The 116,969-nt window shown below is 45.7% G+C and overlaps 5 protein-coding genes across 9 annotated transcripts; 3 read left to right on the forward strand and 2 right to left on the reverse strand.

The window, feature by feature from the left end:
- The first annotated feature begins 1,030 nt into the window (after positions 1-1,030).
- PPARG (peroxisome proliferator activated receptor gamma) lies at positions 1,031-20,410 on the forward strand. The gene is made up of 6 exons (XM_053989345.1): positions 1,031-1,250; positions 3,478-3,647; positions 5,063-5,201; positions 9,730-9,929; positions 13,092-13,542; positions 19,949-20,410. The coding sequence occupies exons 1-6, from the start codon at positions 1,031-1,033 to the stop codon at positions 20,194-20,196; spliced, it is 1,428 nt and encodes a 475-aa protein (XP_053845320.1). The 3' UTR covers positions 20,197-20,410.
- Positions 20,411-53,518: 33,108 nt separating this feature from the next.
- On the forward strand, positions 53,519-62,819 carry TSEN2 (tRNA splicing endonuclease subunit 2). 3 transcript variants are annotated; one of them, XM_053989348.1, is made up of 12 exons: positions 53,519-53,582; positions 54,451-54,640; positions 55,375-55,456; positions 56,135-56,171; positions 57,881-58,385; positions 58,482-58,559; positions 59,028-59,078; positions 59,708-59,846; positions 60,871-60,907; positions 61,527-61,638; positions 62,001-62,090; positions 62,518-62,819. In XM_053989348.1, the coding sequence occupies exons 2-12, from the start codon at positions 54,467-54,469 to the stop codon at positions 62,575-62,577; spliced, it is 1,365 nt and encodes a 454-aa protein (XP_053845323.1). In that variant the 5' UTR covers positions 53,519-53,582; positions 54,451-54,466; the 3' UTR covers positions 62,578-62,819. The 3 variants fall into 3 exon arrangements, with proteins under 3 accessions (XP_053845323.1, XP_053845322.1, XP_053845324.1); XM_053989347.1 differs by lacking the exon at positions 53,519-53,582 and adding an exon at positions 53,595-54,013; XM_053989349.1 differs by lacking the exon at positions 53,519-53,582 and having other exon boundaries at positions 54,623-54,685.
- Positions 62,820-63,149: 330 nt separating this feature from the next.
- Positions 63,150-68,941, reverse strand: MKRN2OS (MKRN2 opposite strand). The gene is made up of 4 exons (XM_053989353.1): positions 68,745-68,941; positions 67,962-68,011; positions 67,266-67,428; positions 63,150-63,837 (listed from the first exon to the last, which is right to left on the reverse strand). Exons 1-4 carry the CDS (start codon positions 68,939-68,941, stop codon positions 63,591-63,593), a joined length of 657 nt encoding a protein of 218 aa, XP_053845328.1. The 3' UTR covers positions 63,150-63,590.
- An 89-nt stretch (positions 68,942-69,030) lies between these two features.
- On the forward strand, positions 69,031-79,255 carry MKRN2 (makorin ring finger protein 2). Its single transcript, XM_053989350.1, has 9 exons — positions 69,031-69,114; positions 69,965-70,093; positions 71,083-71,231; positions 71,886-72,199; positions 72,956-73,170; positions 74,285-74,395; positions 74,852-74,996; positions 75,451-75,663; positions 79,172-79,255. The coding sequence occupies exons 1-8, from the start codon at positions 69,089-69,091 to the stop codon at positions 75,610-75,612; spliced, it is 1,251 nt and encodes a 416-aa protein (XP_053845325.1). The 5' UTR covers positions 69,031-69,088; the 3' UTR covers positions 75,613-75,663; positions 79,172-79,255.
- RAF1 (Raf-1 proto-oncogene, serine/threonine kinase) lies at positions 78,667-116,599 on the reverse strand. Of its 3 annotated transcripts, XM_053989340.1 has the most exons (18): positions 116,506-116,599; positions 107,183-107,238; positions 98,578-98,793; positions 97,747-97,859; positions 96,636-96,738; positions 94,918-95,075; positions 93,916-94,014; positions 92,324-92,477; positions 89,027-89,054; positions 88,808-88,935; positions 87,687-87,804; positions 86,241-86,325; positions 85,212-85,388; positions 84,240-84,286; positions 82,782-82,900; positions 81,407-81,538; positions 80,707-80,841; positions 78,667-79,742 (listed from the first exon to the last, which is right to left on the reverse strand). In XM_053989340.1, the coding sequence occupies exons 3-18, from the start codon at positions 98,782-98,784 to the stop codon at positions 79,602-79,604; spliced, it is 1,944 nt and encodes a 647-aa protein (XP_053845315.1). In that variant the 5' UTR covers positions 98,785-98,793; positions 107,183-107,238; positions 116,506-116,599; the 3' UTR covers positions 78,667-79,601. The 3 variants fall into 3 exon arrangements, with proteins under 3 accessions (XP_053845315.1, XP_053845318.1, XP_053845317.1); XM_053989343.1 differs by lacking the exon at positions 93,916-94,014; XM_053989342.1 differs by lacking the exons at positions 107,183-107,238; positions 116,506-116,599 and adding an exon at positions 106,165-106,299.
- Positions 116,600-116,969: the final 370 nt, after the last annotated feature.

The following is a 116,969-nucleotide window of genomic DNA, read 5'->3' on the forward strand; positions in this document are numbered from 1 at the left end:
CCTGAGGGAAGGAAAAGTGCAATCATTTCTGGGCACTGGGATTCCAGCAGAGCTGATGGGAGGGCACTGCCAGCCTCACTTACCTGTCAAGAGCAGCGTGAGCTCCAAACTCTGGAGCACCTCTGTTCCAATATCTTTATTTTGCAACAGCACTTCTGGCTGTGTGACAGAGTGGCTTTGATTCGAAGCAGATCAAATCTAAGTTTCTGTTATCTAGAGGTTAAAGGCCACTCACTTGATTGGGTTTAAAGTCCAAATTAAACAGCCAAAGTGACCAAGCTATTTTAGTTCTGAAACATCTCTTCTATTTTTAGGGTAGAATGTTCTTTTTATAAATAGTGGAAAATTAAACACAGACACTGGTTACAAAATAGCCTTTGCACTTGCTGTAACTTACAAACTTTTTCATTGTTGAAATCTGTCTAAATCAAGGATTTTGGTTCACTTGATGTAACTTACAAACTTTTTCATAGTTGAATTATATCTAAATCAAGGATTTTGGTTCAGCTATTTGTCAGAAAAGGACTTGGAAAAGCATTTCGTACCTCAATCTAAATTCACTCAACTTGCAGAAGATTTTTGCAGATAAAAGTTTCTTATTTGTTTTCTGCTTTCAAGGCTTGCATAAATATATATGGAATTTGAAAAGTCATAACGTACATTTCCTTGATCCTTGGGCTCAAGACTGGGATTAAACTTTTGGCAAACTCGAGTGAGCACACTTTCTAAATATTTCTGGTTATTTGGAGGAAAACCACCACTATTTAATACCAGCTACTTTGGGGTTTTTTCTTTATATAAAAACCCTAGAGATTTTCAGACACTTGGGAAGAATGGTGCTTAGAATTTGCAAAAATGGGAATTATTTGTGGAAGACTTCTAATTTTATTGATATGTCTGTTATGGAGAGATGCAGTTAAAGTTTTCATCTCAAGCCTGTGAACGTGGGACATTTGGAGCTCAGCTTGGGGCAGATTGGAGATAAACATCCTAAAATGTCATTTTCTTGTTGGTGTTTGCAGGGATTACAATGGTTGACACAGAAATGCCGTTTTGGCCCCTGAATTTTGGAATCAGCCCCGTGGATCTGTCAGCCATGGACGATCACACACATTCCTTTGACATCAAGCCCTTCACCACCGTTGACTTCTCCAGCATTTCCTCCCCACACTACGAAGATCTTCCCCTTGCCAGAGCTGACCAGTCAGGCCTGGATTATAAATATGATATCAAGCTCCAGGATTGCCAAAGTAAGCTCTGCCTTTTTTTAAGTGTTTCCCTCGTGTCCGTGTTTCATTCCCTGGAACGTGTGCTAGCAGCAAATGGATTTAGAATTCAGATCTCCTGTGGCAGCAGAGATGTTCTTGCAGGGCAGATAGAAAAGGGAAAATACTCATAGCACACCTTCACCCTGCCAGAGCAGCAGCTGGAGTTTAGGAAAGGTACCATAAAGTATCCAAAATTACATTTCAGTAGACACATGAAGCCCTCCATTGTCTCCTACACCTGTACTTTGTGTGCAGCTGTTCCTTTGAACTCAGTGCACACAATGCAGAATAAACACCCTGAATGTTGAAGAATGCCCAATTATGTTGAAGAGCATAATTTGAATTATTAATATGTGCAGCTTTTAAATTCCAAACAGCCTCAGAAAGGGATGGAGTAGAAATATTGGCCTGGTCTGAGGCACAGCATTGTTACAGCTCCACCACAGCTCCAGGAAGATTTACCTGCTATGAAGCACGCTGCTCTTTCACAATTTACCCTGAAAAAATACACTCAAGCCTCCTTTTAAGAAAGGAAGTGACCTATTCATAAATATACTGTTACTGCATTCCTGCTCCGAGTAGGAATGTGAGGGTGCTGTGCCTGGAACTCTTTTGAGGATCCACTTCTGCTTAGCTCTGACCTCACTTTTATTTGTAGTGATGTGTACAAGAACTCTTTCAGGGAATTCTTGCTGGGGGAATTGTGGTTTTTAATTTGGGTGGTACAGTGAAGCAGGAGCTGTGTATCTCTGCACTACTACTGTAATAAATGAATGGACATTTTTCCAGCTAGGCATTTATTTTTCTTTTGTTTAATTAGAAATATTCATAACACTTTAATGCCAAGTACTTTTAAAGAGTGCAACAGAGTTTAGATGGCATAAATCTTCCTCATCTTTATTTAGATAATTTCTTCCCAGTTTATATAGGAATAAATCTTTCTAGTCTGTATAGTGTAGGCAATCTGGAAAAATAAAAATAATCACCTTCTTTAATACTGTTACATCACCCCTGATGTAATGTAACTTTCAAATGTCACAGCTCTCTTCTGTGACCAGTGATGATTGATTTAAAGACATCATATTTACTTGTTTGAGAACATTCAATATTAGAAATTGTTCTCTTAATTCAAAACTGTCAGAAGAGTAAATTTTTCTCTAAACTGCACCTGAAGTTGAACAGTTTTCCCCAGGAGAGAGCTAAATTTCTGGATATATCCAATATTATTTTATCATCTATATAATTTGATATTTATTGAATAATATAATAATATAGTATAATATATAATATTATTATAAATAATAACATATTATTATTTAATTATTATTGAATAATATATTGCTCTATTAGACCCTTGAATATGTTTTAAACTAGATTAGACACCCCAGCCCATCTCCCTGCAGGAGTGTTTAACACCTTGAAGGAATAAACCAAACAAAGACTGAGTAAAGCCTGAGTTCTCCATACATTAATTTTTGATATCCATCTTGAAACCATTCCCCACGACAGAGCTGAGAGCTGGCTCTGTAATGCCCTTTCTCCAGCAGAACCTGCCCCTTCCAGCTTTTGCAGCCACTGCAATGCAGCTCCAGCTCCTTTTGCAGCCTTGGTCTGCTGCTGGCTTTGCTGTGGAGCAGACCTGGCCATGCCAGCCCAGCGTCCCTGGGATGCCTTGTGCTAATTCCTCACTGCTTCTGATGCCTCAGGTTTTGGCTTTTCTATTTTCACATTCTGTGCTGCTTTAGTGTGAGGGTCTGAGCTTCACATTATGGGATGGTGAGCTCTCTGCACAGAGCAGGGAGACAAAACAATTCCTGCTCCAGCTGGGCACCAAGGACAAATGATCCAAATCTCAGGCCCAGGAGCACAAACAACGTGGGCTGGAGAGAGAAAAACAAGCAGGGTGGGAGTGCATGGGCTAAAGCTGGAATGGGACAATGAACTGCAAGGTGCAAATGGAGCAGAGCTGATCCCAGTGAGAGCCCCCGGGAGCGCTCGTGCATTTTGGGACCATTTTGGTTCCTCTTGGGTGCAGCCCTGGCTGGGCTCTGGTGCTGCCCAAGGTGGATCCATGGAGGAGATCCTTTGAATAAATCCCTGCTTTATTCTTTAGCTCTGTCTGGTCTCTGTTCTAGCTCAGCCTTCTCAAGGCATCACTTCCCCCATGAATCCAGCTGGAGTTTCTCACTCACCTCTCCCCCGTGCACAGGTGCCATCAAGCTGGAGCCTCCTTCCCCGCCCTATTTCTCAGAGAAGGTTCAGCTGTACAACAAACCTCACGAGGAGGCGTCCAACTCGCTGATGGCCATCGAGTGCCGCGTGTGCGGGGACAAAGCCTCCGGCTTCCACTACGGCGTGCACGCCTGCGAGGGCTGCAAGGTGAGCTGCCAAAAAAGCACTTTGCTGAGCATTTGATACCCTTTTCATCTCAAGAATCACTTGGTAAAATCACACCTTTGTGCTTTATTAAAAAGGAAAAAAAAAAGTCTTAGGTCTTTGCGTCAATTTTCCTGCGTATAATTTATGGGTTAATAAGCAGGAGTTTTTTAAAACCTTGATTTTTTTAAAACTTTGTTTTTTAAAACCTTGCTTTTTTCTTGTTGATTGTATTGATCTATTCAAATTTTGTGTGTGTTTTTTCCCCTTCTTTCAACCATGCAAGCATATTTCCTTCCTGCTGACTTGGGTGTCATGTGCAGAAAACCTGAATTCTTAGAACACACCAAACTCATGCCCAACCCCAAAGCTTTAAACAATTAAGATTCAGGCTCTGTTATTCTGATTAATTCAAGGGGTTTTTACCCGTTTTACACATTTTAGGTGACTATGGAGAAGTCTGATGGTATTGAGGAATGTACTTGCTGCTTTAAAACCCCACTGACTTTTTATGTCAGTGATATTTAGTGTTTATAACATGGACAAGTGAATGGTGTAAAAATTGCTGTCCTCAAGAATGAGAGAAGAAATGTTAGAGAATGAAATTATTAATAATTCATTGAGTTCAAAGAAAAACATTAAAGTTTAATTTGAAATTCCCATTTTCTCCATTTTCAGTATCTTGGGGAAAATAAATAAAAGGAAAGAACCGATCCAGAGCTTAAATAAAATTCTTAGCAGTGAATTAGGAACACACATAAAGCAATAAGTACAAAGTACATTACTTAAATTACAGTTAATTATATAAATAACAGTTGGCATCATGCTTTTGCCGTTATTATTCCCTGTGAGGAAAAAATAATTTTTACAAGGAAAAAAAGGGTGATAACTCTGGATAAACTTTACTAATTAATTCTGACTGATCCAAAAAAGCATCTTTAAACTGTAAAAAGAGAAATAACCCTTTTCATTTACCAGGAACTGAACTGCTGTTGGCAGAATTTTTGGTTTGTCGTTACTTACAACAAATTTTCTACATTGGTAGCGAACTTTAAATTTTGAAAATGCCCCGGTTTGTAATGTGAATGAAAATGTTGGTTTGTAATAATTGTCCCACAAGCAGTGGGACAAATGGAGCTTTGCTTCCTTTGGAGCTGCACTCTTAAATGACATCCCTAATGTCCTTTAAACCCCACTGATTCCCTAAAGCTTCTCCAGCTTTTTGGGAATTTTATCTCTCTATTGAATGGGGTCGGACACAACAAACGAGAGGATCAACAGGAGCAGAGGGGATGGTAACAGGAGTGTGCTGCCTTGGAAATCCAGCTCTCAGGCATTCTGGGTGGGTGGAGCAGGGCCAGGATGGCACTGGCAGCTCCCTGTTTCCAGCCTTTTCCACGTTTTCTCTGTTCCTGCAGGGCTTTTTCCGAAGGACAATCAGGTTAAAGCTGATTTACGACAGGTGCGATCTGAACTGCCGCATCCATAAGAAGAGCAGGAATAAATGTCAGTACTGCAGGTTCCAGAAGTGCCTGGCTGTTGGGATGTCACACAATGGTGAGTGCACGGGCAGTTTGAACCAGCAGTGGCTCATCTGAGAAAGAACATGGAACATCAACACAGCTACTGAAAGTGCTGCTGCAATGCCCACATCTTCAGTTTAGACGTACGTGTCACAGAGATTGCCCTGATTTAGGAGCCTCTTTCTGATTTCAGATTGCTTTCTCATCAAAATCAGATAGGTGGAGATTTGCTTTCCTTGCTTTAATACATAATGTCACATGAGGTGGTTTTACTCCCCATCATTCCTGCTCATTGGTAGTTCCTCCTGAATATATTCCTAGCGTAATTGCTATTTTTCACTTCACTGTCTCGTTTTCTGACCAGACCCTTTTGCCTGGTGGAGCTCAAGATGCCTTTCCTGGAAGCCAAAAACCTGATTATGAAATATGGATTAGAGAATTGGAAGCTTTGTGAATAACAGCACCTTGAATTTGCTGCACAGGCCACGTACCAAGGGCTGTTGGCATCACTGAGTTAGCACTTCTCATACTGAAACAAAACATATTTGAAATGAAAATATTCATTTTCATGAATTGTACAGTTTTAAAAATCCCCATCCTCCTCCTTCCTAGGACGTCCCCATCTGCGGTTGTCTTCTTTACCATAAGTAATGGCATGAAGAATATCACAATCCTGCTCTAGGAGAAAATCCCTCTGAACTTTAAAATAACCAGAGCAATTCATGTGGAAATACTTATGAATGTTTGGGCAGAAGGACATAATGAAGATTCTTTGTTGCCTTGCTTTGGCAAAGCAGAGTAAAAACAGGAATTAAATGTCATAACATAGAGACTTATGTAATTCTAAGGGTAAAGAATTGCAAACATGACTGGGAAAATAATTTCTCTGTGGTTTTTTTAGAACTTTCATTATTTTCAATATAAAAAATGAGTGTGCTGTCCCCAAGAGGAAAGCTGGATTGTGGTTTGCAAAGTTAATACATGCACTGAATGTAAATTGGTCTGGGAAATGTTTTGCTAATAGAAAATATGGTTTTCAAATTCCTGGGATGCAACAGTAACACTTAAAAATAAATCTAATTTTGAAATGCTACTGTGGGTATTTTTATAGTAATTCAGGAGGGGGTTTTATTATTATTTTCAAGGTGCATGCCAAATTCTCCCCTGGCCTGGCAGCACAGCTCCCATTTGTGTCCGTGGGATCCATGGGCAGCTCCATCAGGAAGGGATGGCCCAGACCATTCTCTCTGCTTTGCGACATCTAGAACAGCTTTAAAATTCACATTTCACCTGCATTTTCCCTCTTTAGCCACTGCCCAGGCAGAAGCTGTGGCACCAACAAGGCTCTAGGATTCGGGGGAGGCAGAAAAACGGCAAAGCCTTTTGCCCCAGGGCTCCAAGGAACATTCTGCTTTGCTCCAACCAGGAGTTCTCCCAACAAGGACTCAGTGTTTTTATTCAAACATTGCCTTCTACACTTGCTTTTTTTTTTTTGTTTTCTTTTCCCCATTCTGGTTACATTGCCTTGCACAAAACACCCTCGTTCCTTCATAATTTATAAACAAATTTATAAAATGAGCTGAATTTCACCTTTGACGACCCAGAAGCATAAAGAAATGCAAACACTGGATGTGTTCCTACCTAGGTTCCTACCCTCAGCCGACAGAACTTTAATATCCTAAATATTCTTTACATTTCACGTGGATTGGAGGTAGAACCAGGGGGTTTCACCAATGACACTGGGACACATTTTAATGTTTCATCTCCAGATTCCACTTCAGCCACTGGGGTAGGGAAATTATCAGAATTTTAAATGCTTTGCAGCAGAATGTGGATTATTTGTGCCTGAGGGTTCCAGTCTTGTGTGGATGTATTATTGCAAAATGATCAGGACAAAAGGGGGACTGCAAGGAGACACTCAGCAGCTACAGCCACATTTTTTCACGTAGAAATGCTCCATACCACTTGGCTAAAGGGTAAAAAAGACAGTGGTGTTCTCATGCTTGGAATATTGTTTTCCTTTCCTTCTCTAGCCACAGTGCTGCTCTGGGCTTAACCCTGAGTGGTGCAGATTGTGTTCTCAAGTGCCACTGAGCAGAAGCTTGGTTCTTTTTGTTTTGAAATGGCATTTATTTTGTTCTCTTCTGCTGTTGGTATTAGCTCAGCTACTGGAATGGGAAAAAAGAACACATGGTAACATCTTTATCATCAGTTCTGGGAGCAGGGGATTGCTCAATCTGGGCATATTTCCTCCAAAATCAGACAGGTATCCAGCCTGGCTTTACCTTGTGTTTTCTAATGTAACAAACTGTATTTATGGGCTATCTGGGGCCTCCTTTATGCCCAGAAATAATCCAGACAATCAGAAGAGCAGTGCCCTACAGAACAGTCTATAAACAACCATCTTTTTTACATTTAACTTCTCCAAGAGGTAAAATCTGGGGTGAGGATAAATATTGTAGTTCTTCCACAGAAAGCCAAAGGACAGAATGCAGCACGAGGGACTGACTGTGTTCACTGTTGGCTTTGTGCTCCTGACATTTGGGGAATGCTGGAAATGCAAGGGAAAGGAGGAACTGCCCAAGGAAAGAGAGAAATCCACGCTCCAGCTGCAGGCTCCTGCCCAGACTTGCAGAGTCTGGGATTGCTGGGAGAGAAGCTGCCACCTGAACCCTCTCAGCCGCGTTTCCAGAGCTCTCCCCAGCTTTTCCCACCCCTACTGATCCCTCCCCAGGCTCTCCTTTCCAGCCTGACCCTTGCAAGTGGCATCATCATCAGCCCCTCCTTCTGCTCCCATCCAAAATCCCCCTTTCCCAATTCCTCCCATCAACCTCTCACTGCCTGAGCTCTCCCTGGTTTTTGTCTCAGCCCCCTGAAAATGACAGTGACGAGGATTTTTACAAAAGGAAACTGCTAGGCTCATCCCACAAAACTGATTTTGCCCCAGATTTTGCCTGCAATGCTAATAAACATTGAACAGAATCTGCTGCATCTGATATCTCACCAATAATATATATTCTAAACACATTTAGAATAATTTATTCTATGGAAAAATAAATCCTATGTCTATGAAATTGTAAGATAGGAATACTTGATTCACAATCCTCCTTGTTGTTAATGGATTGTTATAGTTAAAATATACTTTAGAATGAAATGTTGTATTTAAAATACATTTGAGTCCTGATCACCTTTTCTTTTGATGGAATGAAGTCTTCTGCCAGTGGGATTCCAGGTTATGAATCTGCTTTCTGCAAACCTCAGCTCTCAGGAGCAGGCCCACAACAGAATTATTTCCTGCTGGTGTTCAGCAGAATTTAATATCAAGAACACCCAAGTAATTCTGAAATATCCAGCATGTCTCACTCCCAGACTGAGGTCGCTGAAAGAGGAGTTCAGTCATAAAAATAAACAACTTTTTTTCTACAGCCATGAAATAAGACAACTGATCGATAAATATAATATAGGAGAAATGGAGAGGGGGGTGAGTTCTGACATAATTATTTATTCTTGGGAAAAAATGTCCTGTTTGCCCATCAACACATTGCAGCAAACTCATAGAAAAGTGGCTGCTTGTTTCCAAAATACACATCCCCAGTAAAATCATCTCTCTATGATCTTAGCAGCACTTTTCCTTTATCCAAGGAACACACTAATCACTGAAAAAATATTCATAATATTTCTATTTCCCCCTAGGGCCAAAATGCAAACCTTGATTTCTTCCTTCCGTTTCTTGTTTGGATGCTCTTTTGTCCTGTTTTGTTTTCATAAAACAAAATAAATTCTGTTTACTGAAATATCATGTGATAAATCAGTCTTGATTTTGATGGCTCATTTGAAACATTCTCCAGTCAGTCCCCACATGAATAAATAGGAAGTACACGGATGGAAAAGTAGGAGGTGCAGAGGAGATTCGAGCAATTTTGAGCTCATATGATGAGGTAGAACCATTTCCTGTTTTTTCAGCACTGCACATACATAGAGGTGCCATGAACAACTCAGCCTTTTCCAGATTTTTATTCCCTGTACAACCTCCTTCCCCGTTCCTTCATTCTTATGTTAACATTTTATAGCACTTGCTATGTTAAATTCTGCTGAACTATTTAGGAATTTCTTCCTGCAAGGCATGCAAGGGTTTTGTTTCTAAACAAATGAAGAATCTCAGATCCATGTGGTGATTTTCCCAGAGCAATACAAGGCTCAATGGTGGCTCCCACTCTGAGCCAACAGAACTTTAATATCTTAAATATTCTTTGCATTTTATGTAGATTGGAGGTAGAAGCAGGGGGTTTGCATTTCCGAGCAAGGTATGATAATGGGCACAGAGATGATTTCCTCCGTGAGATTTGTTTGTTTCCCTGTCTTCAAAGCTCTTCAGCTGTTTTGACTAAATGCAGAAAACCCTCTTTCCTTGCTTGCCCAGCCCCGTTCAGCACAAACTTCAGGCGCCTGCACCAAAGGCGACGAAAACTCAACTGTGCTTGTTGAGGTGCAGCTGCAGGTGCAGAAGGTGGCAGAAAAGCCACTGAAATGTGGGTTTTTGTAACTCTTGTGGTGTTCCTCAGCCATCAGGTTCGGGCGCATGCCCCAGGCGGAGAAGGAGAAGCTGCTGGCGGAGATCTCCAGCGACATCGACCAGCTGAACCCCGAATCCGCCGACCTGCGCGCGCTGGCCAAGCACCTCTACGACTCCTACATCAAGTCCTTCCCTCTGACCAAAGCCAAGGCGAGGGCCATCCTGACAGGAAAGACGACAGACAAATCAGTCAGTTCCCTCTTCTTTCTCTTTCTTCCTTTTTTCCGAGTAAATGATTCGCCGAGCTGACAGCGCAGCTCTTAAAAAAAAACCAAAATGCAAAACACCGAACCTAAAAAAACACCAAAAAACCCCACTTTGCTCCTGGCAGTTACACATTTCAAGCTGAGTCTGAAACACAGGAAATGTTTTTAGATAGGATAAGTAAACATTATTTGAAAAAACTCCAAGTTCACCTAATAAAATACTTGAAACAGGGACAAGAATTTGAAGGTCACCTTAACCTTTTTGTATTCCCTGATCCTCTCTTCCCGTTTTCCCTCTCCTTGCCCAGAGGTTATCTCCCACACTATCTGTTTAAGGTGGCTCTCCAGCTGTCAGGAATTGCTGTTCCCTGAGGAATATTCCTTTTCCTATGCGGCAAATTATTCCAGCCCCAGCACATTCTTACGTGATGCTCGTTCTTACGATGTTCTGACGAATTCCTGCTTTTCTCTGGGTTATCTCAGGTCACATCAGAGCCCTGAGTTGGTACAGTTGGAATTTTAGGAGAATGGATATGATCTGAGATCTGATCATGTTGGTAACAGTATTTTAATACCTAAAGAACAAAATCGTTTTCCACAACTTAAAACTCTTAGCTTAATGTATTTTCTAGAATCACTGGCAGAAATTTTATTGTCAGGATTACAACACAGACTGTATTTTATTTTCCTTAATAATTTCAAAGACAGCAAAGAATCAGAGGTATTTCAGGCTCCAAAAAGATATTTCTTCCTTTCCTTAAAGGCAATTAAAATAATAATTTTAATGTAGCTCAGAAATTGGTTGACCCTCACATAAAAGGTGAGGCACTTACAATGAGAGTAACTTTTCAGCATGAAGTTTGAATTAGCTAAGTTTATTTATTCTGCAGAAACTGATCTGCAACCTGCTCACGCCTGGAAGTTCCACCACTACAATCCTCACCCAGTAAATGTAAAATTACATTAATTAATTCTCCTTTTTTCTTGGGAGTTTTTAAATTTTGGCACATTAGAAACAGCAATAAAGCAGTAGACAGAATCCAGCTTTTCAGTGCTGCCAATTTTCAAGTCTTTCTTGAAAATACCACTGAAAGAGTGACACTCAGTATTTAATGGTTACAACTTTTATGTTTTTATCAATGGATTTGGTGCTCTGGAGCATCAAACTGTTTACTATGGGCATAGTTTAAATTCATGCTATTTTTTAGTTGCTGTATGAGCTGAATTAATTTAAAATGTTTGGATAGGCAAGTGAGTGTATCAAAACTAGAATGAGTTCTTCATCATCTCCTGGGATATACAGAGCTCATTTGACATAAGATTCTACTCTCAAGTTCATCTGAATCTTTATATTAAAAAAATCTTTGGCTGTTCTGAACTCCTTCTTCATGGATAGGCCAGTGGTGTAATATTGGCTTTCTAAAGCACGTGGGCATGGACTAATAATGACTTTTTCTTGTACTTGGTGCTCCCACTAGAAAGAACAGAAAGAAATTACCCACTAGAACCAAAATATGCATTTTGAAAGCATCTGCTGCAGTCTTGTTGCTCCACTATTCCACGTGTGTGCATACCCATACGTGCAGATAGGTATTTAATGGCTTTGCTGCTGCCAAAATGTCATTACCTGAAAAATTCCTTCTCTCCTGGCTTTTCTCAGTGCAGTTTGTTTGCTGTTTCAGTTTCACACTGAAGTCCTCAGTGCAAGTGGGAAAATAATTTAATCCCTCACGCTGTCCCTCCTGGAATGTCATGTCTGGAGCTGTAAACATAAAACCATGAGAATCAGCAGCTCTACAAGGCATTAGAATCTGCAGTCACAAATGACCATCCATTTTAGAAATGATTTCTTTAGTCCAGTTGTTGGAGTAGAATCCCTTGTATTTTAATTAATTAATCAAGTATGTTAACAAACCTATCGCTATCAGTGAGCTTTGTTCAGTGCAGCAATGAACTATTCAGTCATTAATCCTCTGAGGGAAAGAGTCTTCAAATGAACTTGAGAAATCCTCACATAGCCACTTCTTTAAACCCAGGAGCTTCTTTTGCATATTCTAGAAGAGATTGTTTCCAGATCCTCATGCAAGTATTCTGGCACTGCTTTTGCTAAGCTGCTTTCAAAATTGATTTGTTCCAATTGAGTTTATTTCACAGTCAGCCTCATTTTTGTGTTCTGAATTGTGGTTTGTAGCATGGTATTTGTTTTTTCTTTCCCAAAGATAAGTTGAGTGGGTTTAAATATATCCTAACATTGTTATTTTTACAGGAGTTAACAGCAAAAGGTTACATTTATCAGTTAATCAATACCATAAAGTTGATATTACTTGCAGTGTTTCCTAGGATAGAACATGAAAGGAACATGAAAGTAAATAAAGGAATCAAAATGAGAATATTCTCTGTCTTCCTACAAAAAAAAAAAAAAAAAAAAGGTTCCTTTCCACTCATTAGATTCTCTTTTATAGAAGCAGTTACAATTCAGGTAAAAGTAGTATCATTTAAACCTTTGTTCAACACTCCAAACTTTGAATTCTGGAATTACAGAACATTCTATAAAACAAAAAGCAAACAAAGGAAAAGGCAAAACTCTGGATACTTTAAAATAGTGTTCCTTCCTCCCCCTTTACTTGGCATTTCTGTAAATAAATTTTAACATTGTGAGGATATTTGTTTTTATAGGTTTAGGACAATTTAACTATCTGGGGAACCCTTGACAGGTTCCTCAGGACAATCTCACTATTTAGGGAGCCCTTGATGGGTTCCTCAGGACAATTTAACTATTTGGGAACCCTTTAGGTTCCTTGGGACAATTTAACTCTTTGGGGAACCCTTGATAGGTTCCTCAAGGCAATTTAACTATTTGGGAACCCTTTATGTTCCTTGGGACAATTTAACTATTTAGGGAGCCCTTGATGGGTTCCTCAGGACAATTTAACTCTTTGGGGAACCCTTGACAGGTTCCTCAAGACAATTTAACTCTTTGGGGAACCCCTTAGGTTCCTCAGGACATTTTAACTCTTTGTGAACCCTTGATGGGTTCCTCAGAGACGTCTGAGGGGTTGCTGCTGAGCTCTCTCTGGGTTCCTCAGGAGTCCGACGCTCTTGGGGAGGACATTTGGGAGTAACTGGAATTTCCCTTTGTTTCTAGCCCTTCGTTATTTATGACATGAACTCTTTAATGATGGGAGAAGACCAGATCAAGTGCAAGCACGTGTCCCCGCTGCAGGAGGAGAACAAGGAGGTGGCCATCCGCATCTTCCAGCGCTGCCAGTTCCGCTCCGTGGAGGCCGTGCAGGAGATCACCGAGTTCGCCAAGAACATCCCGGGGTTTGTCAGCCTCGACCTCAACGACCAAGTGACTCTGCTGAAATACGGGGTCCATGAGATCATTTACACCCTGCTGGCCTCTCTGATGAATAAAGATGGGGTTCTCATATCCGACGGACAAGGGTTCATGACGCGGGAGTTCCTGAAGAGCCTGAGGAAACCTTTTTGTGACTTTATGGAGCCCAAGTTTGAGTTTGCTGTGAAGTTCAATGCACTGGAATTAGATGACAGTGACCTGGCAATATTTATAGCTGTCATTATCCTAAGTGGAGGTAAGTGCTCTCTTATTTATATGGGATTTTCGAGGATGGAATTGACACCTTTAACTCCTGCCCAAACAACAAAGTGCTCAGCGCTGCAGGCTGGGAATCAGTGCATTTACACAGAGCTTTTTTAGTCATTTTCAAATCTCTTTTTGTTGTTTGCCCTTTATTCAGTTCCAGACAGAAACTGAAAATGGAAATGCCCCGATATTAGTGATGGAGCTGGAAATGCCTGCTGAGTCATCAGTTCATTTAGGCAGAAAACAAAATCAGGGCTATATTTTGGGAAACAGGAAGGGTGGAATTTCACTGCCAGGAGCTAAAATTCTGCAGGACATTTGTTTTTTAAACTTTCAATTAGATTGTGTGGCTTGCTAATTAACCACAAGCAGCTTTGACTCCAGAACAATTCCAAAGCATAGGTGATATTATTGGGCTTACAGGGTTATGGTGCTTTTCATTGTTCTTCCATTCGTGCAAGATTTTATTTGCCTTTAAAAGGAGGGGAAAATGCATTTTTTAGGAAAATTGTGGTCTCCTAAAAAAAAAAAAATAACCCAGGCATTGTGTGCTTGTTCAGCTTTCCTCAGCTGTATCTTCACACATCACGCTTTGAGCAAAGCATGAACCTGAAATCCCATGTATGAGACTGCCCACATTCAACACTTCACTGAAAAAAACACTGAATTTCAGCATTTCTGCAGCCAGTCAGTGTGTTCCCTGCTCCTGAGGTGATGTCACTGCCCTCTTTTGTGAATTAGTGATGCCTACCAGGATTTATTTCACTTAGGCACCTTCAGATACATTCCAGACACACTGAAGCTCCGTTACTTTGGCCAACACTCCCAAGGCAGTGATGTTGCACAAATAAAATCTTGCCCTACTGATCTGTGTGTATTTTGGCCCAAGGTGGAGCTGCACACATCCATGGCAGGAATGTGCTGAATGCTCTGGATTCGGCTCCTCTGCAGAGCAGCGCCGAGGATTTTGTTATTAAATTACATTTCAGCAATCAGACACAACCTCATGCTATTGTTCTAAAAGCAGCCCTGCTGCTGGGAGGGCACTCTGAGGTACATCTGCATTTAAATTCACCTCCAGCTCCCCCTGGCACCGTGCTTCATTCAGGAAAAATAAAGGGTCACAGTAGAATTTGTCCCGCTAATTCCGCTCCCAACAAGAATTCCTCCCAGAAATTTCCTTGTGCAAAGCTTGGGCACCGTGATCCCTGAGGGCTCTGCATTAATTCAGGAAGGAAAACACCTTGCTGGGGTATTCTTGGTTGGTTTTGATGGGAGAGGAGAAATGGTACAAGCCTCTCAGGGCACTACTCAGAACGTGCCAATATTTTGTGGGTTTTAGTAGAGTGAAATGTGACAGATGAGAAAAGGCCTCTCAAAATTCACTCCTAACTGCAAAAAGGGAACTTGTGTTCAGCAGTGTTTGGTTTCCACCAGAGGAAATAGGAATGATGTAACCAATCTCACATTTTAGATTGCAGGACAGTGATTCACGTACAATAATTAACTGTGTTGAACCAGAGTTATCAGCATGTCTCTTTTTTTTTTCCAGAATAATTTGTAAACAGAGACTTGTAAAGAACTAATGAATTTGGGTCAAGTAACTGTAGCAAAACTCTGAAACAAATCTGTAGAGACGTATAAATCCATATAAATATAAATCAGTCCTTTCTAGGAAGATCCTTTAATTTCAACAAAGACCTCCCTATCTTTTTGCAGAGCTTCTTTTTTTTTTTTTTCCAAAAAGTGTGATGGCTGCTTGAAAAAAAAAGAAGAGTTTATGTTTTGAAAACAATTAAGCTTTGTTGCCAATTAAAGAAAGCTTTTATCATGGAATTTACAGCCAGATATGGTATCTATTGAACTGAGTGCATTCTGTGGGATTAAAATGTCTTGTGTGATACAAAACTGAGTCCTATTTCTCAGCTCTCTCAGACGTTTCTGTAAGAGCTACACCCTTGCAAAATTGTATTTCTGTAAGAACTATTTGAATACAGCAGGGTGATTTCACTGAGAACAGGATTTCAGAAGCAGAGCACCTCGAGGACTTGACTTGCTGCAGGAATCCTGCAACGCTTAAATCCCCTCACGAAATCCTGTGTACAAACATCTCTAACAGAAAACCACTTTGTGAAACCCAAATAGATCCCAGCCAGGGGCTCTAAATGTCAGTGAATCTGTTATTACCTAGTGAAATTATGCTAATTCTGCTGGCTCCAGGGGGGCTGGCTCTTGTGCAGCTCTAACAGAAGAGGAGAAGGGAAAGGGAAAGATAATTCCAGCTGGAACATCACACATGGAAAGCTTTTCCTTGGGAAGTGCTTGGAATTTGCCACAAATCCTATAAAACTCTTTAGCCTTTTGATTACCAAACAGCTGCTTTTGCATGTTATCTAAAAAGGCAAAAAGCCCAAATCCCAGCAATAAGGAGCTGACAAATTAACTGTAATAGCAACAGATGGAAAATACTCCCACAGTGGATTTTACTGTTCCTGAGCTGCTCAGTGCAGCCTCTCTCTGCCTCAACTATTCCAAATGTTTCTCTGAACTCATTTCTGGAGAGCTGCTCTTACTGTTGGTGCTGTAACACAAAGTAAATGGCAAACAAAGTCTTGTATTCTGAATTTAATGCTGGTCAGACAGAGAACTGTGTGTGAACATAGGATTTCACCTGGTTTGTACAACAGAAATGCTTTTGGCCATCAGCAGCAGCAGCAAACCCTCATTACAACATCCTTCCAGCTGTGGTGGCTTTAAAAGACACACTTTGGTTAAGTGAGATTTGGAAAGCTTCTTTTAGGAGATTTTCTTCCTCTGTGCCACTGAGACTCACCCTCAGTCAGCAGGTGAGTGCTCTGCTGTACATGAGAAAGAACTGGAGCATCTTTAAAATATCACATCCACCTGAGCTGAAAACGAACTCTGTCACAAGAAGGTTTAGGGAGAACGAGTTGGATGGCTCTGTTTGGGCAAGAAAGATAATACTGCAAGCCTTATTGCAATAATTCACATTTGTCAACTGAGCAAGCTCACTCAAGCAGGCTGTTGTCAAACAAAGAAAAAGCTCAAAAGGGAATTTTGCAGCATGGATGGACTCAAATTTTTGTGTATTATCTTCTGCAGTGGTTGGATACAGCAGTGTATAAAATGTATTAAATTCCTGTGTACAGGAATTTTGGGATACAGGAATGTTTGGATACAGGAATTTTGGGATACAGGAATGTCTGGACACAGGAATATTTGGATCCAGCAGTGTTTGGGGCAGAGTATCCCTGTAAAGACCCACACTCTGCCAGTCAAATTGGTATTTAAATCCAGAGATGTTTCTAAAGTCACTTTTTTCTGTTTGCTGTGTGTTTTTACCTTAAATTTTAAGCCACGAGTCCCTGCTCCTGGTGCAAACACTGAATTCAATAATTTTGCTGCATTCTCAGATCAGCAAAATTTGAAGTTTTATCACTGACTATTACCAAGCAGTTCCTATTTCACTGCCACACAAATCCTGCACTTTGGTTCAATGCCTCCAGTGATGATTTGCAGTTCCTGCACTGATTACAAAGCATTTCTTTGTTCTAACAAACTCCTGGTGACTCCGATACATGTGACAGTCTCAGAAGACAAACCTCAAACTGCTGAGTCACATCTGCCTCAGCAAGAGAAAAAAGAAGGAGCACATGTGTTCACTCAGCCAGATCTTTGCCTGTTCTTTCATACTGAGGTTTTAGAATGTGCATTTAAATGCAAAGTGCATTTATTCAGAGATAATAAAATGTAAAGACATGCAGGTGGCAATTTCATACGTGAGGACAAGGTAAAAAAGATTGTAATTATTGCTAGGGACATGAAAGAGGCATCCAAATAAGGAAGTAAATCAATATTTTCCCCTGAGACAGTATAGAATATCAATTTACACAAAGTGGTACTGCTTGCTCTCAGAACTTTGGGATTACTTGCCTTTCCCAGTCACTGTGAACATTTTTAGAACAGTTTTCAAACTAATTGAAGCAGCTGTAGGACAATTAATGAAAACATAAAGGAAATGTAAATAAAGAGACATAATAAATAGCAGGGAACCATGATGCTCTCCTTTTTCCTGCAAGGCACATCCCTCTGCAGCTCCTTACTGCACAAAACTCACCCTTTGGTACAAAACCAAATTAGTCTGGAGCAGAGATATATTTAAGAGCATTTTAACAGCTTGAAATATACCATAATAGCTGGATGTTTAAGCTTTTGCCTCTTATTTCCTTTTTTTTTTTTTTTTTTTGTTTTTATTTAGATAAGTTTCTTGGAACAGAAGCAGCATTTTCCTCTGTAAGAGGTTTTTACTGAGAAAATATAGCAAACTGTCAACACCCAAAAAACACTGCTCATATCCTGAAGTTCTCATTCATGAAAAATCTCTCTTGCCTTCAATGGGAATTTTCCTTCCTCTTGAATTGGCTTATATAAAAATAACATCTGATCATCTCCTAGGCTTTTGTCAGAGTCATCTTTTCTGCCCCTGGTCCCACTGGGCCATTAGAAAATCATCAGATTGGGGTTTTTCAAGGCATTTCAGGATTTTAGCCACTGCAGTCTCAGGCACCCAAATTCAGGGGGCTCCTGATAAATTCCAGACCCAATGGAGTTTCCTCCTGGACTCTGAAGCACAATATTTCAACTGGGATTCGCTCCTGAAAAGCTCACACCCCAAAAACTTCCCACCCCAAAGGAGCAGGGGCAAAGGGAGATGGATCTCAGGGGAAATAGAGGCCACGTCCTTGTGCTCCCTGATTTTTTCTGTCCCTGAGTCATGCCCAGCTAGCTCAGAGTTCAGCTGCAGCACACAAGGAGAATTTAAAGCTATCACAACCCCAAATTATTACCAGCTTTGACAGGCTGAAATTTGGCAAGTTTCAGAAAGATGTCAACTCGATCCTGCAGCCCACACAATGCATTCAGGCCATCGAAAACTAAATATCTAATATTTATCAAAACTTCTTTAGGCATTTAAAAACTGGTCCAAAATATTGCCAAAGGAAATTCATAACAAGGAACTTTTTGTTATATTTACTCCCAGACTTCCTGAACCAGATTTTATGGGGTTATCAGTTGGATGGGATAAATAACTGATGTCTGCAAGACGAGCACATTAACAAATATCCAGGTTCACATTCAAAATTACTTTTATTCCTATTTTTGAAAAACTCTGCCTAAACCTCACCTCTTGGAGAGCTGAGTATCCTTTCCTGATCAGTGACCTTTGTTTTCATGGCTCACTCATTGCTTTTCCTGCCAGCTTTGCTTTTTAGTTTACACTGCAGTTTTTCCCCATGAAGTAAAGCCACGATGTATTTATAAAGAGCTTTGTTTTCTCCCAGCCTTTTTGCCAGCACGAGTCGAGCTGAGTTAGGAGAACTCTCTGCTCAGAAAGGTTACCAAGATCACAGGAAATAACAGCTTATTTTTTATGTTTTTAATGGAGATCAGCCTCTTGTCCTTGCTGAAATGGAATTATTGCCTCAGGAAAGTGACTTAAGGCACTGCTTTTTATTGATCAAACTATGAAAATAATTTCATAGCTACACAGCAAATTTTATTTAAATTATTGACTCTTTTCACTACGTATTATGATATTTGGGATGTGTTACCCAGTATTAAGTATTTTAGCAGTAACAAATTCATGGTGGTCATTGTCATATGTGAGAATTTTAAAAGTTAAGCATCTTTCATTGCTTAGACATTCAATATTTCATTAACTTTCAGTGCTGGAGAATGAAATAAACTACGGAAGTTGAGTTTATGCCTTTTTTTTTTTTTTTTAAATTTTGATGGGTTCACATCCACCTTAGGAGGAAACATTTTTAGTGACAGCAGCTACACTCAAACCCATCAGAGTACATGTTGATTTTCCAGAAATTAATTACCTGATACAGATTGTTCATCCCCCAACTATCTCACTCTTCTTTTCCCACACACGCTCCCAGTTTACTGTGGAAAATCCACTGTAGTGGAGTACAAACCTAGTTCTAGAGTACAAAACTAGTTCTAAAACTCCTCTGAGCAAATCCCAGTGAAATCTCACAAAGTACCTGATGGCCAGACAGTTCTCAGGAAATGCCATCAGTAAAGGCTTCATTTGCTAAGAAATGTGTAAGAAATTAATGCGTGGCACTGATGCTGTGATGCTGAGTAACTCACACCCCTTATTTCCCCCAGACCACCTAGGGGAAATGTTTCCAAGACTAATCCTAAAACTCCTTTGAGCAGATCCCAGTGAAACCTTACAAACTACCTGATGGCCAGACAGCTCCCAGGAAATGCCATCTGAATTTGCTAAGAAACACATAAGAAATGAATGCAGAAAATCGATGTTACGGTGCTGATAAACTCCCAACCCTTTCTTCCCCCAGACCGCCCGGGGTTGCTAAATGTGAAGCCCATTGAAGACATTCAGGACAACCTTTTGCAAGCCCTGGAGCTGCAGCTGAAGCTGAACCACCCCGAGTCCTCGCAGCTGTTTGCAAAGCTGCTGCAGAAAATGACGGACCTCAGGCAGATCGTCACGGAGCACGTGCAGCTCCTGCAGGTCATCAAGAAAACCGAGACGGACATGAGCCTCCATCCTCTGCTACAAGAGATCTACAAGGACTTGTATTAATGAGCAGAGCAGTTGTTAATCCCCTGACATGATGTATGTTCTTCAGATTGCACTATTTCTTTGAGGGAAAAACTTGGCGTACCTAAGAGATTACTGTGAAACAGCATTTAAAAAGAGAGAGCTTAGTATAGTAGATCTATTTTATGCATATTGTTTATAAAGACACATTTACGATTTACTTTTAATATTAAAAGTATCTATATCATAAAATTGTTGGCAGTATTTTCAGAATTAATTTTTTTAACTACGTTACTTCTTAAAATCGCCTGTCCGAGTATGATCGATGCTTCACTCAAGCATGCAGTTAAATTTTCAACTAAATAAAAACCTTTCTCCTTGAGCATTTCCAGGGAAATGTCTGAAGTATTAACGTTCGATTCTGTGCTCCCGAGGCAGCAGCACAATAAAATTCAGTCACAGATTGGTGTAACTTCCCAGGAGAGTCTCAAAGACCAAAGGGAGAAGTGTCAAGTCTGAAGATACTCGTGCCTTCCATAACAAGATTTGACACTGGCAGAGCTCGGTGAAGGGGGCTCGGTGCAAGGAGAGATCAGGCCACTCCTTTGTGGGCAAACAGAGAAATCAGATGCCATTTCAAGAACTCGTTAAGGAAGGAATATGCACTGCTCAGCACTCCTAGGAAACAGAGTCCTTTTGATTCCTCTGCTCATGCAAGTTTGAGACAGGTGGAGCAGCAGCTACTCCAATTCCCAGCCCACAGCAGCCAGGGCTGAGCTGGAATAGGTTGGTACAAACCTCTTGGCCTGAGACCTTCCCCAATTATTTGATAAATTGCCATTGAACAGCAGTCAAAATATCATGGAAAATTGGGATGTTGTGACAAATTAACTCCTGAACAAAAGCAGAGTTTAGGTTAATTCTTGTGTAAAGATAAAGCTGTGATAAAACTCTGTACCCTGAGTTTGACTTGAGCTCCAGGTGTTCATCCAGGGGTGCTGGAGATGTTCCTGCTGTTGAGGTCATTGGTTTTCTTGCATGCCTTGCCCTATAATGTCACCTAAAAGTTCCACAGGAAGCAGAGCACAGCAGAGTGAACAAATTTAACAGAAGACAAATTTCCTAACCATGTCATTTTGGGGTATTCTTGGTACTGAGGTGAGAGATTCACATTTCACCTGCCCACGTCTGATAGTTTATGGATGTAACCCCTGACTAAATCCAGCAGGGGGGACCCACAGTGGTGGACCAGGAGAGGGAATACTGGGGGGAAAAGCCACTATTTGTAACTTATATATCAAAATAAGGAGAGGTCCCCAATACCCCTGGTTTCCTCCCTATGTCTGTATTTTATTTATGTAGCAAATCTTGTGCCTTAAACTGAGACAAGGGGAGTGGTGATTCCCAAGTGGGCAAAGAGGTGATGTAGGTGTGAGTAGGATCTTCAGGGTGTAGAAATTGGCTTTGCTCCTAATGCAGACCTTGAAACTCTTAAGCCAATGCAAATTATGCAATAAAGGAGCCGAGAGAGCTAAATATTAAAATTAATCCTTCAGCTCATGTCTTCTACACCTGGAAACGTTTCCTGCTGCTGATTTCAGGTAACCTCTAGGCCTGAGGTCAGCAGCGAGCGTTGTTCCCACCAGGAAGTTTGGGGAATTGGATCATTCAGCCTCCAGGTGTGGAGCCCACAGGTGGAATTGCACTGGGATGAAGTCACTGCGAGGCTGCAGAGAGCAGCTTTGATCCTGCCAGCCTTGCAGTGAGGTCATCTCAGGTGGCTCAGAAAGGATGGCCCTGGAGCAAACACAGTATTGCAGTTCATGCTCAGCACTGCAGGCTTGCTGCACATTTCAGGTGGTTCCAGCTGAGCGTGGCCCTGGCAGGAATTGCATCCACACTTTCGTGGCTGTTACAATGCAAAAGGGAATGTTCTCCCTCTGGTTTAAGTTGTTTTCCACTGTTCATTTGAAGCGTTGCCTTCCACCCCTCGGTGGGAGAATTCCCAGAGCTCCCCCCTCCCGTGGAGGATGGCTCAGAGATGAGCTGGCTCTGGGCTGGACCCCAGCTCCAGCACTGAATTCCTGTCACAGCAGCACCCAGCAAGAACCATGACTCTGAGCCTGCATTTCTTAAACAATCCCGTTTCCCACTGGCTTCCCTCGAAATGGAAGTCCAGAAGTAGTTTCAAACAAAAAGGAATTTTAGGGCATGTCCTTACAGAAGTAATATTCAAAAGTATTTGAAAATAAGTGGCAGAGATGCCCTGACAGGGAAATTGAGTTCAGTACTTTGTTAAAGCACTGAAAAAAATCTGTGTAACACAGCAGCACATTAACCAAAGAGCTTCATCCCACTCCTGCAAGGGGTAATATTTCTGAAGCTGTCCATTCAGCAGTGACAGTGTCTAAGCCACTCAGTCCAAAAATCCCTACATTTTGAGAGTGCTAATGGAATCATAATCAGAAGAGTTTTGCAGGAATGGGTGTTTTCCTTTATGAGGATGAAGGCACTGATGCCCAAAAGCCTCTACTTTTCTCTCAACTGTATCAGCTGCTCTAATAAAATATATTGTTCTCCCTACACCCTGTCTGCTCTCACATATTGATATTATTCACCATGTTTTCCTCAAGCCATGCAAAGTGTTAATTTTTTATCTGAGTTACTAATCACTGACATGCTCTGATTCTAAGTGGTTACATCATGGTTAAGAAGTTTTGCCTGAAATACTTTTCTACAAAAATAGGTCTTAAGGGAAAAATGTTCATTTAATGGACAATTGCTATGTACTAATTTAGAACAAATGACTGTTATGAGGATATGAAAACATTTTCTCAAAAAATAGCATTTTCTCTTGTGAATTATATTCAGAATTTTGATCTAATTGTAAATACTTTCTGTTTCTATGGGACTTTATTTATTAAAAACACAAACTTGCTAATGGGAGTTCATCAGTAGGTTGTAATACTTTCAGACTCTCCAGAGTTTTGGGTAGAATGGGCTACGCCATAAATGAACAGTTTGGGTTTTGATCTTCAGTGCTACTAAAAACATTTAACAACTCAAAAATAGAAGCAGCCAGCTGGTACATGCCTGCCTTTGAAGAACTTGATTTTGCTGGTGTTATGCTGCTCCTCAGTCATCTGTGCACTACATCAGAATATCCTCAGGGATGCTGTGGGATCCTGGACATTCCCACAGGCTTTGAAACTTCTGGGCTGCTATTCTGCCTTGTATTTCACACTGTCCTGCTTTTTCTGTGGAAAACCTGCAGGTAAATTGAGCCCAGAGAAAGTCATTTGGTGTCCCTGCACACATCCAGCCCATTCCCCTCGCCCTGTCAGGCATCAGAACATTCCTTGTAGGAGCTCAAAGGTCCCTGTTCAACAGGGAAAATTACCTTCTTCAGACAATGTTGGTGACCATTTCTCCAGCAAATGCTGCTGTGAGGACCTGGAATGGAAATTGAGAGGAAAAAAAAGCATTTCTGACATCCCCATTGCTGCAGCCCAGACCACTTTAATCACAGTTTCCATAAAAGCATGGAAAACCCATTTGTGCCCCTGGTGCAGGTGTTTCACCACCCTTCAGCCCTCCCTAACAGAACCTTCCCCCAGCACAGCCAGCCCTCAGCACTCCAAAGCACTGGAAAATGGGAAATGGGCTTGCCAAGAGCTCTGTCCCTCCTCGTGTGGCTGAGCCCCTTCCCTCAGCTAACACACCAGGGCTCCAGCCACTGTGGGCACAGAAAAGCCCTGAGGGATCAGCATTTAATGTTTGATCTGCAGCTGTAAACTCTGTCTTGAGGCTGAGTACGTTTTAGTGGGACTTTTTTCCTTTTAAATAGGAGATAATATCCCTTAAATGGATGTAACACCAACTTTGCAAACACAAGCAATACAAAGCTGCAGCTAGAGATTTATAGAAGGAAAACAATTCCGAGGGGGAACAACTCCAGCAAACCCCTCCTGGATCAGCAGCTCAGTCACACACCTGTCAAACAGTTCAGGTCCTCGTTCAAGCACTGGAAAAAAATTATGGGTCTCATCATAAATCCCATTCCAAGTGCCTGGTCTGAAAACCAGTGGTTAAAAATCAGCTGCACAGGGCTGTCTCCAACCCCACAGATACAAGGAATGTGCTCCCACTCTTCTCAGCATTACCCAGCCCTGGAAGTGATGGGGGTAGGAAAAACAATTCCTGAACTTCTGGATTTTCGTTTGGATACGCAGGGGATGCAGAGGAAATTAGGCAGCACATCTTCACTGGCCTGAAGTAAACACTCAGAAGGCAAGGACTGGCCCAACGGAGGAAGAAAGGAGGAAATGATTCCACAGCTTTGGATGCAATGCAGCAGGGTTAGATATGTGTGTGTGCAGGGTCTTACAGGATTTTACCTTCATTTTTTCCTAAGAGCCAAATGCCCCATGGACTTGGTGTTTGCAAGAAGTTTTAGTGCACCAAAGCCAGTAAACAGCACCTGTAAATTTATATGCTCCCAAAATAGGAAAGGTTTGTTCAATTCACAGTCTCTTTCACTACATCTATTTATTGCTTAATGTGGTGAATATTGAAGTATTGCAAGTCTGTAGCTTGGCTGGATCCTATAGCAGGAATTCTCTGGGCAAGCCTTGCTCTGGGCAAACATTAGTCAAGGCAGTAACTCTCAGATTTTTGGGGTTAAATGCTTCAGGACTCCTTTTAAATGTGAAATTAATTTGCTTCGATAGATTTTTGCGAGTGGCTGAGATCAGCTCCCAGCTCTCAAACGGGACGAGTTTCCAGTTGGGATTTTGCTAACTGAACGTGGCTCTCAGCCCTGCTTCAGAAAAGGGTAAAGCCAAAAAAGAGCTTTAGCTGCTAGTGAAAATAGCCCTTCTATTGAGACACAAACTGGTTAAGGGCTTTCTTTTTAATTATTAAGCTTCCTCATTGTGCTGGAAACGGGGAGCATTTTCATAACAGCGTTGGCCAAGAGGAATATCCATTGCTCATTAAGTTATATGCTCTTACCCAACGAGGCTTTTTTAGTTGAGTGGAGACAGCAAGGGAGAGCTGAACTCTCCAGAGGCAGGGGAGGGAAGGAGGAGCACGCAGCACCATTGGTTCTCACACTGGGAAGAGCTGGCAGTGCAGGAGAAGATCTTGTCCTGCTTGCTGCAATGGTGATTAAAGCATTCTGTTGTGTCAGCATATCCTTGGTCTGTTAGTGCTAACTCTCAGCTGGCCATATCCTGCCAGATTTGCAAGCAAAGCCTGCCAAGCCATCTCAACAAAAATGTAGCTTTAAATATTATAAATGATGCTGCATTTTGCTGTGGAAATGTTTCCTGAAAAGGCTGTTCCAAAACATCCTTTATTGTTGGGGGAGGGGAGTAAAAGGGGCCTGGGAGAGGGAGGAGGGAGGAAAAAGAGCTACTTTTAATAGACTTTTTTTTTTTTCCCTTTTGAGGCCACAGATTCATTTCACATCATTCTGTAAGACCAAATGGATATTTTTTTTCCCAGTGACTATAAAACATTACAGTAATAATTTTGTATGTAAGTTTTGGCAACTAAGCTGGAGTGGGAGGAAGGACAGAGGGCATCTGATTTTCTAAAGGATTGCAGTGAGGGATTTTGCAATTGATCAGTTAGTAAAACCTTCTTGGTGAACATCTGCTTGCTGGCAAGGGAGATCTGTCTTCTGCCTGCTGGAATAAATGAAAAATCTCAGCAGAGTGAAGGAGGTGGCTCCTGTAACAAGGGCAAGCTTTGGGTTCTAGACCTTAGAAAATGGATTTGGGTCTCCATTGATAACAGGATGATATCAGGGACTGACCAATGAGATCTCCTCGAATCAGCTGCTCCTGGTGGACTTTGGTTGCTGGGTTTCCTTCTCTTCCTGCCCATGACACAGAACCCAAACCACGAGCACTGACCCAGCAGCAGAACCCTGAACGTTTGTGCAGAGACACAGATCCAAAGCTGTTCACGTTCACAGTTCCAGCTGGGCTCCTTGTGCATAGGGAGGTCCTTTTGGGAAGAATGCAGACTCCCAAAATTCCTTCTCAGCTCAGGCTCAAAGCAGAATCAATGAAAGGAAAGGAATGATCACAGTCGTGCCGTCAGAAGTAAATTAAGATGTGTACAACCCAAAGGAATGGGTTTGTTGCTGTGTGTTGGAATCCAGACTATGTTAAACTTGCTGTCTCTTAGCTGAACTTTATCAAAAGATCCAGGAGCTCTTTAGCTGAATATTTCCCCAGCTGAATATTTCTTCTTTTATACTTCTCCTCTCTTCAGTTTTTACGTTTCAGTGTGGATTGATGTGATTCATTCTAGACTGGCAGGAAGGGCACAGGGATGTGCAGGTTCCTCTGCATCTGGACTCTGCCCAAACAGCTTGAGTAAAATATTTCATATTTTTAGTCTATGCATTTTTACAGTAAAATATAAACAGGGGTAATAAAACCAGATTCAAAGAAGATGAGACTTCCACAGTGCTTTGACTTTTCAAGATCAATTTTACGGAATGAAATTCCCTAAGTCCTCCTATTAAGCTTGCACTTGCAGTTCTGTGGAAAAAGACAGTGAAAAATGACTATCAGAGACAGGTTTGTTCTAAATATTAAAAACAAAGCTTATGAAATTCTTAGTAAATTAATAGCCATTTTTTATTTTGCAGTTGTTATTGACAAAAAATAAAAAAAAAATGAAGGTGGTGGAAATTTAACTGGAGTTCTTCACTTTTCTGGGTGGACTCTCCACGAAGGACTCTGCATTTGCCACTTCAATTCCAAGGTGCAGAGTCTGCTTGCAAGTGTAATTCAAATGCCAAAAAGGCCTTGGAGGCAACGGCATCGCAGCCAGATGAAGTCACAGGGGATGACGTCGTGCTAAGAAATGGATTTTGAAAACACAACAGGGTTGCAAAGGTGCCTTGTAGGAGCTACTTGGAGAGCCTGGCTGCTGAAGAGGGCACTTTTAGCACCCAGCAGTAAAGGTTCTGTATCACAAAGAGGGGATTTTCTGATGTCAGCTATTTTTGGTTCCCCAAAGGCATCGCTTTTCATTTGCCCCTTGCAGGAGATTGTGAGGTGCTCATGAGTGGTACCACAAGAAATTGTCGGTAGTGGAAATGATACAGTTTAACCCAAATATTGTCACAGAAAGGGTTGGCCTGGAAGGGACCCTTAGGAACATCTAATTCCAGTTCCCCTGCCATGGGCAGGGATATATTGAGAGGGAGGAACCAGTGGGCTGTGAAGCACCCAGTTATGAATTTTATATGTAATCTCTCCTCCCTGTTTGCTCTGCACTTCCTTTGGTACACAATAAAGCTGTGCTTAACCAGCACCAAGCCTGGCACACCATCAACCCAGAGTTTTCTTGCCCAGTGCAAGGGCAGAGCCTCAGATCTGGGATCAAGCCTAGAATGGGGAAGCTGCTCACGTTTGGAGAAAAATTCCATTTGTGTTCCAGGCGACACCACTCAGAGGTTTGTGCTCTGGGTTCTGTCCACTCTCAATCAGACAAGGTCTCCAGGAGAAGTCCTTGAGCCAGGACTTGTAGGATTGGCCTCCATGGAATGATGTACTAGTGAGGTTTGGGTGGTTTGGGGCTTGGGGAGGTTTGGGGTTTGAGGAAGGGTTTGGGTGCCCAAAGTGAGCAGGATTTGATCCTAAACAGAACACTGGGGATACCTGCCCCAAATATGCAGAAGGGATGTCTGAAGAACAGTAAAGGCAAAGTGATTTGAAGAATAAATCAGGCACTAAATAGTGAAAAGGGATTGCCATGAGCACGGTGTGAATCCTGCACTGCCAGCACTGCCACCCTGGGCTGGGCTCGAGCCTCACTGAATTCCAGTGGCAGAGAAAGTTCTTTCTGTACAGTCAGAATCCTCAAAGTTCCACTTGCAGGAACACTATCATTCGGTTGTGGGCACTATTCAAACAAGAGGGAGAGAGGAGCTGCTGTGGTCCCAAGGTGTCTGCCTGCTTTGCTGGCTCAGATCACTCCACAAAGCACAAGGAGCAGTGCCAGGGCAAGGCAGGGGCCAGCCCGTGGCTCCTGCTGCACCCCAGATTCTTCCCATTGTCCCCAGTTCCTGTCCCCTGCATCCTGCTGTCCCTTGCTGGCCGTGAGTGCCTGTCCTGCTCGGAGTTCTGGCACTTTGGTTTGCAGCCAAGGGGCTGAGGACACAAACCAGAGCAGCATTTCCTTCCCCCAGCCCGTTGTGCCAGGGCAGGAGCTGCGCAGCCCCAGCTGCTCCTGCCCTCCCCAGCCATCCTGAGGTCAGGGGCAGCCTTGAGGCACCTCGGGAGGAGCATCTTGGCAGCTCCAGGAGGACAAAAAACTTCTCCCAGCAGCTCTGGGTGGGAGGGAGCTGAGAACTCACAGGCTCTTTCCCTGCTGAGTGTGAAACAGGAGAACCCTCCTGCAAAAGCAGATCCCAACTCAATCCACAAAATGAGGCTTCAGTCTGCACGGGGGCAAAAGGAGACAGCCCCAAACTTCCATGACTGCGCCAAGAAAAGCCCTTGTGAAGTTCAGTCTCTAATTTTGAGCCACAAAACCGGAATTTAATCTAGCATGGTCATTGCAGGCAGTTTCTGTGCCGTTGCTTCTCCTGAGGGACCTCTGGCACTTTGCACAAGCAGACACAGAAGGTCCCGGTGCTCACCTGGAGGGCAGTGCAGGGATTGGAACCCTGGCCCCCACCCTGCAGCCTCCACTCCCTGGCCTCTCCGAGCCTGGCATTCCCAAGGTCTGGGATCCAGAAGAGCTGAGCAAGAAGCAGCTGGGCTGTGCACGCTGAAACCCGGATTTCAGAGCCTGATGCTGGGGATGGTGTTGAAATGCTTGTGCAATTCACACACGCAGGCAGTGGAGGGACAGCAGCGTGTCCAGGAGACACAACAAACATTCTCCTTCACATTCTAAATCAGCCTTCCAGGAGGAGGAGATGGAGCTGTTACCCAATCTGTCATGGTGTTTGTTGCTTGTTTTTCGGGGTTTTTTTAATTTTTTTTTAAGACATTCCAAAGTGCCCTCCAGATTTTTGGAGAAATGTCTTGTGCGCATTTTTTTTTTCCCCTTTTCAGTAGAAAACGACAACAACAAAACGAACGAGTCCCATGCTGCAGATCAGACAATGTTTCTTAACAGGGTTTTAAAGCTTGTTGTTACACAAACACAATTCCTGCTGCCAAGAGCAAGCTGACATATTCTTGGCATGCCTGGTGAGCCTTAAAGCACAGGCAGTGGGTACGTCCTGCCTGGCAGCCAGAGGAGCGAAATCTCACTTGGATAGGTGCAGGGTGAAGAGCTTTGTATGACAATCCAGCCTGTCCCACTCTGCTCAGACACACGAGAGCTCCTCAGGAGCTCATTTTGCACGTCAGGACTGCAGGCCACCAGGATGTTGTCACACAATTCTATCTCCTGATTTCCTTAGAAATTGCCCCAGCTGGGTTTTAATGCTGCTGCCACCATCTGAAATGAGGAATTGCTCAACGGATTAAGGAGCCAGCAGCTTTTATTGGGCATTTCAATCTGTCTTTCAGTTGTGGTTTGCAAAGATAACATCTCAGCCTGCCAGCTGCACCTTCACCAAAGGGAACTCCTTGTTCTGCCGGGCTGTTCCTGGGTTTGCAGCACCAGGAATGACCCAGCCACAGGAGAAGGGCAGCTCAGGACTGGGCTCCCAGCACCTTTCTCCAAGTGCTTTACAACAATCAGTGCCAGTTTTCTTTATTTTACTGGTGGATGAGGCTGGAGCAGTGGGGCTGCAGGTAAGGGATGAGCCTCAGGTCATCCGAAGATTGCACACCAAACCTCATCCTCAGTTCCCCTCTTACAGGATCTTCTCCAGGACACCAGAAAATTTCCTTTTTTCCAAGCAAAAATCCATTATAAAGCACCACTAGAAATAATGTTATTTACAAACAAGAAAGCTAAACTGGGATTTTTCCTTTAAAATTCTATTTCCCCAGCTGTGTGTTCACTTGGAGGTGAGCAACTCTTTGGGGTTTGAGCACTTTTGTTCTCTTTTTTTTTTTCCCTCCTGGTGGTTTTGAGTGTTACTTTCTCAGGTCCTGAGTCTTATCCAGGGTGCCTAAATCCAGGTACCCTAAATCACCTCAGGTCCATGTAGATGTTAATAATTAAAATTAATCTGTCTGTAAATAAAATTTAAGTAAATTTAAATTAATCTCTCTGGTGATATGTCCTGTAAGCAATGTCATGCCCCAGTTTCTGGGCTGGAGCACATCACTGCAGCTTTGTTGGGCAGCTTTTCCCACCCTGGCTCTCAAATCAAACATTTCCCCTCTGTTTGTGCAAGCCCAGGGTGGGAAATGTCCAGTGGTGTTCCAATATTAAAGCAGAAAATGACAGCTTGGAGGAGGCCTTAAAGGAGATGAGAGAAGATTCTGTGCTTTAAAACAAAGAAAAAGATAAAAATCCCAGCACTGCCAAGGGAAGACGAGGAAATAACAGAAGAATAAAGATTAATTGTTCAATAGTTTCTTTGCTTAAGTCTTCACAGCAAGAGGTTAACTCCCACCAGATGCTTACAATAATTATAATTAGCAATAAGCTGGAGTACAGAGAGGAGGAAGAGAATAGGTTAAATATGTTCAGCTGGGTTAGATACACTCAAGTGAGTGAGCTGCAAGGAAATTCACCCTGGAGTATTTAAGGAAATAGCTAAAACAATCTGAGCCATTAAATTATTATCTTTAAGAGCTCATGGATCACCGAAAAGTGAGGCCTCAGAGGACCCAGGAAGGAAAACTTCTTCTATTTTTTTCTTTCTTAAGAAAGGACCGAGACAATTACAGGTTATTGCAGCTCCAAACAGCTAATTAATCACTGATTTGTTTAACTGTCCATCTTAGGCTATCCAGCCAATAGCAACATAACAGGTATTCCTTGTCAAGACTGCCCTGTTAATTGAATTTAATTTCCTTTTTTGACAGAATAATTGACCTTGTGAGTGTAGGGGAAGTGGTACATGTGCTGTGCAATGTAACATTCCTATGAACAAGCTGGGAAAGCACTGAAAGCTAAAACTATTCCAGGTGCAAAAATGGATTTAAAATTATTTTGGAATAGTTTGCTGCCAAACAGAGAGATCATCCCAGCTGGGGTGCACGAGGGGTTTTCTGGGTGCCATTTTCTTAATGACTGGGATAACAAAATACACAGTGCACCTAGAAATTCCAAATCCCATCAGAGACTTGAGTGTTCTGGAGCCCAGTTTTTAATCCAGGCTGCCCCTGAGCTGCTGGGATAAATAAATGCCTGGGATCCACACAGCAAGGCCCAGCAACCAGAAATGTGAATTTTTACCCGTGCAAGGCAAAACTGGCCCGTGCCATCCCAGCCATGGGTTAAAGGCAGCGTGGCAGGGGGGTGTGCAGGGAGCAGATCCCAGCGCTGCTGGGGCTAAAACGGGGTGGTGGCTTGGTGGCCAAAACCTCTGCTTGGTGGCCAAAACCTCTGCTAGGCTGGCAGCTGGCTGCCAGCAGCGCTGCCCGTGCCTGGGGTGTGCTGGGTTTCAGGCAGTGGCAGCCCCCAGATGCTGAGAAGGAGAGCGGGGAATCCCCAGAGCCAAGCCCTGCTGTCTCACGCAGCACGGGATTTCTCTCCGTGCTGAGGGAAGCCACCCTTCCAATCCTGCAAGGAACCAGCCCCTACCACATCCAGCCTGGGCTTTCCTGCTGCCATTTCCAGTCCCTGCCTGCCAGGGCCTTCCCAAAATCCAGGCTGTTCCTTGCAGAGGCCTTTTGGAGCCCAGTGATGGCACAAATGTGCCTGTGCCTCTCATGGGCTGAGCCAGTGTCTCTGCACAGCCCACTGTTCCCACGAATTGCTGGGAGGGACTTGATGTTCCCCAGTTCAAGAAAAAGCCTCAGGAAATTGCAAAAAGTCCTAAAAAGCCACAGTTTGTTTTCATAACATTCTTTTCCTTTTAGAGAAATCTTTTTTTTTTTTTCTCCCTTAATATTCTCTCTGATATTTCAGGAGTTAATGGACATCAGTGATCTAAACACAGCAGAAAAAGGGATGGCACAAGTCACTGGGAAGGTGTCCTGGCTAATTAGCAGGGCTTCATTTATGTGGGAAAAAAGAATGTTTAAGTTACACCAAAGAGTCTCAGATTTATTATTTTCTGCCATCATCTGGTTCTGGATGAATTTCTAGGTTCCCTCTAGATCCTCTCCTCTAAGTCTTTGACTATTTACAAAGCAAAAACGTGCATTTGTGTCATGGCTTGAGTTCCTAATCCTTAATTTAAGTCTGTCCAAAAGCCAAGCATCCAATTAAACTCATTCTGGGATGGGGGAGCTCAGCCTGGCATTAATGTCCTGCAGGGATTGATGGTTCAGGCTGGGGTTTGCCTCGTTCTCTGGAGGTGCTGCTCCTTCTGCAGGCTCTGGATGGAAATTTTAGATGCCTGAATAAAAATGAGACAAATCCCAATCTCCACAGCCGTGTGCCACCGCAAATCCTCTTTCCAGTCATGTGCAGAAGCTTCTTTCTCTCATTTAATGGATAACATTTTAAAGAAATCTGCTACTATAACTAAATAATACCAGTTATGCCTGAAAACTAACAAAACTCATGTCATTATTTCATTCTTTTCTCTTTCTTTTCCTTCTCACCTTCACATCCACGAGACTTGTAAAATAACCTTGCATTGGGCAAAAAAAAAAAAAAAAACAACAAAACTCTGAGGCAAGAGAAATGTTGGGTCTGGCTGGAAAAAAAATCTAGAATTTTACTCTGTTATACAAAAACTCCACTTGGTGTGGTTGTATTTGCTTCTCCCCACACTGGAATGGGGTTGCCAAGGCTGTTCCCAAGCCTTCAGGGTGCCTGAGCGCTGCAAAGATTTTGTGGCACTGCAGACATTTGTCACTGGCTTTTCCTACGAGCTGGACAAAGCCTTGCTGGAAGTGCTGAGATTTGCTCGGTCCCACCCAGCAGGAGATCCTTGGAGGGGGATCTTTGCCATCCCCTGGCTCCTTATCCACAAGAAGATGGCAAAAGGGTTTCCAGAATTTATAAACAAAATAACTGCAAGATCTGTAAGTCTGGCTTTAGAGCTCTCGGTATGGATCCATTCCATAAAAGAGGACCACAGTGAGTTTGTGGGACAGGTGTGATCTGATGGCAATATTTACCATAATATTCAAGAAAAACGGTTCAAATCTGCCTTCCCAAGAGCCTGGCCCAGCCTTCCCTCGGGGCCCATTTCTGGCTGCACTGTGCACGTTACTGGGCCCTCTCCCAAAACGTTGGGTGCTTGGAACTGCCTGTTCCAGGTGACAGTTCCCCTCTTTGTTTCCAGCTGTTGCATTTATTATCAGAGGACAAACAACAATACATTAAATTCTTTCTTAATGTTTGTTTCTCTTAGGCAATTGCATCTGCCATGGGGATAGCATGCAATCAGGGCTGGAAGGAACAGCAGTGTTTGCAAATCATGGGGGGCTGAGCTGGAAATCTTCACTGGCTGCATCCAAGAGCAGAAGGGGAAGGGTCTACAGGGCAGAAATTTCATTCAAGTGTGGTAGAATATTCAAATGTGGGGAATTGCTCCTTTGGCAGGAAGAACAGAAAGCCATTAACAGGTAGAACTGGACAAGAGATGTCACACCTTCAGCTGCTGCTGGTGCCTGTGAATGAGCTGGAGTTTTATTACTTTCAAAGAGAGAAATGTTTGTTTATATGTGTTTATATTCATTATATTATATTTATATATTTATATATTCTATTTATATTTTATATTATCTTTATTTATTTTTATATTTTTATAATATATATATTCAGATATTTTGTTTAATCTTATATTTATATATTTATATTCTATATGTTTTATTTATGTGTTTATATATGTATTTATGTCCATACTGGGCTCACTAGCAAAGGCTCAAGCACTGAAACAAACAGTTACTGCATAAATGTCCTCCTCTGATAGCAGGAGCTGCAGGTCAAGGGGGTTTAATCCATGTGTGCCCTTAATCTGCCTTAAATGTCTTGGGTTTTTTCCATCTCCCTGGCACCAACATTTTCAGCCCCAGAGCTGGCAAGGAAACCCCACCTTGGAGAGAGCAAACAGGCTGAATCTCTGCTGAGCTGTGTGGGAAGGTGCAGGTCCCAGATCTGCTGATAAAGAGCAGGAGATGGTGCAGCAGGACGGGCTACGCCTGCCACAGGCCAGGGGTGGCACGCCACGCTGTGTGCCTCTGCCTCGAGCCAGCCAAGAGAAGAGGAAACTCCACAGAGTGCTCTTCTCCAGCAGCCACTCTTGCAGATTCTCTGCCCCAGCTTCTGGTTTTCCCTCTCAGTCTACCACAAATAGTTCAAGACTCTCAGCTCCTTGGAACAGGAGAATGGATCAGATCTCTGATCCCCTTCGAACACTTTTCTCCTAATTCTCTGCTCTAAATGTGGTATTGAGGTCCTTCACCAGCCCCCCACCCTGCTTTTCTTAAATCTGTCCCTGATATCCCAAGTGTTCTCTAATGCTTCTTTGAATTCCTGTCCTTCAGAGCTGAGAACACCTTGATTCTCCATTTGACCTGGAGTAACAGTGGGCACCATGTTAAATTCAGCCTTGCTTCAAATCCTCTATTTTACTGAGTTTTCCACATCATTTCTTTCTTCAAGTAACAGAAAATAAAAATACACACTGGACCAGTTCAGCAGAGGCTGAGGATTGCAGCCTAATAATCACCACAGATTTCCTTTGATTTAATAATTGGTTTCAAGAGAAAGAAAATAGAACCGTAAGAAAGAAATCATTCTTCTGACTCAGTGCTCCTGGAAAACTGTTCCTGAAGCAAACCAGGGAAATCAGTGTTTATCTATTTTTCAGCACAGCTCTTTTCCCTGTTATCAGCTGCCTGAAAAATGTGTGCAATAACCTACAGCTGAAGGGAGCCTCCAAGCCTCCCCCTCGGGTTTTGCAGTTGCTCCCACAAAATCCAATGACATTTCACTATTGCTCCCACAGTGCCTGGGCTCTGTTCTGGAATGCACTGAGCCTAGCACACCATTGGCCACAGTGTAATAGAGACAGGCAGGTGGAAAAATAAAATATGATTTTAGCTTCCTGCCATCCACTAGCCTCTTACTACACCCAAAGCAAAGAGGGATTATAAATAAGATCTCACTTTTTGTTTGTCACTTGATTGATGAAGTGTTTAAGTAATTCTCACTGAATGTATTTAAAGCATATTTTTCCCTGCCACGGCATGCTCTTGGGTTTCTTCTCTGGGAGCTTGTGTTTACAGAGCTCTGCAAAGCCCAAAGTGCTGGAGCTGAGTGGGCAGAATTCCTTGGCTGGATCGTGTAGGACAGGGCATATAGACAAAATAGTGGAGTGACAATGTGTGAGCAGGGTGCCACTGCCAGATTGATAGCACCTCTTCCCTGCCAGCTGATAAAGGAGTGACAGAGTTATCAGCCAGGGAACTTTGTGACTTGCAGGCTGTGCTGGCATTGCTGTGCCTGGGGAAGCCAGGCTGGGTGAATGTGTAACCACAGCAGTGTAAAACCCAGCCCTGCCAGGGGGTGACTGATTAACTGAGGAGCAGGAGCTCTGCTCCAGCAGGGTGAGAGGCACAGGCTCTTCCCAGGCTGCTCATGAGCAGCTCAGTGCTTGCTCAGCTCCTGGGCCTGTTCTGAGAGAAGCAATGCAGAAAATGGGCGCTACCAAAAAACCAAAGCAAATCAACACAAAACTTGAACAAAACCCCAAAACTCAAAACCGCCCTTCAGTCTGGTGGTTGTTTCCAACAGGCTGTCACACTCCTGTGGCCTGCATGGCACACAGCCCTGACCCATCAGTGTTCCTGTGGAGAGCCCAGAGCAGAGCCCTGCCTGGACCTTGTATCCACACAGGAGCATTCCATCCCTGCCTGGCTGGCTGACAATCAACCCCAAGGAGATAATCCCCTTTCCAAAGCCAGCTTGGGCACTCCCCAATCTTTCATTCCAGACAACAAATGTGTAAACTTTCCTCCTTGTCCTGGCCCTGTTTGGCAGCAGGATCTCTGTCCCACATGTACAAAGAATCTCAATCCAATTCCTTTTTCGCTCTGCTCAGAAGTGCAAGGTGCAGGCAGCGCCTTCCCTCTTCCCAGGCACGACAGTCCCTCTTCCCAGGCTGAGAAAAAACATACATTGTATTGCTTCACTGAGCCAAACCCACGAGGGAGAATTGCTCTTGGGGTCAGAAAAAAATGGAGTGAAACAGAAGCACTTTTAATAAAAATAAATGCTGTTTTTATTCCCCACTAGAAAATTTCCTTCTCCTTGAAGGACAGAGTATTCTGTGACAAATGTTCTCATTCCTCTTTTATTTTTAATCCAAATTCCCAGCTGTGATTGGCCTGGGGTCACATGCCATTTGTTCTGCCTGAACATCCTCAGATGATGGCAGGAGTGCTGCGAGTCATGCTCTGCAGAGGCTCTGCACAGAGCAGGACCAGCCCTGCCCAGGGCAGCAGCTCCAGAGAGTTCCTGAGTGTGCAGAGAGGGCATTTGTGCACACTGTCCCCCCCACAACACCAGCCAGGGGAGATGGATGGGGCACTGGCCTTGCCTGGCTGCTCACAGTGGAGAAAAGCTGTCCTGGCACAGAGGGGGATGGCAGAGGTGACGTGCCAGCTGTCAGGGACAGCACAGGGCAATCTCTCCTCCTGAGGTGCTGCTCTGTAAACACAGTCACCCTGGGAAGAATTACTGCCATCCTGCTGAAATCTCAGCAGGATTTGGACAAACAGCTCGAGAAATGCTGAGCAGAGAAGAGCTGGGACTCGTGCTTCCAGCAGCTCCCTGCAGCTCCTCTCCCGACTCCTGACTGTGCGTTTCCACCAGCTGGGGACATCTAAACATCCTAAGTGGGCTAAGCTGCTCTGATCCCTGGATTCCTCCTCTGCTTCCTCGTCCTGAAGGAAGCCTGTGAATTTTTGGTGGCTGATGACTCAGTGTCATTTTGTTTTATGGACAGGAAAAGCCTCTCCAGACACTGAGAAGTGAGCATCACCAAATTTATGGCTGGATGCCACCGCTCTGCTCGTGAAGATGAGAACTGGAGCATTTACTCCATGAAATCTTTGCTATTTTTCCTAATTCAACGAAAGGACAACTCATTTTAAACTTGTGGTGCCATCCACATGGCCTCTGAGGCATTCTCCTGCAATCAGCTCTCTGATGTAGGAGGGGGTCCCTCATAATAAAGGATTTGTCTTTGGGACCATGGTGTGACCAGCAGGTTTTCCAAAGTGACACAGGAGTTATGGGGAACATTTTCAGCCTGGTCCTGGTCCTGGTTCCACATGTGCCACGCCAGCAGGTACACAGAGCTCTCCTGGGTTTTGTGGGACATCTTTGACAGAGGCATTCTAGATATCCAGTCCTCCAGATCTGACACCCTGGCTCTACCTCACACCCACCCAGGAGCTGGGGACACTTGATAGGAAGAATTTTTTTTGTGTTTTCCCAAGGAGCAGCTCTAAGAAATGCAATCAGTGGGGTCAGCAGATTCTTCTGCCATATTCCTCCAAGGATTGAGGAGAATGGCTGAATTTATGGAATCCTACTCAGGTTATGTCTAACCCATTTGTTACCTCTTCTTTTTATACAGATGGGGATGAGATGGATGGATCAAATCCCTGGAGAATGAAGTCTGTTTACCTGCAGAACAGTGGGATCCAGCAGCAAGGCTGCTCTCTGCAGAAACCAGCCTGGAAAGCCACTTTTAGGGCCCAGGTTAATCCAGAATTTGTAACCATTCCCTCCTGGTCCTGCTGAGCCTACTGACAACAGTGCTCACTAAATTCCTGGTCCTTTGCTCTAAGAACAGGGCTACAACCAGGCTGTTTTCTGTAAATTTGGCTGTGCCCATATTTCATCCCCTGGGCAATAACCAATAGTTTTGCTGCTGTGGAAGATCTCTTGGTTCGTGTCCAATACATGGGGTTTTTTCAAGAAACATTTATATGATTTTTTTTTTCATGCAATTTATTCCTTTTTTTTTTTTTTTTTTTTTTTTTTTTTTTTTTTTTTGTGGCATTTGTATGAAGCAGAAATTACAGCTGCCTCCTGAAGCAAGGCCAATATCAGCCTATTTTCCAAGTTCTGGAATTATTATAGTTCAACTCAGTGCAATTTCTGAAATCTTTTTGCAATGAGCACAGCCCCTGTTGCATTTCCCAGCTCAGGCTCCCGTGGCAACCACGGACATTTGCACTGAGTTTGGACCCTGAAATTTTGTGCAGATAACACCAGAGCTGAGCTGCTGCTGATTAGAGATAATTATAGATTGGCCTGCTGATTTCCAGAGCTGGTTTTAAGCTTTTTACAGAAGAAGGAATGGAATAATTTCTTGTCTCAGCAAATGACAGCTGTTTGTATGCAGCGGTGTCAAGGACAGCTTTGCATCCAAATTGGTGACTGGAACAGAGCCACAACTCAGAGGCAATCAGTGGGGATGGCAGGATGCTGGCTGAGGGGACAAGTGACAAATCTCTCCTCTTTCCATTTCACCCAGCAGTTTAAATTTAAGTGGAGAATTTCAGTTGCCTTACTCTTCCAACCAACACAGGCACAGAAATTGCTGTGCCCTGACTCAGCAGAGGAGGGAAATTGCCTTTTGCAACTGCCCCACGCCAAGCACTGAGCCCGGACAGCAGAACGAATCTTTTACAGGCACTCCTGGAAGTGAAACCTGTGCAGGGTCTTGTCAGCACACGGGTGACTCAGCACGGGGGCAGTGTGGCAGAGGAAGTGATGGAGCAGCAGTGACAGCACTGTCAGGTGACCACTTGTGCTGGTCACACGACACTCATGGCAAAAGGGGGCTCCTGTGTGCTCATTTTAGTGGCCTGGTGTATTCTGGAATTGGGTACAGAGTCCTTGTTAATGCAGAGCCATCATGGAAGAAGCTGAAGGGTTCACACACGAAAAATGTTAAATTATCACCTTAAAATTGTTTAAGTTCTAGAAGAGGCTGTGTACGAAATAATAACCAGGCTGTACTTTATCTGCTTGTGCCAAAGTGGAAAATAAGTTGTGGCAGGACGGTTCATTCCTTGCTTTTTGTGCTTGGTTGGGAAAAGGGGGGCAAATACTTCCTGTGGGAAGGAGCAGAGGTGAGCAGGGCACCCTCTGCCTCTGCTGCACCCATTGTAAGACCTGGAAGCCTCAGTTCAGCAAGCTGAGACTTCTGCTGCAGTCTTGAGTTGAAATTCTTGGTGAATCCTGGACTCCGTAGCCAAAAAAAAAAAAAAGAAAAAAAAAAAAGAAAAAAAAACTCTGGGGACACTCTTGGAATAATCCTCAGGCTGCAGAAAACCAAGGGATAACTCTCGGCAGGACTGTACTTTATGAGAGCCCTTCCATTTCTCCTGCTTTATTAAACAGAGGAATTGCTCTGGATTCTCCTTCCTCCAAATCCCAGCCCTCTCCATCTCCATGGAACAGCTCCTTCATTTCCCCAGCGCCCAGGCTGCCCCATAAATCACACTTGTACAGCAAATAGGATTAATTATAGACCCAGAAATATTCCTGCCCACATTCCCACCCCTGCACAGCCCACAAAGCCCTGTGGCAATTAAAATATGTGGATTATGGGTTGCTTCCCCAGGGTCACTGGAAAGCTAAGGACAGATGCTTGGAATCCTCTGGCTGTCAGGAATGCTGCTGCTCTTTTAGACATTAGTCCCAAATAAATAAATAATCTAAAGCCAAGTTGGTTTTTACTCTCTTTTGAAACCTCACGTTGATGCAACAGGGCCTTGCAATAGGGCTGTTTGAAAAAGACAGTGAAAGCTTCACCTCAGGAGCAGACAAAACCTCATTACTTCTGTTCACAGCAGGGCTTTGGTGCAACTCCAAGCTGGGAAGACCTGCTCGTGGTTACACTGCCCTCGGCGGCCTTCCCAGGTCTTGAGAGTGATGAGAATCACAGATCACAGACTGGTTGGGGTTGGAGGGACCTCAAAGCCCCTCCAGTGCCACCCCTGCCATGGCAGGGACACCTTCCACTGTGCCAGGTGCTCCCAGCCCTGTCCAGCCTGGCCTTGGGCACTGCCAGGGATCCAGGGGCAGCCACAGCTGCTCTGGGAATTCCATCCCAGCCCCTCCCCACCCTCCCCCTCCTGCCCAATCTCCCACCCATCCCTGCCCTCTGGCACTGGGAGCCATTCCCTGTGTCCTGTCCCTCCATCCCCTGTCCCCAGTCCCTGTCCAGCTCTCCTGGAGCCCCTTCAGGCCCTGCCAGGGCTCTGAGCTCTCCCTGGAGCCTTCTCCTCTCCAGGTGAGCACCCCCAGCTCTGCCAGGCTGTGGATGAAGCTCAAAGACCAAATGTTCCATGTTGAGAGGTCAGGGAACATTCCCATGGGGAAAGACACGAGGGACTGGGTTTGCAAATACAACTGGAAATAACAGAACACAGCGAAGACAAAAAACTTGGGCCAAAAAATCAAGGAACGCCGAAAGACCATAAATCAGAGAATATTTTTTCCATTAAGTTCTGTTTCTTGGAATCTTAAAAGTAAAGGTTTGTAGGGTAAACCTTAAAGTCTCTTAATCTTCCTGGGGTGCCTCTTTCTTACACAGGAGCTTCTCACAACTGGAGAAGGCCCTAAAGAGGAGTCAGGGGTTTGTCCTGCACTCCTGCAGTGGATTACGTGGAATTCCTGACATTTCTCTCCCTCTTTTCTCTCCAGTCACTTCTCTTCCCTACAGATATTCCCTCCTTCCTGGCAGCCCTGTGAGGAGCAAATCAATGTTCAGAGGCAGGAAGGGTAAAGTGGGATTGTGGCTGGCACAGCCTGTGTCACGCTGCTGCAGGGAAAAAGGGGACAAATTCCAGAAAGCTTGAGAAACACTGGGTTTTTCTTTATGGCAAGGAGCTCTTCTAGAATTTATCATTCTCTTCATGTTCAGCAATTCAGATCGCAGAAATACACAGTGGCAGATTTTTGAGCCTTGAAAGAAGCTTAAAAACATTTCCTAAAGGCAGAGCAGGAGATGATCCAGATCAGGTTTGCTTTCAAAGTCCTCTGTAATTTTCTCAATTTTAGCAGAAGGGAGAAATTCACTTCAGCACTATCAGAAAATTTATTTTGAGGACATATTGATATTAATGATCAGTACAGACGTCAAGAGACCCAGCAATTTTACTGTAGGAAACCACTCTGTATGCGCTAAAAATCCTTTTTATCCCTTTCACCTCTTTTCTGGTTGTAAACATTGCAGCACTAGTTCCATAAAATTAACATTCTGGACCCTTGTCTGCAAAAACATCTCCTAGAATTAATGCTATTAACGTTGTTGATGCTAGTAACATCGTTCCTGTGTTTTGAAGCATCGTTTGCTGTGTCGGCTTTGGTTTTTCAGAGCAGCTGATGCACCAACACTTCCCTCCTTCCCTGAGGACTGGGTTGACTCCAGTGTGAGTGACTGGGAGTTCTGCAAACAGGTAGGAAAGCACAGCCACCCAGAGTTCCACATCCTGGCAATGCCACCAGGAGAGTTTGCTGTCCCTGCCTGTCCCGTGGCACTGCTCAGATCAGCACTGGCTATCTCTGAGGGGAGCTCGTGCTCTGGCACCTCCTCTTTGTTTTGGCTGTGCAAGGATAAGATCCAGCAGACTCCTGGATTTCTTGTGGCATAACTCAGTATCCACTGCCTGCTTTCTTCACTGATAATTAGAATCTAACTGTGGAAAAAATGCTGTCTCACAGAACATCATGCACAGCCCATCCCTGAACTCTAATTCAGCAGCCTGGACTTGGCCATCCTGTGGTGCAAACAGAGGTTGTTATTGTCTCTTAGGTAGGAAAATCCATATATTTAAGTTATTTCTGTGCATTGGCATGATTTAACATTGCAGCAACGTGACAGAGACTAAACAGTGGGGTTTGCCTTGAGCTCCTGATACGGGGAAGAACCAGTGGTGAGATTAAGCTGCAGCAGACCAAATTCCAGCGAGGGGCTGCAGATCTTCCCTAATCCTAAATCTGTTAGCTGAAAAACGAGAGGCTGAGCTGAGCTGAGTGCCAGCCAGCCTGTCAGTGCTGGGTGGCTGCTCTGTGCCCCCTGAACAGGTCACCCAGGGAAGGAGCAGCAGGGCTGGCACTGCAGGGAGGCCAGAGCACGACTCCAAATCCGTCTGGGTTTGTGGGGCACAGCTGGAAGGGGAGAGGTTCTGCTGCTGCATCCATGCAGAGCTGGCATGCAGGGGAGGGATTCTTCCCTCTGAAATTTACTGTAACCTGGCTACTCCGTGGTGAAAAGAAGCTCAAACCCAGGCAGTTCAGGTCTATTTGTCAAATTTCACTCATTTCTCCCACAGCCATGGTTCCCATTCTAGCAGACAGAAATTTCTGCAGAAATACAACATTTGACATTCATTTTTCACATCTTCCTTGGAAGCAAGAGGAAAGCTCACACTGCAGATTAGAACTACCTGGGCTCTGGTACAGTTCAGCAATTCCTAACTTTTTTTTTTTAATCTTTTTTTTTTTTTTTGCACATTTGGATACTTCAATTTGCCATCCGTAAAAATCTGGATTTCCATGGGAAGACTTTGATTTAGAGAGCCTTTTCAAACTCCTGCTGCTCACCTATGAGAGCAGAGTATTCCTTATGGAGCAGGGAGGTTTATGGGGATTTAAAATGTGCATTATAGATAATTAAGGTTATAAATAGATATTTATTATAGATAAATAAGGTTGAAGGAGTAAATTTGCATTTAGATAGATGCTACTATTGCTGTGAGTACATAATCACTTGGAAATGGGAATTTTTGTCAACAAGTTGCTTTTAAAGGATCCTTAAAAGGAATTATAAGAAGTAATAGGTCTTAAATAACACTACTGCTCTCTGTTAATATCAAAGTTAATGGCATGGGAGTGACTTCATTCCTTTTTGCAAACAGGGGAGTGAGTAACTGAGGTGCTCCTTGTCCAGTGCCTGTCAGAATGAGCAACAGGACCCACAATTCAGATTTTTCATCTGCCTAGACCCTGGTGCCTCTAAAAGCCTGCTGGAAAGGTGTCAGAAATGTGGCATTTTTGTGAGTCTGTGAGGAAAGTGTACAGACCTTGCACAAGAGCCAGTTGCTGGTTTATTTATTCCAAGTATTGGAGTGCAGCCACGAGCCATTTTTTAATCAGACCCTGCTCTCTCGGGGGGCTCGGGCACCCATTGCAGGAATTGATGCAATCGTGCTCCAGTCTTGCAATGAGCTGTGGTCAGGGTTTGCAAGAGTTTCCCTAAATTCCCATTTCTGCCATCAGGCTGTCACTGGGTAACCCTGCTGGTAAGGGAGACGGGATCCAGCGCTCACATCCCCAGATCTGTGCCTGAATCCAAGGATATTTACTTTGTATGGTTCCTATAGTGATTGACACATCACTGGGATGGGTGTTGGAAGACAATAATCACATATTTATGTGCATAAGAAATTACACTGACTACAGACTTTGCAGAAACTTTTTGGTTGCCAAAGGCTGGCAAGTTTGGCTTGGGCTCTGGAGCACAGGATCAGAGTTTCCCATGCTCCTTGCATGTGCCCAAAGTTAAAAGGTTCCAGAGGTCAGATTAGGCCCTCAGATTCCTCCACGCTGTGCCCCATGTCAGCAAAGCCCCAGTGACCCACCTGTCACAGTGACTTTGTGCGGGTCTGGTTGGCTGAAACACAGCCAAAAATTCTGTCTGCCAGTCCAGGGCATGAGCTGAAACCAGCAGCTCACTCTCTTGGAGTTGTGTGAACTCTACACTATGAGAAAAAATGAACAAAAATCCACTGTTTTAGCTGAGATGAAGAGAGGACAGAGCTCTCCTGAGGCAGCAGCCCTGAGAGCTGTCTCATTTCTGAGGGGAGCTGCACTTCATCTGAAGCAAACAGCTTGAGAGTGGATCTCAGGGGGGTTGAGGAGCCCACTGCGTGTTCCAGCCCTGCTGAGAGCCAGGTGACAGCAGAGAGGATGTTCTGTCCCTTAATGGTGTGACAAACACTCCAGGCTGGCCACCCCAGCACTGCTTGCACCACTGGAGTGTTGATTCAACAGGATGGGAACGGGAGGGAAAAGCCGTGGCTCAGCACCAGCTGGAGCTTGGCAAACAGCACTGGTGGGCACAAATACCCTCCCCAGGAGAGAAAACCATGCAGTTAAAAGCTGGATCTCCTGGATCTCTCCACTTCAAATGAGGCAAAAACAGCCTGCTCAGAAAAGCTGCACCAACAGCCCAGCAGGCACCTAAAAAAGTCTGTATTTCCTACCTGGTTCCCAGGTTGTCATCTGCTGGTGGTAAACTTTTGGTGACAGGCTTGTGAGCTGTTTCCTGTGTCACACACCCTCTGATATTTCAGTTCTGAAAGGACAGAGTGGGGGCTGTGCCCAGCACCCCCCACTTCCACAGGGAATTAATAGCACCCCGTGCCAGGCAGTTCTGCTGTCAGATCTCTACCAGGCAAGAAAATGAAATTCCTGCTCGCTCTGAGTCTCACAGCACGAAATTAAAATCCTGAAGCTGCAGAACTGGGAGATGCTTTCAGCAAGATGAGAACAGCCTGGGGTGTGAGGAGCTTCAGAGCCTGGGCAGATGGGGCTGCAAAGCCATTTCTGAGAGAAAATGAGCTGAGCCACAGGGAGATGGATGAGCTGACACCCAGAGTTCAAGTGTGGGGAAGTTTATTTGGCCTGCAAATGTCCTGATTTCCAGCCTGCTGTCTATACCCTTCTTGGGACTAAAAATAAACCTCCAAACACAGTAAAGAAAGCCATTTGCTGGCACCTGGGCCTGATTTAAGAATGAAAAAAGAAGGAAACATTAGTTGCATTTCTGGAGAAAGCACTTAATCAGCAAACCAGAGTTCCTTTAAAACCTCACTATGGTTAATTCTCCTTCCTTTTATGAAGCAGTCTTCCCCTTCAAGCTTCAATAATTATTTCTTTTCCCAACAAAAGACAGAAATAGTTTCAGAACAACTTTTACTAATGTTTACTGTGGCATATCGTGCTTATAAAATCTTTTTAATCTGTAACCATTTAACTTTTCTTGGCAAGATAAATCCAGGGCGATACAGATATTTTGTAAATACCACTCCAACTCAGCATCTGAGTCAGAGCAGATTATAAAAGAAAGTGGCATTTCAAACAGACTGGGGCTTGCAGGGCAGCAGGACAGATTGAGAAAGAATTTTCGGATGAAGCAGAGTTGAGAGTTCAGGATGTTCTGCGTGGCACAGATGGCAGCTCTGTGCCCTGGACTTCCGTGGGGGCATTTCTGAGGTCAGCAGCCCTCCCTGGGGGAAGTGAGTCAGCAGGAGCCTGAGTGGTTTCAACACCTTTGGTATAAATTCCATAGATCAGTAATAGGAACTTTACAAAACTCCTGCTAATTCGGGGCCTGTGAGACTTTCCACTGAGTAACTTTAAAAAATGACAAGCCCTGCCACAATATCTGCATGGCAGCAGCACTGGGGGCTCCGGCAGCAGCACGATTTTACTTTGCTGACTTTGAAAACAGCCCCTGCCCCACGAAAAGGGGAAGGCAAGAACAAAGCCCTGGCTCTCTGAGCCTGATGTTCACCTCTGACATTTTGGTGTCTGTGCCACAGATTTGCTGTGTGGCTCAGGGAAGATGCAGCAGCGCCAGGTGGAGATCACCTGGGCCTGCACCTAAAAAGGCACAAAACACTCAAAAACCACCTTTAAATTGCACATCTTAGACGCTCAAACCAGTCCTATAAGGGCTGGCAGACTTTTCAGATATTGATTATTGCCTCTCTGGCTTTTTCTATTGTTTTTCAAATTATGATGTGCTTTGTATTAACTTGTAGGAACAAATAGAAAAAGCTTTCCAGATTTTTAGTGGGTTTTTTAAATCTTTTTAAATCCTCCCCAGCTCACATCCAGGGATGAGAGATGCTCCCAGAACCCACAAAAAGCCCTGTAACACTGCCTATTCTTTCCAGCCTGCCTGTCCTTTACAGAGATTGACAGATGGAAACAAGATTTCCCTGTTGTTTGCACTTCCTTTTATAAGTAATTTACTTTTTTTTTTTTTTTTAACCTGGAGCCTGGGTTTGAGACACTCCTGTGCCCACAGTTGTGCTCCTGGGGAATCCAGTCAGTGGCTGTTTGTGGCTTAGTCATTGTTTAAACAGACCCACAGCACACAGAGCTGTGTGAAGAGAGCTGGCCTGCTTTATGCAGTTTATAGGTCTGTCCTACAGAAATAAAACTGCCCTTTTTTTTGCATGATTAGGCCCAAATTTGCCCTAGTTACTGCATTTGCCACAATAAAGCAGGCAGGGCCAAAATAAGTACAAAATACCACTTCTGTGAGAAGCTTTAAAGAGCTTTGAAAGCTCTTTGTCATTATTTCTTCCAGAGTCCAGTCCCAGGATCCTGTAATTAAAAATCTGCCCTTCAGCTCCAGGTTTGTGACAATATTCAGAATATTGGCAGAATATTCTGAGCTGGAAAGGGCCCACGGGGATCACCAAATGTGGATCCCATCCAGCAGCAGATGGGTGATAAACCTTCAACCCAACATTGCCACACCAAAAGCAGCAGAGCCCAGCAGGTGATGGGGAAATGGATTTAAGGGAAAAAGGGATTTAAGGGAAAAAGGGATTTAACCTGCCCTGGAATTCAGAAGGTGCAGGGGGAGGTGAGGAGCAGAACACAGGAAGGGCAGGGGCGAAGGAGCTGCATAAAGAAGTGCAAATGAGACAACCAAGCCATCAGGAGCTGCTCCCTGGGTTTATGACAGCAATTGTTTGCCTTTGTGTGCTCATAAAGGCATTTCAAATAAACAGAACATTTCCTAGTATAGGCCATGGCACTGTTTTCTTCCTGGTAAAAGTTTCAAGAATACCAGAGGAATATTAAGATGCTGACACGTGAAACTCAACAAAAGAAGCAACAAGCCTTTTCCTGTTATTAAACAAACGGAAAGCAAATATTCCAGATTGGCATATATTCCATAAGAGGATGTTCTGGGTCTGGCTGGTTTGGGGTGGTTTTTTGTGTTTAAAAACATATATACCTTTGGCAACAAGTTGGTTTATTTATTCCAGTTCTTAGAATGTGATGATTTAGGGGTTTTCCTCGATTTGTTTGTTATTTTGTCCTTCTGTCAGCTGTGACATGTGAACCTAGAGAGCATTTGGGATGAGCTCTGAGACACATTTCAGGTAAAATCTGAGTTCCACAGGATTGTTCCTGTGCAGAGAAATCTTAAATTTCTCTTTTGAGAATTTCTCACATTCCTGGAGCAGGCGCAGTCCAAATTACATGGAGTGACACCAGATTTTGGTTTTGTTATATAATAAAATAGCCTATTCTGCTTCCTTAGCATTGTAAATGAGGTAAAAGTTTTGGAGCCTAACTCAGTTTTAGATGTTACACTCACAGCTATGGGAATTATAAATCACTAGAGCCTCATTTGCATGTGGTCCTGGAAGCTGCCTTAAAATGGGCTGGCACACAGCATTCCCTGAAATTCTAAAATATTAAATATTCTATCCCGTACATTTAACAAACTGAAAATGCCTGGGAAACCAGAAGAAAAACAGAAAAAAAAAATTAAAAAGGAAAAAAAAAATAAGAAATCTGCTGGGTTATTCCTAGAAGGGAATCCAGTAATCTTAAATAAGGCCTTCTTTTCAGCTCCTTGGAATTCCCTTGTATCTGAATGAAATCACTGCTCTCTGACCTCTTATTTGTTTTTGCCAATGACAAAAACAAGCAGTGAAAAACCCCTTCAATAAATGAGCACTGAGGCCCAAAGGCTGCTACCCAGAGTTCGTCTAAAATTGGGAGCATGTAAAAGTCCATGTGCTCACTCAGTGCACAAAACTCTGCCTTCCAGCATCCATTAGATAGCCAGGAAAAGTAGGTAAATATTGGGCATCAATATTTGAAGAGAAATGTAATGAGCAAAGGACTTATTTGACAATTAAGCAGGTGTTTCTAAAATTCTGAGCCACTGCTTTAGGGCTCTGTGCTCACCTGAATGCAAAAAAAGGGCCATGCAGGAAAAAAAAAAAAAAAAAAAAAAAAAAAAAGAAAGTCAAACAAAAAAGATTCAAAAAACCCACTAAAAATCTGGAAAGCTTTTTCTATTTGTTCCTACAAGTTAATACAAAGCACATCATAATTTGAAAAACATTAGAAAAAGCCAGAGAGGCAATAATCAATATCTGAAAAGTCTGCCAGCCCTTATAGGACTGGTTTGAGTGTCTAAGATGTGCAATTTAAAGGTGGTTTTTGAGTGTTTTGTGCCTTTTTAGGTGCAGGCCCAGGTGCACCCTTGACTAATATGAAAATCTATCTCCCGTTTGCATCTGGCAGTGGAGCAGAACAAGGGCTGAGTGGAGCCCTCAATGAAAATTGCTGAAACATGGACACCTAGTGGAGACACCCAACTCTTACTGTGCTCTTTCCAACTGGAATGCACACCAAAAAATGAACTTTTGCTGCTCATCTTACTGGAACCTGGAGTCTTGTGCCCAGCCCAGTGCTGAGCCACACGAGGTGAAGGTGAGGGAGTCAGGATTTGGCCAAACAGAAGCTTTGCCTCATTGAACAGCTCACCCAGGGGACTGATGGAGCAGAAAAACTAATGAGCCACGCAGAAACAAATGGTTCTTCAGCAAAAGGTAAATAAATCTGGCACTGGAGCTCCAGGGCTGGGTGAAAATCAGGGGGTTAAGTGCCCTTAATTCCCCCTGGAATGGCCAGCTCAGAGCTTTTGCAGTTGTTTCCAGGGGGAGAAGGGAAGCAGTGGCTTTGGGGAGACTGGGTGCAGAGAAAATGAATGTTCACATCATTTTCAGTTAATGCTCACGTCATTTTCTAATGCACCTGGAACAAAAACTGAGAGCAGGGAGTGACTGGGATGCCCTCAGAGAGATGGGATGGGATGGGATGGGATGGGATGGGATGGGATGGGATGGGATGGGATGGGATGGGGATGGGGATGGGGATGGGGATGGGATGGGATGGGATGGGATGGGATGGGATGGGGATGGGGATGGGATGGGGATGGGATGGGGATGGGGATGGGGATGGGGATGGGGATGGGGATGGGGATGGGGATGGGGATGGGGATGGGGATGCGATGGGATGGGATGGGATGGGAACTGCAAGAATTCCACATCCAAGTGTGTTTAATCTCCAAGAACACACAATCACTGTCCATGTCTGAAGTAAATACACCCATGCCATACTCATCTCTAAAATCCTCTTTTCTCATGCTGTTCCCTTCACTGCCATCCACCTCGGGATTGCTGCTATTATGGGATTCCTCACTGGGTTGATGCTTGACCAATATTTGACTTCTCTTTTTTTGTCTCCTGTGAAAACCATCTGAAACTAGGCAGAAACTAACCTTGATTTATTTCTTTAATAAACAAAATTAAGATGCTGCATGTTAATAAAAATGAAAAGTATTCCCTAGTTGTTTTTTTTTTTAAGTTTCCAAAAACAGTCCCATATCTCTGTCAAAGTTAATGTAACCAGAATTTCCATGGGAATTTCTGTCAGTCTGGGGAAACTGGAACTGGCTAATGTAAATAACTACAGCCCATCCTCCCACTGCTGTCCTCATCACCTTGTGAGAAAGAAAATTCAGAAAGGAGAGTGTCATCATGGGGCTTTTGTGGATTACAACTCGGATGGGATAACAAAATTTTACAGGAACGTTCTGTCAAAGCCAGACAGAAATTATTACAATGACAAATCATGACTTGAGTTTCATGGGACTCCCTTTTCTTTTTTGGCACAGATTCCAAAATTACCTAAAGACACTGTAAGAACAGATCATTCTTTTATGATTCTATGAGTAGCTTTCTACATGGGCAAATAGTTTTACAGGCTAATATTTCTGTTTCTTTTAATAAGCTTAAGCATGTAAAATATGTATCTAAGGAGTACCTGGCCTGTATGTTTTGGCTGAGGTTGGACTGAGAATTAACTCCCAACTGCCTCTAAAACCCCCAAACACTCAAAAAACCATCTTGGGTAACAAAACCCCCCTGCACCTTCCTGCACATGGCAACCCCATTTTATTGGGGTAGAAACTTCATAGCACAGCAAGTCGTTAATATTAGCTGTTAAATATTAGTTCATATAATATAAAATGAGCTCCTATTTTATAAAGGGAATATTTCTTCCAAATGATTCCAGATGGGCTTTACAATGAAACAGTGCTTGTGGAAGGACACAAACCACAGGCAGGCTGAGAGCACAGAGTTGCAAATGTTGTATAGATTTTAGAGGAAATCACCACGTGTGTGGTCACAGGAGGAGTTCAATGAGCCAGGCAGGGAGATCATGTTCTGCCACTGGAACTGGTTTTCAGCTCTATTCCTCCACCAGGGCCTGAGAAATCCTGTGACAGCACAGAGCAGGAGCATCCTCCCCCTGGAAGGACACTGGGAGCTCAGAGGGGTTCCTGTGGACGCACTGCATCTGACATGGATGCCCTATCACATCCATGTTTATATCCATATAGCCTGGAATTTCTGGGGCTGGCAGTGCACACAATGGGGCATTGAGAGGCGGGCAGCAAAGGCAGCGGTGTCAGGGCTGAAGGGTTCCAGCCGCGGTGATGCAGGGAGGAGTCCTATCAGCCTTGTCAGGAAGCTGACATTGCCTTGGACCTTAATTTCATACTGCAATCAATCAGCTGAGTATCAAGAAACAGTAAGCGACTGAATGCTCTGCGTTAGAGCACTGAAGCAGCCAGAGGCAGCCCGGGATTCTGTGTTCCGTGCTGCCGCTCCCAGCCCAGGGACAGATCCCGGCGGGGATGGCTGGGCGGGAGCTGCAGCCCCGGTGGGCAGCGGGGAGCTCCGTTCTCTGCCGCACTGCGGGCACGGCAGGAGCGCTCCGGGCAGGGAAAATCAACCCTGGAAACTCCCAGCGAAGGCATCTCCAGTGCTTTTAGCGCAGCCCTGTGTCTCCAGGCAGGATTAGCTTTATTTGTACTGTTCCTGAAAGATATTTGTTTAACCTGCTCTGGGAAGTCCTGGTGATGGACACGGTACAACCTCAGTGCTGTCCTCACTCACGGGTACAACATTATTTTGTTCCTCCCGTATTCCAGTGGTCCTGCAGGACAATACAGGTCTGTTCTGTGCACTTTACCATTTCTAGACTGGATGATTTCAGCCTTGTCCCTCTCCCCGTGGCTCCTGACAGCGCTGTGACATCTGTGACTCCCTGGGATGCACCGCGACCTCGAGGGCTGCAGGTCAGAGCCTGTCATTGGGGTGCTGCCTCATCATAAACAGGGAGCCTGCAGACATTTGTGAGAGTGTCTGTACAATTATTGATAGAAGAAATTGATAGATAAAAGAAACGTGGTGTGACTCATCCTCAGCTTGTCCTTCAGACAGCAAGTTCTGGCTGCAGCATGATCTGGGCTTATCAGGAGAGGGAGCAGATAACGGGTTGAAGAAACAGGAGTGTGTCTGGGTTAATTGAGAGTCTGGCTGTGGGCTCCCTCCAAGGCTGCACGCTGATATGAAATGTGAGTGGCCTGTAGCTCCTCGTGTTTTGTCTGCTCCTCCCTGCAGGGAAGGTCTCATAGTAAATGTGTCTGCACAAAGAGAAAACCCAGATATAGCCAGCAGAGATAAACCCCGCTTTCATTCAAGTGAGACTTGGTTTGACCAATTTAGAAGGAATTTTGAATCAAAGTGACATCTTTGATGCTGGGTCACTTTCATTTTGTTGCCTGGAATATTTTAATTCGGGTATTTTAATGGCAGAGGTCTGAGAATGAACCTGAAGTTACCAGAGCATCTCTGTACTTTGGAACACATCAGGCCCCTCTCAGGTTTTGCATTTTTTATGTGAATCAACATCAAAACAAATTAAAAGTCCTGAGACGGTGTATCAAGTGAACCTCTGTAGGCAATAACTGTAAGGACACAAGCTGAGTATTCTCATGTTTTGTGCAATAATTCCTGTCTGGCCTTGTAATCACTATTGCCTGCCCTTTGGCTCACCATAAAAAACAGGAATGGGAGATAAAATGCCTCCTAAGAAAGATGTATTATTACAGCTTTTCATCAGGGAATTCCCTGATCACTGTTGGGAACCACAATTCTCTGCTGAGAGTCCGTGTCCCTGGAGCCAAATTGTCTCGATCCTCATGGTGTGACAGTGGCACCTCCCAGGGTAACCTCAAAACAGGAGCGGGTGTGTCGTGGGTGAGGGTGTGACCGTGGGTTTGATAAACAGGGCTCAAGCTGTAGAAAAAGAGATGCCGGTGCCTGAATAGTGAAAATGCTTTGTATTTTATTCAGGTGCTTTTGTTTTATAGCTGCACAAGCCCGTCCTGCCGAGCTGGCTCTGAGCTGCGGCATCAGCCTCACCTGGCGGGACAGCGGTGCCTTGTCCCGGGTGGCCACCGAGCCACGGGCTTCGCTCCGGAGCCAAATGAGCGGAACATTGTCCCTGCGTCCTCACACCGCCCATACATCATCTCCCGTGTGCCGCCTGCCCCTGCTCGCCCTCATCGCTCGCTCCAAAGGCCGCTCTCACCTGGTCACGCTAAAGCCGCCGGTGCCGCGTGATTCGTCCCCGGGAGGGCCATCCCCGGCGGGGACATCGGCGCGGCCCGGCGGGACAGCCCGCAGCGGAGCCGGGAGCACATTCCCTGTCCTTCCCTGCCGGGAGCATCCCTCGCTCGGCACCGGCAGCCGGGGCCGGGACAGCGCGCCCACCTCTGCCAGGGCGGGACACCCGAGCGAGACCGGGCCCGCACGGCGGGGATGGAGCGGGACCGAAACCTCCCCTGGACCAGGCATGGCGCGGCACCGGGGTGAAGCAGGACCAGAACCCCCCGCCAGGGACCGGATCTCCCTCTGGGCTAGGACGAAGCGGGACCGAACCCCCAGGCGAGGATGGAGCGGGACCGGGGATGGAGAGGGACGGGGGTTAGACCGGGACCGGGGATGGAGCGGGACCGGGAATAGAACGGGGCCGGTGGGCGGGGATGGAGTGGGGCGGGGATGGAGCGGGACCGCGGACGGAGCGGAGCCGAGAATGGAGAGGGGCGGGACCCCCGGTGGGCTGGGGCGGGACCAGACATGGAGCAGGACCGGGAATGGAGCAGGGCGGGGGACGGAGCGGGACCGGGACCGGGAGTGGGACCGGGAATGGGCCGGGGCGGGGCCGGGAGCGGGGCGGGGCCGGGAGCGGGGCGGGGCCGGGAGCGGGGCGGGGCCGGGAGCGGGGCGGGGCCGGGGCGGGGCCGGTAGCGGGGCGGGGCCGGGAACGGGGCGGGGCCGGGAACGGGGCGGGGCGGGTCCCCGGGCGGGGCTGGGGCGGGGCCGTTCCCTCGCGGGTCAGTGCGCAGGCGCGGCGGCGGCGCGGCGGTGACGGTGCGTGTCGTGCGCGGGCGGCGGGAACGGCCCGGCTCGGTCTGCCCGAACCCGCCGGGACACCCCGGGACCGGACACTGCCCCCTAAACCCACCGGGACACCCCGGGACCGGACACTGCCCCCTAAACCCACCGGGACACCCCGGGACCGGACACTGCCCACTAATCCCACCGGACACCCCGGGACCGGGTGCAGGTCTTGCAGCCGGGCCCGGCCGTGAGGGGATCCCGGCGCAGCCCTGAGGGGATCCCGGGGTAACCGTGAGGGGATCCCGGGGTAGCTCTGAGGGGATCGCTGCCCGCCGTCCCTCGGCAGAGCGGATCCCGGTTTAAGGCGGAGAGTGCTGCCAGGCCGCGGCTCTCCTGCAGAATGCCAGAGCCTCGGAGTGTCCGAGCTGGAAGGGAGCCGCAGGATGAGCCGGCGAGCCCCGGTGAGCCCCGGTGAGCCCCGGTCCCGCACACACAGCCCAGCAGTGCCACCCCGCTCTGAGAGCGCCGCCCGAGCGCTCCTGCAGCTCACGCTGTTCGGAACGGCTCATATTTAGGCACTTGTATGGTTCCTGCTTTTGTGCTCATTCCTCTGCTTTATTCCTGATTGGATTTTACTCCTTTATTGCTGGAGTTTCCTTCAGGAGCTCTGGGCTGAGGAGCATCCCTGTCTGCTGTGCAGGGGATTCCCCAGACCAGATCAGAGATGTCCAGCGTGTCCCTGCCAATGTTTGTTTGGTGTAAGAGCTGCAGAATTAAACCTGTGTTACCCTGCAGGATCCACGGAGAATTTGCTGCTGTGGGAGGGGTCTTGCTGGAATACAAAAAAATGATTGAACCTTAATTCCCGAATGTTAAATCTTTTCTTTCCACTTCTTAGGAGGATAAAGTAAGACATGGCAGAAGCAGTTTTTCACCCCCCAAGAAGGAAAAGAAGAGTTTTTGAGTCCTACGAGGCTCCCTTTCCTGTGGATGTAGGGGGAAAGGATTTCAGACTCTGCCAGGCTGAGATCATTAACAACAATGTGATTGTGAGGAACCCCGAGGATATTGAACAGCTCTACAACAAGGTGCTGCACCCTGTTTGCACAGTATTTGTAGTGTTTTAAATGCAGGTAAAACATAATACTGGTTCAAATCTGCTGCCTTTTTCTTTCTTGCCCCTTCAGACTCCTGTGATTTTCCGTATTTCCCTTCTCTCCTGAAATCAGTACAAAAAAATACATTCTGTATCAAATGTGAAAAGTCTTTCTTATCCAAGCAAATAAATTTTGGAATGAAGTGACACTGTGAGCTAAGAAACAGCTGCAAAGCCTTCATGTTTATGTCTCCTTTCAATATTTCATGCAACTTTTCAAAGCATTTTCTTGTTTTTAAAGCTCGGGGGGTTGAAATATTAATGTTTTATAAATGCTTGTATAATTAATTTAACTTCAGAGTGATTTATTCCTGTGCATTCACTTTTTTTTTGTGTCTGAGTACCATTTCAGCAGCATTCTATTGCAGTGGTATCTCTTTGGTTTCAGGTGTTGTTTTCAAACATTTGCTGGGAGGTTTTGGCTGACAAATATTTAGAATTCAGGGAGAAGACCCAACACTCTCCAGGATAAATGGGATTTAAACACTTGGTTAAATCAGGTGTTTAATACTGAACCAGCAGCTAAACAAGCTTTAGGCAGGGCTGAAATGCTGCAGGAGTTCAGCTGTTTGTTCCAGCTGGTCTCACCATTCCACATTTTATTAGTGGGAAAGAAGTTAACTTTTGTGCCATGAGATAATTTGGGATTTTTGCTGTCCTTTGCAGGGCTATTTTGGAAAAGGGATCCTTTCCAGGAGCCGGCCAGTGTTCAGCATTTCAGATCCTCTGCTGGTGGCCAAGTGGAGAGGTATGGGGGCTGTTTGACCTCAGCAATGCTCTGGTAGCTCTTCTCACCTTCCCTCACCCACTGAAGGTATATTTTTATAAATTACATGCAGAAGAATAATCTGGATTGGATCAGGTGAAGGATATCTGTCTCTCCCCATCTCTTGTGCCTTGGAGAAATCCAAGAGTTGAAATCCATGTGGATAATTCCCAAACCTTCACTGAATTGTTGCTTGGGAAGACTGAAGCAAAGGGATCATCCTGGGGCTTTCTTTTCTCCTTATTTTCCTTGGGTTTAATCTGCAGATTTTGGTATTCCTGAAATGGTGAGGGAAGGATTGGTGAAGTTTTCAGTCTGCTTGGAGCCAGTCACACCCAGTCTGCTCTTGGCTGTTTATGTAAAAACTCATTTTTTACTCACCTCTCCCATGACAGTGGCATCCCAGTGGCCATCACTGGATATTATCCTGTCCCTCCATAATTGTCTGGAGAAAAAAAACGTATTTAGTTCTTCTCTGTGCAGGTGGTTATATTTGTACCTTCCCTGGTTCTGCTGTGTCCCTGCTTGAAAAGTGGGACCAAAATGGCTTTGAGGACTGAAAATGGGGACAATTCCTAGGCTGCAGATCACCCCAGTGACCAAAATCACACAAAACCATCTTTCTGTTGATGAAACAACGCATGATTTTTCTTTACACAGGTGTTAACACAAACATGCCCATAATTACATCTCAAAAGTAAGTAAATCTGCTTTTTTCTTGGTGTTTTTAAGAAACAGATTGTTCTGGTTTATATTTCTCATACTGGGTTTCAGGTTGTTGGCTGTATGAATTAAGACAGTGACTTGCTTCTATTTCTTTTCTCATTATTTCATTTATAAATCACTTTAGAAGAAGTAAAAATAGGGTAGGGGGTGCTACTCAGGGTGGTTTTTCATGTAAGCTTGTAGGTGTTGATTGCTGAATAGAAGCCACGGCTGAATGCATGCACAGAATGGGTAATTAATTAGTAACAATTACAAGCACAATAAGCATTCTTCAGGTGAGGAGCAGGAAAAGAAGTTTCTGGGGCAGGCTATTTAAAATATCTCTTCCATTTCTGTGTTGGGTCTTTATGGTGTAGCTGAAGCAGCTCTTGAATTTTTACAATACTTTGATATTTTACCATTTTTTGAGTCTCAGTTAACATTGGTAGTTTGTACACTTAGCAAAACAGTGTTAGACCACGTTTGGGTTTTTTTCTGCTTAAATAGTGTATAAATTATTAACTGTGTGCAGGTGAGTTACTCAGTTGGTTTTAATCTTATGATAACTAAAAAAATACGCTTAAATTTGAAAATAATCCTCTCAATTGCAATGTGCAGCTGTCAGTTTTAGGTAAGAAAAAAAGCAGCCATATTATTACTAATGCTACTCCATTTACTGCTGCTTGCAGATGCTGAGCATCAATAAAAGTGTGATTTTATTGGTGCACAAAATGCTTTGCCTCAGTAGAGACCTGCAAGTGCAAATTAAATGGTAATTAAATAATAGGACAGAGAGGAGTGTCCTTTATATAACAAAGAGCACAGCCCTGAATTATCCAGCTTTATCAGGAGCCTGCAGGGGGACTTGTATTTGTGTTGACACATGGAATTTGCATTTAATGTCTTTGTTACCTGGGCTGAAATTGCTGCCTGAGGATTTTGTTCAGGGAAATACAAAAAGCTATACAAGATTTTCACCTTGACACGCTGAAGAGTCATGTTGCAACTGACTTAATGCTATTTTAATAACATTAAATGTTATTAATGTTATTAATAATAAATTAATGTTATTTTCCAATAACAAAAGGCACTAAATCTCTGTCTTGATTGAAAACTATTAGAAATAGTAGCTGAAAGTTGTAAATGTCTCAGTGATGGGATTATTGTCATTCCTCAGGGATATAGCTGAGGGGTTTGGTTCAAAAAGGTGGTTTCTGCTGGAGAATTTCCCACTGGTGTTTCTGCTGTGCCATTGCTGTTTCCAAGGCAGTTCAAGCAGTTTTGGTGCTCCTGCTCTCAGTCCTTGGCTGTGTAAAAGCTGAAGTGAGAGGGCTCTTGTTCCATGTTTTAATCCCGCAATTCCAACTCCAAATCTGGGAGGAATTCAGGCTTAAGGCTTTCATGGGAGAAGGGACTTTCTGCCTGGTGAAGCTGCTGCTCCTTGAACCTGCCCAGCAGCTTGGCAGGGCTCAGCAATGCATTTGCTGCCAGGGAAATTGAAAAGGCCAAACAAAGGCACAGGAGGCAGCAGAATCCTGGTGTTCCTGAAGCTCCCTAAAAAACCAAAGCCCCACTGCATCGATCACATTTGTGCCCAGCAGCTGCTGGGGGGTGTTTGTGAACTGTGCTGAACCTTCCGGGGTTTAAAGTGTTAATGAAAGGATGCGGTCCCTGGAATTCCTCATTTCTTGTGTTCCCCAGGTACCAGCGCCGTGTGCAGTGGGCTCGAAGTGTCCTGCAGGAGCAGGGCCTCGACAGCTGCTCCGTCACCAGCATCCTGGAGAGTTACACCAAACCCCTGGGGCTGTCCTTCCGCACAGGGGCTGGGGCTGAGCAAACCGGCAACAGCTGCAGCACAGCGGGCCCAGACCCGGGCAATGCAGAACTGTGCGGGAAATCTGCCGGCAGGGAGGGAGCCCAAAGCCCTGAGGGTCACAACGGGCACCCCGAGGAGGGAGGAGATGCAGCCCTGGATCCTGGGAGTGGCTCCAGGGACCAGGAACAGGGGGATCCCAGGGAAATGGCTGAAGGGTCCTGCCACAGGGACCCTCCTGTGCTCTGTGGCTGCGAGGGGAAGCAGAGCCCTGAGCAGAGGGCTTGGGAGGGGATGGGCTCCAGGGAATGTGCTCCAGAATATGTGCTAGTGCAAGAGGAGGAAGAAGGCAGCTCCTGTCCTGAAGATGGCTCCACTCATGCACAAGAGAATGTAAGAAAAAAGATCTAATCGTTTAGAAAAAGCTATTTTCATAATTCAGTATTTTTTCCAGTTCAACATTTTAATAATAGTCAATTTTTCTTGTAGCTTGTGAAGAAGGAAGTATTAGTATGCAGAAAAAACCCTTTTAGGATTTTTGAGTACTTACAACTCAGCTTGGAAGAGGTATGTGTCAAGCACAGTGCAAGTTAGTTTCCTTTTCATCTGAAAAAGTAAACCTTAATCTATGTTACACTGTCATTCAAAATATGTTTCTACAATACAGGGTCCTGTGTCTCCTAACTACCTGGATTGTCTTAGTCATTAAACTTAGCTTTAATATGCTGTGACAATTACATGAGATGGTTAAAAAATAGGGTGCAATCCTGTTTGCTTTAGGTGAGTAATCCCACTGACACAGAGACCAGTGACAGGACTTAAATATAGAAATACCAGGAATACAACATTTCTATGAATCCTGTTTCAATTCTGCTGCTTCTAATTGTATTTATGTGTCACTTTTAACACCATGCCTTCAGCAGGGATGACACTGTAGAAAATTAAGTAATGAAGCCTATGTTCTTGCAAGGCTTTGTGTATAAACTACAGGAGGAATGTAACTATCAGTTAAACTGACTCTGTTTGTTTTTTCAGGCTTTTTTCTTGGTGTATGCTCTGGGATGTTTAAGTATTTATTATGGTGAGGTAAGATATTGGATTAATTTTGGATTATTGGGGATGCTTTTTCTCTGGATATGGTTTGGTCTGAATCTTCACCTGTATGGCAGTGATCTGTGCTGTTAATTCTGGAGGAGGAAATACCAAACACAGGAATTGGGAAGATTTTCTTACAAGCAATGGTATTTCTGTTTAGGAAATACAGGTCTGAAAGCTTTAGGTTTAGACAAGACAAATGTAATTAAGCACTGTCTGTCTGCAGAGAAAGGATTTTTGTTGTAACTTTGGCAGGAAATATAGGAGAAATAATATGGTAAATAATCACACCTGAGATGGAAAAATTCCTTGGAGTTTTAAACATTAATTCTACCAAGCTATTATTGATGTAATGCCATAATAATTCAAACCTGTGCTTTTAGTTGAAGATTTATCAGCCTTTCCTTTTATCAGGGGTGTTATGGGACTGATTGTGAGTTACCTAAAAGACCCACTAAGTGGAGCAGCAGGTTCCTGCCTTGAATTGAGGGATTCTGTTTTACTGTCTGCAGTTCCTGCTCTGTGCAGCAGCCTGTGGCATTTGTTTGGTATTTGTGGTGCTGTGCAGCAGAGCATGGCTGGTTCATCTCAGTGCACTGACATTGCTGTGGGGTTTGCAGGAGCCCCTGAGCATCGTGAAGCTGTGGGAAGTGTTCAGTGAGGTGAAGCCTGATTTCAAAACCACCTACATGGCCTACCACTACTTCAGGGGCAAGGGCTGGGTGCCCAAGGTGGGGCTGAAGTATGGCACGGATCTCTGTGAGTACCTCCCCAAAAATGGGATCATTTCCTGCTCACCCCTCCTCCAGGCAAGCCAGAACTCCAGAGAAGAATTCAGTGAGGAGCTGCAGGACTTTGCCTTTGCCAACCTTTGCTCCTTGCAGTTGGCAAAGGACATTTGGGGTTAGCAGTGAAGTTGGGATGTGAGTGGGAAGGAACATCCCATAGCCAGGAGGTGAAGAGACAGCTCGGAAGGTCTGGTTTGCTTCATGAGGTTCATAATTTCTACAGGATTGCACTGAAATTCCCTTCCCAACTTTCTCTGGCCTCTCCTAAACACACCTCCTGTAGTTTTAACATGACAGTCTCCAGAATAACGGGTTTGAATCCAGATCCCAATCCACATTAAAGTTCATGCACCTCATTCATCCCATTTAAAGAAAGCTGGACTTCTGCTGAACTCACTGCTAGGATTGTTTATTTGTGTGGGCTTTTGGGGGAGCTACAGAATGGACTTGGCTTTTTTGTATTATTGGTTGGGGGTTTACTATTACAGAAGAAATTAGTGGTGTCCTTGCTAAGGAACTCAAGAACTCCATTTAGCTCGTGTCAACATGAGCAGTGCAGTAATGCCTGTTATTACAGGAGAATTGCATTAAAGTCAGGTGTTTTGGATGTGTGCCACCCAGCAGGTGTTTTAATGCTGCTGAAGTGGTGACACAGTTTGGGGGTGTGCTGAGCAAGTCCTTTAGGTCAGTGTGTAGCTCTGGCTGAATTCATCATCCCTGCGAAAAAAATTCATCCTCAACTTTTTCCTCCAACAATTGCTAATTCCTCTGGTTCTTCTGCCTTACATTGACCTGCCACTGCCCTGCCCTGAGACACTCTGCTGCTCTTCCCTCTCTCCACTTGCTGGGACAACCTAATTCTGAGCAGAATTGAGAAGAGTTGAAGTTTTGTCTCGTGTAATTAAAATTTACAGAACATTTGACAATGTTGATGGGCCCTGGTATTAAACCCATTGAAACTCTGATCTGACTGAGGTGTTTCTCTTTCATTTCAGTGCTGTATCGAAAAGGGCCCCCGTTCTACCATGCCAGGTTTGACACTCCTGTTTCTGGCTCATTTCTTTAAGTTAAATTTCACTCACACCAGTTTAGCATCTTCACTGGTTCAGCACATATTCATCACTCCAAATAGGTTGTGTTCACACCGAGAATGTGAAAATCCTTCCAGCAGAGGAGCTAAACGACACCATGTCTTTGTATATAAATAACAGGCATTAAAAATCACAAGCTGCAGTAGATTTAGTATTCATATGATGGTGGAGTCAGGAAAAGAATTGAGTTTTGTAATACTGACTTAGAAAACTACATGGTCTGGGTAATTTATGTAACTGGGAGAACTTTTAAGGGATGATAATTGTCTTTATTTGTTGGCTAGTCAGGTTGAACTCCTAGATAATAAATTGGTTATAAATGTCAGCTTGGCATTAACAGAGAGAATGCTACAAACATCAGAAGGGTGGGGAGGGAAGGCACCATTGGGCACATCCACGAGTTCAGTATTTCTCCTCTTTTCCATAGAGAAAAAGACTCAATTTCACAGCCTGCAAGCTGGCAGATGTTTAATGCCAGTTTTTAGCCCCTAGTTCTTGAGTTGTCTTCAGAAAATGCCAATTTCCTTTCTGTGACTTGTCCTGCCTGCTGTGTTTTCCAGTTACTCTGTCATTGCTGAGTTGGTGGATGATAATTTTGAAGGTTCCCTTCGCAGACCCCTCAGCTGGATGTCCCTGTCTGGGCTGAACAGAACAACTGCAAATGCTTCTAAGGTACAAGTTCTGGGGTAAAACCAGCTTTGGGATGATAAAGTCTGGCTCCAAAGGGCAGGGACTTGGAGTGAGGCTGGAAGAGAGAAGTTTCCTTTGTCAATGTCCAGGTCAGTCCTGGAAGAATTATTGTTAAATAATAATTATGAAAGTTCTGCCACTTGTAGGAATCTTGAAAGTTGTGTGAGAAACAGCAAGACCCAAGGGACCCTTGTTTCCTGATTGTCACTTCTGTTTTTAAAGCCCTTTCCATCTCCCAGGATTTTGTTCTGAGCAGTGAGACTGAAATTTCTGAGATTTTCTGTGTGAGTTTCACGGTGCTTCCATAATGCACTGAAATTCCTGTGTTTCCTGGCTGCCCGCAGGAGCTCATGCTGTGCTACTTGATCAGACCTTCTGACATGACTGCAGAGGAGATGTCAACCCCAGAGTGCATGAAGAGAATCAAGGTTCAGGTGAGTGGTTCCTGCTTTTTTACAGCTCCTTGGGAGAACTGCGCCGCCTTCTTCAGCTTGATTTGGGTTTTGTACATGTGGCTGCAATAAAATGAAATTCCTTTGTGCCCCAAGTCATGCAAAGTGCAGTGCAGGATCTCTGTAAACTTAACATCTCCTGTCTGAATGGGAATGTTGCTGATACCGTGCATGTAAGCATTTAGGGATTCCTAAAAAAACTGTGGAGATGGCAGGGCTAAGGTAAGGTCAGAAATAAAAGAGGAGAATGTGTGAGAGTTCAGCTCTCTTCAGGAGCAAACAGAGTCATCTACTAAAATCTCAGTGGCCACATAATGCACAGCAGTTTTACAGACCTAGTCCCCATCCCTCACTGATTTTCTGTAGCTTTTGGGGTTTTTTCCTTAATAATTGCTGTGTTTTATTTCAGGAGCTGATCGTGTCTCGTTGGGTGTCCTCCCGTGAGCGCAGTGAGCAGGATGAATTTTAACTGGCTGCACAAGGAAACCTCACTTCTTAAAAGCAACTTCTTGTTCTTTTTTACCTGATCTTGTGATGAACTGTTGGCCTAGAACATTTTCTACCACCATACTCACTCGGTGCGTATAAATGCTGTTTAAAATGAGATGTATCATGTTTACTGGAGAGAATGTTTTACTGAAAAATGTAAGTGAACAGATGAAAACCTGTGTCCCAACTCAAAATATAAAAGATTAAAAGGTGCATGTTTGAGTGGTGCCTACACTGCTGTCATTAGGAACAGTATTTCTGATATTATGGCAGCACAAACCCGACTTCACAGTTGTGGTGAATTCAGATTTGGATTTGGAGAGAGGTTTGGTTGTCGCAGTTGGGACTCTGGAACTTATTTTTACAATCACAGCTCAGAATTGAGGAACTTTTTCCAGAATTTAAATTTATTCTGGGGCCTGGGCACCTTTCCCCATCTGGATGAGAAGTGTTTCTTCCCTTGGGATTTGCAGCTTCACATTCAGATATCTGAATTCCACCTCGGCTTCTTTCCTTTACCGTGCAGTTCAGAGTGGAAAAAGAAATCTGACGGGCAAAGAGACTGGATTTATTGGTTGGTACATTTATTAGTAAGTAAAGGAAAGGAAATTAACAGTCAGACAGGCATGGAATTTAGCAGCACACAAACACACGTTCCCTTTTTTTCACTCATCAGTAAACAAATGTGACAGGAAAAGGCCATTTTGGTTTGCTACAGCTGAAGTTCATTTGTAAAGCCCTGAATTCCACAGCAGTTCTGATTTCTGGTGTGAAGTGTCTTTGCAGAACAGATCAACACAGTGAATGTTAAATCACAAAACATTTTTCCACAGGAATAGTTCCCATGGAAATTCTCTGTAGTGTGTACATTGTGTGTGTGTAACTTCATTGAAACGCACAAGCTCAGTATCGTGATCCTCCCTGAGGTGCAGGGTGAAGTTAAGGGTGTTTTGAACCCCCTGAGGGGGAGCCCCAACCCTTCCTTTCCCACTGCTACTCCAGCAGGCTGTGGTTTCCAGGCAGGCTGTCGTGCTCCTGCTCAGCCAAGGGCACGATGTAGACATCTCTGTGGGCCAGCTGCTGCTGCAGGGCGAGGTAGCGGGAGGCCTCCGTGGTGCGGGGCAGCAGGAAGCGCTCGGTGAACTCGGCTTTGCTCAGCGCCGCCCGGCCCCGGCCCTGCCGCACGCGGTTGACAAAGGCCAGGGCGAAGGTGTAGCAGTTGTGCTGCTGCTCCTCGTACCTGGGAAACACCCCTGAGCAGGCACTGCCACTCACCCAAATACCCCTGAGCAGGCACTGCCACTCATCCCTTGGGGAACACCTCCTGAGCAGGGCACTGCCACTCACCCAACAAACACCCCTGAGCAGGCACTGCCACTCACCCAACACCCCTGAGCAGGGCACTGCCACTCACCCAACAAACACCCCTGAGCAGGGCATTGCCACTCACCCAACAAACACCCCTGAGCAGGCACTGCCACTCACCCAACACCCCTGAGCAGGGCACTGCCACTCACCCAACAAACACCCCTGAGCAGGCACTGCCACTCACCAAACAAACACCCCTGAGCAGGGCACTGCCACTCACCAAACACCCCTGAGCAGGCACTGCCACTCACCAAACAAACACCCCTGAGCAGGGCACTGCCACTCACCCAACAAACACCCCTGAGCAGGGCACTGCCACTCACCCAACAAACACCCCTGAGCAGGGCACTGCCACTCACCCAACAAACACCCCTGAGCAGGCACTGCCACTCACCCAACAAACACCCCTGAGCAGGCACTGCCACTCACCCAAATACCCCTGAGCAGGCACTGCCACTCACCCAAACACCCCTGAGCAGGCACTGCCACTCACCCAACAAACACCCCTGAGCAGGCACTGCCACTCACCCAACAAACACCCCTGAACAGGCACTGCCACTCACCCAACAAACACCCCTGAGCAGGCACTGCCACTCACCCAACAAACACCCCTGAGCAGGCACTGCCACTCACCAAACACCCCTGAGCAGGCACTGCCACTCACCCAACAAACACCCCTGAGCAGGCACTGCCACTCACCCAACAAACACCCCTGAGCAGGCACTGCCACTCACCCAACACCCCTGAGCAGGGCACTGCCACTCACCCAACAAACACCCCTGAGCAGGGCACTGCCACTCACCCAACAAACACCCCTGAGCAGGCACTGCCACTCACCCAACACCCCTGAGCAGGGCACTGCCACTCACCCAACAAACACCCCTGAGCAGGCACTGCCACTCACCAAACAAACACCCCTGAGCAGGGCACTGCCACTCACCAAACACCCCTGAGCAGGCACTGCCACTCACCCAACAAACACCCCTGAGCAGGCACTGCCACTCACCCAAACACCCCTGAGCAGGCACTGCCACTCACCCAACAAACACCCCTGAGCAGGCACTGCCACTCACCCAACAAACACCCCTGAGCAGGGCACTGCCACTCACCCAACAAACACCCCTGAGCAGGGCACTGCCACTCACCCAACAAACACCCCTGAGCAGGGCACTGCCACTCACCCAACAAACACCCCTGAGCAGGCACTGCCACTCACCCAACAAACACCCCTGAGCAGGCACTGCCACTCACCCAAATACCCCTGAGCAGGCACTGCCACTCACCCAAACACCCCTGAGCAGGCACTGCCACTCACCCAACAAACACCCCTGAGCAGGCACTGCCACTCACCCAAACACCCCTGAGCAGGCACTGCCACTCACCCAACAAACACCCCTGAGCAGGCACTGCCACTCACCCAACAAACACCCCTGAGCAGGCACTGCCACTCACCCAACAAACACCCCTGAGCAGGCACTGCCACTCACCCAACAAACACCCCTGAGCAGGCACTGCCACTCACCCAACAAACACCCCTGAGCAGGCACTGCCACTCACCAAACAAACACCCCTGAGCAGGGCACTGCCACTCACCAAACACCCCTGAGCAGGCACTGCCACTCACCCAACAAACACCCCTGAGCAGGCACTGCCACTCACCCAACAAACACCCCTGAGCAGGCACTGCCACTCACCCAACAAACACCCCTGAGCAGGCACTGCCACTCACCCAACAAACACCCCTGAGCAGGCACTGCCACTCACCCAACAAACACCCCTGAGCAGGCACTGCCACTCACCCAACAAACACCCCTGAGCAGGCACTGCCACTCACCCAACAAACACCCCTGAGCAGGCACTGCCACTCACCAAACAAACACCCCTGAGCAGGCACTGCCACTCACCCAAACAAACACCCCTGAGCAGGCACTGCCACTCACCCAAATACCCCTGAGCAGGCACTGCCACTCACCCAACAAACACCCCTGAGCAGGCACTGCCACTCACCCAACAAACACCCCTGAGCAGGCACTGCCACTCACCCAACAAACACCCCTGAGCAGGGCACCCCACCCATCACCGCCCCTGAGGAGTCTTTACTCCAGGAATCCTCTCCAGTTACTCCCTCTCCCTCCCAGAGGTTCAATTTACTCCTCACCAGCCTGAACTCTGAGTGTAAAACTGAGAGGGCTGCAGGACCTGACAAAAAGGAGTTCTTGTTTTTTATACTTCTTTGGCTTTTACCTTGTTAACCTTTGCTCTTCCAGCTATTGTTAGCAGCTCTTTCCTGCAGCCCCAGAGTTAATTGTGTGCCCCCACAGGTGAGTGGGAGCTCATTTCAAATCCTTCTATCAGTGATTCCTCTACTACCCTTCTAGTGAAAAGCTATCAGGAAAACCAGATTAGGCTTGGCCTGAACCCAGAGGAGTCACAGGATCAGTTTAGTGCAGTCCCTGTCCACTGAGAAAATAAGCAGAGGATTTAATGAAAAGAGTTGTTTTCAGTTCAGTGGTCACTGGTGTGGCTGTGTCAGGAGGTGGAAACCAGGGGAAAGCCAGGAGAAGGGACGCACACATCTCTGACCTGCCAGTGATTGCTGGATGTCAAGGCAGCTTTAATATTACTGGGAACTGTAAAAGTGACACAAGTTCTGTTGGTTTTACCAGCTCTGTAAACGTCGAAAAATTCTGTTCTAAATCAAATTTTCCATCTCCTTTAGGGGGGTAATGTTTCATCCCTGAAATTTTTTTGTCAGCACATAGAGAATTGCTAAAAAATGCTTTTGATGTTTTTTTTTTTTCTTTTATGGTTGCATTCATTCAGTGGCACCCAGGCAGGCTCTGTGTTACAGCTGCTCTCACTGAGGGACAGTCCCAGGAGTGCTGCTTTCCTGGAGAGCTGGAAATCAGCCTGCTTGCCATTCCTCACCACTTACATCAAAAACAACAGCGGGGCAAGAATCCCATCACTGTGCTCAGCCTTTAAATGCAAATACACCTAAAACTGCTAAAACCTAGAAAAATAATTATGGAATTTTGCCTGGACTTTTGTATTCAGCAGCATGCAGGTCATGTTTCATTGAACTGGGGCTTTAATGCAAAATTCCATAAAGCCACCTCTTGCTTTAGAGCTTTTGTGTTCCAGCAGCTGAGTTTTACTTAAAATTCAGGACATTCTGTCCAGCCAGGCCAGGCTGAGGGTGACCCAGCTGGGCTGCCAGGAATGTGTGTCCTGAAGGACACCAGGCTCTGAATGACCCCAAACCTCATCCCAAACACAGCCCAGCTGTTACCCACGCACCTGTGAGGGAGCCAGGCCTCTTCCAAGGAGAATTCCTCCAGGAGGTTGTCCCACTGCTGCAGGAGCTCCCACATGTCTGGCTGCACCAGGGGGATGCTGATGCACTGCTCCCAGCCACTGCCAGCCCTGTGCACGCCCTCCTGGTCATAGTTGTACACCACACCTGCAAACACAGCAGTGGGCTGCTGGGCAGCACACACACAGCCCTTCTGGGGGTTTTCCTGAGCCAACGTCCCATCAGCAGAGTAGGAAATGCAGTCCTGCCTTCCAGCAAAAACCTGGTCTCATTCTCACAGCGTGGTTTGAAAAAAGGTTTGGCTCTTCTAATAATCAGAGCAACCGAAGGACAACCAGGCTTCATTTTTAACCCCCAAAGGAGACTGGCTTTGTATGAAATATACATCGGAAATGATGTTTTGCACGGTGGACCTACTCTAGGTAGAACCCAATAGGATTTTAATGTGCCCTTTAAAGATGTTTTTTAATTAGGGGTGCTGTTAGAATTAGCAAAAACGGCGTTAAACTCAATTAAACTGTAATTCCTTAAAAGCAAGCCTAGCCTTTCGTTCCAGGGGTGGAAGGCAGCCGTTGCATTCCATTCTAAGCCTGTTTAATCCACTCAGGGGAATGGGTTTGCTCCGGAGCCCTGCTGCAAGGCGAGATCATTCCCAGGGGTGTGTGCGGGGCAGGGCTCACCCCGGGAGTCGGTGATGCCCACGTGCAGGTCGCCGTGCCCGTCGTAGCCGCTGCGGGAGGAGAGGGGGGCTGCTGAGCGGCGACAGCGGCCCGGGAGGGCCCGGGAGCGGCGGGAGCCCGGCCCGGCCCCACTGGCACGGCCGGGGGTGGCTGCCCGGCTTCCCAGAGCGGCCGGGAGCCCTGCCCTGCCCCGTCCCCTTTCATTTCCCTCCTTCTTCCTCTTGTCTTTCCATTCCCTTTCCTTCCCTTCCCCGGCCCTTTTCCCTCCCCATTCCCTCTCAATGCCCGCCCCTTTCCCATGCCTTTCCCCTCCCATTCCCATTGCCCTCCCCATTCCCTCTCAATGCCCGCCCCTTTCCCATCCCTTTTCCCTCTCATTCCTCATTTCCCTCCCATTTCTCCGCCCATTCCTATTCCCCTCCCCTTTCCCGTCCCCATCTCCTCCCCTTTCCCTTCCCATTCCCCATTTCCCTCTCAGTGCCCGCCCCATTCCCATCCCACTCCCGTTCCCGTTCCCGTGTCCCTGCCCATTCCCGTTTCCATTCCCCATTCCCGTTCCCATTCCCCATTCCCGTTCCCATTCACCATTCCCCATTCCCGTTCCCATTCCCCATTCCCGTTCCCGTTCCCGTTCCCATTCACCATTCCCCATTCCCATTCCCCATTCCCATTCCCATTCCCGTTTCCATTCCCCATTCCCATTCACCATTCCCCATTCCCATTCCCGTTCCCATTCCCGTTCCCGTGTCCCCGCCCGTTCCCGTAGCGCCCCCTGGCGGTTACTGCAGGAAGGTGCCGCGGCTGGGCCTGATGAGGAAGGCGCGGGGCTGCCCGTGGCCGTGCCGGAAGGGGCAGGGCAGGCGGACAGGCGCGTTGGCCAGCCCGGCGCCGCGCAGGTCCCCGCCGCACGCGGGGCAGCGCGGCGGCGCGCGCCGGCAGTACAGGAGCGCGCGGCAGTGGCGCACGCGCAGCACCGCCATGGCCCGGCGCGCCCGCGAAAACCGTCCGGCCGGGAAACGCGGCCGGCGGGGCGGGGCGGAGCCGCGGCCACGCCCCACCCCCCCCGCGCCGCGGAACCTCCGTGCGCGGCGTGAGGGGCCGGGCGGGCCCGGCAGTGCGGCGGCACGATGAGCACGAAGCAGGTGACGTGCAGGTGAGCGCGAGCCCGCGGGCCCCGAGCCCTCAGAGCCCTCAGAGCCCTCAGAGCCCCCGGGCACCCCGCCAGCACCGCCTCGGGCCCTGCCCGCAGCGCCCCGTTCCGCTCTCCCGCCCCCCACAGCGTCCGGGCCCGGAGCCCTCACACCCCTCAAGCACCGCCTCGGGCCCTGCCCCGCGCCTTCAAAGCCGCCTCGTTCCGCTCTCTCGCCCCCCACACGCCGTGCGGGGCCGGCCCGTGCCGAGCTGCAGGTCGGGGATGCCCCCGAGCCCCCTCGTCCCGTCCCTTGCGCCAGACCCAGCCCTGCGCTGCCCCGGAGCCTGCCCGGGCTGCCCGGGAGCAGCGGGGCCAGCACGGAGAGGCTCCTCCAGATCTCTGTGCCGGGAGCAGCGGGGCCAGCACGGAGAGGCTCCTCCAGATCTCTGTGCCGGGAGCAGCGGGGCCAGCACGGAGAGGCTCCTCCAGATCTCTGTGCCCGGGAGCAGCGGGGCCAGCACGGAGAGGCTCCTCCAGATCTCTGTGCCCGGGAGCAGCGGGGCCAGCACGGAGAGGCTCCTCCAGATCTCTGTGCCCGGGAGCAGCGGGGCCAGCACGGAGAGGCTCTCCAGGCTCCTCGGGGGAGTTCTGCTCACCCAAGGGCGCTCGGATGGCGAAGGGGCCGCCCCATCCCTGGGCAGCGCCCGTCCCCGGAGGTGCCCGCGGAGCGCTCAGCTCCGGGGCGGGCCGGGCACAGCTCGGGCTCGCTGGGCTGGGAGGGCTTCGCCAGCCTCGCTAATTCCTACAAAGGAACAAACAAACAAACAAAGCAAAGGCAGGCGTGCCCGCCCTGAGCCGCGTCTCTCCGCAGGTACTTCTTGCAGGGCGTGTGTCGGGAGGGCAGCAAGTGCCTCTTCTCCCATGACCTGGCCACCAGCAAATCCTCCACCATCTGCAAGTACTACCAGAAGGGGCAGTGTGCCTACGGCTCCCGCTGCAGGTAAGCCCCCGGGGGGCTCCCGGCCCGGCAGCCTCCCCCAGGGCACTCCCAGAGCCGGCAGAGAGCGCCGGGGCACTGAAAGAATTTATTAAATGCCAGTTTTGCCAGAGCCTAAAGCAGCTTTAACCTCCAGTGGTGGAGTTCTGCTCTGGCTCAGTTTCGGGGATTGTTTTGCTCTGTAGAAATGGAGCTTTGGGTTTCAGGTGTGTTTCCACCCCGTTGTTGCAGTCAGAGCTGCAGGTGCCGGTGCAGAGGCTGGAAGCTCCTGGAGCAGCCCCCTCCTGCTCGTGCCAGTGCACAGTTCTGGGCCTTTCAGCTCTGCCTGGCAGCAGAGTGCCCCCCTCGTGTTCCCCTGGCTCGGTGGGAGCGCTGAGCAGTTCCACAGCTCTCCCTGGAGTGTGCAGCTAAAAACTCCCAGGGGAGTGCTCTGAGGAGTACCAGGCGTGGATTGGCTCCTGGGGGAGCTCCCTGCCTTGCCTGGTCCCTGTGCCACACCAGCATGGGGCCCTGGGCATCAGAGACTCCATCAGCTGCTGCTCCGGGGCGGGCTGAGCTCCTGCAGGGCTCAGGGGTGGCTGCAGCCTGGCTGTGGTTTTCCTGGATGGAATTTGGGCACCGGGGCACGTGTGCAGGCCCACACACAGATGGGGAGTATTTCTGTTCCCCTGGAAATACTGTAGCATTTGGGTATGTCCCCGGGGCAGCCCCTGCCCTGCCCTGGCTGCTCCTGCTCTGCTGCTGCGCTGTCCCCAGCCGTGCTGTGCTGTCCCCAGCCGTGCTGAGGTGTCCCCAGCCGTGCTGCGCTGTCCCCAGCCGTGCTGAGGTGTCCCCAGCCGTGCTGAGGCGTCTCCCCGGTTTCCCCGCGGTGTCTCCCCGGTTTCCCCGGGGCGTGTCCCCGGTCCCCCCGGCTGTTGTGGATCCTTTCCCCCGGCGCAGCTGTGGGTTCGCTGTCTCGGTGCCGGGCCGTGATGCCGGTTTCCCTGCCGCAGGTATGACCACGTGAGGCTCCCTCCGGCGGGCGGAGCCGCGGCCCCGCCGCCCCCCGCGGCCCCGGGCAGCCCCCGGGCGCCCCCCGAGCCCGGCCCCGCCGCCCCGCGCAGCAGGAGGGAGAAGAGGACGCTGGTGCTGCGGGACAGAAGTGAGTGGGAGGCTGCTCTGCTCGGCCCCGGGGCCGTGCGAGGGGGCGGTGTCTCCTGTGGTTATCGGAGTTTCAAGGCCAGCCTGAGCTCCTCCTGCAGCCTCCTTGCTGCAGACGCTGCCTGCCGCCCTTTTCAGAGCTCCGGGCAGTGGCTGCTTGCATCCTGCTCCCTGGGGGTGGGAGAGGAGCGTTCTGTCCGCCCTGACAGGAGGATGGAGGGGGGAATGTCAGGCTCTGCTCCCACAGTCGGCACTGCAGGAGCTGTGTGATCCCTCAAGCCTGGGGAGGTTCGGGCTGGACATCGGGAGGGATGTCCTGTTCATGGGAAGGGTGGTGAGGCATTGGAAGGGAGTCCTCACCCCTGGAGGCGTCCCAGGGACAGCTGGATGTGGCACTCAGGGCTCTGGGCTGGATGACAAAGTGGCAATTGGTCAGACCTGATGATCGTGGAGGTCTTGTCCAGCCTTAGTGAGTCTGTGGTTTTTTAGTCTGTTTGTGACCAGAGAACACCTGAACAAACACTAGGCAGCTTGGGAAAATCCCTGCGATTCGTGAGCAGAAGGGGCCTAGAGAGGGGACCCCGCTGGGAGGAAAGCTTTGAGTGGAGGCAGGAGCCGCTGGGGCTGAGTGCCGTGCCCTGTGCTGTCCCTGCAGACCTGTGCGGCTCCAGCGAGGAGAAGCAGCGGCCCAGCGCCCCCAGCGGCCCCGGGGCCGGGCCGTGCTGCGGCGGCCCTGGGGACGGCGAGGAGGGCAAGCCCCACTCGTACCTGGAGGCCATCTGCAGCGGGCTGGAGGAGCCGGGGCCCGGCGGCTGCCCCGGGGCCGGGGAGCAGCTGTGTCCCTACGCCGCCGCCGGCACCTGCCACTTCGGGGAGCGCTGCCTCTACCTGCACGGGGAGCTCTGCGAGATCTGCGGCCTCCAGGTGCTGCACCCCTTCGACCAGGAGCAGAGGAAGGCCCACGAGATGGTAAAGGGGGAGCTGGGGGAGCTGCTCTGCTCGGGGCGGGGCTGGGGCTGGCCGCTCCGAAGATGGAGCTGCTTCCAGGAGCTCCTGTTGCACCGCTGGTCTGGAGAATGGTGCTAGGAGTGGTCAGCTCAGGCCTCTGGAGCCGAATTGGCAGTGCTGCTGCAGGCAGCAGTTGGGGTTTTTGCCGTTCCATCCTCATCAGAGACTGGCCTGTGGCCTTCTCCCACAGCACCCTCAAGGTCTCCCAGGAGATTGTCTTTGGGAGGTCTCTGACTGAGGCACCAGCTCGCCCTGCCGTGCTGTGGGAGTGGGAATGGGTTGTGGATTGTCACTGCTGGGGTGAGAAGTGCTGGGGGAAAGCCTGAAATAAGAGACTAATTCCTTAACTGGGTAAAAATTAGCATCTGGTGAATGAATGTGGCCTTAATTGTAATCAGAGGAACACCTTGAGTGCAGCACCTGTTCAGTGAGATGTTTTTTGGGGATGTTTGAAGCATCAAATAATTCAATACCTGTTCTCTGACAGAGATGCAGAAAGGGGTGAATGAAGCACCCTGGCATCTTTATTTCTGACAGCTGGGAGAACACTGAAGGCTGAAATGCATGATTGAATTTAATGTTCTTTAAATTAAACTCTGACAGTGACAGGTAGGAATGATGCCCCCAGTGAGTGTTCCATGTTTTCCCTGCAGTGGATCCTTTCCAGAGGGAATTTGGTGTGACAGGCTGGCACTCACAGTGACTCTCCCCTGACAGATGTGCATGGCAACGTTTGAGCACGACATGGAGACGGCCTTTGCCATCCAGGCCAGCCAGGACAAGGTGTGCAGCATCTGCATGGAGGTGGTGTATGAGAAGCCCTCAGCCTCGGAGAGGAGGTTTGGGATCCTGTCCAACTGCACCCACACGTACTGCCTGTCCTGCATCCGCCAGTGGAGATGTGCCAAGCAGTTTGAGAACCCCATCATCAAGTGAGTTTGGCACCTGCCACGGCCCGGGGGGGCTGCAGCTGCTCACGGGGGAGGCTGGAGCTGCACGTGTCAACAGAGCTCAGCAAAGCCTGCTCCAGGTGCTGGCCAGGCCCAGGACTGGGCTGAGAGCTGCCTGCACGGGCAGCAGGGTGCACTGGCTGTCCTTTGGGACAGTTCCCTTAATTCCACAGCCCTGTGTGGGAACTTTGGCCAGTGGCAGCTCAGCCCTCTCTGATTGCGTGGGCAGTGGGCAGAGTGGACTCTGGAACAGCTGGGACCTGGCAAAGCTCTGCCCCTTGTGGAAATGCATCATTTTCTCAGAAGTGAGATTGGAATGCTCTCATGTGGCAGTGTCCTGTGTTCCCAGTGCTGAGCAGCAGACACAGAATCTTTAGAATATCCACCTACCTGTGGCATGAGCTAATGGAGCAACTGTTATCACTCCAGTGCCCACTTCAGTGAGGGCACTTCAGTAAGAGCTCCCATTTTTTCCTATGTATGTGCTTAATTATGGGATTTTCCCCTAAATTACAGCTTGCTCCAGGTAAGTGTCTCACTAACCACACTTTTATCTGTCTCAGTAAATGCCTTTATCTTCTAGCTCTATAAAAAATGTGTTCCAAACATGTTCTCCCTCAGAGAGAATTTAAAACATCCAATTAGGGAAGTTTCCTTCTTTGAGCATCTCTCACGTTACAAACATGTTGAAGAAAAGGTGGGAAATATTTTCAGTCTTCTACCAAAATACACTTTTCTGCACAACTTCAAATTTCATTGAAGTGACCATCAACTCCTTGCACTTCAAAAGGCTGAGACATCTTAATTTGTGTTTTTGGCTTCCCGCTGCACTCCCAGAACACAGTTTGTTTCTGCACATGGAGGAAATCCCTGCTGCTTTTGTTGAAGTCCAGAAACAAAGCAAGCCCTGGGTTCCCTGAATTGGGTTATTGCAGCTGGAAGTCCCAGCAAAGTGCTGTGCTAGGGAGGAGGCGTGTGCTGCCTGAGGTGACAGAGATCCCTTTCTCTCAGGAGGATCCTCACTGCCTGTGGCAGGTTTGTGGAGGGTTTCAGTCTGGGCAGGTACAGAGATCTCTGCTTTGTCTTGTTCCTCCAGGTCCTGCCCCGAGTGCCGGGTGATCTCCGAGTTTGTCATCCCCAGCGTGTACTGGGTGGAAGAGCAGGAGAAGAAAAATGAGCTGATTGAAGCGTTTAAGCAGGGAGTGGGGTAAGTTCAGCAGCCACCCACACTCCTCACGTTGTTCTTCAGCTGCTCTAAGACTCAGTCAATTGCTGAGCCCTTATTTTTAAACTTAATGTAATCACTGACCACTCTGCAGCGAGCTCCTCGTCTCTGGTCACGCTTCTGCTTCACTCTGTGCCTGTGTAATTGTAGCTCACACATTCAGCCTCCCTGTGCTCAGAAATGCTGAAGCTGTTTCAGCTCACTTGCCAAAACTGGCTTCATGTGGCTCCCTCAGCCATAATTGCCTGGAATGTTGTTGGTGACTGAGGAGAGCAAACAGGGAAGGAAAATGGAAGAGTTCCACTGCTCTCAGCTCAGGAATGGGAGGCCAAAGCTCTGGCTGCGTTACCAGAGCATCACTGAGGCTGTGGGGACTGAAGTGCACCTCCTTCCCTTCCAGCTTGAAGGCAATAACCCTCTCTCTTGTAATTAACTCAGGAAAAAGCCCTGCAAGTACTTTGAGCAGGGCAAAGGAACGTGTCCCTTCGGAGGGAAGTGTCTTTACCTCCACGCCTATCCCGACGGGACCCGAGCAGAGCCTGAGAAACCCAGGAAGCAGCTCAGCTCCGAGGGCACAGTGCGGGTAAGGAGAGCCCTGCTGTCCCCACCCCTCCCTGCAGGGTCACCTGTGCTGCTGGGAATGGTTCCTGCCATGCAGCACAAGTGAAAAAAGCCCTTCCCACTGTTCCTTGGGCAAAGGTTTGATCTTGGAGACAGAAGGCACCTCCCATTGAACTACAAAGTAGCATTGCTTTGTTTTTTCCACCAGTCCGAACCTTTCCTCACAGCAATTCTGCCCTTAAAGCTTTCACCCACAGTACTCACAGCTCCTCTCCTGTGCTGGCACCAAGGGCAGCTGAAAAGGGTAAAAACCTCAGAGAGTGGTGGTGGCTGTGCCCCAGCTGTGTCCCCTCACCGCCTGTTCTGGGACACCCTGAGCTCAAACCCAGCTTTGGGACTGGTTTTAAGGAGGAGATGTCTGCCCAGGCCAGCGCTGGGCTGGCTGCTGGTGCTCAGCAGCTTTTTCTCTGTTGCAGTTCTTCAACTCCGTGCGCCTGTGGGACTTTATCGAGGACAGGGAGAGCAGGAGCGCGCCCGGCGCCGACGCCGAGGTCACGGAGCTGGGGGAGCTGTTCATGCACCTCTCTGGGGCTGAGGAGGATCCCAGTGCTGCCAGGGAGCACACACAGCCCCTCTGAGCCCAGCACTGCAGCTGCTTACTGGCCATGCTTTTACTCTCTCCAGCACAGGTAGAACAAAACGTGCCCTGGTGGTTACTTGTGCAGTCCTGGTAAAGTTTTCAGATAGTTTTTATATGGCAACGACAAAAAAGACTAAAATATATTTAAAAGAAAAAAAAAAAAATTGGCTGCATGGAAAAAAATCCCTTAGTCCCAGGAGGGTTTTCTCCCTCTCTGGCCTAACATGCTGTCTTGTGAGCTGAGTGGTAGTGTAAATACAGGTCCAGTGAAAGCTTAAGCTGGTAAAAACTGTTGCTAATTAGAGTTTGGATGCTTTTGGGTTTTTTTCTCCACTAAGTCAGCTAAATGTGTAACTACAAAACCCACTGGGAATAATGGTCAGTGTAGGGTTTTCTCCTTAAAAAGGAGCTGGTACATTATACCTCAAATAGTACCTGGAGTTCAGAGCAGAGTTTGGTGGAATCTCTGGGAGTGGTGCCCTGGGCAGGGCCTGGCTCTGGAGGTGCTGCCAGTCGAGTTCCCAGCCCTGTTTTCCACTAATTCAGTGCTCAGAGCCAGCAGTGGCTCCTGCTGGGAAGCAAAGGCAGCTGCACTGATTCCTGAACTCGCTGCACAAACTGGAGCTCGGGAGCTGCAGCACGAGATGAGGTGTCCTCACAAATCCTGGCCAGTCCTGCCCTGCATCCAGGAGTGGCTCTGCAGCAGCTCAGTGCCTCCAGTCCCCTTTTCCCCAGCAATGCTGAAGGCCCAGGAGGGCTGAGGGATTAATGCACATCTCTGCTGAGTTAACAGAATAGTTACTGAATTCTGGCTTTGTTAAAAATGTGATTTCTGTTGGTGTGACAAAGGCAGTTTGATTGTGAAATCTGGCACCAGAAGTTCATTCTGCCAAGTCAACTGTTTTAACTTGGAATTTAAACCAAGAATTCAGTGTGCACCGCAGTGGCTGCTGAGTAACAGCATGGACACACCTGAGCATGAGCTGTCACTGACTCAGGTCCTTGTAAGTCACTGGGGGTTGAGTGAGACACTGAGCAGTGTTTGTAAATACAAAGATGTGGGGTTTATTTTAGAACAGTTTGGTTGCAATAGAAGGCAGGTGTGCCAACTGGTTTATCTATAGCAATATAGAAGCATAAAAATAATACTTAAAAATGTGTAAGAAAGAAAGGCCAAGAGCAGAAAGGTTTGTAATCACCACCCATGGACCAGTGATGGTCACAGCCTTGATCCACCAGGGGTGGGAAATTATGAAGGAAAATGTGTTCAGAGAGAGCTGGGCAGGAGGCTGCTGCCAGCAGGGCACACAGGGCCCTCCCTGGGGTGCTGACAGCAGGGTCTGGGTCCCTTAATCTGGGATTCCACATCTTCAGCTGGCACCAAAGCAGTGACTCCAGGATTATCCACTCAGTGCTGTTGGCATTTCTGGGTCAGGAGCTCCTCCCCTGTGCCAGCTGTGCCCTCTGTTCTGACCTGGAAATTAAACTTTCCCATCACTATTCCCCCTACAGGTAATTTTTAGCAGTGCTCACTGCACAGTCAGGTCTGGCCTTGGCAGTGGCTGTACCAACATCAATTCCCAGTTTCTTGGTAAAACTGTCCCAGCAAAGTCTGAAGTCCAATCAGTGCAATTGGTCAGCACTAATTACAAAGCAGAAGGTAATTATCCCTAAGAGGGATGTCACACGCCAAGATCAATGTTTCAAGGACACCCAAACACCCTTTCTACCCTAGAGTACTTCCCCAGCCCTCACCCTCCCACTGAAGCTCATTTCCATCTGCTCCTGCACATTATTTTTTTTTCCCCAGAAAGAAATACTGTCAGGAGTACACTAAAAAAAAAAATCAATGGAGAGGATGTTCTTTACCTTAAACAAGACATTCCTCATTTACTTTGCCCCAAGAAGCCATGAGGGATAGTCTGAAATTAAAAAGAAAGCTTGTTTCTCAAAGCTGTCCAGGGACTTAAAATGTCTGAGTTTCTAATTCCTTCACTCAGCACCTTTCATTTAACTGGATGTCAAGTGCTGGTGAAAATAAACCTACTTATCAAAAATACTTAATTTTTTCAAGAGACACATGATGTGCTTTAAAAATCACGGGTTAAGGGTTTCTTTTGGGATATCAGAGTTAAAGTAAAAGCAGCTTACCTCTTCTGGGTTTTTTTTTCTTCCATGTTTTAAACTTATGATAATGAAGTGACCATTAGAGGTAAATAATGTTTAGAGAGCGTTGCAGTCCAAATACCAATAATCTTGTTAAAAGCCATGCAGAACTGTATGGAGACTCAGTTTACCATTTAGGAAGCAAAGCTTACAGGCATTCTCAGTTATCACCCAGGGATTCATGTTCTACCCTTGTTCTGTTATAGACTGTTCTGAGGACAAACTGGAGGTGATTTCTGTGCCTGGCTCTCCTCCCTTTCACAGGAGCTTTGTGGGTTTTTGCTGCTGCAGAGGAGAGGCTGCAGTGGCTGTTTGGGCATTCCAGGAGAGCTGCACACGGGGACAGTCACCGTTGCCAGCAAAGGCAGCAGATCTGCCCAGCAGCTTTGGGGTGGAGGTGCCAGAGGGCACAGCCAGCCCCTGTCCCCACTCCCTGACCCCCAGAAAGGCAAAATCCCAAACCAGGCTTCCACTCATGCCCCAATAACCACATTTTACCAACTGCTATTTGAAAAAATCCATTTTTAGATTCATCCACCTGTTCCTGTCCTCCATGGAGCTCAGCCAACACAAAAACCTCACTTGCACCTCAATAAACAAGAGAAAATTGAGCCAAAGTGGTGCAGGGCAAGAGCCTGAGAGCACATCAGGGGGGTGTCCAAAGCAGCTGCTGCTCAAAGATCACTACAGTACAAAAAATTGTCTTGTCATGTGACTGGAAATGTAGAGGTTGTTTTATCAAGTGTGTTTTTACTTGCACTGCTATTATTTATCAGTTACTTTAAAAAAAATATTCAGAATGTAATTTCTTGAGTTCTCCAAATGCAGATGTCCCACTCAGAACTGTGGATGACTACATTAAAATGATGACATTGAATCTTAAACCTAAAATTTAATTTATTTTATTAAAATAAGATAATCAGAGGAACCTTGGCTTACAATAAATGCATTTTCTCAGGAGCAATAAAAACAAAATTAAAACCCAAATCAACAAGAAAAACTGTATATGCTCAGTTTCCTCTTGCTAGTGCATCTCTTGGACGACAGCTTCCGCTGGGATGCAGCCTCTGCAGGAGGTGGGAACATCCTCAGCCTCTCCCAGCCCCAGCCCAGCACTCCTCACTCACCCTGCCTGGGCTGCACAAACAGGTCCATAGTACCAAAGGCAGCTGGGAGGCTTCTCAAGGTGACCAAAGCAGGACCGGCTCACCTCCTTCTCTGAGCAGGACAATTCACAACAGATTCCATCCTTTTGCAAGAGTTTTTCTTCTATGTGCAAAACTATTGCAAAACTATTTTGTGTTGAATTAGCATTTGAACTTATTTCATTGGCTTGGTGAAGCTCTTAGGCAGGAGCTGATTTCCAGAGTTATTTCCTCTTCCCACTCCAGGCACAACTCCCCAGGGTGAGGTGACACTTGGCATGGGGCAGTCAGAGCACCAGAACATCACCTGTCCTCAGAGCCACCTCACTGAGCACAGAGCAAACCCAGCCAGAACCACTGCCAAAGAAACAGCCATCGCTTCTGGGAAGGGGAAAATAAGGCTCAAGTGCATCTATTAAAAAAATAGTAATAGATCTCTTGATTTGTAGTCTGTTACCTCTCCCAGAACAAGAGATGGTAGCAAAGGCAATGAGGAGCTGTGTCCCTGCGGGCTGAGAACTGCACGAATCCGTAGCAGCTTCTCTGTACGATGGGACGCGGAGGGCCCTGCCGGAGGAGCCTGGCCACCAGGCGGGGAGGCACAACTCGTGTTCCTCCTGCTGCTGCAGCCGGGGAGCAGGGCAGGAGCAGCTCAGGACACAGCCCAGGACCCAGCTCAGAACACGGGCAGCCTGGTGGAGGTCAGCGTGCACGCGTTGATGTCCTCGGTGTGGGCGGCGCGGTGCAGGGACGGCTCCGAGGCGCTGCGGTTGATCTTGGGTAGAGAGTGCTGCAACAGCTCGATGGACGACAGGATCTGGGGGAAACAGCAGCTCAGAGAGGCTGCTGGGGCCTGCAGCTCCCTCTGCTTCCATTTAAACGTTCGTTCATTCATTCATTCATTCATTCATTCATTCATTCATTCACTCATTCATTCATTCATTCCCTCCTTATCTGATTCAATTACAGCTTTAAGTTCTGTATTAATGCTCCGTGGGCACTGAAAACACTGAACCCAACTCTGCCCACCACTGTCAGTGCTGGGAGGGCCTCAGGGAGTTGCAGAGGGTGGGAGGGTGCTTTTCATCAGTTCACAGACATTAGGAGCAATTAATAAGCATCCAAACTACCCTCCAGCAGAGTAACAGAGAAGGAACTGCATCTTCTGACTGACATTCAAAAAGAACTTTCTAAACAATGCTTGACTGTAACAGCAAAAAGTTATTTTATCCAAAATTGCTGATGTTTAATTAATTAATTACTCATAATTAATGAGTATAAGAAAGTACCTTCCCCATCCCCATAGACAGGAAAAGGTAAAGCATCCCTTGTAAAAATACCAAAAAGTGCTCCATGAATTTGCATCCCCCAGTGGATTTAGTTTCCTTGTTCAGAGCTGTGGGGAAGGAAAGGAGCAGTGGCCTCTCATTTCCCCCAGCCCTACTCTAAAACAGAATGGATACCCAGAGATAGGTTCCACTGTTAGGGTGTGAGGGAGGAGTTTGCTGGGTCTCTGGATACATCAGGTGTTGAAAGCCTGCTCTGGTGTTAGCCCAGCACAGGCTCAGCCCACACAAGCTGCAGGTTGTGCTTCCTGGACTTCACAGAATCTGCAAGCCCAACCATGACACAAACTGCCAAGAGCTGCATTATGAATAAAGGCAGAAACAGGACACAGGCTGCACTTCCTATTAACCAAAATCTCTGTGTGAGCAGACTCCTGTGTGTGCTAATGGCTCTTCACAAACCCCTCAGGCTCCTGTGCAGGACACCCCACTCACCTGTGGGAACAGGGGTCGTTCTTCCCTAACCTTCTTCAAACAATCTGCTACCAGCCTCTTCATGGCCTTGGGGCAGTTCTTGTACAGCTTGCTGAGGTCTGGGGAAGCATAGCCCCTGCCAACCATGAAAATGATCTGCAAAACAACAACCCACAGCACAAACACCAGCTTACACAGGGGGCCTCACTGCTGGGCTGCATTAGTGCCCCCGAGGTGATGAAACCCAGTCCCACAGGGCACCAACACAGCCCTGCAGGCTTGGCTGGCTAACAGCACAGCTTAGCAAGGACTAAACACAAATATTCACTATTCCAAGGCTGGATAATATTACTGGGTTTTTTCCCTTAGTAAAAAGCACCACATCCAATCTTCCTGATGTAGCAGCAGCATATTTAACACCAAAACAGGAATTTCCCACAACTGCAAATGTATAAACCAGTATTTTACTGTGCAGCAAAAGCTGTGACCTGGAATAAATTAACAGGGCACTTCACATGTTTATAAACAAGGAGTTTTTTCCTTTGAGCACCTGCAGTGTCAGTACTGAGGTGAACACTCAGTTACACATTTACTGCTGAAGGAAAGCAGCTTGTCAACAGCACTGCAGCTGCTTTGCATTTGTATTTATCCTGCATTTCTCACGGCCACGGGGATGTGCCACGGGCAGAAATAAACCGGAGTGCTCCCGGAGGGTTCTCACCTGATCTCTGTTGTTGATGTGGGAGTAGGGCAGCTCTCCTGTCATCAGCTCATATAACACTATTCCATAGGAGTAGACATCTGACTGGAAGCTGAAGGGGTTGCTGTCCTGCATCCGGATCACCTCGGGGGCCTGGCAGGGAAAACAAATTATGAACAAAACCAGAAAGCACGAGAGGAGGGAAAGGATTTGGGAAGCAGAGACAGTGAGCTCAGCTGGAAATGACGGAGCAAAGGGTACCCCCAAAGCTTTGATGAGGTTACCAAAGGCTCTGGAGAAGTTCAGGCAGGGCTACTCCACATCTTATTAAAAATAACAATACAGCACACAAAAAAAAAAAAAAAAAATCAATGCTTAAACTGAACAAGCATTTTGCCATTAGAAAAATATTATTACTTGTATTTGCAACATTTATTGACTTCTGTTACACCTTACACAGAACTGAGCCCGGGTTTCACCATCGGTTCTTAAACTGGTATCAAGGTTAAAAGGGAAAAATACAAAATTCTAATCTCTTGTAAATTGATACCAAAACATGGTGAGGAAATGTGAAAGCCAAACACAAAATAGCACATATTGAACAGATCAGGGAAGAAATGCAGGGACGTTTTAATGTATTTGCAAATTATGAAACTTCTTAAAATAAACAGTGTCAGATGACTGAACAAAACAAGGTGTGAACCATCAGAAGAACTTTCCCATTGGCTAAGATTTTTTTTCCCTCCTAAAGAATTCCCCCAGAATTATAAAGCAAAGCACTAACACACAACAGCATAAAATCCACAATAAGGGATCACAGGAGCTTCCAAGGAAACAGAAACAACCTCCCCTTCTATGTCAGCTCAGCAAAGATGGGCTATAAATGACTAAAATGAATACATTTTTTAAAAAAGCCTGCAATGAGCAAATATGCAGGGTTTTTTTCCCTCAAGGTCTGTTTCATGTACACAAATACCTTGCATGCCATTGGGTAAATTAGTTTTAAATCCTTTTATGGAAAGTTTTTCAAATATTTGGCTTTTTGTACAATTTTTTTAAAGAAAAAACCACTTCTGCTTCTGAAATTTTGTTTCGGGTGATGTGTGTATTTTACAGAGCACAAAACAGTCTTAGCCAAGCATCCTAACATTTTTAATGCACATTTCCAGATATACTGGCAGCCCTAAATATTTAAAATAACTCAGAAGCCCCAGTGGAGAATCCACAGGTGCCTGGTGCCTACTTTGCACAATGAATCCCTCCAGCACTTGCCTTTTAGCTTGTCCTACAGCTGGAACAAAAATGCACACAGGACTGACAGCCCCGAATGCTCAGGGCAGTGTTCAGGGGACAGATGCAGAGGGGAACACTTAAAAGCAGGGAATGTTGTGCTCACCATCCACAGGATGGAGCCCGTGGGCTGCTCCACCTGCTGGGATCCACTCCACCTGGATTTTACAGTCGCCAGACCAAAGTCTCCTATTTTCACTGTGAGGCCTTCATGAAGAAATATATCTGTGGGTTTGTTAAAGAAACTGCACAAAATTGAGTCAAGAGTTCTGTATTTTATGACCTGACTAGCAAGTGCTGCTTCTTTTACTGAAACCTGCTGTGAGCTGTTTGTGAAACAAAGGAAAAGGGATTTTAAATTAACATTTAACACTAAACCAGAGCAGATGTTCCAGCAGCATTTGTAGATTTATCTTTATGGTCAGCTAGGACAGAGATCAACAGTTCATTACCACCCATGGCTGCAGCTCCTTAAATAACTGAGGAAGGGAAACAGCTCAGAGGTCTCACAACTCAGGAAAGTAAGAAAAAAACAATTACAAGGAGAAGTAAGTATCAAAATAAAATGTATTTCCATAAAGTTCTCTGGCAGATCTCCTGAGGTTTAACTATGATTTTCACTGGAAAGATATCCACACTGTTTATAATGATCTCCTTCATGGATCTGTCACAGATACCAGCACCTTCTTTGCTGGGGTTATTTTAAGAAGCTGTCACGTAATGATTTCACTTAGGAATGCTGCAAGTTCAAAAAGGTAACTCACAAATACAAACATGACTGACTCTCATTTCTATGTCAGGAGCAGAGCTAACTTATTTCACAAAAATGATCATCATTACTAGGAATCACAAATTTCTGGCCTCCTATACAGTAAAATAATTGGGTTTCTTTTTTTTTGTTTTGTTTAACTGAAAAGAGAATCCATTGATATTCTGAAACTACTGAACTTGACAGATTTTTTTATGATGACATTTGCCAAAACATCCTGGTCACATCTGATGGAAGGGAACCCCAGTTCCTGCTGGTAGCTCCAGGGATGTTCTGGCAATTCCAAAGCAGGCATTTCAAAGGTGAAATAATTCAGCTCACAACATTTTCACTCCAGACACGCTGCTAAATATATATTTTTGCAGAAAATATAATGGTAAAAGGCTGCCTTTTCTTGAGTTTAAATAAGACTTTTGGCTTCATTTCTGCCATTTATGTGAGGAATTCTAAATATATTAAAAATACACAAGAAACAGAAACAACACAGATGAACAGGCACACATACCCCCCATCAATGAGCAGAGCAGCATTTGGGTACCAGAGGACTGAATAAACCCCATTTCAGTAAATAAGAGACTTCTGGAGCACAGCTGTTGCACATCTTTATCCCAAGTGTGGTAAACAAGCACAGCTGTTCTGTGGAAGTCCTTGCTAGCTCATCAATAGGGATTGCCCATTATTAGTTATATATATAAATATATCTTAAATAGCTATTGCAACCCCCACAGAAAGCAAGCTCCACATTAGCAATAAATCCCTCCCTCCCTGCAGAGAATCAAGACTCAGGAAGGATACTATTGGATTTCATGTCTCTGTGGATGATGTTCTTTGCATGTAAATAGCTGTGAAAGGAAAAGCAGAAGAGCCATTAGCAGGGCTGCTCACAAAGAGCATTTTCATTCCCCCCAGACAGTTTATTACACACCCAACCCCTTCTGGCTTTCCATGAGTCTACTTGGGGAACAAAGAAATGCAGCTGTGCTCAGTGCAGTAAAGAAATGCCAGGGAGGAGTGGCACAGGTTCCAATAACCCTGGAAAATGGGGCTGTCCTCACAGCCATGAGATGTGTGCCCTGGCTGAAGCTGACTCTTCCAAAGTGGCCTCATTTCATGGTGCCCAGTTCTGGTGTGTGACTGCAAACCTGGGCCCTGAGCTGCCACATGAATGAGCTGTGGCAGCAGCAGCTGCTCCTGTGCTCCCAACATCAGAACAAGGGCTGAAAGCAGACAGGTGGAAATGCTTCCAGAAACATCTGGGGGAGTCCTGTGGAGCAGAGCAGCCACCCCTCATCCCACAGAGCATCAACCAGTGTGTGTCAAACACTGCAGCGTTACACCAGCACAGGGGAGGGAAAGCCCCTCATTGAATTTACAACAGATTTCATCTGCTGCACTACAGCAGGACATCAGGCTGTAAAAGCAGGGAAAATAGGGGAAGGGAAGGGAAGGGAAGGGAAGGGAAGGGAAGGGAAGGGAAGGGAAGGGAAGGGAAGGGAAGGGAAGGGAAGGGAAGGGAAGGGAAGGGAAGGGAAGGGAAGGGAAGGGAAGGGAAGGGAAGGGAAGGGAAGGGAAGGGAAGGGAAGGGAAGGGAAGGGAAGGGAAGGGAAGGGAAGGGAAGGGAAGGGAAGGGAAGGGAAGGGAAGGGAAGGGAAGGGAAGGGAAGGGAAGGGAAGGGAAGGGAAGGGAAGGGAAGGGAAGGGAAGGGAAGGGAAGGGAAGGGAAGGGAAGGGAAGGGAAGGGAAGGGAAGGGAAGGGAAGGGCACTCACTCCATGCCCTGCGCGGTCTGGCGGGCGATGTCGATGAGCTGGAACATCTGGAACTTGGTCTCCTGCACGTGCAGGTGTTTGTAGAGGCTGCTGCCCTCACACCACTGTGTGACAATGGCCAGGTTGTCCTTGGTCATGTAGCCCATGAAGAGCAGGATGTTCACGTGCCGGGTCTTCCTGACAGAGGAGCACCAAGAGAAATCAGTGGCTGCACCAAAAATGCTTCCCAAGGCTGCTCCAAACGCACTCCTGGCTGAATGGATTTCATCTTTGGAATCCTAGGTCAATGTGTGAGTGAGGTTTGGGCTTACAAATCATTAAAATGTACCACAGTTGCCACTTTCTGTTTTTCAGCTGGTCTTTTGCTTTTTAGTTACAATACTTCCTTTTAGTTATTTAAAAATCAACATTTAAGAAAAGGATGGCTGAAAATTCAAATGGTTTGACATCAACAAGCAACAGTCACATTTGCAAGTGCTGTTAGAAGTTATTGAAATGACAGAAATCACCCTGGAAGCTGGGACAAAGTGCCAGCTTTAGGTGGAAGACTGAATCCCAAGAGGAAACCAAAGGATAGCTACAATCCCTAAAGGAATTATCAGATGAGGAGATGGTTTTTTACGTATCTCCTTGGCTCACTTTCAGGACTAACATCACAGACATCTCATTAGTCACTAAAAAACCTCAGGATCTGAAAGCAGAGAACAGTTACACTGATCAGAGTATGTGTTTAAGGAAAATAATTATTATGCTGCAATTTGAAGAAGAACAGTTCAAGTGCTGTCTGGTGGTGAGAATTAGGGCAGAATTTATTAATCCCCTCCTTTACTGCCCAGTGTGATCTGAACAATGAGGGTGTTAAGAGACCACAAAAACACTCTGAACCATGACTGTCTTTTTTATTCTTCTCAGGAAATCTGCTTTTTGTGCCTATCACACACAGCATATTGGGCCAGAAGGCTCCAGGGAGGGCTGGGAGGCAAATGCAGCACCTGGAATAGCAGAATTAGCAGTGGAACACCAACTCACCTCAGCACAGCCACTTCATTCCTGAAAGCCTGGAACTGTTCTGGGGTTGGGTCTACAACCTTTAGGATCTTCACTGCTACATCCCCTGGAAATACAATTACCACAAAAGTTAACTGAAAATGCAGCTTCCCTTTCCTCTTCAAAAAAATGTTAATAAATAAAAAATGTAATTAAAATGCCTCATTTGTGCACAGCACACCTCTAGTAAAGGGTCAAGATTTCCCTGCAGACAAACTTCTGTGATATCAAGCAATTAATTTAGCTGAATTTCAGTCTAATGGAAAAAGTCATTAATTCATTACACACCTCCCATCTATTTTTAAGGGCTATGCTTGGCTAGAATCATTTTTGGAGGACATATGTACACACACCGTTGTGGTTTTATTATCAAATTTAAATATTGAAGTGTTTTATAAATAAACTTCATTTCAGCACATTAGAAAACCCAACAGCTCTCCTTCATGCAGAGTTTCTTTAATTATTTGATTCTAGATACTTGAAGAGGTGTGAATCTTCTATTAAAATAAATCTTAATATGAATTTAGTTTTTATTATAAAATCCTACTGAACTAATTTTCCTCTTGATTTCTCTGTCCCATTTCAGTTTCATAATGAAAATCAGAAACTGCTCATTATTTTCAGTGTAACAATAATGCTTCCCTTGCTGCTGACAGCATTTGGGCTTTGAGACATGCAAGTATTTACTCATTAAAAATAGAGGACAGCAGGTAAGTTTCCAGATTAGTTTTGTTTTTTTCTGACAATACTGCTATTTAAAGTAGGGCCTGGAGGGGTTTCTGTGTGTTTCTTTTCAAAATCACAAACCGGGAATTTGGAAACAAATTCTGCAGCTTTGCAGGGTGCCTGTTTTCAAAACATCCCCACTACCTACAGATCAAACTCTCACATTAATCATTTTTTCATTGAAAAAACTCCACAATTTATGCAGATTTCCTTTCCATCCCACCTTGAAATGAAGCACGCTAATTAAACCACAAAGGTTTTAAGAGAAGCTAAATATAATTTATCAGGAAGCTGTGGAATTTCCCAGCTAATAGAAAATAAACCCTTTTCACAAAGCAAACTGGTGGGGAACATGGGAGTGAAGAGATCAATGGAGTGAAAATGGAGATGCAGTTGTGAGAGTCAGGTTTTGGTGTCTGTGCTTTGCTTTAATCCCAGTGCTGCTCTTACACAGCAGTTCCTGTTTCTGCCTGTGCCTCTGGTGAAGGATGAGCACCCAGCACCCCTAAATCCATTCTGCCTGTGCCCCTGGTGAAGGATGAGCACCCAGCACCCCTAAATCCATTCTGCCTGTGCCCCTGGTGAAGGATGAGCACCCAGCACCCCTAAATCCATTCTGCCTGTGCCTCTGGTGAAGGATGAGCACCCAGCACCCCAAGATCCATTCTGCCTGGGTTGCTGTCCCCCCAGATTAAGACTCACCATGCCATTTGCCCTTGTAAACTGTCCCAAAAGAGCCTGAGCCTATCCTGGTGGAGAGCATCACTTCACTGGCTTCTATTTCCCAGTAATAACTGGAGTCTCTCTGTCCACGAGGCCTCTGCAACAACAATTCACAGGGATTTCATTTTTAATCACCTGCATTATATGCACAGAAAAAAAATTTAAGTAACTTCCTTCACACAAGTTCAAGTTGACCTGAAACCTTGAAGGGTTTGTCCTGCAGTTTGGATTTTTGTTTTTCTCCTCAGTTTGGGGGGGGGGGGGGGTAGCAAAAACCCCAAATAAAAAAATCACCCAATTTTCTTGGATGTCTTGAACTGTTTATCATTATGGTCTGCACTAGAAAATTAAACCCTAATCTGAGATGCTAAAAGGAACATGTATTTTATGATCAATTATTTAAAAACATCTGAAATATTTAAGAAAGTAGTTTCTTCAAAAGCACAATGCTAAAATTCTGGAACTCTTTCATATTTAAATGGAACAGATGAGAGCAAAATTCTCAAATGTCTAAGTGAGCAAAAACTGGGAATCCCACTAAGCAACTGTGTTTTCATTGTGAAAGCTTAGAAGCCTTCAAAAATGGCAAGATATTATCAATTATTGTTCTAACTCTCCTTTCCCCCCCACCCCAAAGTTTAAATCAAACCTTTGAGGGAAAAGTTGCATTTTGTAAAATCTGTTTTTCCCTGAGACATTTCACTCTCCAATGGAAACGAAGGCATTGTCAATATCCACTTTCTATGGAAACAACACAGTTCAAACAGTGCTAATAAAGCCAATTTAAAATATATTAAAACTGGATCAAAAGGATGCAGCCTCTAAAGATTTAAAAGGTAATCCTTGGACCTGCACTGACAATGTCACACCACTGCCTGAAATTCATTTGCAACCCAGAACACTTTGTTCTGAGTATTTATAACCCAAGGCAACAGTGCCATCATTCCCAAATTAATTACAACTAAATTGCTCCTGCATACACAGTGCAGAGCAATCCAACATTACCTGCACCTCTTAGTGCAGAAATTTATCCCAACACAGCACTCCTCCCAGCATAGCTTAACTCATTTTTTAATTAAAACAAACATCACTATACTTACAATTTTGTTTTTTTCCTGTGTGTTAGATCCAGGGGCTCTCTCTCTTTGGGCTGGGACTGGGGTTTTAGGCTGAGACCAGCCAGTTGGGCTCATATTGTTAGGACTTCCAGACAGAGCAGAGGGTGAGGCTTTAAGACAGGAATACAAGAAAACAGTTGATGAACAAGAAAATAACCAAATCAAATCATACCAGAAAATGCTTAATTTTTGAAACCATACCTGATTCACTATGGCTTCGAATTGCATCCTGCAACAGAGGAGATGGATAACAAAGTTAATAAATGTAAGAGAGCACACCAAGGAACAAGCAGGGCTGGTGTGAAAATTGCTGGGCCAGTTCTGGTCAAGTGCAATGCAGTACTGGCCAGCAGCTCCAGGATTGGGGATCTGCTCATCACACCAATCCTGCAGGAAACCCATGCAACTTGTGAATTCTGACAACACAGGGAAGAGATTCACAGCATATTGAAAGGACTGCTACCAAAATGGAAAAGAAAAAAAGGGCACAAAACAAGAAGAACCAGCAGCAATACTGTCTGCATTCCCCCTGCACTTCATGCTCGTGTTCCAGGTGTGGACAGAGCTCCTGGCATGGCCTCTGCCCCAGGGGACAACTCCCAAACAGCTTTTGGGTTAAAGCAGGACTTTTAAAACCCCCCAAATATTCCACCTCAATGCCCATTGTGAAATAACTCAACATACTACTTCAACCCCCAAAAAAGGCTACATCAAGTGCCCCTACACAAACCCCTCTCCTTTCCCAAGCACATTCCCACAGGGAATTTGGCATTTGAGCAGTGTTTTCCCACAGGTCACCAGGACAGTGCCACAAGTGTCACCTCATGCCACGGGCACAACACAACTCTACAGCCATGCACAAGAGAGAACTAAGCTCTGACAAACAGCACTGCACAGCTTTTCTCACCTGCCTTTTGTATTATCCCAAAGTACAAACAGGAAAGGGAAAATATCCAGGGACTGTGTAAGTACAAAGCAAGAACATGCACTACAGAGAGGTTAAACACTGTCAAAGTTAACAGAAGTCAATGCAAATTCTCTAACTAATTAGTAGAAAAATAAATGTAAGATCTCATAGGAGGACAGAACAAGCCCACATTGCACTCCACAGTTTCAAATTAAGATTATCCTTAGCAAAGATTCAGTTATGAAATACATTGTTTTAGCTAATTAGCTGCATTCACCCAGGCTGGACTAAGTACAGCATTCTTGCAGATTGCCACTGCTCCACACCTGAGTGGATTAAAATCTGCACGAACAACCAGCGAAGAACTCCTCAATTTACTAATTTTGTTCAATTTAAGGATAACAAAAACCTTTCAGAACCTGAATAACAAGTGATTGGTTTTGTACATCAGCCTGAGAATGTAACTGCTTTCAAGGAAGCTGGCAAAGGATAACTAAATAATTCAAATTGTTTCTCATACTTATCTATGTGGAGCTCTTACTTTGAAAAAGTATTTCTGAGCTTCAATCCTGATTTGAATATTTGCTTCTGAATTCAACAGCAAACAAACCAAACCCCCTGTTCTTTAGAGCTGTTCTTACAACACAAGTAACACCATCCCCAGTGCTGTAGTCTGTCAACTTTACTTTGATGGGAAATAAAAACAGTACAACTTGCTCTAAATCTCAGGGCTTTGGATGGTACAGTCAATAAAGACCATTTCCAGAGGCAAAAAGCCATACAATGGATGTGTTTTGAGAAGGTTTTGCTTTAAAGGCTGTGAGACCCAATGCATTCTAATCCAAGCCTATTCACACTCAGAGGAGGATGAATTCAGCCAAAAAAACTAAACATGAAGCTCTTTATCAATTTGCCTCTTCCAATTAACAGCCTCAATATTTGAGTAGAAACATGCTGGAAAGATTCTCATTAAATCAGGTCCAGATTAAACACTTCACGTGGACACTGCCATGGCTTACAAGTTATAGCAATCCTGTTAATCACAAGAAAACAAAAGGCACCAAGGAAATACCTACTCTTCCCCTCAAACAAAAGCGTCTGCACCAGGAGCTGGGAGAAGCATTCAGGCTGTTATTCTAGGCCAACACAGTAAGAGATAAAAGAAAAGAACAGAGGAAGTATAAAAAAATATTTCTAAAAATTAAATGTTAGGCTAAATGAAAGAAAAAGCAACCTAATTTGCTTGATAAACGATAATTAAGTGCAGTAAAATTTTTAAGTATTCCTGCTCAAACCCAGAGGTTCACTAGGATCTATCCTTGGGCAAGCCACTTTTTTGTGATGGTTTTTCTCCTGGTGTACTAGAAAGTCTCTGCTACCTTCTTTCTGCATTGCTTTGGGGCCTTTTAAAAGCCTCCAGGACATAACTATTTTTATGGTAATGTGAAGATCCAGAATAGAAGGTGTTTCTGGCTTTACTGCTCTGCATAAAGAATAAAGAAAGCAATGTCTCCTTAAAGACTCATCACTCTACCAAGGTCAATAATTCAGATTTTCTTGAGTGCTTCACTGTGGTTTGTGCCATCAGAGATGGTCAGCCCAGCCTCTGAAGCAGCAAAAAGGGCTGGGAGCCAAAGAAACCCAAAGAGAAATGGAGGAACCTTCCCCCATAAACCCAGCTGACACAAAGCCTCTGCCCAAAAATGCTTCCTGGGGCTGCAGGGCACTTTTGTTCTGCTGCCAAGGTCCAGAGGAATTCTCTAACTCCCCTCAGAGGATCTTCACATTTCACAGAAGTCCATAAATCACCAGCTGAAGATGCAGGTGAGCTCAGCAGTGAAAGGCTCTTGCTTGACCTCCAGAGTTTTTAAACTATTCCAGAGGCAAAAGCAACAAACAGTGCTTGCTCTCTCTTCCAAGTCCTGCAGTTCAGCACTTTCCTCTGCCAGCCTTTGCTGCATACCAGTTTGTTAAGGTTATCACAAATGAAAATTAAAGAAACCCAACCACTTTAGGCCTGATTTCCAAGAGTTGTCCCTCACTGCCAGTCTAAGGTAGGAAAGCACAAGAAAAAGGTGCTTGAAGGCAAGAACAGCAGAAATAGTCTCAGAGCTGGTTTCAGCCCACAGGCCCAGAACTGTCATTAATTCCATAGAGGTGTAACACAAAACAGATCCCCAGGGAAGCTTTGACCTGAGCATTCCAAGTCCAAGAACTACACCCAGACTTAGGGCACCTTTAGTCTGATTTAGATTTAACACCAGTGCCACAAAACACCACAATCCCAGACTTTTAAATTTGGAATAATATTTTTAGACATGTTTAAAAAGCATTTCTTCACAAAACTGATCTTAATTGTTAAGCATCTCTATACACCCCTAGAATTTACCAATTACTCCAGCAAAGTTGATAGACTGCAAGAATTCATTATTAACTTCCTATGCAAATGTGTCTCCTAAACTCTTCAGCACTCAGCCAGCTGAGGCAAACAGTGAGCAGAGGAGAGGAAGGCAGGAAGGCAAAGCAGCCAGTGCCTGTGGGTGGGCAGTGGCAGCTCCAGCTGAGCCCTGTGCTCTCTGCCCCAGCGTTACCTCGATGATCCGGCTGTCCACAGGCATCGTGGTGCTGACCATGTGCACGTTTGGGGTGGATGTGGAGCGCTGCCTTTGGGACAGAGAGCCCTCAGAGGAAGGGTTGGATGGGTTGAAAGTGAAGGCATGAGGTGTAGAATACCTGTGCTGGGAGCTGAGAAGGAAGGAGAGACAAAGGGAGAGTTGTGGTTATTTTTTTCCCCTCTGGCAAGTGAAAAACACTGTTCAATGTAACCTGTCCAGAAGCAATATACACACAATTCCAAGCAGAGAAAAAGCTGGGATTTACACATCAACTAAACTACTTGGTCAGCTGAATCATTCCCAGCTTAATTTAAGAAATAAATTTGAAAAACTTGAAGATCTTGTCAGCTCACATATTTAATTAGTGTGTTTAGCTGAGGTCTGTTTTTGCTGTTAGGAATGTTGCCACAGTTCACCTCAATCCCCATCAAATCACATTTCATACACTGACAAAATACTGGCTGCGAGAGATGAATTCAGGACTGTGAAACTAAACAAACTGCTCATTTCAAGCCTGTTAAATGCACAGCTTAAGAGCTAAGCCCTGAATTTGTAAAGCTTTGCAAGACTGTTCAGTGGTTTGCACGGAACAGCCAGCAAGGAAGTCATGAAACCCAACACCAGTTAAAAGGAGGCCAAGACTAAAATCCAGCTCAACAAAGAGTTATAAATCATAGCTAAGGCCACTCAGACCATAAGGATCCCAAAACACAAATGTATCTTAACTGAAACGGGCCAGCCTTCACAAAACCCTTCAAAAGAACTATAAAGTTAATAAGTCACTGTTCAACAACACTGGAAATAAGAGTAAGATAGCAAAGATCAATTCCTGATGCAGTTCCCATTAAAATAAAGAAATAAAGACATAGAACCATTCACAAGTCAGCTACGTGCTGTGTGCCTCATTCCTGACCAGATTTTTCAAATGGGTGCAGAAAAAACAAAAGCTGGCCTGCTCTCTTCAGCCTCTAGAATTTCAAGGGAAAGAATACAGGCACGTGTTAGGGTCAGGGGACAGGCTCCTTGGAAAGGGACACAAGTTTCATCTCAGCACTTAAAACTACAGGCATGTTGTTTTTAGGTGTCAGAATTTTCTTTAAGAGGAGCATAATTTCAGTTCCCACTCCTCTCTCCTTGAACTCCTATCTGTCATCATAATATCAGAGCATTATTTTAGTTATGGATGTGACTCATTCACCATGAGACACAAACTCTCAATGCACACTACCTGATCAGATAAAATAAAATTAATTCACAAAAATACCAAAAGGGAGCCTTGGATTTTCTTAGGCAGGAAAACAAAGGTCTCCAAAAAGCCTTTAATACTCTACGTTAAAATGTTAAGGCTAAAAATTGAAAATATGGCATCTCAAATCAATGCTTTGGTGGATTTAAGAACAAGAAAGATTTGTCTGTGATGAAGTGGTGCTGCTGCCTTGCACATTCACCCCAACCTTCTATCAGATTGCTCTGCTTTGGAGGAGCTGGGGGTCTTTGGTTGCTTTGGATTGATTGTTTTGAAAGAAGTGTATTTCCCAAAAGAGAAGTGACAGGAAATACAAGCTTACCTAACAGGTATCCGGGAGACAGACTCCCGCATCCGTCTCATTGTCAAGGGAGGTAGTGCAGGGACACCACTGTCACTGATATTTGAATTTGGGAACAATCTGAAATATCAACAAAAACAATTACAACTTCAACTGCTACACTACCTCCTGTACAATGCTCTTGAAAGCTGAAATTTTAAAGGGCTGTTTCTTTGCAGCATGATTAACTTCATGAACACATTCCTATCTTTACATTGTGTTTTTCCTCTGTGTACAACTAAAATCTCTGCCTTCTTTCCAAACTTGAGAGACAAATCTTTTTCTATCAGACTTCAGATTTTCCTGAAAGGGTATTTGACATAGTTAAGTTCTATTAAAGCCAGGTAGCACCAAGTGGCACAAGTCATCCTGCACTCTCTTAGCATGAGAAAAGGCAGAACCACATGAGCAAGCTTAGTTATAAAAAATTACAACCACTAAGACGCATAAAAACAATTACAGGGTTTAACACTTTTGCATAAAAGGACTTCTAACATAATAATTTTCAACTTTTTATAACTGGTATTAGGAAAGTATTATCCCTCCATCCACTTTCTCGCCATTCACCATTTTCACCAGTGTCAGAAGCTGAGGTGTATAACAGGTGAACACTGAAGTTTCCAACAGCTAAAATCCAGCTGAATCATGGCCTGGTTTATTCCTAACATGTGTTGTGTGAGAGGAATTGCTGTCCCCCTGCTCAAACAGAGGGCACTGGAGCAACTGCCTGGTCATTCAAGGTGTTTGTTTGCTTGTCCCAGAACATTAAAATCCAGAGCAAGAACAGAATGCAGTTGATGTGCACGGCCTTTTCCCCTGGGAACAGACACTCATTGCTGGCTGTTTCATGAGCTCAATCCACAATTCTGCACACTGATCACAGGGACTGCCTTCCCAACAACCCAAAAGGATCTGTGTGATCAGAGGTACAAAAGCAACTGTCAGCCAGAATTGCTGCTGCCATTAGAAAGGAGCAGTCCTTACAAGAGCTGCCTGATGTTGCTCCAGTCCACACACATGGTTGGCACCTTGGTGCTGCAGTGCTCGTGGAATTTGTAGCCACACGTCTGACACCGGAAGCCATTGAGCAGGAACTTCTGGCAGATGTCACAGAAGGCAAGCTTCAGAAATGTCTTCCGAGCCTGGAAAACAAACCAGCCATGAATCTGAGCTAATTATCTCTTCTTGAACTGAGATTTGAGTCTTCAGAGCCCAACAGAAATAAATAACCATGCTAAAATGCTGTCACAGCCCCCAGGTTGCTACTAAGATTAAAACCACACTCAAATATGGTTGGAAACCTGGAAAGTTTAGAAACACTAATGGCTTTATTTGCCAAAAAAAAAAACAAAAAAAAAAAAACAACAAGAAAAAAAAAAAAAAAAAAGGACAAGTGTTCTGTCAAATGCAAAAGAAGCAATTTTTTTGCTCAGCAAGGTGGCAGAGCTGTGTGAGCCAAGAGCTGAAGTTTTTGTTTGTTTCCAGTAGCACCAAAGAGGTGAAAGAGGATCAGACTGGAAAGCACACTTCATTTTTTTATTTGTCAAAACTCTTGGTGTTTATGACTTGCATGAGAAATATATTTCTTAGTAATCAAAATAATCTAAGGAATTTGTACTTCTTTAAATGGCAGCCTATTTTGTTTTTTTAAAGCTTCTGAAAAAATATTAAAATGAACCAAAGGGTTTCTTCCTCCAGAACCTACTGGAGAGGAAGGTTCCAAATTTCAGCTTCTTCCAGACCTGGAGAAAAATACTCATTTTCTGCTGACCAACTGCAGATGACATTTTCTGCAGTTTTTTTAAAATATAATGTCGAAGTAAAGTGACTTTCAGGTTTTGCAAATCAACCCTAACCTTTCTAATGGATGTAAATGATAATCCTTTAGGATCTAGAATTACCACAATGTATTTCTAGAACAAAACAAGAAAAAAGCTAAAATATGGGAACAGAGCTCCTTCCCAGGGAGAAGACAATAATGCAAGGTAAAACTGTTAGAGAGTTGGGCATTATCTCTTTGTAAAAAAAAGAATTTTTAAAAACTTTTAAAAATGAAAAAACCCACAAAGCACAAAACCACCTTCTACTTATATGTTTTGTGTGGAACAAATAATCCATTTTTGAGAAGGAACCACAAAGTAAAGCCTTTCATTCCCCCATAGAACACACTGTCAAATTACTAGGCAGCATTAGCTCACAAAATAATGTCACGACCTGCAGAATTAACAGCACCCCTGAATATCCAGTACAAATAATAAATATTGGACCACCAATCCAATAAAGCTGGTGAACTTATCCAGCCTTTTTTGACTGATGAGCTAGAGACTGAAAACGGCAATTTTCTCCCTTTTCTGGATTTTAAAGACATGGGTATCCTACCACAACAGTTAGAGACACAGGTTATTTATGTAAAATTAAAATGGCACTCATCAGACCTGTGAAGAATATGCACAATGTGAGCTTGGACAATCTGTGACACCTGGGGATCACCAGTGCAATAAATACAGTTCTGGCATTTCACTGCAAACTGATATTTAAGGAACGTAATTTGTGGGGAACAGGGGTGAAGGAATCAACCCCAACTTCTGAAAATCCCTGTGTCTAGAAAGCCAAAAGCTGTCTAATGCCCAAAACATCCTTTGGCCAAATCTGTGGCTCAACTGATAAAATTCCCAGCAGAATACAGAGCAGGAAAAGCTTACAAAATTGTGTGTGGTGAGTGGGACATGGTCAAGGAAGTCCACTCGCAGCTCCTCTCCAATCAGGGAGGCAGCATCTGTGTTCCAATCCAAGCGCACTTTCTTTCTGAAAGAGAAAATGGGGACAACAAAAATCACTTTGGAGATAAGTCTGGCCTCATCAACAATTATGTTTTGGGAGTTTTCTTGAGTAAACTGGAAACAAATACCCAAAAAAGCATGGCTAACCTCTTACAGTGAGCTAGATAGATCTCAGTGTCTTTCACTCAAAAAGACAGAAGCAACTCAGACTATATGGCAAGTCACCTCTTTTTCTGCTCATTTTTAACATGTTATTTCTTTATAAAATATTTGACATAAAGCCCATGGAAAATTAATGGAGTCACAGAAATACCCTTATAAATGTAACAGAAATGATGAGTGGCACCCTCGGTGACACAAAATCCATTAGGTGCTTGAGCAGTGACTGGTGACCCCAGAATGGCCTCAGTTGCTCAGAGATGTAACCCCACAAATGCCTGAGGCTGCAGGGAGCTTTAAGCCCAAGGCTGAGGAGGTGTGAAGTTAAGTGCATTAACTCCATGAGATACCTTCACTCCCTCAGCTTGTAAAACAATCATTTGGTATTTAATAGCAGCATCCCCAGTCCTACAAAAAATAGGGACTATCTGAAGTGAGACTGAAATCCAAATATTGGGAAGCTGTAGAGGGATGCAGAGCCTTAAAACTGAGCACATAGAACTCTTCAGGGAAGTAGGCCAAGAATCACTGACACTGAATTTACCAACTACAAAGGCAGCACAGAAATGCACCTCGAATATGAAGGAAAGCATCACTTCATCTAGAGCATGGCAAAACCCTCACTAAGGGGCTGTAAGCACTTGACTGAACCCCTCTGTTTTAAGTATTTTCAATATTTAGCTTTAAAACAAAAATGAAACTGCCAATACACAGGAAGCTGACAGAGTTACCCTAGAAGAAGGCAAAGAAAGCAACACAAAGTGTTCACAACCAAACTGCTTTCAAAAGAAATTAGCCAGAGGGGAAGAAAGCATTACTGCTGCTATTGCAAACCCAAGATTTTTACATTCTCTGGGAGGAAGTTTCATCTTACCCTTTCGGTTCAGCAAGAAGTCGAAAAACTGCACAGCATTCTGGCTGCAGACCTCTGACTTTCAGGGCCTTCATGAGACAGTCATGCAAGGTCATCCCATTTCGCACATTCACCTGTGAGCAAAGGGGAAAAAACAACTAAACTTTTAGACACTGCTGCACAATTTCTTTAAGCTTTTCCAAGAGTGGAAGACCGTTTTCGCATTTTAGGAAATTCCAAGAAAACCGCACAAAGTGCACTCCTGCAAAGGACGTTCTGAAACCGTTTTATAACTTCTCAGTTTCTCACAATGACTGAGTTTCTATGAAACAAGATTTTACACAAGTAGGCAGCCTATAGAAGGAATAGAAATGCAGGCAAATGGTGCTACCTCAAGTACAGAAAAAAAAGTTTAATTTGGATTTCAGGAAGCTTTGAGTAAGACCATTATTAGGTACACTCAGCTCCAAGAAACTGAACAGAAGTGTTCCCTCAACTAGTTTCACTTCAGCTTTAACCCCCACACTTCACAGTGGGGATCCAAGTGAGGAAAATGACAAAGTGTCATGCAGGCGTCATTGTTTCGGTCAGCCAACATTGACTTTTAATGTGGAATATGCTCATGTGCTTTAGAAAAGTCACAGCATTGAGGCAGAGCAATACAGCTTCTCAAAATATAGATCCAGTGCATGTTTAAAATAAAATACATCCTCTAAAACCAACCAACTGCTGACCATCACTCAATCCCAGTAAGACCCTTTTGAAGGCAGGCATTTCTGGTGCCAGATCCACGCCCCAGTGCCAGCAGTGGGAGCAGGACAGTATTTGTGAGCTGCAGGCACACAGACTCACCACAGTGCGCTGCTTGTTGGGCAGGAAGACGCGGATGGTGTTGCTGGTTTTGGACGTATCGGAGATTTTGCCATCGTCGGACGCCCGGCGCTGGTACCCGAACTGCTGCACGATGGTCGGAGAGATACAGTTGGGGCCATCAAAGACAGAATCCTTCAGCCCAAACCCATTGCTGATGGTCTTCCAAGCTCCCTGGATGTGCTCCATTGGTGCGGCCTAAGGAAGATTGGGAGAGTCAGGGAAATGGCCACGTCCTTCCCTCTGGAGTGGTTCTGTCTCCTCCTCACACAACAAACCTCAGCCTTTTCTGGAAGCATCTGAAGCTGCCCTGCCTTGTGAGGTGATCAAGCTACACATGAAGGGTACAGCTCACAATCAGCCTGGCTCCTGAAAGCATTTCACTTTTTACACATAGAGCAGGAATAGATGTGTAACTCCTCTGCTGCACTGCACCTCAGGGTCACAGGAGCACTTCACCAGCAGGCTAATCTACTAATTAGTGTCTCAGGGGCTTTCAGAAAGGTGGCCAGATCATACAATCAGAGAATATCCTGGACTGGAAGGGACCCACAGGATCACCCAGGCCAACCCCTGGCCCTGCACAGACACCCCAACAATCCCACCCTGGGCATCCCTGGGAGCTCCTGGAGTTCTCAGGCTGTGCCCATTCCCTGGGGAGCCTGGGCAGTGCCCAGCACCCTCTGGGGAAGAACCCTTCCCTGAGCTCCAGCCTGAGCCTCCCTGGTCACAAGAATAAAGAGCTCTGTAGGAGGCCAGCACAACAGCCCTGTAAATCAGATATGCCACACAAGCATTAGCCCAGACTGTTAAAAAAGACTCAACAGGAATTACAATACCAAGAATTAATTAAGGAATCTATTTTTATCACTGTGGTAAAAATGATTTTGAGTGATTTTGAGTCTTTGGTTACTTGGGGTTTTTTTATACTATCACAATTTACATAGTGTGAAACAGCAAAAAAATTTTCTCAACCCTCACACCCACTATGCTCAGCTACATTTCAGCATAAATAAAGCCTGGGACAACTGGGATTGTTCAGCCTGGGAAAGAGAAGGCTCCAGGGTGACCAGCTGAAACCCTCCAGTACCTGAAGGGAGCCAAGAAGAAAGATGGAGAGGGATTATTTACAATTAATGGGATACAAGGAATGGCTTCAAACTGACAGGGAGTAGGTTTAGATAGGACACTGGGAAATATCCCTCTCCTGTGAGGGTGGGCAGGGCCTGGCACAGGTGCCCAGAGCAGCTGTGGCTGCCCCTGGATCCCTGGCAGTGTCCAAAGCCAGGTTGGACAGGGCTGGGAGCAGCCTGGGACAGTGGGAGGTGTCCCTGCCATGGCGGGGGGGGGGCACTGGATGGGCTTTGAGGTCCCTTTCAACCCAAATAATTTTATGATTTTACAAACATCTTCCAGTGCAAGGACACCAACAACCCCCTCCCCTGCACGCTTCCAAACCAGCACAGGTTTCTGCACATGCAGGGACAAAGATAAAGGTATCACTGGATTTTTTCCCCAGCTATCCCAACTGCAATGCAGCTTGAACTCCAAACTATACTAAAACATCTTATTTAAAATCAGGCAAAACCAAAGCCTGTACTGAAATCAAACAACCTAATTCAGAACACCCAACACTGACTGAACACCTGTCAGCAGCTGGTCAAGTCTCATTTCATGTGAGGTCCTGCATCTCCTTTGTTACAAATTATCCAAACCCTCCAATACATTTCCTCATGTTTATGTCAGAGAAAAGCCAACAGTGTTTTGTTTCAGGTGAAAAGTTAAGACAATAGAATTCTTGAATAAAAAAGATCTCCACTAATGTTAAGTGTCCATTCTGGGGTGCCCAGAAGGATAAGATGAATTTCAGAGTGTTTTCCTTCACAGCACAGCTCTGAAAAGGCACAGCAGATTTGCAAGTAACTTTGGTCCAGACCTCAACCCAGGCCTGACCAGCAGCCAGAAAGGAAACATAACAACAAAGTTCCAGAGAAAGGTTTGGTTTAGGTGAAGTCATTACCACCACATGCAAAGCCCAGAGCAGCAGAACCCTCAGCCTCAAAGGGAACTTTCAGTCAGTTCCTGAGCCTCTCCTTCACTGACAAGGCACACACTGTCAACACAGCCTCACCTTCCCCGCTGCCAATCCCTGTCACTCCTCAATCCATCAGCTCTGCAGGTCCAGTTGTCCAAAGGTTCAAAATGTTTAAATGTCAGTAAGATTTAAACTCCATGCCCAATCATCTAACAGGACTGAGATAGTTGGATTTTTAATTTTTAAATCTATGGCACATAAATGACAAGAGTTTTATATCTGCCCTATCATCTAACAGGATTGAGATACTTGGATTTTTTAAATCCATGGCACCGAAATGACTAATTTTATATTTGATGTAAAAAGGGAATAAGGAATAGGAATACACTGAGACATTCTGACAAATGAGAGATAAAATTGAGGAATACAACCAAGTTCACCACACATAAGCACCTACAACATCTCCTAATTCCTAGGCACCAGAAAGGTGAAAAACAAGTTATGTTCAGTTACAACACCCACATAATGCACACAGCAGCTGAAAGAGTAACTACTGAGATGGCAGCAATAAAAACTAAGATAAACTGTTAGATAAGAGGGGAAAGATGAAACCCAGAGAGCTTCTCTTAACTTATCCCCAATGGGAAACTCCTTTGTTTCACCCTTCCAGGTAACAGATGAGACTAAACAAGAGGAGCTTGACTTGATTTTTCTGCTGATCTAAGGAATAGCAGGACAGCCATCAAAACTTCCCTGTCCCTGCTGATATAAGCTGACAACACCCCAACATTACAGCCTTTATATTTAATATTTTGATATGCTGCCAACATTTCCTGAAAAGTTCCAGAGAAAGCAGGAAATGGCAAATAATTCAAACTTGCATTTTGACAGAAGATAAGCTTCACACCCAAAAAGAGACTTCCCTGCTCTCAGGGTATTCTCTCCCCCAGTCCCTGCACACTGAGGCACAGCCTACCAGGGAAGATCACTGCAATGTATTTTAAGGTTGTTGCACACACAGGAAAACACAGACAGCAACTGCCATCAGCCTTCCGTAGATCCAAATGTCAGTTCTATCTTTAATGAGGCATTTGCATCCTTCTCTCCCAGGATCTTTGCCTCACTAAGTGCTGGACAGTCTCAGAACCGGCCACGTCTGGCACAGCCCTCCCTTCCAGCAAATGCCCTGCTCTCTCCTGCCATCACCGGGGTTTTGCCATCTCCTTTGGCTGAGGATTCAGTCCCTGGCAGGCTGGGTTTGCTCACAGATGTTGAGTTCTTTCCCTAGAAAATGGATGTACCACACACACCATTCTCAGCTCTCCTCCTCCCGAAGCTCAGGGCTCTGGGTGCTACTCGGGCACTCAGGGAGGAGCCAGCACCAAAGGGAAAAGATGAGAACAGAGGTCAGACCTGGCCTGGAGCTGGCAAAAACCTGCCAAGTGGCCTGAAGGCGGAGGGGCAGGGGAGAAGAAAGGGAAGTTTAACACATCTTCACAGTCTCCTGGGGAGAGACAGGGAATCCCTGCTGGAAAGTTGCTAAACCTGCTCTGGCATCCCCTGTACGAGGGCTGGCAGCTGGAAAGGTGGAGCTTGTTGAAGAAACCCAAAGTGTCCTGACTCTTGTTCAGACAGCCCTCTGAGGATGCCAGAGGTTCCAGGACCCCACAATCACCTCTTGACCCGGGCCATGAACAGTCTGGTTGAAAACACTCAAATTCTGGCAGAGCATTGGCAGCCATGTTCACTTCTCAAGCCTTATTCCAGATTATTCTCATGGAAGAACAGACAGTCAGAAAAGCTGCTGCCTAGGAGGTGATTCTGAATGACTTGCACCTTTCTCCTGCCCCCCAATGCAAAGAAAACTGGCTTCAAATTTCTATAAATCGATACAAAACCATCCCCTTGGAACTGCAGCAGCTCACAGCATGCACAGGCAGGAGAGAAGAGAATTAACATGGCCCTTAAGTGACCAGCTTAGGGCCGACAGAAGGTGACATTTAATGACACAGCCTAACACTGCACATCCACACACCTTGTCTGGCTCACTCAGAACCCTGAATGGGCACAACAGCAGAACAAAGCAGGGAGAACATCTCTGGCCACAGGTCTGAGTCCACCTGAACAGGTAATTAACTGCAGAGCACAGCCCACCCTGCAGGGTCCTGTAACCTGGGCCCTGGCAGCAGTTTTATTCCCTTTGGGTATTCTGCTCCAAGCAGTAATTGATTAAAGGTATTTTTACTCACTACACTCATTTACTCCAGCTCCCCCAACATCCACACCAATTCACTCCAGTGAAAAGATGTTTGAAACTCTGTTCTAAAGAGAAATTTAATTTCAAATAAAGGAAGAAAGATTTTACAATTATGCCTTCATAACTATATTCTTGTTAGGTTTGTCTCTTCCAGAAAAAATTGCTTTTCTCTCTTTAAATTAATTATGAGCATATTTCTGAAACGTAATCATTACCAGATACTGGATTTATGTTTATGCCATGCTCAAATAATCCAATGCCAGCTGGATGTTTTCATGTATATTTCTAAAAATTTTCTTTAAATCTTTTCTTCCTGTAGCTCATCACTTTCATGAATATGACTTCAAACAGCATTTCTCCAACCAGCAAACTGCAACAGCTGCATTCAAAGAATATTTCAAGATATTAAAGCACATCAGTCCCCTTGTAGATCCAGGACTGCTGGCAGACTGATACTGATTGGTTTCATATTCAATGTTCAGCATAAGCAGAAAAAGAATGTCATTTACTGCTGCAAGTCCCACAGGAGTTCTGCACACTCTGACCAAGACTGCACTTTTCATTAGTGCTTTTTGCACACATTACAGATTCTGCTAATGAATCATTGGAACAAGTATTAAACCAAAAGCATGGAACAGCTCTGGAATGTGCACATCTGACAGGAACAAATTCCTGGAGATCAGTCACTCATATACAATCAATACATTCATGTCATTCATTCCAGTTCAAAAGGTATTGGAAGCTACTCTGACTTCTCTTATGAGAAGGATAAATTGTTGGTCTGAACTGTTCAAAATTTCAGTCTCCCTCCCTAAAAAATGCCAAAACTGGCACTGAGTTAGGCTGAAAGTTCAAGTTACAAAACTGAACTCACGCCAGAGTTTAGGTACTTTGTCCTTGCTTTTTTCTGGAACAAACACCCAAAGCTTTTAAAAACATCTCATAACAGTTCCCCCTGCCAGCACACATGTGCTGCCATTTTTATCCACACAAATTCATGGACTTTCATGTTTCATGGACTACACCTACAAACTCAGAACAGCACAAAGTCCAGAATCCATTTCATACTGAACACTTTTGTCAGTAAATATAAGCTTGAAAAGCTGCTTAGAAGCAAAGTTTTCATCTCTGACACAAAAAGATCAATGATCCATTTAACTGTGGCCTTTTCTTCTCCCAAACAGTAATTAATTGATCTAATATTGCTTGGGTGACCAATTATCTGGGGGGAAAACCAGAAATTCCAACCACACAAATCTCTGTTGTGATCTACAGCAGCATTTTTTAAAAGTAGCTTTTCAGAGCAGTAGAGGATAAATATGGACCCATTCCTATATTAATAAATAAAGCTGTGATCTATGGAAATATGAATGCAGGGCATGAGTTGGGATCAGTGTAACAACCCAGGCAGATCCCTCTTACATCTACAGGCTGGTGCTTTTCCTTCATGTGTCCTTCATTTTAAGAGATCAATGCCAAAAAACAAATTCCTCCCTTAGACAACTGACAGAAATTAAAAATTAACAGAAGGAAATGTCAGTGTTCAGGGAAAAAAAACCAAGCAGAACAAAAACCAATAGAAACACACACAATTTCTGCCTCTGCTGTTCTGATCTTAGAAGTATCTTTTCTGTTCTTTTTCTTTATTTACCACAAGTGTTCTGGTTTTAGTCACTACTTCAGCCATCAGGGAAAAAATAACATTGGTTTTCCAACAAGTGGACCCTACAGTAAGGAGGACACAAGCAATACAACTCTCAATCTGCTTTCAGACTTATTCATTTTAGACTTATTCATTCATTATTCATTCAAAATTAGTATCTTTTTGTATTTAAAAGCTGCTGTCAGATAAAAACTCTGGCTAGGAAGCACAAACCAAGTCAGACTCCCTGGCTGCAGCAGACTGTACTTTGGGCTCTGCTTAGCAGGAATCTGTCACCAAAACAATCTGCACCTTTGGCCACCCCGTGCCTGCTCTCTGTTGGCTCTAACAGCTCCGGGCTACTCTTCCCAGGCAGATCCCAGGAAGATCTGTCTGGTTTGTCCTTTCCACACAGATCATTCCCTTGTCAGTCACCCTTTTTTTCCCCACATATTTCTATGAAATACAAATGTGGAGCTCTAAGTTTCCCTACAAAACCACAACTCCTTCATTAGAGAAACAGGAGCACTGAAGACCCTGCATCTAAAAGAGGGATACAGAATCCAAAGCTTTGCCTTTCCCAAAGCAAAAAACCAATCCCAGGTATAAAGAAAAATGCAGCAGGTTTTTCTAATGAGAGTGTTTTTAAATTGGATTTAAGTACAGCTGCAGAGTTTATACAGATTCACAAAGAAGTTTATGGAATTGCTATTGAAACAGTAGGAAAGGAAAAAGCAAGCAAGGAAAGTGCTCATACATTTTGTACAAGTTTTGCTTACAAAGCACCAGAACTCTGTCATCGAATAAAATTTCCACTTTTCTTTCTAGCATAATATCTCATAATTTTTAATTTAATGTGCTCTTAACGTGATGAAGACCATAAAAGCTGGAGTGATATTTAAGTTGTGCTCCTTTTTTAATTCAGTAAACTCAAACTCATTACTAGAAACAAAAAGCACTGAACACTGCTTTTTATAGCTGATTGTATCAGAATCACATTATACAACAATCCTGTCACTCAGATTTCTTGTTTCTGTGCCATGTTAAATTCTCCTCAGGAGAATCCTCCAAAGGGAGATTTAGAGAGATCTCTTTAACGTGGGCCTTGCACTGCAGACAGAAGTGGGACTACAAGTGTTTTGTCTTTCTTTACATGGTCAAAACACTGGGCAAGCCTTTTTTCTCCCCCAAATCTCTCAATCAAGTGCACATACCTTCCCAGCCATGTGCCTATTTGCATTCTGCACTTGCTCATGCCAATTGTTCCCAGTCTGAAAGCCCCAAACTGTGTTAGCAGTTGCCTGGAACTCATCCACTTTAGAGCAAGGATGAAAAAAAGTTACTCAAATGTCAGCAATCCACCAAATGCCCTTCCCACACGAGTTCTCAAGGATTAAACAAAAAAGTGACTGAGAACCTCAGCACAAAGAATGCCTGGCTCTGTCCTCCCTCAGCCACGTGTAGGAAATGCAGCAGCACTGAGAACAGCCCAGATTTAGAGTCTGGAGAGAGGAACAGCCTGAGGATTATTAAAGAAGCTGCTGGGAGCTGTGCTCACATCTCACTGTACAGAGAGCCTGCGTGGTGCTGTTAATCAGCACTGCAAAGCACCAGGCAATGCTGAAATTTCTGTACCTCCAACAGGATGCAGTGCCCCAGGCTGTCCCAGAGCCAGGTGCTCCCTGCTTTCACCCAGGGCAGCTTTCAGCCAGTAAATGGATGTGATGAAATGTGGGCTCTGTGCCAGGCCTGCAGTGCCACGTGGAGGTCAATAATGTGATTCCAAGAGCTTGGAAACATCGTCCAGACGGGCAGAGGGCAGGGCACAGCGACACCAGCACCAACAGCCTTGAGAGATCTTCTGGAGGAGATAGAACAAAGGATTCTCCCTTGTATTTTATAACAAGGTGCACCTGGGAATAGCTGGATATATCCTTCCTGGACAGCTGTAACAACTTTATTTTCATGGTTTGTATGCACCTGTATTTGCCAAGAAACCTGAATAAAATGGCAAATAAAAATGGAATGTACTTAAAAATTTAAGACTGTATATTAAAAAAAAAAATACTTAAGACTATGTCAAAGATTTACTGTCCTCAGAGCCTCCAAAAGAAATTATGCTCCATTTTAACATTATCTTATTAAATACACCCATGAAATTACAGTTCTGGTTTGGGTGGGTTTTTATTTACTTAACAAAGTGCCATACCAGCCTTTTTGTTTCAGAGATAGAGTTTGAAGATAATGTCATAGACAGATTTACATTAGGTCTGGATTATTCCCAGCAGACCTGCAGTTGTGTGGAAAGGCAAATGCTGTTTGGAGAAGACAGGCAAATATCAAGAGCTGAAGTTCTAAACTGAGGAAGGGCTTTTCCCCTGCAAAGTAAATATCCAGGGAGACTGAGTAAAGTAAGAGCTCAGGTTAAATATACACTTCTGATAAAGCAAATCCTGTAACAACTGTAGCTCCAGATCGATTTTGTGGCATTTTTCAAAAAACAAAAAGTGGATTTTAGCAGCAGTGCAAGAATACAAGCACAGAGGGGCTGAGCTGAGCTTCCCTTCCTGAAGGGAAGGTCCAGGAATCTCCAAAGAAAGGATGGGGCAGGAGAAGGAGAAAGGGAAAGATAACAAGAGAAAGTTATTTATACCTTCAGTTTTCCTTTCAGCAAATGAAGTCCTATGACAAAAGGATGAAGCACATCATCTGTGGAAGACAAAAAACCAGAAGATATTTACATTTTAACAGACAAGCATATACATGTGCTACATATCAAATAAATAACCAAAAAATTTTATCAGTGATAAATTATCATCCTTCTACTTTCAGAGTTTTCAGGGTCTTCCAGCCTTTCATTATTTTATGCAGCATTTCAGTGTAAGGAGACACAGAATGCAGGACAACCAAATGTTCCCCAGCTCAAAAGCATTTCATTCTTCTTCCAAAACATCAGAAAAATCTTTTACAGCTAAAAACTCACTGAAGTAAAAATTAAATAGGAGTTGAATAGTCCCTTCTCATACGTCAGTTCCTCACTCAAACACCTTGCTGACTCACAAATGTTGACAAATCTTGGAGACAAAACAAACAGTAACAAGCAGCCAAGCCTCTGAAGGCTCTTTGTATCTTGCATAAAAGCACCAACTGTAAGAGGAAGAATTCCTAGGGAAGCTGAAGAAATCTTGATGGGATCATCCCCCACAAAGCTTTCTCTTCTCCAGACCAAGAAGTCTCAGCTTCCTCATGTCTTTCTAAAAATGCAAGAAAAAAATCAAGAAGAGATCTTATATTGCCAGCTCACTTCTGGTTAGAGGTATCCTCTCTTCTGGACAGAGCAGATGGGGAAAAAATAAAATGAATAAATAAAAAGAAGCTGCAATGATTTTACCAAACCAGCAAACTCTCAAAGATTAACAAGAAACCAGATGAATGTTTGGGACCTCCACTTTGAGCCCTTTTCAGTCCTTTTAAAAGTAAAATCTACTGACAGCCTGACCTGTGAATTTACCCTGCTTACACCTAGCACACCTGTCTCCAACAAACATTAAGGAATGTGGCACATAAGATACTGTAAATATGCCTTCCATCATGGAAAAAGATAAGCAGGGAGACTGGGGAGAAGGAAGGAATCCTGGTTTTCTCACACCAGAGGAAAAGGTTAAAACCAAATACAAGAGATGACAGTGACTCACTAAGATGGATAACGTTACATGAAAAAAAGGAGAGAAAACTGATGGGGAAATTTCATTTACAGAATGAAAACCCAAAGCATTTTTACAGTAAAATCAGCAAGAAGAAAAAGAAATCTCATGCATAGATCAAGAAGAGATAGCACAGCATAAAACAAGTGTGATGGGTTGAAGAAGCAGGTGCAGTATTTCTATCTGCCACCACAGCAATAGTTGTAAGGCAGGAAAAATTACTTATTTTTCTTGACAGATAAAGAGACCTATGAAAAAAAGATCAGGAAGAACATCTGCTAACAGAACTGGCAAACACAAGGCTTTGAGGAATAAGAGTTGCCAAAAAGCCCAGCTTTACTGCAGATGTGAGGCTCAATTAAACCTGACTGGAATTGTTCACGTAAGACAATGGCAGAGCAGAGGGAGAAGAAAACCCCTGTGTCCTGGAGGAAGTTCCCTGCCTGCAGGATTTCCACCTGAGGTGCTCTGAGGAGCAGGAGGAGCAAGGCCAGCAGGGGCCTGTGAGGGGAATGCTGAAAGCACACAAATTCATCACTCATCACACTTCAGTATCAAACCATTGCTTTGGAAAGATTCTGCCCCAAACCTACTGCTAAATGCACAGAGAGCCAGCACAAAAGCTTGAGGTTTGGGTTTCAGTGTTGCCAAGCACTTTTGAACTATGGATTGATGGTTTTAGAAAATACACCTTGTATTTGAGATAAGGTAATCACAAATGTCAGACATTTCAACAGTCACACATCTCTATGTGATACCTGTGTCACTGAACCCCCTGTCTCACTGTCAGGCTGTTCTTGCTGTTTGCTCCAGTTTCCACTACAAATATTTGGATAGATACAGCATTTTGTCACTGGAAGTGCTGTTAATTTACTCCCAGAAAAGATATTAATTTCCTATTAGTGTGCAGGAATACAAAAGAAAATGTAGTCAACATTAGCTTGGCATTTTAGAAATTAGGACAAAACCTTGTACTCCACCGATTCCTGGGCTACACTGTTCATCCCCATGTTTAAAACTCACACTGCCTATTTAAAGTCTCCACATGAGAAACTGAGAAAGACAAAATAATCAATATACAAAGGAACCCAAAATTTTAAAAAAGAAAAACTCTGCCAGACATAAAATATGCAAACAAAAGTGAAAGAATCTCTTGTAGTCACAGCTACAGTATTATCTGTGCTGACAGAAGAAAAAATATTTTTCAGTGTAAGACAGTCTCAGTGTCAATCTGCCCAATTTTATTGAACATTTTCTGCAGCACATACAGCACTTTGTAACAGAAAATTGTTCCAGGTACTGTCCTGTAATTCAACATCACAAGGGCAGATCTTACTGGAATAGGTAAAAATAGCAGCAGGGAGCATGCCAGAGGACAGTCTTTCCACTACAGGGGCAGTGCTTACATTGCAACATCAGCTGGCTCCTTTTTATAACCTCACCATTGGCAGTGAGCGAGTTACACAGGCAACTTAAAAGGCTGGAGAAATCCAAGAGCAAGCTCTGCCCTGTTTCTGAGCTGAAATCAATCCCCTGCATCACTGTGAGCCCAAGGCTCTGCTGCAGCACTGTTATTGCCTGTGTCAGCTTTCTACCTGCTCCAAAGCTTCAGCACACAGGGATGATGTCATTCAGAATTTAGTGTATTTCTTGTCAAATGTCAGCATAAAATTAGAGCCTTGCACACTTTGTTGCTCCTTTTGGCTGCAGCACACTGCAAGCTCCTTAACTTACTCCATTCTCTGCCAGGCACATGACCCATCCCCTAAAGAACTCCTTTTATCCCATTTCTGCAGGCCAAGCAGCCTGGAACAGCCCCTCCCCAGCACTGAACTCTAAACGGGTTTTTGCCATGTTTCCACATAAAGATAACACCACCCCAAGCTTGTGAGCCCAGTGATCAAACAGAGGCAGAAATGCTGTTTTACCAGAAGAGACTCTGCTCCATAGCCAGCAGCTTGACTTGCAGGTGACCAAAAGTGCTTAGCTTTCTAATTAGGCACCAGGGAAAGCTGCACCCTCCCATCTCAGCACCACAAACAGGTTCCTGCCTGCTCATCCTCCACATCGGGATTGATTGCACACAGCTTCCCAAAGGTATTGGAGGCAGATGGAGAGGGAGAAGAAAGCCTGGGAAAAGCAGGGAGTCACTGAGCTGGCACAGGTGCTCTGACACACACTTTTCTGCCTCAATCGAACTAAAACTGACTGATCATCAACACATTTACCTCTCCTTAAACCTGCAAGCCCTGGAATAATCAGAGATGCTTGTTATTTGCACACAGTGGCACCAGGACTGTATGTTTGTTTTAAAAACTAAGCATCAGCCTCGTGGAAAATCAAGAGTAAAGAGCGTTTAGACACTTCTGCTGTGCTTTTAATGTGTGAATTTTATAATGCAAGTTTCACCAAAAACAAAACCCAAACACATCAAATTACAACACAAATACACAAGAACTGAAAAAATATTTTAATGGGGTTATGCAATAGATTAGACCTGAAGGAATTCAATTGCTATCAGAAATCATCAAAATAAGGAAAATATTAACCCAACTTGGAATTAACAATTACTTGGTAAATTCTGAACTTGGAGAATTGAAAAAAAGGTCTTCTTGCCTGTGAAGGTGGGGTCACATCCTGTGCCATAAATACCAGCAACTTTCAGAGAAACTTTAGAACAAAGTTTCTAAAGTAACATTTAAACAACCCCAAGTTCCCATGTATCAAAATACACCTTTCCAAGTGAAAGCTGCAGCGGTAATTACAGGCACTCTTACCTCCACATTAAGTGGAATTAAATCCACTTTGCTTTCTCTTTCACAAAAACACTTGTAAGAATATACTTTCCATGGTAATGATTTGGAAATAATATACATACCATTTTTTGGGTAACAATAAATTAGGAATTAAAAAAAAAAATAAAGCATGATTAACCAGTATTTTTTCTTCCCAGCAACACATCCAGTCTAATGGTCCCCCCTAGCACCACTCTGCTTTGCAGGATTCTCCCTCTGTGCTCCTACATTTCTGCAACAATTCCATGCAAACAAAAGGGAGTACACACATCTTCACCTGCCCCATCACACTCCTTCAGTTTCACCAAAAACTCTTCTGTAAAATCTCACGTTTCTTACACAGAAAGAAAATCTGAATAAAGAAAAAAGAATGATAATTTAGTCACCTCTGCCACAGGTAGCAAGTGAGTAAAGAGAACAGTGCCTTTTGTGGTGTGCTAATAGACTGAAAAACCACTATAAAATACTGAAAGTATGACCAGACTTTGAGCAAACACTCTTAAATGGCTGAGAACAAGAAAGAGGAATATGCAAAAGCCAGCACAAATTACTGGTAGAGCTGACAGGGACATACACTGGAAGCAGACTAAAAGACATTACAGAAAAAGGAAAATTGGTCATATGTTAAAATATTTCAATATAATAACTTAAATGTTTTCCCCTACAAAAGCAGTAGAGACGTCTTTCTTCTAGTTCTGCACTGTGCTGCATCTCCCTCTTGGTAATCTGTCAGCTCAGTGTTCCAAAAATCCCCACTTTCAGAACTCCAGCTTGTTCTACAGTGAAAAAAATTTATGTAAGAGAAAACTATAATGGGGGCTCAGAGCCATTTCTCAGCGCCTGAACCGGGGAGCCAGCTTTAATTAATCGAGTTAACCCCACACCACACCCAGCTGCGAGTCAGGGAAGCAACCTCCCTCTCTCTGCGAACTAAAAATACAGCAATGCTGGAGCGCCGCGGCGATCCCACGTCTGTCCATCGGAATGCCCCAGGAATTAACGCCCTGCCGTCAGCTGCTCCTCACTGCGAGGGCGTGCGAGGGGCAAACCCACGGCAGGTACAGAACCGGAGCTCAGCCTGGCCTGAAGCAGCGAGGGAAAACTGCAGCGCCCGGTAGCGGCGGCACCAGAGGGGCTCAGAGGGCAGGGGCTGGGACAGGCTCCCAGCTGCACACGGCAATCCTGCTCACCGCTGCACGCAGATCTGTCTGCAAGGCAGTTCTCCAGCTCTTCTGCCTCCAGTGCAACAGCTCGGATTCAACGGTGCCGCCGCTCTGCTCCCGCACCCAGGACATTGCGTTTTGCGCGCGCAGGAGAAATGGCAGAGCTGGCACACCTGCACACAAACCCCGCCACGGCCACCCTGCTGTGCCACACAAACCCGCAGCTCTGCCGTTAGCATCTCTTTTCGATCGCATGGGCTACATCACTTAAAAGCCTGACAATAGGCTACTTATGTAAGCAAGCTATTTATTAATGATCAGTCCTAATTCCTAGCTCTGAAAACGCTTTTCTCATTTACAAATGACTCCAGACCACCACTTTGTTTATCCTCATCTGCTGTGTGCACTGCAGCATTTCAGTACACAAATGACCATATTCTATTAAACCGTAAAAGGTCAGTACACACTGCTGCAATAAAATCAACTTTGTGTAAAACAGATGACATTTATAGTACAAACACAATATTCAAGTCACTAAAGGAACAAACGTGTGCCAGCTGCTTTTCAAAGCAAAAGCGTTGTTTACAAAAAACAGAGCACGCAGCAAGAGCCAGCAGAGCTCGGAGAATTCTTCACAGAACTTGGGCCAAAAGAGACTTTCTTTTCAGAAAAAGTAAGAACATCACTAAACATGGGTTACCCACACAGAATAAATTGTATCTACTTCATGCTGTCTCAAAAGCCATGAGCAATGCATGCTCATTGCTAAAATACCTTGTTAATTTGTCATAAATTTAGAAATTTTAGCCACATTCCCTGCTGTTACATCAACTCCTCTTTCAATTAATTTGTAAAGCTGAGCAAATGTTTCCACGGCCTTATTCAATACACGGTGGATATATTTCATACTAGACAATACCAAAGGATTTAGCATAAGCAATTACTTCAAGTCGATCAAAATCGGTACAGTGATGATGTAAACATGTCTGTTTACAAAATAAACTTAGGTGAAACTTACTGAAATCATGTTTCAATCACACTGCTTGGTAAGTTTTCATCTTGTTTTTTGCAAATTTTCATCTTGTTTTGATGACTTTTATTGCTTCCCCAAATAAAGATCACTTTAACTTATGCAATTTGATGGTTTTATTATAAATAGAACTCTAAATACTATTTTTCATTCCACATTCTTTAGATTTCTGTGTTTCTAATTTAAAAGATGGTCCAGGAACTTACTTCTTACAACACAATCATCCTGTTCAATCACTCATTTGCACACAGTGGCCAAACACTCATTTGTTTCCTGAATTGTCATGAAAGTTTTGGAAATGCAGCTGCACAAATCCCATTATCCTCATTCCCTGGGCAACTGTGTGGTGGCCTCTCCTCCAGCAATTCTTGGGCATTTCACATTTTTAAAGTTAGGCAGAGGCACAAAGAACAGGACATTCCCACAGGACGCAGAAGTAGGAAGCCAAGGCATGGGGGAATTCCCTGCTCTCCATCAGCGGGGGCATCACAGCAGGAGCACATCCCCAGGAGGAGCCCAGACCCACGGAAATCCCTGCCCGCCTCCCTCGCGGCCAGCTGGCAGCCCAGGGAGGCAGGACGAGAGCCACGACAAGGCGGGAAGGGGAGGAGCAAAACCTCTCGGGTGTGGAAGGAAAGCAGCAGCACAGGGGTGCTGGAGGTGTGACACAGGTGTGGCAAAGGGAACTCTGGCAGCACAGGAAAGGCTCTCTGTGTGCAGAGGGACCCAAAGACCAACCTGCACTGAAGGGCCAATGTTCATGTGCTCTGCAAACTTAATTAGCAAATTAAAAACAATTTAAACATCCTGTATCCACAACAGCAATTCAACTCCTGCACTGGAGCTTGACTGCAGATTAGTTTTGGTTCCCATCTCCTGCAGGAGCCTGGAAACCAACAGCTCTGAATTTAATGTTTTCCAACAAGGAAAACGTGGTTTTTTCTTCTCAACTCCTGGTTTTCCAACAGCACAAAGAGCCACGTAAATAATCTGGAGGGAGGAGGGGAGGAGATGTCCCAGAAGAAATTACTGCTGATGTAGCGTACCAAGAAGTGCTGACCAATGATTTCCGTGGGTCATGTTTGTGGCTTAGAAAATGAGTTATTTTAATGAGATATAGTAAGTTCAGGCCCTGAGACAGCAGTGACTTCATACGTAATTTGAACAGAATGCACGGCTGGCTAAGAATAAAAAATGGAAAAGGAAATAAACTGAAAAAAATAAGGTTTAGATCTTCTTCGGGAAAAAATAGGCCTTTTTCCTGCCACTTCCAGCTTTTCCTTCAAAGCAGGTTAATCGGCAATGTTGCACAATAAGTTGTCCAGTCCTGAAAATATTAAGAATAGCAACAAACCATATGAAAAACATATTCCAGGACTCTGAAAACAACACTGCCCCAACTCAACAATGCTACTTCACTTCTGATTTAATAATCTAAGATTAAATTGCTTACTACATTAATCAGTCACCATATTCATTTCATGAGCACACACAGAGATCCCTACAGCTTTCATGATTAATTGCAGCCTCAGGGTTTGCCTGCAGAAAATTCTCATTAAGACAAACCAAACTAAAGCCACTTCCATTCTGAGTGGGTGTCCCCAGAAGAGATTTAAGAGAATTGCCTGGAATTAACTCTCACATTCATCAACTCAATCTCTCCTTCTGCACCAGCACTGCAGACACATCCTGAAGAATAAGCATGCCCATCCCAGTTTGGCACAATGCAGTGATCCTTCAGACAATAGCTGCAGCTGAGTTTTTCTGAAGCACTGAAATAAAAAAGGTCTTCAGATATTTTAAACGGGCTTCAGTTTTGGAAAGATTCTGAGTTTTACACCACTGTAGATCCTTCTGGTTCTGCACACCTACAGCCTGCAGCACAAACTGTGCTGCAGCAATCCCACTGCAACTGGTTCTGCAGTCTCACTGGCCCAGCCGAAGTCCCTGCATTTATAGATGTCACTCCCAGGCTAAGAAGGAAAACAATTCTGCACAAGCCATTTGGCCTGTCGCAGGTGAGATGAACAACAGACAGCAGCAGGACAGGCAGGTTACTGCTGAGTGCAGTCAGGCTGGAGATGAAGAGAGGCAGAAGCAGGACAGGGCTGGAGCCTGGGCTCTGCAGGAGCAGCACTGCTACACGGCAGGGCTGAACAGCCGACAGGGACTCAGGACACAGAACAATCTCCTGTCTGCCGATGTCTAATGGATTTTAAGCCGCAAAAAATAATCAAGCAAGCAGTTCAGACCAAAGAATGCCCGAGCAGAAAGAATTCCGTTGTGCTGATACACCTAAAGGCATTTTCTACTCCCAGTCCAGCAGACTACGGATGACAGTAACAGGAGGGTCAGGCAGCCCCGCTGGAAGCGCAGGAGGGACAAAGCTACAGCATCACAGCGGGGACCCGAGGAGAGCGGGCACAGCCCCGGCTGTGGGCAGGGCACGGCTCCAGCCGTGCGGGATGCTCATCCCCCTGCTATCCTCCCTGAAAAGGGCACGGCTCCAGCCGTGCGGGATGCCCGCTGTTCGCCCTCCCTGCACAGGGCACGGCTCCAGCTGTGCGGGATGCCTGCTCGCACCCTCCCTGCACAGGGCACGGCTCCAGCCGTGCGGGATGCTCGTCCCCCTGCTATCCTCCCTGCACAGGGCACTGCTCCAGCCGTGCGGGATGCTCATCCCCCTGCTATCCTCCCTGAAAAGGGCATGGCTCCAGCCGTGCGGGATGTTCATCCTCCCTTCGCACCCTCCCTGCACAGGGCACGGCTCCAGCCGTGCGGGATGCCCGCTGTTCGCCCTCCCTGCACAGGGCACGGCTCCAGCCGTGCGGGATGCCCGCTGTTCGCCCTCCCTGCACAGGGCACGGCTCCAGCCGTGCGGGATGCCCGCTGTTCGCCCTCCCTGCACAGGGCACAGCTCCAGCCGTGCGGGATGCTCACCCGGGCGCTGCGGGCCCACCCGCGCGGCTCCGCGCTGGCGCTGACAGGCGGCGGCCACGACCCAGCCCCGCTCCCCCCGACCCTCGCCCCGCCCCGGCCCTCTCGGCACCGATCCCCCCGGCCCGGGCAATCCGGCCGCGAAGCCCCGCGGGCCCGAAGCCGCCCGCTTCTCCTCCTCCTCCTTCCCCAGTGTCCGCCGGGGCCGAGCGGCCGAGGCGGCGGCCGGGTCAGCGCGCCCGGGGCCGAGCCCGGAGCGGCTCCGGCGCGGAACGGAGCGTTGCAAAGAGAGGAAATAGGGGGAACGGTTCTCCCGCTCGCCCCCGGCGCTCCCCGGCCACCCGTACCTGTGTCCCGGGCCCCCGGCGGGTCCCCCGCGCCCCGGTCCCGCCCGGCGCCGCTCGTTCCGCGCCTCAGAGAAAATGGCGGCCCCGCGCCCAGGCAGACATTTATCCCCGCCCATCGCCCGCTCGGCGTTCGACGCCGTCCCTGCGCCCGCCTGCCCGGCCGCTCCCGCCTCCTCGCCTGGCGCGGGAGCGCCGAGCTGTGGATCGGCCGCTCCGCCCCGCCGCCATTTGGGAGCGGCTGAGGCGCCGCGGGCTCGGCGGAGGGAGGGAAGGAGGGGATCCCGAGGGATCCCGCCGCCGCCGCGCCTCCAGCCCTGCCCGCGACCCGGCCTGGGAGAGCGGCAGGAGCGCTGCCGCCGCGCCGGGGGCTGGAGCGGGCGCCCGCGGGGCGGCAGAGCCGGCTGCCCTCAGGGAACCGCAGCGCCGCCGCCTCACGGGCACCGGCCGCACCTCCGCCCCGCAGC

This window comes from Vidua macroura, chromosome 13, assembly GCF_024509145.1.
Source record: "Vidua macroura isolate BioBank_ID:100142 chromosome 13, ASM2450914v1, whole genome shotgun sequence".
NCBI lineage: Eukaryota > Metazoa > Chordata > Aves > Passeriformes > Viduidae > Vidua > Vidua macroura.

Excerpts from the sequence above, each read along its gene's own strand:
- RAF1 (XM_053989340.1), bottom strand. The coding sequence starts at position 98,784 with ATGGAGCACATCCAGGGAGCTTGGAAGACCATCAGCAATGGGTTTGGG. Across the intron at positions 92,478-93,915 it reads GTCTCCCGGATACCTGTTAG|CTCCCAGCACAGGTATTCTA; the intron begins GTAAGCTTGTAT and ends CTTCCTTCTCAG. Across the intron at positions 79,743-80,706 it reads AACGACCCCTGTTCCCACAG|ATCCTGTCGTCCATCGAGCT; the intron begins GTGAGTGGGGTG and ends TGTTTCCCCCAG.
- TSEN2 (XM_053989348.1), top strand. The coding sequence starts at position 54,467 with ATGGCAGAAGCAGTTTTTCACCCCCCAAGAAGGAAAAGAAGAGTTTTT. Across the intron at positions 59,079-59,707 it reads TAAGTATTTATTATGGTGAG|GAGCCCCTGAGCATCGTGAA; the intron begins GTAAGATATTGG and ends TGGGGTTTGCAG. Across the intron at positions 60,908-61,526 it reads CCCCCGTTCTACCATGCCAG|TTACTCTGTCATTGCTGAGT; the intron begins GTTTGACACTCC and ends TGTGTTTTCCAG.
- MKRN2 (XM_053989350.1), top strand. The coding sequence starts at position 69,089 with ATGAGCACGAAGCAGGTGACGTGCAG. Across the intron at positions 70,094-71,082 it reads GCCTACGGCTCCCGCTGCAG|GTATGACCACGTGAGGCTCC; the intron begins GTAAGCCCCCGG and ends TCCCTGCCGCAG. Across the intron at positions 74,396-74,851 it reads GCGTTTAAGCAGGGAGTGGG|GAAAAAGCCCTGCAAGTACT; the intron begins GTAAGTTCAGCA and ends TAATTAACTCAG.
- PPARG (XM_053989345.1), top strand. The coding sequence starts at position 1,031 with ATGGTTGACACAGAAATGCCGTTTTGGCCCCTGAATTTTGGAATCAGC. Across the intron at positions 3,648-5,062 it reads ACGCCTGCGAGGGCTGCAAG|GGCTTTTTCCGAAGGACAAT; the intron begins GTGAGCTGCCAA and ends CTGTTCCTGCAG. Across the intron at positions 9,930-13,091 it reads GAAAGACGACAGACAAATCA|CCCTTCGTTATTTATGACAT; the intron begins GTCAGTTCCCTC and ends CTTTGTTTCTAG.
- MKRN2OS (XM_053989353.1), bottom strand. The coding sequence starts at position 68,941 with ATGGCGGTGCTGCGCGTGCGCCACTGCCGCGCGCTCCTGTACTGCCGG. Across the intron at positions 68,012-68,744 it reads AGCCGCGGCACCTTCCTGCA|CGGCTACGACGGGCACGGCG; the intron begins GTAACCGCCAGG and ends CTCCTCCCGCAG. Across the intron at positions 67,429-67,961 it reads GGGCATCACCGACTCCCGGG|GTGTGGTGTACAACTATGAC; the intron begins GTGAGCCCTGCC and ends CTGTGTTTGCAG.